This window comes from Moschus berezovskii, chromosome 22 (genome assembly GCF_049115385.1).
Source record: "Moschus berezovskii isolate FMDL1 chromosome 22, NW_MosBer_1.0, whole genome shotgun sequence".
Lineage (NCBI taxonomy): Eukaryota > Metazoa > Chordata > Mammalia > Artiodactyla > Moschidae > Moschus > Moschus berezovskii.
The window spans coordinates 30,763,173-30,907,351 of record NC_142481.1 but is presented as its reverse complement, the minus strand read 5'-3'; positions in this window follow the sequence as shown (position 1 = coordinate 30,907,351).

Genomic DNA, 144,179 nt, shown 5'->3' with positions numbered 1-144,179 from the left:
GGTACCAAAGATTTTCTAATATCAGCAATAAAATAAATATTCTTTGTATCAGAATATATATCAAATTACTTCTAACTAAGTTAAATTAAATTATTGGGCTTTCCTGATTAAATTATTCAATGTAAAATTCAAAAACATATTTTAAATATAAGAAAATATAGCTAATTATCTAGTAATTGTGGAGAGGTAGGATCATTTACCTACTAAGCAATAAAATAACAGAAGAAAGAACTGAGAAATTTGACTCCAGAAAATTGAAAAGTTTTCAAATATTGAAAAAATAAAAATTAACTCAAAGACAAACTGAGTCGAAAAATTATAGATCCTGTATTTATACATTACTAAGAAACTGTTTTCTTAACCTTTCTAGATTGTGCATGTCCTTAGCCAGCACTGGGCCCATCTTCAAATTTTCTTTCAATGTAAAAAGGAAGATTACTAATGTCTTTCCTATTAACTCAAAATTATGAGGAGCCATCAGAGAAAATGCTAATTTTTTAGACTGAACGCTGGCAATTTTTCCATGAAAAAAGCACGAAATAAATAAGCAATGAATTTACATATTTATCAGAATATATTGCTAAAATTTCAGAACTCTAATTAAAAGCAAATTTTCTATTTACTTTTTTCTTGATTAATTTTGAAGTGTATCAATAATGCTTATCCTAAGTTTTTTAATAATATATTGGAATTAATGATCCAGCATCAACTACCATTTCTTGAACAACAACTTTGTATGTAGAAACACACAATTTTTTATTTGTGTTTGTTGTTTGAATCTTACAGAAGCCTACAACACAGGTATTTTTATTGGAATGAAAATAAAGAAACTGAAGGTTAGAGAAATGCAGTTCAATGAATTATCCTAAATAATGAACTAAGAGGAATTAGTTCCTGGGGTCTTGTCAAAATTCTTTCTAACATGCATTAATATCCCACATGATTGCTTTGGGGAGATTTAATTTATGAGTAAGATTATGATACAGTAAAGGAGATTGGATAAAACCAAAGAACACTCTTCATGAGAGTGACCCTGAGCTGACTCATTATTAGACAGTGCCTTCCTCTTTACCTTATGTCTCCAAACTGGTAACCATCTCTATGGAAATCTGTATCTCACCTATATGATTTGACCAGAGTAGTGATACCAGGGGTTGAAAGTCTCAATCTTTGTTGTAAATGAGGATAATCTGGAGCATTACAAAATTGTGTGCTGTGCTAAGTCGCTTCAGTGTGTCTAACTCTTTGCGACACTATGGACTGTAGCCTGCCAGGCTCCTCTGTCCACGGGATTCTCCACACAAGAATACTGGAGTGGGTTGCCATGCCCTCTTCCAGGGGATCTTCCTGGCCCAGAGGTGGAAACTATGTCTCCTGAGGCTCCCGCATTGTAGGCTGATTCTTTACAGCTGAGCCACCCAGGAAGTCCCATTACAAAAGTACTGGGTACCTATCTCAGAGATTCAGACTTAAATATGAGGATGAGGCTTCAGCTCTGGCATTTTCTTTTTCAAGCTCTGCAGGTGATTAATGTGCAAAGCTGAGAACCACTACTCTAGATCCTTGGCTACTTCAACAGCAGTCACTGGGGTTTGTGAGCTGTTTTCCATGTTAAAAAAAGAAGTCTTACTTCTAATTAGACTCCACAGTTTAAATACAAATAAAAAGTTTCTGTTTTTAAATTTTATTTGGTTGAAGTGTTATGAAGTCACTGTGGTTAGCTCATGCTATAAGGCACTCTGAAAGATGTGTCTCTGATTAATAACCCTAAGAAAACAAATGATCTATGAATAAACACAGTTTGTTTGGTAAGCAAACTCAGACCACAGGGTTGATAGAAAAATAATTAAAGCAATAATTTGATAATGAAAAACTTGGAAATTACCTCACATGAATTTACACCTCACATAATTTACATATCAATAACTAGATCAAAGCAGACCAGGGATTTTTATTTATTTATTTTTTGGCTACAAAATTTGCAGAAACTATTATACAAAAATAAAACACATTCATGAAAATATCCTGCTAATTTATAACTATACAGTTGATAACTTGAAGAACTCTGAGAATATTTAGAGCAGATTTCCCAATTCCTCTTTTTCTCCTTTTTTTTTTTTCTTTTTTCAATTCCTCTCTGCATTCCCCTGGATATCAGTCGATATTATTATTTTTTAATCATGCCTTGAAATAAATCTAAAGATTCTGAACTAAAGAAAAATAAATGTTTCTTGGCTCTAGGACAGGTCAGAGACTTTAAGATGTTAATGCTAATATTAAAATCTCTAAGAAAAATACAATTCTCCCCAATATATTACACCATGGGTTTTTTCCTACTACATCATAGGACAAACTGTAGATCCCCAATTCTCCTGTTGAGCAACAGCAACATCATCAAATCCCACAAAATATACCAAGTGCCTATTATATGCCAAGGCTGGATTTGAAATATCTCATGAACTAAATCCAGCTTTAATGAAATCTAAACTTCTATATTTCACATCAGAATGGACTATTAAAACAGCAGGCAGTGGGGAGGGGTGCGGAATTGACAGAGTTTCATTATAGCCGATGATACTAACATTATTTAGCCTCCAGAAGCAGCTTAATTACAGTACATTCAGGCCCTCAGTCTTAAGGGGTAGAATAGGATGAGTATATGCTTGAAGATTTAACAGAGGTGTGATAAAGCCAGTGGGATGGAGAGAGGAAGAAAGAAGGAAAGAGCATGAGGAAGAGAGAGAAAATGGCGGTGAGAGAGAGGAGGGGAAGAGAGAGGGGAGGGAGAGTGGAAGACATAAGGAGGCATGAAAAAGAAAGGGAGAAGAGAGAGAAATTAAAAAAGGCAAATGCCCATGTTTCCTGATGGAAAGCAGAAGGCAAAACCATGATGGGTACAACTGCATGCATGCCAGTCATTCACAGATCTTAGAAGTTTTCTTTCCACCATTTTTAAAACATGCCCTGAGATCATTGTCTCTGAGGTGACTATTATCCCTTCTTCCTCTTCCTGCTCTTGTGAGAAGCAGTGGCAGGAATGAATGTAAGAGAACAGCTAATTTTAAAACTAAGAGATAAAAGAGAGGGCTGACAGGAAATCTTATGACCCTCCTCCAAATCCACATAGTAAAATCGTATGATAGCGCTGCCACCAGAGGTATCAAAGGTGGAATCCACCTTAACAGTTATTAGTAAAAATTAAACTAACTAGTATGTGCATACATATCTCTAGTGGACCAAGTTTAGCCTGTATCATTCCTTGATCATTACTCGGTAAGCAAACTTAGATTATATAGAAAAATAATAAAAACAGTACTCTCATAATGAAAAAGACTTGGAAACCACCTCCCACAACTTCATAATTCATGTCCCAATTGAACCTGTGCACAGAATCCTTTCTATGTGAAAGGAACACCATTCTTTCCGTTCTATAGGTCACATGAAATCACTTGCTCAGCATACTCAACAGGGCTGGAAATGACAGAAAGGTGTTCTGACTCCAAATTCTGGGCATTTTTCTCCGTGTCCTAGTATGTTTTGTGGGCTTTCCCTCACTTTCTTCATGTTTCTGCAGTCTCAGAGGATATGATGTATTAATATGTACCATTTATCTGGGGCTTCCCAAGTGGTGCTAATGGTAAAGAAACCACCTGCTAGTGCAGAAGACATAAAAGATGTGGCTTTAATCCCTGGGTCAGGAAGGTCCCCTGGAGGAGGGCATGGCAACCCGTTCCAGTATTCTTGCCTAGAGAATCTCATGGACAGAGAAGCTTGGTCGGCTACCATCCAATAGGGTCGCAAAGAGTCAGACATGACTGAGGCAACTTAAGACACACACACATTTATCTGGCCCTCTAATGCTTTGCCTCAGCATTTCCCAAAATGTATTCCATAAAGCATTTCTTCTTTAAAGTGTTCCATGAAAAAAGAGACCTGTAATCAAATCCATACGGGAATGCTTCACAATATATTTAGTATTTTGAAAACAGCAATGCATATTATCACATTAAAAGCTGTGAGAAATCCTGCAAGTCTAAGAAGTAAAGAAAGTTGCTTGAGTAAGTTTCAACTTCTGTGACCAAAGGAAGCTTTTTGTACTTAAATCCCCATAGCCGTTATTCAAACTGCACACAATCAGGTTTCTACTTTGGTATTCTATGGATTTATCTAATCATCTTTCACCTATTTTCTGAATAAGACATAGGCTTTGGAAATATAGTTGTATATGACTACAGTTTGGAGTTTATAAAATACTTCCATTAATCATGGTGTGGTAGCTTATGCCTAAATAAGACTGCGCATAGTACAGAAGGCTGTAGGTGCTTACAGCTCCTCCCATCAGGTGATGAGGTCTGTTTACCCTGGCTTTATGTAGCTAATAAACTATGGCAGAAAAGTATTGTTTTGATCTGAGACCAGCCCTTATGGGGTCTCAGTGTCCGACTCTCTGCAATTCCATGGGCTGTAGCCCACCAGGCTCCTCTGTCCATGGACTTCTCCAGGCAGGAACACTGGAGAGGGTAGCCATTCCCTTCTTGAAGGTATCTTCCCAACTCAGGGATTGAACCTGGATCTTCCACATTGCTGGCAGATTCTTTACCATCTGAGCCACCAGAGAAGCCCTTTAGGGGGTCTGAACAGTTTTAATTTTTGCTTTCTCATAAAGCAACTTGGATCTAGGCTTTTGAATGAAGAATCAAAAGGAAAGCAAAGTCCTCCACCAATAGTCAGAACAAGGACCCAGCCCAGAATGCTCCAGCCCTACAAGCTCCCTGCTGAATGAACCATATGAGTCACCTGAGCCAACCTCACATGGAGAACCACCCACCCAAATGGCAGCATCATAACAAATAATGAATAGTTGTTTTTAAGTCACTACATTTTGGGGTTGTTCATTATGTAGTAATCGGTAAACAAACCACCCAGTTATCCAGGGCAGGCCATGCATTTGTAACTTTCTACAGCTTTTCAACTTAGATTGCACAGAGACACTGGAAAACTACATGGACTTAGGTTTTAAAATTGCAGAATCATGAGAGGAGATTCTTCTCTCTCCTAAGCTGACACACATTAACATTTGGTGTATGCTTACTTTTCTGCCATGGTTATACAACCTTTGGTCTTAACCATCCTTCTGCTAAATGCACAGTCTCCAGAATAGATAGCTCCAGCTTCAGCAGGCCCTGTTCTTATTCTGTTGTCCACTTGTCTCTTCCCAACCAATCCCCTTCCCTCCTATTATACATTCCTCTTACTTTCCTGTGAGCTATTAGGTGCTAAATAACCCAAAGTGAGAACTATTCAGCCTATTGCAGACTTAGACATATAGAAAGCAATATATGTCATTATTACTCTTGATTTTGCTGTCTGAATTGCCCAACTAATGTAGTCACAACAGACATGCAGTCTGACAGTGGTTTAAAAAAATGTTTTAATAGCTGTCTTAGATGAGGGATGCCCAAATTATGAATGCACAAAAATAGTCTCCAGAAAAATCTATTTATGAATTAAAAAAAAAAAAAAACTCTTCACTTTATTCCTCGGCCCCACAAGAATGGGCACACAACCAGCATCTGGAAAAATTCTCATTACTTTGTAGTAGACTTGTACCTATCTTCTCAACCTAACCCAGCTGACAAAATCAACACACTTTCAGTCTGAGCTAGAGGTTTCTGGCCTCTTTACCTTCTCCTCTTTTCCCCCTTAACATATATTAAATTTTGTTGGGATATGGAGATAGACAATAAGAGCTGGAAGGAACCATAAAGCTACCTATGTCACTCCAAAACTATGGCAGAAATGACATATCGTGAACCCCGCTCTACTCTGGAAAATGTTAAATCAAATGTAAAATCAAGTAAACCTGAGTCTCCCTGTCCCCACTCTCCATTCCTAACCAGGTTCCAGATGCCTATGTAAATAATCCCAATTAGAAATGCATTCATCACATAAAACTCACCAAATGAATGCCTACAGGAAATAACACTCCAATAAATCTTGCAAAATGTCTGCTATTCACCATCTTCAAAGTTATGAGCATATGGAAATGAACATAATGTTTGCAATTAAAAGACTTACTTGACTTCAGGTACAGTAAAAACATGCCTGAACCTTTAAAACGTATTCCAAGACTATGAATAAGGTTCTATAAAAGTTGGAGTGTGCTTTATGATATAGAGATTTATCATTTACTTCTCCAAAACTCATTTCTTTCAGTGACTTGCTTCCTCCTTCAATATGCTTTGTATGCATACATTGCAGAGATGATATTTCAAATTTTTCCATGTATCTCAAAAAGAACTAGGTAATAATATTTTGTTGATGATAGTGAAAGTGACTTTGCAATAGCTATTATGAACTGTTAAACTTGGAATATTAATGCCTCCCACTTATGATTATTTTAATAAGGTAATCCATAAATTCTCTATCAAGCGGTAATTCCCTTTATAGTACTTATTTATAAGGGTGTGTTTCTACAAAATATTTTTGGGAATTAAATCATTTTCTTCTCCATTGCTTCCAAATAGAGATTTCCCTCTTTTAAAGAAAGTCAGCAAGACAAAGTCAGAAAATTTAACCTCTCAAGGTCTCTATTCTTCTATGGGGGGAGTCAGCAAATATTTTCTTTAAGGAGCCAGATAATAAATGTTTTAGATTGTCTGGGCCATACAGTCGCTACTGGGAGTGTGTGCTAAGTCGCTTCAGTTGTGTCCAACTCTTTGAGACCCTATGGACTCTAGCCTGTCAGCCTCCTCTGTCCATGGGATTCTCCAGGCAAGAATAGTGGAATGAGTTGCCACACCCTCCTCTAGGGGATCTTCTTGACCCAGGGAGTGAACCTATGTTTCTTACATCTCCTGCATTAGCAAGCTGGTTCTTTACCGCTAGCGCCACCTAGGAAGCCCACCGTTTCTATTACAGCCATTCAATTCTGCTTTGTAGAGGTAAAAGAGGCATAGAAAATCTGTAACTAAATGGATGAGGTGACTCCCAGTAAACAATGGCAACACATTGAACTTGGCCCAGGACCATAAATTCACCGACTTCCTTTTTTAAGATCCCCTGAAGGAGGGCACAGCAACCCACTCCAGTATTCTTGCTTATGGACAAGGAGCCATATGGACAGAGGAGCCTAGCAGGCTGTAGTCCATAGGGTCACATAGAGTGGACACAACTGAAGCGACTTAGCACGTGCACACACAGATCAGACACTTTTCCAAGACCTCTTTGGACCCTCCGTTGACCGTTGACCCACTATTTCTTATAAAGCAAATTTTGTAATTTGAGGATGAATCTGATCTTTATAAAGTAACTTTAGTTAATTAAATATATAGTCAAATTTTTGGAATTACTAAAAAGTAAAAAGCTTCTACTTTTACGGGATGCTTCTTCAAATACTTCAATCCTATTCTTATGTTCTCTTATTTCTTTCCTTCTCTGGGCACTAATTCCTCAATTTTTCCATAAATAGTATTTATAATAGTATCCCTAAATTTCCATAAATAGTATTCCTAAATATTTTTAGGCCTTTTCCTCTTTCTGCCAGTTCCCTCTAAACATGATTCTTTGGCTAGAGTTCATTTAGTATCCAGAATGAAAACCATTATTCCAAGTATGGTACGGCCACTGTCACAAAGTAGAAACATCATCTCCCAACTTCAGACACTATTTTTCTCTTAGCCTTATTCACAAATCCATTGTCTGACCTACCAGGAGCTGGCCATTCATTGTGCTTTTAAGGAATTATTAAAAATGAGATATTTGGCAGGCGAGAAGAGAAATGCCATGTGAATAGCACATTAGAAAGATATGTGATTTTTGCAGTGTAAGCTTGAGAAAGAGGATTAAATTAAACCCTAATAAAATTAGGGAAAAGGAGCATCTTCTATAGTGTCCTGGAAGGGGGAGCTGAGACTCAGAGGAACTGATACATTCTTGTCTGAATGCTAGCATGATGTTTTCATGGGCAAACTAAGGCCATGTCTTGTTCTTTAGGGTTATAGGCTTTATGTTGCCCATGAGATGGATGGAGAAGTAACTTGGATACCTATAAGATTTCTTCTCCAGCTTGGTTGACTGAAAGTAATATTCATCTGTCTCTAAGGCTAAGATGGGACTATGAAGTTGGAGTTAACAAATCCTTGGAATCTTTTTTTTCCCTCTGCAATTACATTATTTTCCATCCTGACTTAATGTTCTCCATCTCCTGCTCTCTCTGAGAGCTTCACTCTCAAATGTAGGTGCCCTACCTATGGCTGCTGCCTGGCTTCCTTGGCACCAGGCAAGTGGAACAGAAACCTGATGATTCGCCCCACAGGAGTCCTGAGAATGAGCGTGCAGTGTCAACTGAGGTTTTGGCACAGCAAGAAGATGAGGGCAATGAACAGAGCAGAGGCTAAATGTAGAGCCTCCCACTTCCTTCAAATAAACTCTGCAAAGTCAGAGGCTATGTGAAAGGATCGCATGACATAACCTGATAGTGGTTTTTCTCTTTCTGACAGCTTCTGTTTAGACAACTGTGTTGGTTTAGTACACATCAGTGTTATTTAACTTCACTGTAGCCTTCCCCAGATCCCTGCCTTTTGTTTTCAAGACCTGTCCTCATGTATTTTATTAAAAAGCATATGAGAGGTTCGCTATTAAAATTTTAGATATATCATGAGCAAGCAATGAAAGGCTTATCATTATATTTTATTTTCAGTTTCAAAACAATCCTAAGAGTACATGAAATAGTGTCAAATTTACTACTTCTTATTTATTATTTATTTTTATTATTATTATTACTCTGTCAATCACTCTTCTGTTAGAACTTGTATCTATGACTTTGGAAAAAATGAGGAGCCTTGCTAAAATAGACACACACATGTCAACATTCACATTTAAGTGGTTCCAGGAGGAGCCTGGTAGGGGGCAGTCCATGGGGTCGCTACGAGTCAGACATGACCGAGTGACTTCACTTTCACTTTCACACATTGGAGAAGGAAATGGCAACCCACTCCAGTGTTCTTGCCTGGAGAATCCCAGGGACGGGGGAGCCTGGTGGGCTGCCGTCTATGGGGTCACACAGAGTCGGACACGACTGAAGTGACTTAGCAGCAGCAGCAGCAGCAGCAGGTCTGTGCCTGAATGCATAAAGTGATGATAATGCTATCAGGCGCCCAGGTCTCCAGCACCATGTTTGCCTATTGTTTGAAAAGATATTTGAGCACATCAGACAATCTCAAACTTCAAAATCATTCCCTTCATTTTCAACAACTGGCTCCTCCTTTATTTTTTTTTTTTTTAATATTTTTGCTCTCCCACTACATGCCAGGCACAGTTTCAGGTGTTAAAATTTGGGACACAGCAGTGTAAAACTTACACTTCCATCATATCAATATTGGGAAGGAGCCCAGCACTTCTTTTTTCCCACACTCTTAGCTCCAGAGTGAAAATTTTCATGGAGAGGAGACTTCAAATGTGGCAAATGCCTAGTCATTCACACATGAGGGACATTCCTTCTTTTTCCATAACAACTCTTTATTTAAAAAGAAATGGTAGTGAAGTAATTATGAACCATGTAGTGTTTCCTAATAAAAGGAAATGTAACTTCACTCTAATGTAACTTCCTAATAAAAGGATATAACTTCACTCTAGCCATTATTGTGCTTATCCTGATTTGACTAATGTGTATTTAGTATAGCTAAGTATTTGAAAGAATCTGCTATATGCAATTATTTCTAAGTCAACTGAACTATTGTTTAAGTTCTAAAGAGATTTTTTTATTTTGTACATTTGAAAAATATACAAGTAATTATCTAGGTACCAAAAAAGTCACCACAGTTCTTCACAGAAAAGAAAGGCAGTGCTCTCTATCAATTTATTAACAAAAGAAACAGAATCAATGATAATTGAGAACACATCCTCCCTTGAAGTTGACTATGTTTGCTGCAGTAAGCAAAGCATTCTTTGATTATGATGAATGGGTTTTGCAGCCTTTTCATGATTGTGCAACAAACAATCTGTAATGAAGCTGTGAGGTATGCTTTTCTTAGGGAACTATTCTGGAATTTACCCAAGCTTAGCAGGGGCATCTGGAGAAGGCATTGGCAAGCCACTCCAGTACTCTTGCCTAGAAAATCGCATGGACAGAGGAGCCTGGTGGGCTGCAGTCCATGGGGTCGCTACTAGTCGGAGACGACTGAGCGACTTCACTTTCACTTTTCACTTTCACACATTGGAGAAGGAAATGGCAACCCACTCCAGTGTTCTTGCCTGGAGAATCCCAGGGACAGTGGAGCCTGGGAGGCTGCCGTCTATGGGGTCGCACAGAGTCGGACACGACTGAAGCGACTTAGCAGCAGCAGCAGCAGCAGCAGGGGCATCATCGGTGTAGATCAATCCACATGTGGCTGTGTATTTTTATGCTTCTAACAGAAGTCTTTGATAAGCTTGAACACGTCATTGTCTTTTCTTTTTAAATGCAGTGGTTCATAACACAAGCTGTATTTGTCTGTGATCAGTTTCTCTTTTATGGATCCACAAACACGGATGCCTGAATACAGTTACAGCTGCCATTCACTCGTCGAGTTGAATGACCACCTTCAAGGGACAAATCTTAGCATTTCTAAAACCTGTTACAGGAGATGTTAGCTCCCTTTATTAATTCTAAAACATTTCACTTGACAATGGAATAAAGTGAAGGATTTTTTGTTTGTTATTGATGTATAGTTACAATACTATTTTTACCATTTACTAGTTTAATTTTTCAACTATAATAAACTCATATATATGATGAAAAAAATCTATGAAAAATAAACTTCAAATGTGGCAATCTTTACATACAGAAAACTTGGTACTAATGTAGATTCTTATATTTTCATGAAAGTAACCTGACTCAAACCAGAATAAAGAAAAAATGGCATTATCAGCACATATAATTAAGTACTTCAAATACAAGTATAATTTCAGACCTTACTGGATCCAGGGGCTCACTCAGTGTATTTTGAATAAGGTTTTTCTTCTTTATTGTGCACTTTCTTTTTGCTTCTGTTATTTTCTTCATAAGGAAGATTATCTTTATTCCTTGTCTACCTCTTTGTCCCCCGCCAGCTGAAGACTGATCTTTAAGTTAAATAGGAAAATCTTTTCTTCTCTTAAAATTGAAAAAAAAAAAGAAGAAGAAGTTGTCAGGCATTTGTTGGTTGATTGGTTTAGTCCTGGCCATCTCACTATCCCTAAATCAAGCTTTGAGGTTGAGAGAAGTGAGACTCTGGTCGGCCAACATGGTTACATACTCAACTGCCGGCACTAAAAATGGAGTCAGCTTCACTGTACCCAGAAAGACTAAAGATGATGTCTCCGGAACTTGAGAGATCTTAATAAAAGAAGGAGGGTTGAGTGCTGAGTAGCTTGAAAATATCAATATTCTAGATAATATTAACCATATGCTTCCGTCTAAGGACGTACCTATTGCTCAAGACCCAAGGGTCCTGCTGCCATCACGTAGATGTCAGTGTGTCAATGTCATAGCTAAATTTACTCCCACATCCCATTTCAGTTCAGACAGCATCTGTACTTTGAGGATGACATTTAAAAATAATGCATTGCATAGTATCCATCGCAGTCACGGAGTTCTCTCCATTTTATGTCATCTAAGTATATCGACTGTAAGCAAACATAGCCTTCACACTTGTACTTCTTCAATATGACATGGACAAGAACCCACATTAGTAGCAGAAATGGCATGGGGTTTTGTTGTAGGAGTATCCTCTTTCCAGCACATACAGTCTAACTGAATTCAGAGAAAGAATTTGCATTGGCAAATCATCATATCAGTGCTCATCAAAAAACCACAGAAAATGTGGAAGATAAGATTTGACTCTGTAATTTGACTCAAGCAGCTTCCTTGTACTTAGCTCATTACAGACCCTCCACTAGAGTCATCAAGGTACTAGAAATGCCAGCACAAATTTGTCTTGATATGTTGCTTCCTCATCTTAATTTATGTCTTTAATGATGTGACTTTTAAACAAATTGTATGTGTCTCCCATTTCCAGAAAAAGCAGCTTCCACTCTTGCTCCAGAGGGTGACATGCAAATATATCCATGCCTCTTGGTTGTGTGAACAAACGCGATGGACTGGGAGGTTAGGTGTATAGCAGTCTCCATCAGAAATAGCCAACATCTACCATCGCACTGTGGCAACGTAATCAGAAAAACCAAACGCCACTTTCTATTTCTCATGTCTTTCATCCTGCTCCCCCCCATTTCAACTCTATTCAACTCAGTTATTCCTTACTGCCCTGCACATCAGTTTCTGCTGGATACTCACAAGTCCAAGACATGCATCCCACTTTACTCTCATGGAATCAAAGAGTCTTTACATTGAAGGTGAATTTTCAGTTCACCTGGCTTTGTACTTGTTACCAAATTAACATTCCCAACAAATAATTCATCTCTAAGTCTCTGCTTTGTAGCAGGAGAGGTATTTGGAGTGGTTCAAATCATTAGTGCTGGGGCTGAGACCTAGGGCTCCAATCCTAGCATTTTCACAAGCGTCAGTAATCTTGGAAATTACTTCCACCTCTAATTTCATCATATGGAAATACTGATGGAAATAATTTTACCTACTCGTTGGGGTTCTAGTAGAGGCTTATGAGGTAATGCCTATATAATGAGTTTGACACAAGATCAGGTATAAGCTCAATAAGTGATAATATCTGCAATAAATGATAACATCTACATACCCATATCTATCTTTATGTCTATATTGATAACTCTATATTTGACATATTTAATTATTATTTAATTATGACATACATAATTAACAATGATCAAAATAGAAAATGTGAATAATATGGAATTAAAGAACAGTAAAAATAATATTGTGTAGAATTTATCTGATGAGAGCCAAAGGTTGTTCAATTTGTTAATTTTCTCTCCAAGTTCTCTTACTCTGAATATTTTTCTCTTCCATAGTTGATATCATATCATGGATATACTTTGAAACATATTTTTAATAGTATAATGTAAGTCATTCTACATGTTATTAAAAATGCTACACAAACATCATTTTTAATGGTTGATTAACTTTACGTCATGAAGACTTTCTCTAATTTACTTAACCATGCCCCTGTTTTTGAACACTGAGGACAAATATTTTTTAAGCTGTATTTGCATAAAAACATGAGAATTATACATTTTAACAGACAGTTTGTTGGAAAGGAAATAAATAGGGCAATATATGTCCAACCTGACCAGAAGAAAAGGATGTGGGAAAAGATGCCAAAATTAGTTTTTCTTCTCCTAATTCTTTATTATGCTGACACTAATACTAATATTGGGGCTTCCCAGGAGGTGCAGTGTTAAAGAATCCACCTGCCAATGCAGGAGATGCGGGGTCAATCCCTGGGTGGAGAAGATCCCCTGGAGCGGGAAATGCAACCCATTACAATAGTTTTACCTGGAGAATTCCATGGACAGAGGAGCCTGGTGGGCTACAGTCCATGGGGTCACAAAGAGTCAGACATGACTGAGCCACTAACAATATTAATGCTATTTCCAATAAAAACACTTACTGATTGTCCTCTATGTGTCAGAAATGCTGCATTATTCAATTCAGTCATCTCTAAAGACTCATGAAGTAGCTGGTAATAGCTGGTTTTATACAGAGGAAATGAAGCCCAAGAGATGTAAGCATCTTTCAAAAATCAAGTAAGTAGTGGTCGAGTCAGGATTTTACTCTAAATCTGACTGCCTACAATGCCCTTGTTCTTTCACAAGGCCAGATGGCCAGCCCAATCTTTATCTATCTGATATCCTCATCTTGGTATCAAATAGGATCCCTCAACAGCTATAGCAAAGCTAAGATTCTTTGTTAGATTCCAAGAGAACACAATGCAGACTCTATCAGAAAAAGGAACTTTTCCTTAAAAAGGAAATATTACTCTAGAAATTGAACAAAAAGTAAGCATAGAGACTTTTCCAGTTGATTCCTTAACAGTCTAATTTTGATGTCATGTGTTCAATCCAGTTGTGGCAATTCTAATCCCCTTTGCCAGCTATTAATTTAGGAGTAGGCAGGGAAATTTTTGACAGGAAGGAGTAGAGGGAAACATAGAATTTATGTAAATGTTTCTTTAGGCTGAAGAAAGAGAACCTGTAAATAATGATCCTTCCTCTTGCCCTGAATTGTTTTGCCTGGATATGACACCTGGAACTGTAGCAGTCTCCCTGTTGGTAGACAGAGGATGAAGTAGTGTGAAGGATATTAATGTGGAGACATGACACAAACTTAAGTCATCAATGATCTGCCATATTTACCTTTTCCTGGACTCCCCATTATGGAAAATAATGAGTGTCCTCATTATTTAATTCTGTTTTGGGTCAAGCCATCTGTTACTTGCTACTGAAAGCATTCTGACTTGAAGAGGTCTACGGGACCTAAGATCATGAACTCAAATTAAGTACATAATGTTTTTTACCACCTCTATCATATAAGAAAAACTCATAACTCACCTCTGATAGTTTTAAGCAAATATAATTCCATTTAAATAATGGGAAATCAGAAACAAAAGATTAAGTAACTCGACAAGGAGTAGTTTAAATAAGTGCCAATATCACAATTTGAACAAAGATACAATAGCATCATGACCCATAATCTTCATGATATATAATGACTCATTTTTGGATGCTTCTTTATGGAAGGCTCAACACTTCCTTGGCCTTTATTCCACTTGATCTTTGTTGCAGTCTTCCCACCTGAAAAAAGTATTTTTATGTGTTCATTCCTGAGTATATTGTGGCCCATGAGGGTGCAAGTTCTTTTCAGGATCATGCATTAAGGTAAGAGATGCAGACAAGATTCACCCTTGTGGATGAAAGAGATCTGATATATAGCAAAAAGATTGTGTTCACAGTGCAGTCTTCTTAATTCAGTTTGCTACGGCATGTGGCTAGTTCTGAGCAATGGGCTGTGAGCAGCATTGGCAAGAGTTATCCTTAGCCCAAAGTAAATAAGAAAGGATGTGAGTCTTTTACTCTTTCTTAGTCTCTTCCCTTCATTTGTCTGGCTGGAAGTGAAGAACATCAAGATTTTGCGGTCACTAGATGGTAGCAGCCAAGATCCAGCCTGGTTCCCATAGTTAACATGGATGAGAGTTAAACAAACCTCAAATCCCCATAGGACGTAACATGAGCATGAAATTACATCTAATGGATTAAAGCCACTGAAACTTTGGAAGTGTGCATTCCTGCAGCACACACATCTTATTCTATCTCAGCTGCTATAAAGTTGTCAACGGCTACTTGGCTTACCCAGTACCTAAGAAGAGGTTTGGTTTAGCTTCTAAGTGCCTAGTAGACCATTTCTGCATATAACACTTTTCTAGGTTTTCAGCCTCCGTTTTAGTCTTCAGATTCAAAATACTGGTTCTTTATAAAGCTCCTTCTTTCCTTTGTTTTGCATGGGTGAATAGTTGCTTTATTTATTATATAGTTGGTGGTTGTTATGGAGAATTTTTCTTCACTATGCTTCAGATTTATAGAGCTGGGCTGCCCTTTATTAGGCAATATATTCAGTTTGGCATTCGTAGGTGCCTAGAGAATTTGGCATAGATATACTTTTGTCATAAAAAATCCTCATAATGATTATTATTAGCATACCCTGTTGTTTATCAAGCCTCGGAGCTTGATAAAAAAGAAAATCACTTGGAGTTTTGAGAAGCTAAGTCTTTTGGTCTTTGAGTAGAGCGAAAAATGGCATAAATATTTCTGGGGCTTGGTGAATATACTGGCCAAGAAACACACAAGCTACTAACATTACAAACAAGGCATTGTTGTCGGCATCCTTGAAACTAAGGCTTCCCCACTCTGCAATGGATTTAACACACCTGAAGTTCCCCCACTGTACCTCCAGGGCACAGTTACAGTTTATCTTAATTTTGAAACCGTAAAATCCTACCAACTATTCCTGGAAAGAGAAAGGCTCAGTTTCTCACCCCTAACATTGGTAAGCCTGAAGAAAAATAGACAATACCTAATTGACACTGCTCAAAGGACAGGCAAGAAAAAGACTGGAAATAGAACTGCCAAATGATCCAGCAGTCGCACTCCTGGGCGTACAAACTGAGGAAACCAGAATTGAAAGAGACACATGTATTCCAATGTTCATTGCAGCACTGTTTATAATAGCCAGGACATGGAAGCAACCTAGATGTCCATCTGCAGACGAATGGATAAGAAAGCTGTGGTACATTTACACAATGGAGTATTACTCAGCCATTAAAAAGAATACATTTGAATCAGTTCTAATGAGGTGGATGAAACTGGAGCCTATTATACAGAGTGAAGCAAGCCAGAAAGAAAAACACCAATACAGTATACTAATGCATATATATGGAATTTAGAAAGATGGTAACGATAACCCTGTATACGAGACAGCAAAAGAGACACAGGTATACACAACAGTCTTTGGGACTCTGTGGGAGAGGGTGAGGGTGGGATGATTTGGGAGAATGGCATTGAAACATGCATATTATCATATGTGAAACGAATCACCAGTCCAGGTTCGATGCATGATACAGGATGCTCGAGGCTGGTGCATGGGGATGACCCAGAGGGAGGATAAGGTGAAGAGGGAGGTGGGAGGGGGGTTCAAGAAGGGGAACACATCTACACCCGGGGTGGATTCATGTCAATGTATGGCAAAACCTACCAATATAATATTGTAAAGTAATTCAGTTCAGTTCAGTTCAGTTCAGTCTCTCAATCGTGTCCGACTCTTTGTGACCCCATGAATCACAGCACGCCAGGCCCCCCTGTCCATCACCAACTCCCGGAGTTCACTCAGACTCATGTCCATCGAGTTGGTGATGCCATCCAGCCATCTCATTCTCTGTCGTCCCCGTCTCCTCCTTAGCCTCCAATAAAAAATAAATTAAAAAAAAAAAGAAAAAGAGAGGCAGAGAAATGGGAAATGGTTTTGAAAGGAACAAAATAGTTCGTATCCAGTCAAAGGTGTTTCTATGTTTATTGTACATCTTCTTCCAGACCCTAGAATATGAACCACCTGGGCCACACCGTGTGTCCTCCAATGTGAATTCTATTGCCAGTCACTCTGCTCTACATTTAGGATTTAACAAAACAGTTCAGTTCAGTCCAGTCGCTCAGTCGTGTCCGACTTTTTGCGACCCCATGAATCACAGTACGCCAGGCCTCCCTGTCCATCACCAACTCCTGGAGTTCACTCAAACTCATGTCCATCGAGTCGGTGATGCCATCCAGCCATCTCACTCTCTGTCGTCCCCTTCTCCTCCCACCCACAATCCCTCCCAGCATCAGAGTCTTTTCCAGTGAGTCAACTTGTCGCATGAGGTGGCCAAAGTATTGGAGTTTCAGCCCTAGCATCAGTCCCTCCAATGAACAACCAGGATTGATCTCCTTTAGAATGGACTGGTTGGATCTCCTTACAGTCCAAAGGACTTTCAAGAATCTTCTCCAGCATCACAGTTCAAAAGTATCCATTCTTTGGCGATCAGCTTTCTTCACAGTCCAACTCTCACATCCATACATGACCACTGAAAAAACCATAGCCTTGACTAGACGGACCCTGGTTGGCAAAGTAATGTCTCTGCTTTTTAATATACTGTCAAGGTTGGTCATAACTTTCCTTCCAAGGAGTAAGCGTCTTTTAATTTCATGGCTGCAGTCAGCATCTGCAGTGATTTTGGAGCCCAAAAAAACAAAGTCTGACACTGTTTCCACTGTTACCCCATCTATTTCCCATGAAGTGATGGGACCAGATGCCATGATCTTTGTTTTCTGAATGTTGAGCTTCAAGCCAACCTTTTCACTCTCCTCTTTCACTTTCATCAAGAGGCTTTTGATTCCTCTTCACTTTCTGCCATAAGGGTGGTATCATCTGCATATCTGAGATTATTGATATTTCTCCCGGCAATCTTGATTTCAGCTAGTGCTTCTTCCAACCCAGCGTTCCTCCTGATATACTCTGCATATAAGTTAAATAAGCAAGGTGACAATATACAACCTTGACGTACTCCTTTTCCTATTTGGAACCAGTCTGTTGTTCCATGTCCAGTTCTGACTGTTGCTTCCTGACCTGCATACAGGTTTCTCAAGAGGCAGATCAGGTGGTCTGGTATTCCCATCTCTTTCAGAATGTTCCAGTTTATTGTGATCCACACAGTCAAAGGCTTTGGCATAGTCAATGAAGCAGAAATAGATGTTTTTCTGGAACTCTCTTGCTTTCTCCATGATCCAGCGGATGTTGGCAATTTGATCTCTGGTGCCTCTGCCTTTTCTAAAACCTGCCTGTACATCTGGAATTTCATGGTTCACATATTGGTGAAGCCTGGCTTGGAGAATTTTGAGCATGACTTTACTAGCGTGTGAGATGAGTGCAATTGTGCGGTAGTTTGAGCATTCTTTGGCATTGCCTTTCTTTGGGATTGGAATGAAGACTGACCTTTTCCAGTCCTGTGGCCACTGCTGAATTTTCCAAATTTGCTGGCATATTGAGTGCAGCACTTTCACAGCATCATCTTTTAGGATTTGAAATAGCTCAACTGGAATTCCATCACCTCCACTAGCTTTGTTCGTAGTGATGCTTTCTAAGGCATAACTATAGACAATTAGGATGGCTGTTATCTCAAGGCATTAACTACTAATATTGTGTGTTGAACACCTACTAAGTGCCAGAAACTAAGCTACAATCCTTTAATTCTCACAAAATCCTATGAGGAAGGAATCATCATCTTAAGTATGTTCAGAAAAGTTGAGGGATTTATCACCAAACCTAGTAAATGACAAGTTATCTCCTTCCTATCAAGTGTTCTTATTCAACAGTGTCTTAGGAACAAAGGAAAGAATTCTTATCTCCATTTTACACAAAGATAGATGTGAGAAAAAAATGCTGAGCAAATTAAAATATCGCCTTAAGTCAGCGATGGAGCTGGAACTAGCTATAACCAAAGTCCCAAGAATCAAAGATTGTTCTTCTACCTAAACCTTAGTTTCTATATTGAAGTTAATGTCAGATGAAGTTAAGAGTGGAATGAATATAGACTGAAAATCATTTTTTTCTCTTTTCAAACCTTTGTTTTCCATAAACAGTGAAGTGTCTGCATAGCATGTACCTTTCACGCCTTAAAATGTATCTGAGAGTATAGTTTCATTTTTTGGAAGGGAAGAGGTAATTTGGCAGATGACAGCATTCAGCTGATGCTGTGTTGTCGTCATGGAAAGAAGACTATGGTCCAAGAGCCAGGCAAGATCCAGACCCAAGGTCAGATTGAGGAAGATGCTCTGCCTCCCCATGCCTCAAGATAAACCTCATGAGTATCTACGAGCATCTCCAGTTCACCCAAAAATGCTCCACTTGAAATTTTATTTCAGAGCTTCATTACTTCAGGAATGAGGATGGCTGCCAAAGGCATGGAATTTAGATAATCAAGGGTCTTGGAGTCTGCAACCTCATTTTGAAGATGAGAAAGCTGTGGTCCAGAGAGAGGTTGTGGCTTGTCAAAGGCCATGCAGCTAGATTTGTCACAAAATCTAAACCAGAAGGAAGTTTATTATGAATCTCACATCATAGTCAGTCAAATATCTAGAAACCTGGATATACAATCTATAGACAAAATCATAATGACCTGGAGGTAAAGAAAGCTGAGAAACAGAAAAAAAAGTGTCTGTGATTGTGACACTAAGCCAAAGGCAGAGAAGAGAAAGAAAAGTGGGAAAAGAAATTGCTCTATGTACAGTTAGTTAGCATCTATTATTCCCTCCTCCATGTAAAAGCATAACCCTGGAAGGAAGGATAGTAAGGGGGGGAAACAATTAACTTGACCCTGTCTTAAAGGGACTCATACTCTATTATGGGAGAGTAGACCTGAGTCACAGAGATTGGAAGAGATACATTTTGAAAAAGCAGTGCAGATAAATTGGTACTGAGAGTCAGAAAAGGAACAGATTTCAGAGGTGATCAATCATCTTCAGCCTACTTAACTTGAAGGAAATTTGCCCATAATTCGGAGGATATCACATTGTTAGAGCTCATATAATGCCTCCAGCTTAGGAATCCTTATGAAAAAGTACAGAGTGACTGGTTAAAATAAAAAAGAAATAGAAGAAGTTATGTCCTTTCTCCTCCACCTCCCTCCAGGCACATTATCTACTCAGGCTGACCTTGTGCGTCCTCTTTCCTTTCAAGCCTATCTTATGTGTTGTTGTTATTGTGTAGTCATTAACTTGTGTCTGACTCCTTACAACCACATAGACTGTAGTCCACCAGCCTTCTCTGTCCTTGGAATTTTCCAGACAAGAATACTGGAGTCTTTTGCCATTTACGTCTCCAGGGGACCTTCCCAACCCAGAGATCGAACCTATATCTCCTGCATTGGCAGGTGGATTCTTTACTTCTGAGCCACCAGGGAAGCCCATACCTTATGTGTTAATCCTGACTTCTCATTTACTGATGTTTTCTGTCTGCTGACCGCTGAGGATACCACTTGATATACTTTCCATCAACTACCAACCTACATGGTAGAAATATCATGTAATTAACTTTGTTTTTAGATGGGAAATACAGAGCAAAGACATTAAGATGCTTTGTCAAAAAAGGTATATATCTAGAAAGCACTGGAGCCTGGATTCTAATTCTGAAACCAAAGCCCTAACTATAATGGAAAAATAAATGGAGCTATAATAAAATTAAAACTGTATATTCATAAAAGACATTGTTAAATCTATGTATCAATATATCCAATAAACATCTATCTATCATCTCTATATCTAAATGAGATAGAGAAAAAAATTCTGCGTCTTAGACTATATTTTTTCCTCCCCATAGTGGATAATGGTGATATAAGGACACTATCCTCACTAAGTTCTGCCATATTAGGCAAGTCAATTTTCCTTCCTTGGGCTTTTGGAAAAGCAAAAGCTGATTAAACTGAAGAGGACTGCAATGAATGAAATGAAATATGCAGATGTCAGCTTTAGAGCTTTCTGGTTGCAAATTCCAGGTTCAGTGTATCTCTAGACTGTAGCCTAGCTATAACATCTCTCTGTAACTTAGTTTTATCGTCTGTAGATACTCACCTGGTTATGCAAACAGTAAAGGAGATCATGTATTTCAAATGCTCAATACAGTGCCTAGCACCACACAGTCAAAATAGACAGTCGTGCAGTTTTTTATGTTTTGCAAAAATGAAATTTTCCAGTTGTAGAGAGTAGTAACATTATTAGCTTCTACTTGGCTCTGAATTTAAGAAAGAAGAAACCATGTAAGAGTTTCAAAGAAGTAAAAGCCCCAACCACTACCAGTTAGAGAAAAAATCAGGGAATTTAAAATGTTTCAGGAATAACATCCAGCTGGGTATATGCTGGCTATACAAATAAACACACATAGGAGAATGAGAAAAAGAAGTGTAAAAAGCAACTGGCTTAAATATATTGTCTTTGATTCTAATTCACTCAGAAACCTGATACCAACTTCTACTTAGCTGAAAGTGTCTCCCTTTCAATATTGCTTCTTCTCAGAAGCTTTCCAGAACTCCCTGAATAGAGTGCAGACAGAGCTCCCATATATCGTGGGTACAGTTCCAGACCACTTCAATTAAAGCAAATATCAAAATAAAGTGAGCTACAAGAATTTGTTTTTGTTTTTCATTGGATATAAAAGTTATTTTTATAATCTACTGCAAATATAGTGTATATTGTAAGTATGTGATAGCATTATATCTAAAAAATCAGTATACATATCTTACTTTAAAAATACTTCATTGTTAAAAAATACACTAACCATCATCTTGAGCTTTTGCTGGTGGAGTTTGGAATATAAGAAAGAATTACCAAAATGTGATGCAGAGACACAAAATCTGCAAATGCTGTTGGGAAAAAATGATGCTGGTAGACTTGCCTGACACAGAGTTGCCACAACTTTCAATTTGTTTAAAAAAAAAAGCAGCAGTTTCTGAGAAGTACGATAAAGCGAGGCATGCCTGCAGTCCTCTTGTTATATGGATTTCTAAAACCCCTCGTATCATTGGTTTTCTAAGACTCCACATGCTTCTTTCTCAGATCATCTGCTGCCTTGATTATCATGTGATCATTTCTAAGGGCCTCATTTCTTCCTGTCTCCAACACTAAAAGGTAAATCCTATGGAAGCAGGAATATGTCACTCTTGTTTCCCACCAGCCCTCACTTTGCCTGTGACAGAACATGGCACAAGTAACAGACAAAATAATAGAAGAATAAACATGAATGTGTGGGCAGTCAAAGTGAAAGAGAGGAGAGGGATAGAAATGTGGGAGAAAGAGGTAATGCTGGAATTTGAGTCACATCTTCTATAATCAAGCTCAGAGCTTTTCCCTTTATTGCATCAGATTACATCCTCCCCTCCTTTTTCCTTCCAAAATGTTTACTTTCTTCAAAACAAAATTTTAAAATATAATTAAATATAATTTAAATTATAATTCTATAAAGGTGGCATAGAAATACAGAATCTATTCTTAAGTAATCTTTTAAAACTTTGAACGGAGTTACAGATTTTGCCATTTGTTATAAACTGGTATATGTAATTTAACCAGAACCATGAGAAAGTTGGTATTGTGTGAATTCTGAGTCACTTTCGACATGCTGTAGGTGTGATGTGGACTTACTTGAGTTTTACACATTCATAAGTGAATGGTCTGTATCTCGTGCCTTTGTTGGCTTTCTGTGAGCTGTAGTTTCTGGGAAATGAGCAGCTCTCATTCCTGTAACTCTTGTAACCCATTCGTGTGCCTCCTTCATGAGGATTCAGTGCAGCTGTGGTGCTGTTATCCCTCTAATAGGAACTCTAACTCAGTGTAAAGCCCCAAAGATCTGTTACTTATTTTTATTTTATATTGTACTATATTTTATTTACAGTGTTGTGTTTGTATCAGGTGTATAGCAAAGTGATACAGTCATATATATATATATATATATGAAGTGAAAGTTGCTCAGTCGTGTCCGACTCTTTGCGACCCCAAGGACTGTATAGTCCATGGAATTCTCTAGGCCAGAATACTGGAGTGGGTAGCCTTTTCCTTCTCCAGGGGATCTTCCCAACCCAGGGATCGAACCTAGGTCTCCCACATTACAGGCAGATTCTTTACCAGCTGAGCCACAAGGGAAGCCCATATATATATATGAATTAACAAAAGCAGTTCCCATCTTTTGATGGGGAGCTCGTGGTTTATAATATAAATGGCATTATTTTGAGAGAGGGATAACTTGGGTATGGCATTGGGGTTTTTTTTCTTTTTGCAGCTTGAGGCAGTTGTAAAGTGACTTGGTGTAGCTTTTTGCGACTGTGTATTCTATAGTGTTTTTTTCATTTGGTGAAATTTTAATTGTTAGTGTTTGTGACATTGTGCTTTGTACCATTTATTAAATAAAAATTTAAAAAAATAAAATAAATATAATTCAGATCATTATGTGGTTGGATGCTGGACTTGCTTTTCAAAGGGTCGAGGGGAAGGTTTTCTTATCTATGGAATTGACACTTTCACTGACACTATTAAACTCGAACAGTGGAAACAAACACCTTGGGCACTGCAATCACCAGCTCACTTTTTTTGTTGTTCAGTCGCTAAGATGTGTCTAACTCTTTGCAACCCCCTGGACTGCAGCACACCAGGCTTCCCTGTCTTTCACTATCCCAGAGTTTGCTCAAACTCGTCCATTGAGTCAATGATGCCATCCAGCCATCTCATCCTCTGTCACCCCCTTCTCTTGCCCTCAAATATTTCCCAGCATCAGGGTCTTTTCCAGTGAGTCGGCTCTTCACATCATGTGGCCAAAGTATTGGAGCTTCAGCTTCAACATCAGTCCTGCCAATGAATATTCATAGGTGATTTCCTTTAGGATTGACTGGTTTGATCTCCTTGCTGTCCAAGGGATTCTGAACAGTCTTCTCTAGTACCACAATTTCAAAGCATCAGTTCTTCAGTGCTCAGATTCCCTTATGGTCCAACTCTCACATCTGCACATAACTACTTTTAGCACAGCCCAAATAAGGCACAGCTGGGCAATGATGGTGATTAGTTTGCCAACAGCTGGTTGCTAATGAGGTTACCACATCTACAACACTGCATCATGAGTGGGTACAGGTGCCTTTAACCAACAGGACTCTTTGCCTCTAAATCTGCTCCAGTCATGAGTCATCTTGACCCTCCTCTAGGCTCAGGTGCCAATCTTCTAATTCTTGGTTTCTGGACCAAGCGCATCTTTACGGTCTATTGAAAATAAAACTGCCTTCAACAATGATTTTTCTGAAGGAACATCCTTTTACACCCAGCATTTCCTCTGGGTCTTGTTATTGATATGGACTAGTCTCCAACCAGTCCATCCTAAAGGAAATCAGTCCTGAATATTCACTGGAAGGACTGATGTTGAACCTGAAACTCCAATACTTTGGCCACCTGATGAGAAGAACTGATTCATTGGAAAAGACCCTGATGCTGGGAAAGATTGAAGGTAGGAGGAGAAGGGGATGACAGAGGGTGAGATGGTTGGATGGCATCACAGACTCAATGGACATGAGTTTGAGTAAACTCCGGGAGTTGGTGATGGACAGGGAGGCCTGGCATGTTGCAGTCCATGGAGTTGCAAAGAGGCAGACATGACTGAGCGACTGAACTGAACTTAGTCTGGATGGTAGACAGTGTTCTGGTTCAGCCATCACCCTTGTTATCAGGGGCCCAGCTTCTTCTGCATAATTGTATTATTACCTGGGACATAGTTAGTAGGAAACTCACAGCCAAAACTATTCTCCTTCCTCCCTACCATTTAATAAATGATTGAACGAAATCCCATAGAGAGGAAGACATCACATTATGATACATTGTGACACAATTAGATCTAGATCCAAGTATCCTTAACTTGAGTTCTAATTACCACTGTGGGAAGAAAACCAAGTTTTTCTTTTCTTTTTCGCTTCCATCCTTCCTTTCGCTCTCTTTCTGTCTCTTCCTTTCGCTTTTATTTTTATTTTTTTTAATGCATTGTAGGTAGTGGGTCAAACCTAGGTATCCAGGCTATTTCTACGGACACATATCCAGTCCCTTATTATGCATCCCACTGGTGACTCCCAATTGTCTCTTCTATTAAGTCAACAAGAAAAGTAAGAGGGTGCTCCTCCCCTCTTCCCATTTTTACTACCAGATTGAATGTCAGAGTCAGCAAAATACCCACCTCACCTGTACCCCTACCTCTACCTCACAAACATGTATATCTTGATTTAAGCTAAGACTTGATATCTACTGAATAGCCACTAAATACATCCATACACAGGATGGAGCCTGTTAAACCTTATTACAGTTCATTTTAATGTAAATTTAATGATCTGCCCCAAAGGCCATGACTCTGCTCCCCTAGTGCAACTCCCCTCCCCAAACATCTTGGAAAAATAAACAGAAAGAAACATGATCCACATTTTTTCATGTCTGCTAACTTTGCAACATGTGGTAACCAAGTAGGTTACTGTAATAGGAAACGGTTGTAATTAAGCCCTTTTCTTACCATGCCATGTAGGAGCTGAGAGTCTGCAGGGAGTGATAAGAAAGTTCTGTTCTACTGAATGTTTTGACGTTGTCTTTTGAAATTTATAACTATGGAGTATAAAACCTTTTTTATTTGGGTTGTGGGTGACTGAAAACCATATAAACAATTATGTGTGAATTGGAAATACAATATTAAATGTTAAACAAAGGGTATATTTTCTCCTAATTCCAATGAGGCTGTATTTCTCTAATGGACTCCCATGATTCAAACATATTTAAATTGAAAAAAAAAAAAAAAGCCTTCAATCTTCTAGTCAGTTATAAAACCCTGGTGTACAGAGAAACTTTACAACAGCATGGGAGTTTATAATCCTCCAGCAGGAGGATTAGAAATTTGCAATGAGAGAAGTCTTTAATCTTGTACTTACATAACTGCACATTTCTTAGATTTAAATTGTACAAATCAAAAAAATGAAGATCATTTTGTCCTTTTCTAAAGGGTACTCATAGATAAATGATGACTAGTTAGAGCCTATTGAACATTTGAAACATTTGTAGGATGTAATTTATTCATACCAAATACATCAGAAAAGTAACTCTAGTGTTAAATTACAGCATGAAGAAATTAAAAGGCAAAGTGAGCAGTCGGGTTTAAACGGATGCTCTGAGGTTTGTGGAAAATGTCAAAAGAGTTCAAATGTTCATAATGTGAAAGTAAATATTTGGGCATACTGTAGAAAGGCCTTGTCCTAATGTAAGACAATACAGTTCTTCATGAAATATAAAGAGGAGACTGTTTAGTCTAGCTTATTTAATTTCCATATGTTTTATTAATAAACAATTATACCAAAAAGGTATGTTCTTACTCCCCCTCTTCCTTATTCAGCTCTGTCTAGTTTTCCCATAAAGTTTAAACCAATTGTAATTTTCCTTTTTCTTACTGATTTTTTGTCATTTATCAGAAAATTTGCTGGATCAATAAAACATATATCTATGAAGACTTGAAGTTAGGAGACTAATAATGGGACTTGGTCCATAGGATGTAGCAATAGCTAAAGTCACCTGGCCATTATGCCTCCCTAACGTGTGAGGGGAGATGCAGACACAAAGAAGTCAAAGGCAGGCAAAATACTGCTTTACACATGGCTGGCTTTGACCTTAAACTTGGTAAACTGAGCCAAACTATATGCAGAATACATTTGATATGGTGTGATATTTCAAATGATAATTTTCTTTAAACTTAAATTTGCGTCTTGGGACTTATCACTTTAGTAAATCTAAAATAAAAATATTAAACTGCAAAAAGAACCAAAAAATATAAACAAAATAAAACAAAAGCATAAAGCCAAAGAACAGAATAAAAGGAAATTGTTTATTCTGACGGGAATAACGAATATGCCTATAATTCTATCCATGTATTTACCTAATTCCACATTTCTGCCTAAAAAATGTCCAGGAATCTCAACAGCAGGTTCAATGCACTTCTTCCTTTAAACTGATGTAGAATAAAGATAAGCAGGATATACTTAGGGCTTTGAGGCAATGTTTTCTTAAACAGGACACCAAAAGTTCTAACCATATAGGCCAATAATGAAAGAAAACATCCTTATTCACCCAGATAGGTAGGCGGGCCTGGGGGGAGACTAGCGTATGTAGTAAAGCATTAATATTTGAGGAATCTGTGTAACCTGTGACCATTAAGACTCTTTCTTGAGGAGTTTTCTGCATATATCTAATCTAACAAATGACTCTTATTTACAATATATAAAGAATGCCTACAAATCAATAAGAAAAAAATTATTATTTTTTAAATGTCAAAACATATGAATAGATACTCAAATTCACTAGTAATCAGAGAAGCAGAGTTAAAGCAACAGTGTAGTGATGAACCTGTTGCAGGGCAGGAATAGAGATGCAGACAGAGATTAAACTTGTGGACACAGCAGGTGGAGGAGAGGGTAGGACGAATTGAGAGAGTAGTATTGACATATTTGGACTTCCCTCGTAGCTCAGTCAATAAGGCCTCTGCCTGCAATGCAGGAGACCCAGGTTCAATTCCTGGGCCGGGAAGATCCCCTGGGAAAGGAAATGGCAACCCACTCCATTATTGTTGCCTGGAGAATCCCATGGACAGAGGAGCATTGCAGGCTACAGTCCATGGGGTCACAAGAGTCAGACACGACTGAGCGACTAAACTACTACTACTACCATTGACATATATACATTCAGTTCAGTCGCTCAGTCGTGTCCGACTCTTTGCAACCCCATGAATCACAGCATACCAGGCCTCTGTGTCCATCACCAACTCCCGGAATTACCATGTGCAAAATAGATAGCTAATGGGAAGTTGCTGTATAGCACAAGGAGCTCAAACTGATGCTCCGTGATGACCTAGAGGGGCAGGATGGGGGTGGATGGGGAGGGAGGCTGGAGAGGGAAGGGATATATGTATACTTATGACTGATGTTATTGTACAACAGAAATTAACACAATATTGTAAAGCAATTATCCTCTAATTAAAAATAAATAAAAAAAAAAAACTACCACCAGAAAAGAAAAAGCAATGTAGTAACACAACTTTCCCAAAATTATAGGAAATAAAAGGAAGGAGAGATAGGGAGAGAGGTGAAGACAGAGAGAAAAAGAAGCAAGGAAAGAAGGAAGAAAAGAAGGAGAGGAAGAAAAATGAATAGATAATACCAAGTATTGACAAGGATCTGGAATAACCAGAAATTAATGCATACAAACTGTTGGCTGAATTGCTCATACCTTATTCAGTTCAGTTCAGTTCAGTTCAGTCGCTCAGTCGTGTCCGACTCTCCGCGACCCCATGAACTACAGCACGCCAGGCTTCCCTGTCCATCACCAACTCCCGGAGTTCACTCAAACTCATGTCCACAGAGTCGGTGATGCCATCCAGCCATCTCATTCTCCGTCATCCCCTTCTCCTCCCACCCCCAACCTTTCCCAGCACCCTTGTTTAATTCTACTGTAAACAATCTGACCCTAAGGTCAGATTGTGTAATACTTAATTTTAAGTATTACAAGAATATTCACACATTTACCAAAATACAAGTACAAAATATATATTTTCAAAAAAGTTCACAACAACACTACTTTTGGTAGCAAAAGCTGAAAATAATCTAAACGAACATCTTCAATACAGTACATAAATAAATTATGCTGTATCTACATACTGGACTACAATATAACTTCAGCTGTACAACACAAGATGAATGAATATTACAAAGATTTAGCAAATTTTTTTCAAATATTGAAGAGTAGATTCAATATAGTGCCATTTATATAAAGTTCAAACATAAACAGAACTAATCTATGATATTTGAAGTCCCAGTAGGGGTTAATATTGATTTTGGACAGGGAGGATATTGATTGAAAGAGGTTTTTTTTTTTAAGGAATTTGAGAAGAGAGAATGCTGGTAATTATATTTGTTTTTCTTTATAATGACCTGGTTGTGCTTATTTTATAAAAATTCACTAATCTTTGTGTTTAGTGCAATTATCTGCATATGTATTTATGTTTCATTGAAATTAACCTCAAAAATAGAATTCAAGATTGTTACAGATGCCCTTTTCACCCAGAGAATATTTATGATATTTTACAAAAGGAAAAATATTTCTATCCAGAATAGAGATCCAAGGAGTCATTTTGTCCAGAAACCCAGTATGAATAATATTTAATTCAGGAATATAATATTCCAAGTGTATTAAACCCATTTTCAGGTTATACCCTGGTGGTCCAATGGTTAGGACTCAGTGCTTTAACTACCATGGGCCTAGATTCCATCCCAGTGAGTAACCAAGATTCCCGAAGCCATACAGTATACCCAAAAAACAAACAAAACACCCATTTTCAATTACTATAACCACAGCAAAAACAGAAATTTTGTCATCCTAAATTGTATTATTTAGATTACTAATTTATTTTCTTAAATCTTATGAGTCTTTTTGTCCCCCGTTTGAGAAGTACTAAATGTGGCAGTCAGGACAGACTAGGATCTATCCTAGTTTTCCTATGGAAACTAAAAAAAAAAGTCTCATGGTGTGAAAATAGTAAGTTTTATTTCTCATTCAGAACTCATGTTCATTATGGATCACCTGACTCTGCTCTATATCCTATTTGAGGACCTGGGTCACGGGAGAAGCCACCAGTGCAGCTGATCACTTTGGCAAAGGGAAAGAGTGTGTGATTAAGTCACTCAGCATTTTTTAATGTCTTTCTTTGAAAAAGTGATACCCATCAGTTACATTCATGTTTCACTCCTCAAAACAAATCAGCTGGCCATACCTACCACCAGCAAGGGAGGGACCTACAATCCTACCCTTTGCCTGGAAGAAAACTGCAGTTATTGGAGGAGCTGCACTGACTATTTAGTTCTCACATCTATAAGCTTAATCTGAGCCCTTTAACAGTAATGTGATCAAATGACTCCAGGAATGCATCCTAGACACATGTAGTGACTTACTACATGCAATGACTTGCTACTAAGGTCCCAGTGCTTGGCAGAGTACCTGACTTATGGCCTTTGCTCCCTGAATACTTGTTGAATGAATGAAGACAGCTGAGGGTATAATCAATTCTGTGCAAAGGTTATAAGTACCAGAAAAAGATACCAAAAATAAGAGGTAATCTTTGAAAAAAACATTCATCAGAAAGGGGGAATAAAGGGGCAGTGGGGGGAGACAGCACAGCAGAAAGGAAAGTCAAAAGCAAGGAATTAGAAAAGTACCTGAAGGGCAAATTCAAATGTTTATGACAACCAAGTGTATAGTGTAAATCAGCACAAAAACCTAGAAATAAGACAATAGACAGGAGTAGGGTAAACAAGAAAATCCCTTCCTCATCCACACAGTTCAGCCATTACTTAGTTCTAGCTAACTAATGTTATGCAGAAATATGAACTCACTGCTTCCAGACCTTTCCATTTTTAAAGAATGTTTCTAAAGTTTTAGTTTTTTAGTAAAATATCTCAATTTTCAAACAAAATAGGTAAAACAAAGCATTTCTATTCTTTAGATTTAGAATACATGCTCTTGATGTGTAACTATCTCACTCCTGTTACAACTGAAATGTAGGGAATAGTAATTGTGGAAAATACACTGGAGCTGAACGTTGAAATCTGGTTGTGGAGGACTTCTTATGAAAAGCATCAACTATTTTCCTCTGCAGTTTACAGAGAGGTTAATAAAAGATTTGTGTGGCTTGAAAACTTACATTAAACAAATCATTTTAGTCATTCCAGAATTGACCCTGGTTTCGAAAGTTTCCAAGCAGTCACTGTTTTGTCTCTACTGGACAGAAAGATTGTTTTCTCCGCATTGCTGATTTTGTGGGATAACATTGTAGCTCAAGAGTAGTGACAAGAAAAACTGCACAATTGTTTTCTTCTTGGTGGTAGTTGCTCTTGTTAAAATATTCAAAACTATTTGCCTTTCATCATGATCTAACATTTATTTAGCAAATATAGAGCAAAAAGTTTCAGCCTAAGTTAAGCAGATACACTGAGGTCAAAATGTTCTGGTAACCTAAACTTTTCAGAACCAATACCCCATCCTCCCCAAAAAAAGAATGACTCTCATTAAGTATTTAATTTAATTATTTTTGAGTGCTTGGGGCTAATAGTGCCTGAGCACGTGGTTCTCCTTAATTTCATTAGCAGGCATTTATGAGTCCCTGCTGTGGGTGGATATGAAAGAAATATAAACTTTAGGGTATTTTTCTTTCTTATTAAGATAAAAAGCAAAACAATTCATTGTAATTTTCAGGGTCAAAATAGAGCAGTCTTTTGCGACTGCTTCTGGGGAACATTCATCACCTTCCCCATTCCGCAGAAGAAGGCATTAGTCCAACTTTCTAGAACTAAAATTTGTTCAGGGGACATATTTTAATTTGAACACACAGTCAAACATTTCTGGGATATTAACTCTCCATTCTAATGAGAGCTCTTATGTGACCACTTGAGCCTTAATTTAGAATTCATTTCTGTTTTGTCCATATTTTCCATCATTTCCACTAAGAGTGGAAGGTGTTGAAAATGCCAGAATGAAACCAGCAAGGAGAGAAAGGTAATTTTCTGTGCAGGACTCATATAGTCTGAACAGAATAGTGCATTCCTGTCTAAATGCACACAACTAGAGTTTCATTTGATTGGAAAAGCACATCCTCACTATGAATGGAAGGTCTGACCCAAATGTCTCCTTCTCGACTCCGAAGACTGTCAACAGCCTGCAAGGCACTTAGTCAGGCAAAGGCAGATCCTATTTCCAGTATGAAATCTGTGGAAATTACACCTTGAGTTTATACAGAAAAGCCTTACTCTGAGAAACAAGGAGGGAGGAGGGATACTCATCACGAATAACATGATAGTACCCTGAAGTGATAAGCATTTACTAAATTCAACAGTCTACTCACATCCAGATGTTCCACACACATGCTAAGTGTAGTTTAATGAGCATGGATAGATGTGCCCCACAGATAAGAAGATGAGACAGAGTAAACCACTGAAGGGCAGCATTTTCCTCAGAAAATCCTGCCTATCCTTTCCTTGCAGAGAGTGCAGAAATCAGAAGAAAGCTCCTGGTAAATGCCTCCTTATGTTCCCAGTTCTTCTGGACTCAGGTCAGACCGAGAATGGAAACACAGCTTTGTCATGTATTAGTTTAAGTAACACTTAACTGTACCTTAACTTCTCCATAAGTAAAAAGGGATTATAATAGTACTGTTCTGGGTGATTCTGCCCACTAAGTGCATCACACAGTACTTGATACAAAGCAAGAACTCAGGAACTACTGTCATTATCATTGCTTTAATAGTTGGTACCGGTATCATTACTATTATTTTGTTCTATTTCCAGAATATGGTCAGTTCACCATAACTGAGAATTGAATTAAACTTGAGTATTTCCTTATATATTTATACTTTCCTTCTTTTTGTTTAAGAAATATAGGCTTGTTTATTCCAACTTTCTGATATTTACACAACTAAAGGAGGCCATTCCAGGTCCTTCTGGTTTCTGTAAGTTTTAGGACATGTTTTCATAAGGTACACACACACTCGCTCTCTCTCTCTCTCTCTCTCTCACACACACACACACACACACAAATACACTCACACACAGAGCTGTATACCCATGGCTCTTTTGTTCCCAGTCTCTCATGCATTAATTCCACAAATGTGTATTTGCATACAATAGCTCTGTTCTATATTTCAAGATTGCCTTGATTGCAGTCTATAGCATCTGTAAGGATTAAAATTTGTCTGTATTTTTGATGGTTGTGTGTGAGGGTCAAGGTACTATAAGGGAACATGATTTTTACAAGATTATTTATTTTTCAGCTGCGGAACTGCTGCAAAGCAAAATTAAGTGAGTGGTATAAAGGCTTCTGAAAGTTTGCCTTCAGGGCAGAACCTTAGGCTTCCAGCAGGAGCAGTCTGCAAACAGCCACCTTCCCCCAACATCACTCCCTCTAATCATGCCAAAACACAGGCTGCCAGTTCACTACTCCTGCTTTGTGCCAGTGGCCTGGTTCAGGTTTAGCCAGGCATCACTGTGTAGCTTGATGACAGGCACGAGCCTCTCCTCAGACTTCACTCTTAGCACACTGACTGTCATCTGGTCTCACTTCTGAGATTCTGACTGACAACCCATTCCTGAGTTTAGCTTCAAATGTCTCTTTAAACAGCAAGAAGAGCTCACCCCAACCCCACTTATCTTCATGGGCTGTTTTCTCCTCATACAAGTAATTCCAAATCAGGGACCACTTTGCAGTCGTGGGCCTTAACATCTGTGTGTCTGGATATCCTCCACTGGACAGATAGAAACTCTGATTCCTCCTTCTTCTTTGCTCCTCCTTCCCTCTACAAACTACCCTAGAACAATTTGAATCTCTCATCAAAGGAATTTTATTATTCCATACTTACTGGCCTACTGGATGCACTAGCATCCTTTGGAGCTTATGCCCAGAAGGCTCTTATCTAAGTTTAGTTAGTGTCTCAAGAATTAATTGATCAAATTTCTCCAATTTTTGTTTTTGATAATCCATTTTTGTTCAGGAGTGATGCATTTTTTAAAATGTGAGGTGATTATTTAACAACTGTTGTTCAAACCATTCACAAAGAAACATTTCCAGTTTTCTTTACTAAACCATGACTTTCCAGTATTATCTCCTCCCATTAACTCTCTGAACCTTGATGTATCAGGAAGCCTTGAAGTTTACTACTCACCCCCCAAAACACACACACTAAACAAGCAGAAAGAACAATACAAAAATGTGTGGCATAAGGGGAAACAGACATAGGCTTAAATTCCAGTTCAACTCCTTGTATGTAATAGAAACTGAGACAAGTCTCATAGCTTCTGAGAATCTCACAACACTCATCTACAAATTCGGGAGAGTGCCAACATTGCAGTTTCACTAAATATTAAATTATATATATATATATATACACACACACATATGTATATATGTTATTAGATTATAGTATCAGGGCTTCCCAGGTGGCGCTAGAGGTAAAGAACTTGCCTGCCAATGAAGGAGACATAGGGGATGTGGGTTCGATCCCTGGGTTGGGAAGATCCCCTGGAGGAGGGCATGGCAACCCACTCCAGTATTCTTGCCTGGAGAATCCCATGGACAGAGGAGCCTGGTAGGCTACCGTCCACAGGGTCGCAAAGAGTCAGAAATGACTGAGGTGACAGCACAGCACAGCATGGCAGATTATACTATGTATGTGTGGAATCTGATCCCCAGTAAATACCTGATGAAAAGAAAAGCTATTTTCATTTTTCTTCACTGTAAAAAATGAAAAGGTGAAATTTCCTTGGACTAGAAGTAATGTGACATTAAGTTTAAGACAGCTCCTCCAACTGATACTAAAAAATAAAATTAAAAAATGACAAAGTAAGTATTAATAGATAATGGTAGACATGTAATAGATAAAATTAATTTTTAAAACCTTTGAGACTATATGGACAAGCTAAACCCATAAAATACCCAAGAAGATCACCTCGGTCTACCATCTGGGATCTTTTCTGCCTACAAAATTGACTTAAATTCCACATTCTCCCCAGAACCTGTGCATACAAATCAGAAAGGAATCAGTCCTAGAGGTTGGTTTTCTACTTCTTCTCCTTTCCTTCTATTTATATAGAGTCTACTGGCTGCAGCACTTGAAAGTATAGCCCCTGAAGATTTGGGCAGGATCCTGTTTGTCACTGTAATGTTGCTGCCAATCTCCTGCCCCTGGCCAGCTCTGTGGGGGTATCCCATCAAGGCTCCCACTTAGGTTTACCTCCAGCCCCACCAATGCACTGATGTACTCTATCACTCACCCTTAGCCAGGGGACTAAAAATAGCCTCTGGTTTCAATTGCCTGTTTGAAAACGGAAAACAAAAATTGAGAGAGAACAGAAATGATGACAGCTCTCCATTCCACCCTGCTGTACCGAAGACCTTCTCCAAGGGAAATACAGTCCTTTCAATTAGCTCACCTGATTATATCACCTAGGCTCCGCTGAGAGTTTGCACATGTGGGTACCCTGGCTTCTGCCAAGCTTCTGCTCTCTCTTGCTTGATGTCCTTCTATGCCCCAGAATCTTTTCCTGTCAGATGTGAGAGTTTAATTCACTGTCTTTCAGGGAAGTGGCAAGAGGTTTTCTGACAAGAGCTTATTAGAGGGAGCTCTGGTGAGACCACTCAGTTCAGAGAAACACGGTGACTGACAAATTGTGTTCTGATTTAGATAATTTCTATGCATGTTCTGGGGCATCTGTATACTTCAGATTATGTAGCATTCATGGGGACTATCATGTAAAGATCTCCGTGTGTGTTGACATTCAAGGACCCCAGTAACTGTGTCCAAATCCACATTGTACCTTTTCACCCCACAGCTACTTCCAGCACCCAGTTCCTTGTACAATTCCGTGTTCCGACTGTACCAAATTCGCTTGCCTACCTCCGCCTAAGTGTGTTTTTAACAATTCTTGAATTTAATTCAGTAATAATAAATTCAAGGATTTAACAGTTTTAGAAGTGCCTAGATGTCTTTCCTGCCTTCATTTTTCCACTTGTATAAGACATGAAATCATTCTAAAATATCATCTACTTCAAAAGTTTTCCGCTGAATTTTGTACCCCACACAACACTAAAGTTAAAAACACAAACTCAAAGCCCTGAATCTGTTCATTTCTTATAACACAACACCCCATAACATATATTAATAATGCGGTGATGATGATAAAAATGGTGATATTGATGATAATGATAATTCAGGTGCATGATTTGTTTCAGTATTAAAAGGTGAAATTCTTAGAGAATGAACTGAGTGTAACTTATTGTTAATGCCTCTTCAGCATGCTGACTGACACATAATGAGTGCTCAACAATTTTAGTTGAATCGGATTTAGTAATGCATAGAGAAACCTCAAACAAAGCAATCTATGTTCTTGATTTGGTGTTTGAAACTTCTGAGTTGTTTTCACTACAGTGACTCTTTTTTAGACCTTTTCTCCATCTTACAAAAATAGATTATATCTTTGGAAAGTACCCGGGTAAGGATAATTGAAGGCTGGAAAATGCAAAAGATATAGGCCTTACATTTTGAACAATTTCTTTACATCAATTTTCTTATACTATTTTATGGCCAGGATTTCTTATCTAAGCCAAAGCTAAGAGCATATTACACTGAGATTATTCATAGGTACTTTGAATTCCATTTGGCATTCAGAATTCTGATTATTTCTATTCTGTCTGGCACACTATTTCTTTCTTTTAAAAAAGTAAAATAAATGTACCTAGACGCACTCTTATAAGAAAAAAAAAAGATAGTGGGTGTTTAATGATAATAATTGTGGCCATTAAGATAACCATTGTGCTACGTCCTTTGGAACTCCCTGGCATTTTGATCCCTAGAAGATTAAAGTACAAGGGAGCAAGGAACATGGGTTATTATTCTGTTTCCGGTCTTGGGTGGGATAAATAAGTCCGCTATGATGTCACAGGAGTAAAGAAGGAAGAGTGTCTTTGGAATCAGTCATGATATGATATATAAGTTGTATATGGTAGGAGAGATACGCATATGTAAGCCCGCAAAACAGAGCAGCAATTTGTTTTGTTGTTGTTGTAATCTACAGAATTTTACTAAACGTACAATACTAAGAAATGTTTTCTGGGGTCTTAGCTCTGATAACTTTTAAAGTGACTGTGTCAAAGTAGAGACATTTAGGGACTTCCCTGGTGGTCCAGTGGTTAAGACTCTTAGCTCCCATAGCAGGGGCGCAGTTTAGGGAGATAATTCTTGGTTAGGGAGATAATAAAGCACATGCCACGCAGTGCAGCCAAAAGAAAAAAAAAAAAAAGCATTTTTGTACTATTGGAATAGACATTTCAGACATTTAGGTGGGAGGAAGTGGTGATAGTCCGCTTGTATTGAAGCCTTTGTAAAGCAATGGTTATCCTCACCCTTATCGTTCTTCCTCCAGTATACTCCTAAGGGTACCTACTACTGCTGGGGCCCAAATGGAAAAGAACCCATGGATCAGGTGCCATGTTTTGTCATCGGAAAGGAAATAAACTAGTACATAAACAACTCAACCAATCCATATGTGGTACACTCTATCTGGCTTTTTGAACAAAAATTGTGATACAGTCATAACAACAAAATACTAAATAATATTTGATCTAATCTACTATTTGGTAATGTGACCTGAGATCCATCATGATGCCTCCTGGGCTTCTCAGCCATTTGTAGCTGTGTCTAAAAGATTTAGACAAATTATTCTCAACCAAGACTGATTTCCCCATCAAGTGACTTTTTGGCAATGCTTGGGAACATTTTTATCACATGTTGGGGGATGCAATTAGCATCTAGTGTGTAATGCCAGGAATGCTGGTTAACATCTTACAATGCATAGGACAGTCCTTTACAGCAAAGAATTATTTGATCCAAAATGTCAACAGTGCCCAGGTGGAGAAATCTGATCTAGAGCCCTTGTACTCAAATTCTAGTCCATGGACCAGTATCAACGTCACACTGCAGTATCAGCATCATACCACATACTTCTGTGTAGTATGTCACCTTATCTCAAAGACTGAATCAAAAACTTTATATAGACAAGACTCCAAAGGATTCATGTGCTCATAGTTTAAGAGACATTGGGCTAGAGTGTAGTTCTTCACACTTAAGAGTCCCAGAGTCAACAGGGTAGCTCTTAAAAACAAACAAAAAAATTACCCACACTTGGCCACACCCTTGGAAATCATGATTCACTGGTGTCAGGTGGTGCTCCTGGCAGCAATAATTCTTAGAAGCATCTTAGAGAACTTTAATGTGCCACCAGGTTGAGACTCCCTGGTCTGGTGCAGCTCAGAGTGGGGAGAATGTGCTTAGAATGTACATACATTTTGGAATGCTTGGGACAATCCAATCTGTGTCATTTGTCCTAAAATATTAAATATTCCTTTTTACTCTCAAATACGTCCTGAACTTGGAGTAAGCAACAATATTTTTATTGTTGTTTACAACAACAACAACAATATGTATTGTTTAAAACAAGCAAAAAAGTACTAATAATGAAGGATCAGTCAAACAGGATAAACTGGATCTTATTAAAATCAAGAACTGGGACTTCCCTGGTGATCCATTAGTAAGAATCCACCTGCCAATGCAGAGGACATGGGTTTCATCCCTGGTCTGGAAAGATCCCACATACTACTGGGCTACTAAGCCTGCGCACTGAACCTGCGTGTCCTGGATCCCAGGCTCCACAACAAGAGAAGCTGCTGAAATGAGAAGCCTGCTCGCCACAACTAGAGAAAGCCTGTATTCCACAGCCAGAGAAAACACATGCAGTGCAGTGAAGACCCAGCACAGCCAAAAAAATAAATAAATACTTTTAAAAATCAAGCACTTCGATTTATCAAAAGATACCATGAGTTTGAGTTTGAGCAAGCTCTGGGAGATGGTGAAGGGCAGGGAAGCCTGGCGTGCTGCAGTCCATGTGGTCACTCTTTGTGACATGACTGAGCGACTGAACAACAAACCATCAAGATTGTGAAAAGACCATTTACAGAGTGGGAAAAAGATATTTTCAATGTATATATCCAACAAATAATTTGTGTATACTGAATATATAAAGAACTCCAAACAAATCAACAGGAAAAAGATAAGACAGTCCACTGGGGCAAAAGACATGAATGGGTGCTTCAGAAAGGAAGCTGTGAAAATGGATAATTAATGTACAAAGACATGCTTAACTTCATCCACCTTCGTGGAAATGCAAATTTAGACTCACTGGAAAAGACTCTGATGCTGGGAGGGATTGGGGGCGGTAGGAGAAGGGGACGACAGAGAATGAGATTGCTGGATGGCATCACCGACTCTATGGACATGAGTTTGAGTGAACTCCGGGAGTTGGTGATGGACAGGGAGGCCTGGCGTGCTGTGATTCATGGGGTCGCAGAGTCAGACACAACTGAGAGACTGAACTGAACTGAAGTTGTCAATACAAATATGTTACAATGGCTAAAATTATAAAGATTGATGATTTCAACTATTATTAGGATGTGAAGCAAGAAGAACCTTTAGCCTTGCTAATAGAAAAATAAGTTGATTAAAAAAAAACACTTTAAAAATATTTTGCCAGTTATCCACCAAAAGTTCAGCATCTGCTTATGTATACCCATGATGAATACTCCTACTCCTGGATATATACACAAAAGAAATAGATTCATATGCTCACCAAAATATATGTATTAAATTTCTCATAGTAACACTATTAGTAATAGTCCAAGATTGGAAACTACCCAAATGCCCAGCAGTAGAATGAATACGTAAGTTGTAATATGTTCACAATAATGAAATATAAAGAGAAAGCATGGATGGTGTTAAGCTAGATACAATTATATGGGTGAATCTCTCAAACCTAATACTGAATTAAAGCAACCAGACAAGAGCACATACTCTATGAGTTCATTTATAAAAACAAGCAAAACTAATCCATCCATCTAGAAATCCAAGCAGCAATTTCTCTCGAAGGACACAGAGCCTGGTAGGGGGTAGGGGTGGGGGTGGAAAGTGAGGGAGATTCTGGTTTATTGTGATATTTTCCTTCTGCCTTTGGGTTGTTGGTGTTATGAATATATATGTTTTGTGACATTCATTGATTGGTATACTTTGTACATTCCTGAATATATACACAACATTTTGAATTATTTTTTAAAGTGCCCTCTATTGGTTGATAATGTTCACAGCCACCTCAGCCTGATAGAATGGCCTCAGGTCAGCAGAGCTGGGCCTAAAAATCAGTCATCCAAAGTTTACCCATGGTGGTAGCATTCCTTCTATTAGCTTTCGTAGATGAAATGAGAAGCCTGCTCACCACACCTCGAGAAAGCCTGTATTCCACAGCCAGAGAAAACCCATGCACTGAAACGAAGACCCAGAACAGTGAAAAATAATAAATACTTTTAAAAAATCAAGAACTTTGATTTATCAAAAGTTACCATGAGCTTGAGCAAGTTCTGGGAGATGGTGAAAGACAGGGAAGCCTGGCATGCTGCAGTCCATGGGCATTTCATAAGAGAACTGAGGTGATTTCATGCTGATCCTCTTTAGAATAATCATTTTCCACTCAAGCTGCACTTAAGCATCATCTGCTGAGCTTCTATAACTCCTGGCAATCTGTCCAATAACTTTTTTAGCTCCCCAGGTAACGCCAATGTGCCCAGGGCTGGGAACCATTCTCTTAGACCCACATCTCTGCAGCCATCCGTATGGCTGCTTCTGGACAGTTATTCTGATAGTGCTGATGGGGATTAGTTACATGCCCTCAGTTAGACATTCATTCAGTCTTTCACTATTTCAGTAAGCCGTTTACTAGGTCCTATGTCACATGCTAGGTGTTAGGCCAGGGTCATAAAAATAGTCTGTAAGCCTCTGGGAGCAGAAACCAAATCCTTTTAGTTCTGTGTTGCAATCTCAGTGTCCAAAACTGGTATACACATAGAGCCTCAAAAGAACTTTGGAGAACATTTAGGGAAATAAGGGTAGAAAAAGTATTTTCAGTTCAGTTCAGTTCAGTCACTCAGTCATGTCCGACTCTTTGCGACCCTATGAATCACAGCACGCCAGGCCTCCCTGTCCATCAACCAACTCCCAGAGTTCACTCAAACTCATGTCCATCGAGTTGGTGATGCCATCCATCCATCCATCTCATTCTCTGTCGTCCCCATCTCCTCCTGCCCCCAATCCCACCCAGCATCAGAGTCTTTTCCAGTGAGTCAACTCGTTGCATGAGGTGGCCAAAGTATTGGAGTTTCAGTTTTAGCATCAGTCCTTCCAATGAACATCCAGGATTGATCTCCTCTAGACTGGACTGGTTGGATCTCCTTGCAGTCCAAGGGACTCTCAAGAGTCTTCTCCAACACCACAGTTCAAAAGCATCAATTCTTCAGTGATCAGCTTTCTTCACAGTCCAACTCTCACATCCATACATGACCACGGGAAAAACCATAGCCTTGACTAGACGGACCTTGGTTGGCAAACTAATGTCTCTGCTTTTTAATATGCTATCTAGGTTGGTCATAACTTTCCTTCCAAGGAGTAAGTGTCTTTTAATTTCATGGCTGCAATCAGCATCTGCAGTGATTTTGGAGCCCAAAAAAATAAAGTCCGACACTGCTTCCGCTGTTTCCCCATCTATTTCCCATGAAGTGATGGGACCAGATGCCATGATCTTTGTTTTCTGAATGTTGAGCTTCAAGCCAACCTTTTCACTCTCCTCTTTCACTTTCATCAAGAGGCTTTTTAGTTCCTCTTCACTTTCTGCCGTAAGGGTGGTGTCATCTGCATATCTGAGGTTATTGATATTTCTCCCTGCAATCTTGATTCCAGCTTGTGCTTCTTCCAGCCCAGCGTTCCTCATGATGTACTTTGCATATAAGTTAAATAAGCAGGGTGACAATATACAACCTTGTATTTTACATCAAAAAAAAAAAGCAACACTGTGAAGGCTAGGAGCCATTTCTTGTCATCGAGTGGACTGACCATTTTCTAATCTCAGGGCATCAAGAATTCTCAACAATTCTGAAACTGGAAACTATAACTCTAATGACAATATCTGTCACAGATGAGTAGTTTTCCCTTTATTTCTGTCTCTCTCGCTGTCTCTCATCATTTTATCCTCAGTGCTCAGAACAGTGCCTGACATCCTAGAATTGGTCAGTAAATATTTGTTGAATAAATTAATAATTGAACAAATCCAAGAAAATATTAACTTGGAAAGGAAGGGTGAATTAACATTTACTGAACACCAAACACACTCTGTGCACATGCCAGACACCTCGTGTTCTTAGTGCCCTTTAATAGTTATGGCACATTGTAAACAGGAGGCGTGATTATCCTCCTCTCAAAGCTTAAATAACATATGAAACCCAGAGAGTATAAAGAATGTCTCAAGATCACAGGGTGGGTTGGCAGCGCCCAGATCCAAACCCTGATCTGTTGCAATATTTGGCTCCCCTGCACTGGGCATCCATCGCGCTCCACAGAGCAGCAGGACAGCAATGAGCCTGGGACAAGATCCATCCAGGCCCATCTGGCCCCTACTGTCCTCTGAGGCTGCGTGCTTTACCACACATATCCACCACCCCAAGCCTGTGCTCCCCTCATCACTCATAGTTGCCCTTCAACATCAAATTGTCTTATTAATAACATACTGATTAAGATATGAGAGCGACGCCACTATGGAATCAGAGGTGTTTCCAAGGAAACTAAGTGGCAACCCCCTCTCCCCAACCCTGCTGTTTTATTTGAGTCTCCTGAGGAGGGAAAGTAAAAGCACAGAATTTTGAGAATAGCCAGCTTTTTGTTGAAACATACCCTCCAAAGCTGCAGGGAGAAAAGTGAATAGAAAACCCTTTGATGTTAGCTGGATCTTCCCCCTCCTCCTTATTTTTTCTCCCTCTTTTTTCTCCTTCCCTTCTTCTTCCTTTACACTGTCCGGGCTTTCCTGTCTCTCAGAGGTGTTTCCCGTCTGACCATAAATCCAGAGCATAGCATTGAAACCACAGCCCTCAAGAGTCACTTCCATCTTGCCTAAAAAGTAAGGGCCTCCAAAGTCTTTTAGGAAATGTTCAACTTCTGACTCATTACCGATCTAACTAGTCCTTACCTAGAACTTCAGGTTCATCAAGGAACTGTATGGATCCCTCTATACTATGTTTTCTCCTTTTCTTAACTTTGGTATTAGTCTAGGTTCTCCAGAAGAACAAAACCAGTAAGATAGAAAATATATATTTCTGTGCGATCAGTATCTGTGTGATCAGTATCACAGTCTGCCTGACTCTTTGTAACCCATGAACTGTAGCCTTCCAGGCTCCTCTGTCCGTGGGATTTCCCAGGCAAGAATACTGGAGTGGGTTGCCATTTTCTTTTCCAGGGAATCTTCCTGACCCGGGGATGAAACCTATGTCTTCTGCTTTGCAGTGGGATTCTTTACCACTGTGCCACCTGGGAAGCTCAAAATATATCTATACATACATATGAAAAATAAGATATACTATTATGTATTTCTATATCTATCTATATGCATCTCTATCTATCTCTCTAGAGACTAAGAGAAGGATACTTACTAGAAAGAATTGGCTCGTGTGATAAAGGAAGACGAGAAGTTTCGCAGTGTGTAGTCAGCAAGTCAGAGATCCAGAAGAGCCAATGGTTTGGACTCCAGTCCAAACCTGAGTTTGAGAGAAGGAGAAAGCCACCCCAGCTCAAAGACAATCAGGCAAAGAAAAAGAAGTCTTGCTTCCTCAGCCTTTCATTCTAGTCAGGATTTCAAGGGATTGGATGAAGTCCATCCATACTGTGGAAGGTAATCTGCTTTATTCAGGTTACTGATTCAGATGTTAAATCTCATCAATAAACACTCTCAAAGACACATCTAGAAATAACATTTAGCCAAATATCTGGCCCTATGGTCCAATCAATTTGACACATAGGTTAAAGGTACCAACTTCCAAGTTAGCAATTTAATCATTGTTCCCTTCAATAATCTTATTGCCTGCCTTCTGAGGTGTGTTCGATGAGCTTCAACCCATTTTTCCACTGTTACCTCTTCTAATCTCAGAGTCCAGAATCCTCACAGCCCCTCCAAGTCTAGACTGTCACTGAGACAGACCTGTAGGCCACTTTCATTGTTTTTCACTGTGACTCATTGCAGGCTCCAAAGTAGGGCGAGTCCTCCTCCCTTGGTGTCTGTTGAAACAGTAATTTCCAGAGTTTGTTCAGAACATGCTAGTTTCCATGGCAAGCTGCTGGAACATGATAGGTAAATAGTTGCTGAAGAGATGGATAAATGTGAGTTAATCTGCAACACAGTGCCATGTGCAAACTGTTGAGAAGCACCAAGTATCATATCCTTCTCCTGGATGTTTATGGTTTATTTTTTATTTTTATAATGCATATTACAGGATAAGGGCTCTAAAAGGCATTTATTCATTTCCTCAGGGAGTATCTATTGAGTGCCAACCAAGTATAAGGCATTTGTTCTAAGCTCAGGAAAGGTAGTTATACAGGAAATAGTTCCTGCTCTCAGGAAGACTGTATTTTGACTGGAGGGAAACAGATGGTAAATAAATAAGTACTATAAAGACAAATAAAACAGGCAAAGAGCTAAATCACTGGGGAGCATGCCATTCCATAAAGGGCTGTAAGAGCAACAACTCTGAAATACTATCTGAACAAATCCCTAAATGAAGAGAGGGAGCAATGTCCAGGCATATTACAAAGGAGCCATACAGCAATCCTGCAATAGGAGTATGGCTCATAGGTTTAAGAAGGAGCAAAAGCTGTGTGCCTAGAGCTGGGAGGGAAGGGAGGTAGGAAAGAAAGCTGGTAGCAAGGGGCCAGGTTGTCTCCTGGTTTAGAGGCAGTGTAAGGATTGTAGGAACTTATGATACGACTCTGGAAGTGGTGGCAGGAGGGATCTGAGAAGGCGAGTGCAGTAACCTGGCTAGCATTTTAGAGGGATCACTGAATGCTTGCAGCTTACACATTGCAGGGAGGCAGAAACTGAGTTCAGAAGTTACCATACCCGTCCAGATGTGACCCAGCTGGACTTTGGGCTAAATGTGCCTTAGTGGAGGTGGGGAGAAGTGTGTAGATTCTGAAAGGACTTCATTCTCCAGTGAGGGATTTGATTAATTCCATACAATCAAGGATCTCTCAAATTTACTTGAACATTAGCCTTTCCCCCAACTGACTCTCTCTTCAATTATTTTTTGAGTAAACAGTTCAAGTATAAATTACAGTTAGTGTATTAGCCTCTGATTAGTAAATGTTATATAGTTTATCTTCATATCTAATATGTTTCTACTTCACATTATTCTTTTGTGTTTCCTGTGGGCATACAAATACCCCTTGGAGTGGTAACATAAATCTACCACTAATAGATTTAAGTGGATTCATTTTTCCTTTTCCTTATGTGAAAATCTGTGAGTTTAGTTCCCCCTAATATGGACTAGCGGAGAAGGCACTGGTGACCCACTCCAGGACTCTTGTCTGGAAAATCCCATGGACGGAGGAGTCTAGTGGGCTGCAGTCCATGGGGTCGTGAAGAGTCGGACACGGCTGAGCAACTTTAATTTCCCTTTTCCCTTCCGTGCATTGGAGAAGGAAATGGCAACCCACTCCAGTGTTCTTGCCTGGAGAATCCCAGGGACGGGGGAACCTGGTGGGCTGCTGTCTATGGGATCGCACAGGGTCGGACATGACTGAAGCGACTTAGCAGCAGCAGCAGTAATATGGACTAGAGGCTTCCTTTCTAGTGGCTGCATTGTTATGTCTGTCCAACATAAGGGTCTCTCTGTGTTCCACCTTGAGATTCCTGTTCATCCTTCATAGTCTCTTCCTCTGTGAAGCCCTTCCTGAACATACATGAAGATGCAGGTGTTCCCTGATGGGTAATTTCAGAGTGTCCTGAGTCCATCTTCATTTTAGCATTACATCCTGACATGAGTATGCTCTGAATATGTGGACAAACCTGCCCACTGCACCATGGGGTTCTTGAGCTAAGGATTGTGTGTAGCCCTCCCTGTATCTGCAAACCCTCCCACTATGCACGGCACAAAGCAGTTAAGAACAAATGCCTGGTGAGTGACTGAAAAGGATTTACTATTTATTTGTTTAAGAAATAAGAATATATTGTCTTAAGAAATATTTATTTAGTGCTTCCTAGACTCAAGGCAGGGGAGACGGGAGGAGGCAATAGCACCCCACTCCAGTACTCTTGCCTGGAAAATCCCATGGACGGAGGAACCTGGTGGGCTGCAGTCCATGGGGTTGCTAAGAGTCAGACACGACTGAGCGACTTCACTTTCACTTTTCACTTTCATGCATTGGAGAAGGAAATGGCAACCCACTCCAGTGTTCTTGCCTGGAGAATCCCAGGGGCAGCAGAGCCTGGTGGGCTGCCATCTATGGGGTCGCACAGAGTCGGACACAACTGAAGGGACTTAGAAGCAGCAGCAGCAGTAGCCTCAAGGGGAGTGGGGTGCGTCACTGGTGGCTCAGTGGTAAAGAACCCACGTTCTAATGCAGGAGATATGGGTTTGATCCATGGGTTAGGAAGCTCCCCTGAAGGAGGGCGTGGAAACCCACTCGAGTATTCTTTCCTGGGGAATCCCTTGAACAGAGGAGCCTGGTGGGCTACAGTTCATGGGGTCACAAAAGAGTCAGACACAACTGAGTGACTGAGCATGAGCATGAGACTCAAGAGATTCGATACTGCATGCACACAAACATATACATTCACTGTTCTGTATTTGTATACACATGAAGGCAATGGCACCCCACTCCAGTACTCTTGCCTGGCAAATCCCATGGACAGAGGAGCCTGGTAGGCTGCAGTCCATGGGGTCACTAGGAGTCGGACACGACTGAACGACTTCATTTTCACTTTCATGCATTGGAGTAGGAAATGGCTACCCACTCCAGTGTTCTTGCCTGGAGAATCCCAGAGATGGGGGAGCCTGGTGGGCTGCCATCTATGGGGTGGCACAGAGTCAGACATGACTGAAGTGACTTAGCAGCAGCATACTTGTGTACACATACATATGTATTCTTCTACTGAAAGAAATGATCAAGTCAATAGAGTTTTTCAAGGCATGCTGCATACTATAAACACTATAAGGTGTTGATTGAGCAGAAAAAGCCTTTAGGCAATGAGAATTTGTTCAATGGAAATTCTCCCAAATGTAAGCAGAAGGTAAGTCTAGAAGGCAGGGAGTTCTTGTTTTCAGAAAATAGTTAATTCAGAATAATTGGGAGTGCTACAGGGAGGATGGTAATAAATGAAAGCAAATGGGTAGATTAGAATTTGGACTGTATACCATGGATACAATTTGAGTGCAGATTGATGTGGCTTGAGAAAAAAAAAAAGTTAAATTTGTGAAATGGTTGAATTCCATTTACTTGGGCGTTCTCCCCAGTTTTTCCTACAGTTGCTATTGAAGTCAACATTTTCTTCAACTGGTACGTAGAGAAGTATTAGAAGATAAATACATAGAACAGAAGGTGCAGGGCATTTATCAGAGAACATGGAAACCTGTGATTAGGGAACATGAGATCTGTCTCATAAAGATAATACAAACAAAGGAACTGATGAATTGGTGTGCTGATGTCGTTCAGTGGTAGATGGGATTGGACTGAATTAATGTTGGGAAATGTTATTTATGTTCCCAGATTTCTCTCAGTTGCTTTACCTGAAGTTCTTGTGTTATTGTGAGGGAAAAAAAATGAATGCTGGATACAAGTGGCAAAAAGGGCAGCTGCAATTTGTATGAGGATAAATCATAATTATCTTTATCATAATTATCATCAGTATTTTTTTGCTCAGCCAATTAAATATATTTCACACTTTTTTTTTCTCTTTAGACCCAAAATTCAATACAATAGCAGTGAGCCTGTGCATTTAGGGAATATATTAAATATAATAAAAATGATTTATATTCAAGTTAATATCTAATAGCAGTAGCTAAGCTTCTTCTGTCTTTAGGAAATGCCTTTTGTGAATGATATTTTCAAGTTATATGTCTCTCTTTTTTAAGCAGTCCTATAAAAAAGTTCTGCTTCATGAGGCTCATAATTTTTGAGGACAGAATATGTTCTATTGTTAATGAATACTTGAAACATACATTAAATAATAAAACATCAGAAAAAAGGTTCATCTCCGTATGAGCTAATATGTTTTCTCTTTCAATAGGCTGTGCATTAATCAAAGCACTGACTGCTCTTTTGGCCTTGATATCTAGGAAGCCCAGAACTAGATTTACTGGCTAAAGTCACAATATTAATTTTTTAAGGATATTTTTCCTTCCATTTCAATGCTATTTTTCTTTATGCCTGCTATTTTATCATATGCCACTTCAAATCAGCCTTGGAAATGGATGGAATATAAATGAATATATTAGCAAGCACCAGCATAAATAAACGGGAGATGAGAGACAGTAATATGGAAATTTAAGAACTGAAAGGGTAATTCTTCCTGTGTAAATTACAATCAGCAAATATAACCAGTTCTCCAGAAGTAATCTATTGTCCTAAAACAATGATTTGAAAATAGAAACAAAGATATTTGACAATTATGAAGAAGTGAGGGGAGTGGGGAATGCATTGATGATGTGAAGAAACACTAGAAATTATTAAGATGACATAATTTACTAATAACGCTAGCTACATATAAAAATGTTGGTAGTGTCACATTTTGACCAAGTGGGGAAACAGACACTGCTCTGCATGGCTAGATGAAATGAAACTGGTGCAACCATTTTGGAAGGCAATTCAGAAATATCTGTCAGCATTTCAAATACATGTATTTTTTTGATCCAGTCACTTTTAAAAATATATATTCACTACATTTCCTTATTCAAGTGTACAAAGCTATATGTAAAAAAATGCTTATTGAAGTTTTTGTTGTAATAGTAAAGTTCTAGGAAAACTCTTTTAAAGTATTTATCAATAGTGAACCAAATAAATGATAGTAATATATATGTAATGGAATTGTACTTAGCCAGGGCTGCCATCCATGGGGTTGCACAGAGTCGGACACGACTGAAGCAACTTAGCAGCAACAGTAGCTGCAGTAAAAAGAATGAATCAGATCTTTGTGTATAAATACAAGACATTAAAGTATGTAATTTAAAAATTTTTAGAATACATGTTTCCTTTTAATGTGTTTATTTATAATAAGCCATTGTAATAAGCCAGATGGTGGTAGATAGACATTAGGCTTATATATGCAAGCTACTCTTAATAGTGGAGTTTCTGGATGTTGGAACTGTGTAAGGCATCAATATAGTATATTATTTAATTGTTTTTCATTCCAAAGTATTTGTGTTTTTCCATGAATATCCATAATGTCTATAGTAATGATAATAAGACAAGTTTTAGAAAAGAACTTATACAAAGCAAATGTACTCTAGAACACCAAAGGAACCATATCATATCACTTCTTCAACAAAGTTCAGGGTAGAGAGGATTGATTCATGATGAGATTCACCAAAATATAGATTTATTTGTGCTAATAATTTTGTTTCAAGATACAGGAGAAAGTATTTTTTTAGAAAGACTCTTTCTTGAAAGACTGACCATATTTTCTGTTCTTCAGAGTGAATGTAACCTTGTCAATGAAAAACAGATGCTTGCAATGGTGCTAAAAAATGCCTGAGACTAAGCATTTTATGAAAATGAAAGCACACAGCATGAACCTGGGATAAATCTCACCATCTCCCCTGTTAAATTTCTTTCTCTTCCTTTAGTATTCTCATCCCTTCTGTCTCTCCCTCCCTTCTCTTCCTCCTCCTTTGCTCCATACCCCCCAACCTTGTGCCCAATTTATATTTCAAAACTCTTGCAGTTTTACAACTCCACAGACCTTGAAATATTTAACACGCTCTGTTTTATACATGAGTAAAACAAGATCTATAGAAAAAGAAAACATCTCAGCCACTACAAACAAGTAATTGATAGGTTATACTCATCTACCAAGTGCCTACTGACCACTTATATATGTATTAATATAGGAATATGTGCATGGGAAGCCCATATATATATATATATATATATATATATATATATATACAGGCATGTGTAAATCATATATATATATATGTATGATGTATGTATGTGTGTGTGTATACATTTTTTTTTTTTCACTGATTGAAACATGTGCATTTTGCCAGTGTCTGGGAATTAGGAGATGGGGCTTTACCATCCCCATTCTTTTCTCAATCTCAATAAAGTTGAAGGGTTAGATTCTCATAAAGCAGTTAGTCAAAGGAAGATGCCTGCATCAAATTAATCAGCATTATTCCACAGACCAAGGCTTTGAAAACAGACAAACATGACATCCAAACTCAATTCCTTCACTGATTTATGCCTAGAGACTCATTTTTCCCAGCACTAAAATGAGGATAGTAACATCCAACATGGAGAAAATAGCATTCATCTGGAGAAATAACTCCAGAAAGAATGAAGAAATGGAGCCAAAGCAACAACAACATCCAGTTGTGGATGTGACTGGTGATAGAAGTAAAGTCCGATTCTGTAAAGAGCAGTATTGCATAGGAACCTGGAATGTTAGATCCATGAAGCAAGGCAAATTGGAAGTGGTCAAACAGGAGATGGTAAGAGTGAACACCAACATTTTAGGAATCAGTGAAGTAAAATGGACTGGAATGTGTGAATTTAACTCAGATGACCATTATATCTACTACTGTGGGCAAGAATCCCTTAGAAGAAATGGAGTAGACTTCATAGTCAACAAAACAGCCCAAAATGCAGTACTTGGATGCAATCTCAAAAACGACAGAATGATCTCTGTTTCCAAGGCAAACCATTCAATATTACAGTAATCCAAGTCTATGCCCCAACCAGTAATGCTGAAGAAGCTGAAGTTGAACAGTTCCATGAAGACATACAAGACCTTCTAGAACTAACACCCAAAAAAGATGTCCTTTAGATAATAGGGGACTGGAATGTAAAAGTAGGAAGTCAAGAAATACCTGGAGTAACAGACAAATTTGGCCTTGGAGTACAAAATGAAGCAGGGCAAAGTCTAATAGAGTTTTGCCAAGAGAACACACTGGCCATGGCAAACACCCTCTTCCAACCACACAAGAGACAACTCTACACATGGACATCACCAGATGGTCAATACCGAAATCAGATTGATTATATTCTTTGGAGCCAAAGATGGAGAAGCTCTACACAGTCAGCAAAAACAAGACCGGGAGCTGACTGTGGCTCAGATCATGAACTCCTTATTGCCAAATTCAGACTTAAACTGAAAAAAGTAGGGAAAACCACTAGACCATTCGGATATGACCTAAATTAAATCGCTTATGCTTATACGGTGTAAGTGACAAATAGAATCAAGGGATTACCTGATAGACAGAGTGCCTGAAAAACTATGGACAGAGGTTCATGACATTGTACAGGAGGCAGGAATCAAGACCATCCCCAAGAAAAAGAAATGCAAAAAGACAAAATGCTTGTCTGAGGAGGTCTTATAAATAGCTGTGAAAAGAAGAGAAGGGAAAGGTAAAAGAGAAAAGGGAAGATATACCCATTTGAATGCAGAGTTCCAAGAAATAGCAAGGAGAGATGAGAAAGGCTTCCTAAGAGATCAATGCAAAGAAATAGATGAAAACAACAGAATGGGAAAGACTAGAGATCTCATCAAGAAAATTAGAGATACAAAAGGAAAACTTCATGCAAAGATGGGCACAATAAAGGATAGAAACAGTATGGACATAACAGAAGCAGAAGATATTAAGAAGAGGTGGCAAGAATACACAGAAGAACTATAGAAAAAGATCTTCATGACCCAGATAACCATGATGGTGTGATCACTCACCTAGAACCAGACATCCTGGAATGTGAAGTCAAGTGGGCCTTAGGGAGCATCACTACAAACAAAGCTAGTGGAGGTGATGGAATTCCAGTTGAGCTATTTCAAATCCTAAAAGATGATGCTGTGAAAGTGCTGCACTCAATATGCCAGCAAATTTGGAAAACTCAGCAATGGCCACAGAACTGCAAAAGCTCAGTTTTCATTCCAATCCCAAGGAAAGGCAATGCCAAAGAATGCTCAAACTACCTCACAACTGCACTCATTTCACATGCTAGCAAAGTAATGTTCAAAATTCTCCAAGGCAGGCTTCAAGTATACATAAACCATGAACTTCCAGATGTTCTAGCTGGATTTAGAAAAGGCAGAGGAACAAGAGATCAAATTGCCAGCATCTGTTGGATCGTCAAAAAAGCAAGAGAGTTCCAAAAAAAACTTCTACTTATGCTTTATTGACTATCCCCAAAACCTTTGATTGTGTGGATCACAATAAACTGTGGAAAATTCTTAAAGAGATGGGAATACCAGAACACCTGACCTGCCTCCTAAGAAATGTGTATACAGGTCAGAAACAACAGTTAGAATTGGACATAGAACAACTGACTGGTTCCTAATCAGAAAAGGAGTACGTCAAGGCTATATATTGTCACCCTGCTTATTTAACTTATATGCAGAGTACATCATGAGAAATGCCGGACTGGATGAAGCACAAGCTGGAATCAAGATTGCCAGGAGAAATATCAATAACCTCAGAAATGCAGATGATACCACCCCTATGGCAGAATCCAAAGAAGAACTAAAGAGCCTCTTGAAAGTGAAAGAGGAGAGTGAAAAAGTTGTCTTAAAATTCAACGTTCAGAAAACTAAGATCATGGCATCTGGTCCCATCACTTCATGGGAAATAGATGGGGAAACAATGGAAACAGTGAGAGACTTTATCTTTTGGGCTCCAAAATCACTGCAGATGGTGACTGCACCCATGAAATTAAAAGACTCTTGCTCCTTGGAAGAAAAGCTATGACCAACCTAGACAGCATATTAAATAGCAGAGAAATTATTTGCCAACAAAGGTCCATCAAGTCAAAGCTATGGTCTTTCCTGTAGTCATGTATGGATGTGCGAGTTAGACTATACAGAAAGCTGAGCGTCGAAGAATTAATGCTTTTCACTGTGGTGTTGGAGAAGACTCTTGAGAGTCCCTTGGACTTCAAGGAGATCCAACAGTCCATCCTAAAGGAAATCAGTCCTGAATATCATTGGAAGTACTGATGTTGAAGCTGAAACTCCAATACATTGGCCACCTGATGTGAAGAACTGACTCATTGGAGAAGACCCTGATGCTGGGAAAGATTGAAGGTGGGAGGAGAAGGGGATGACAGAGCATGAGATGGTTGGATGACACCCCCTGACTCAATGGACATGAGTTTGAGTAAACTCTGGGAGTTGATGATGGATAGGTTGGCCTGGCGTATTGCAGTCCATGGGGTTCCAAAGAGTCGGACATGACTGAGCAACTGAACTGAACTGATCATCCAACATGTGGTATTATTGAGTTAATTAACAAAAGAGACTATATATTCAAGGCCAGTTTATGCACTTATCCTGAAATTCTTAATCTAGAAACCAAAACTCCCTGGGAAGGGTTTTAGGGGGTCCTTAGATGAACTTCAGGCATGCATAGCCCTTTGATAGTCTGAATTTTTCTACACATAAGCATTCTTTCCTACAGGAAAAAAAAAAAAAATCCCTCACTCTTATTCTCAACGTTGTGTTCCTGATTATTTTAAGAAAACTGACATAAATAGAAGCTGTAACTGCTAGTGTTAATAATAATTATTAGAAGCCAATAACATTGCTAATATTTTACTACAAACAGTGTTATTATGATTATTAAAACTCAATTCCTTGCATAGGAGCTAAAATTGGTGGATGAATAGAATTTAAAGCATTGGGTGCTTTGCTTTTACCAGGTAGAATGTTCTGATTTCTTCTTATTACATGAGCCCTTGAAGTTTTATTTCACTCTGATCCACAAAGAGGAACTCATTTCCCCCAGAAAGGCAGGCTAATGAGGTCTGCTTAATTTATAGCTGAGTCCATTTACGCAGTCTCTTCTGTTAACTGGGATGCCTGCTTAATTCAGTAGAATCCTGCACGTGGTACACACAGAAGACACCAGGACCCCGTCCACTCCACATCCATTTATTACTCTGATGCCTCTGATGTGCACAAACAAACCATGTTTTACAAACTTCTTAGAGATTTGATTAAGTCGCATTGTGCATTCTGTTGTAACAAGAAGGGTGATTTAAAATCATTAGGCCTAAAATTTAGGCCTTGGTGTGCTTTGAAGTCAAGAGGAACAATTTGTCAGCTGGTTGATCTTTTGCTTCTAAAGCTAGTTAACTGATCAATCTAATGTCAAAGGAGCAGAGACAAATGGGAGACATTTTACTATGTGGAAAACTGTACATGAAGATAAATCCAGCACTCTGCTTCATTTCATCTGCAGTTATCTTTGTGGTAACTGCTTTAAAACACTGAAGGTGCTCTTTGCATAAAGGATGTGTTGGAAGCTTTAAGTTCTTTAAATTCTTGCAACGAATCTTGCTTTGCTCCATTTTGGGGTAGGGAAGGCAGTAATCCCTCACTTTAAATACACACTTGGCAAGGAACAAAAGTTGGGATTTTTGACTAGTTGTTTACTCTGTAATCAATTCACACATTTCTGAAATTTCCTGACGTGTTTGCAAAGTAAATCTATTCCCTGGAGGATTTATTTGGATTTGGCTATGATCATAATGATGAAAATGGATCTAGAGTAAAAACTTCCCCATGAATAGATTTAGTTACACCAGCTGTTCTAGTAACCTACTGCTGCACAGAAAACTACCCCCAAACTCGTCAGCTTAAAACGACAGTCATGTGATTATACTTCATAACTTCATGGATTAGGAATTGAAACTGGGTAGGAAGAGCCAAGGTCACTTCTTGGTATTCAGTTAGCTGATGAACCTTAAGGTCTTATACACCTTCACTTGAGGAGCGGTGTCCTGGGTGAGATGCAGAAGGACAGAAAGCTGTTCCCTGCTGGGGCTATCAACTACAGCACCTACATGTGGCCTCTCCAGCAGGCAGTATTATGCAAACTTATCTGACTTCTTGGGCTCTTAGTGGGAAGCAGAAAGATGTCTACATCCATCCTTAATCTACCACACCAGCACATATTGATTCTTTACAAGCTTTATTAACAAATAATTTTACTGCCATCACCTCAAGCTTCTGTGATATGTGCTAGAAGTTTCAGCAAGATGGGCGGTGGGGAAAGTGGAACGGTGATTGATTAGGTAGCTATTATTCCTATAATCCACAGTGGCAAGTTAACTCTTAGCAATAATGCTGCTTTAGGAAAATCAATAAGTAAATTTCTAGCCTAAAAAAGAGATTAGAAACTTTTATAGGGGAAATTTATTGTATTTCTCCCCATTTTGACATACCCTCCTCTATATTCATATTGAGAGATTGCTGTGGAAAATAACTTTTTTTTCCCCATGATTCTGTGAACAGAAAATTGTTTTGGTTATTTTTACTGATTTGGAAGGCAATCTTTTTTTTTTTCAATGTGTTAGTTTCATGTTTATTTTATTTATTTATTTATTTTTCTTTCATATTGGAGTATAGTTGATTTACAATGTGTTTGATTCAGATATAAAGCAAAGTGATTCAGTTATACATAGATATGCATCCATTCTTTTTCAGATTATTTTCCCTTATAAGTTATTACAGAATATTGAGTAGAATTCCCTATGCTATATAGTAGGTCCTTGCTGATTATCTATTTTATATGTAGTAGTGTGTATATGTTAATCTGAAACTCCTAATTTATCCCTTCCCTCACCTTTCCCCTTGGTAACCATAAATTTGCTTTTCAAGTCTGTGAGTTTGTCTCTGTTTTGCAAGTAATTTCATTTATATTCTTTTTTTTTATGATTCTATATTTATGTGAGATCATTTGATACTTTTCTTTCTCTTGTCTCATGCTAATTTAAGATTTCAGACATTTTTTTGTCCACCATCCTTGGAGACTGAGATATATTTTACAGAACACTGGACATAGAACTGTTCATGGGGTTCTCATGTTTGTCATTACTCTGGACAAAGAAATTTAATGGGCACAATAAAGGAAATGGTATGGACCTAACAGAAGCAGAAGATATTAAGAAGAAGTAGCAAGAATACACAGAAGAACTGTACAAAAAAGATCTTCATGACCCAGATAACCATGATGGTGTGATCACTCACCTAGAGCCAGACATCCTGGAATGTGAAGTCAAGTGGGCCTTAGGAAGCATCACTACAAACAAAGCTAGTGGTGGTGATGGAATTCCAGTTGAGCTATTTCAAATCCTAAAAGATGATGCTGTGAAAGTGCTGAACTCAATATGCCAGCAAATTTGAAAAATTCAGCAATGGCCACAGAACTGCAAAAGCTCAGTTTTCATTCCAATCCCAAAGAAAGGCAATGCCAAAGAATGTTCAAACTACTGCACAATTGCACACATCTCACACACTAGCAAAGTAATGCTCAAAATTCTCCAACCTAGGCTTAAACAGTATGTGAACCATAAACTTACAATGTTCTAGCTGGATTTAGAAAAGGCAGAGGAACCAACCTAGACAGAATATTAAAAAGCAGAGACATTACCTTGCTAACAAAGATCTGTCTAGTCAAAGCGCTGGTTTCTTCCAGTAGTCATGTATGGATGTGAGAGTTGGAGTGTAAAGAAATCTTAATGCCAAAGAATTGATGCTTTTAAACTGTGGTGTTGGAGCAGACTCTTGAGAGTCCCTTGGACTGCAAGGAGATCAAACCAGTCAATCCTAAAGGAAATCAGTCCTGAATATTCATCGGAAGGACTGATGATGAAGCTGAAACTCCAGTACTTTGGCCACCTGATGCAAATCAGTGACTCATTGTAAAAGACCCTGATGCTGGGAAAGATTGAAGGCAGGAGGAGAAGGGGATGACAGAGGATGAGATGGTTGGATATCATCACTGACTCGATGGACGTGAGTTTGAGTAAGCTCTACGTGTTGGTGATAGACAAGGAAGACTGACGTGCTGCAGTCCATTGATTCCCAAAGAGTCGGACACAGCTGAGTGACTGAACTGAACCCAGGTCTCCCGCATTGCAGGTGGATTCTTTGCCATCTGAGCCCCAGTGGAAGCCCAGACACAGAACAGGCACTCCATAAATAAACCTTTAATCATCAACACTTTAGTAAGTATCTGTTAGGCATGCTAAGCAGATGAAAAAAGCAAATGAGAACAAAGAAATGAAACACAATCTTGAGAAAGTTGTTTTAGTTTATTGATGAATATACAATGTAGAATATACATATTTATGTATTGCAAAGCAAAGAAAATTAATTTTGTTTTGTTTTTAGAGGAATTTGACTGTTTTAATTTGGAATTCCATTTTCCAAGTTGGCTAGCAAGACACCTTTGGACAGTGCTTATCGTTTCTATTTTCCTGTCTCTGAAGTGAAAGTAAAAACTGGTAGAACTGTAGTCTTTAATGATAGGGATGGAAAGCTTTGATTCTCAACCAATGTTTCATGGGCTTAAAAATCAGCTAAAATCTGATACAAAGGCAGTGTGGTCCAAAGGAAAAGGGTCTGTGATTTTGCATTTCTAACAAGCTCCCAAAAGAAGCAGATGCCATAGACCCACAGACCACAGCTTGAATAACACAGCTGCAGTGCATCTATTAAAAAGTATGAGTACACACTATGAAATGTTGGTTCCCGGTCTCCACTTTCTTTGTCTCCCTATGGAAATTTCTACAGGATAGGAGTGGATTTTTGCATTTGTCCTCCATCTCCAATTTGATGAATTCTCAGTTGAGTTCCTTATTTAAAATATTATGGCTCCTGCACTTTGTTTAACTCTGCTTGACATTCAGTGATTTGTGACTTTCTCTTTCCCAAGTGTGTTTATAAGAGGATGACTTTGGGATTGAAGTCTCTCACTGTCTAGACACAGGAACACCATAGAAGAACTTTGAATGGCCATTTTATACTGTTTTTCTTTCCTTCTTTCTCTTTCTTTTTTTCTTTTCTGTGTTGTCTTCATATGCTAATAGAGTCAATATCCTCATTTGCCATTTTAATGTTTCTTAGGAAGCTCTATCTCAGAATTTCCTATGGTTTTTATGCTCATTAGTCTTCTACATGAATGAGAAATTTCCCGCTATAACATCATGAGGTTTCTCAGTAGACCCACTTGGCTCTTGGTTGAGTCTTTTGAACGACTTTATTATAACAAAGTTGACTTGAAGCCAGAAGAGGCAGAACTCCAGTGTGGGACTTTCTTCCCAGTTTTATGGTTTTTTTCTCAGAAGCCTAATGCCAGTTTAATGAAGGTTTATAGCTATTAATACTCCGCCACTCTTGCTGCAGTAAGAAATATGTAACTAAACAATAACTTGAAATAGGTAAATCCATGATTAAGTTTTACTAAAAAAATAATGTCTGTGGTTCATAGTTCATAATTTCCAAATACACATCATTCGGAATGATTGGTAACTGCAGCCTTGTAACTCTTTCAAGGAGAAAAGCTATGAGTTTAAATCACTACATTAAGCTGACAGTGAGACTCATATTTTCTGAGCTAAAGATATATTTTTATGGCCACACAGTGGACTGTTTATCACTCATCATAAACCATAGGAAATCATTTTTGTTTTAAATTAGGTACTCAGGCTTTTGTCCTGTAACCTGTTTCTTTATTTCCGCTTTCCACTTTTGTTGGTCCATTTTCAACAGCTCCCAATTGTCTTCCATTTCCGGAAAATGACTCATATTTTATATCTCAGCTTCTTTAAAGGTATTTCACCCTAGTTGAGGTCACCTTAATTTACACCTTAAATTATGATTCCAAAGCCAATTTTAATGCTGCTGATATTGAGTAATCCTGCTAAAGAGTACAATTTTAAAATAAGCAACAGTCTTATCCTAAAATGCCAGACATAAGAAACCCATGAATTTTGCATATCTCTTTAGTACTTTTACTTGTTGAATTAAATTTATTCTCTTCTTTTGAGCCACTTACCCAATTAGGCTTCATTTTACTGCCTACTCTGGTTCTGGAGGATGTCCCTTCTTAAAGACCATAAGTAAGTGGCTTTTTCCCAGACTAGCCAACAGCTTCAAATTATTTGAAAGTTAAATGACTGTGGAATCTGGGGCTTAATGTTTTAAAGCCATCTTGATTATACTTATTAAAATAGAAGATCTTGTCAAAATAAATTTCTTCCTTCCTTTCTCTCTCTCTGCCACCCACTTCTTCCCATCAATTGATCTTCCTGCTCCCCAACGTACATATTTTTGTGGCCTGATTTTATACAATCAGATCAGGGGATACACATTGGGGAGTGAGTGGCCACAGTCCCATAGACAGAATGTGAGAGGCAAAGTGATGGTCACAGAAGTCTCCTTGATGAAAAACACTGCACCTTTAATTCATATTCGATTCTTAAAGTGTACTTTGCAGTCTACAAATGGCAAAAAAAAAACCTAATAAACATAGGGTGTTGTACATACTTAAAATATTTTTTTATTCCTTGTAATTTCCCAGGCAATTAAAAGAAAGCAGCTCTGGTTCAGTCTTTTTGTATAAATAATTAAGGAAAGTTGTCCTATTCTTAAGTATCGCATGAACTAAAAATATGCATATTTTTCTTCTGAGTGCTCTTGAAAGGTGGGTTTCATTCTTATTTCCTTTATTTTCTCACTCAGCTCTGTCTCCCTTTCTATTGCTCTTGTCTGTTTATAGGCATATCTTATCTTTCTAGACCTGAACAGATTAATACCATAGCTATTATAATCTATCCATTACAGTGGAGCATTAGAACTACAACTAGTACAAACTGAGATGTGGATACAGGATTTCGAAGATTTAACACAAAAAAATAGGATGTAGAATGCATTAATGACACATTAATTACATGTTGAAGTGATACTATTCTGGATATATTGGGTTAGCTATAAAATATTAGAATTCACATCTCTTTCTTTTTACCCTCCTACAAATTTTTAAAAATTACATATGTTGGGACTTCCCTGGTGGTCCAGTGGTCAAGACTCTGTGCTTCCAATGCAGGGGGTACAGGTTCAATCCTTGGTCAGAGAAGTAAGATCCCACATGTTACGTGGCCAGGGCAAAAAAAAAATGAAAAATTATGTAAGTGCTTCTAAAGTAGGAATTGGATCTTATCCTTTACCAAATAACAGTGAGTAGATCAGAAGGCACTTAGGGTTATTAAATGACTCAGTGGTTATATTGATTAATTTATATTTATTCCAATATATCAGTCAGTTCAGTCGCTCAGTCGTGTCCGACTCTTTGCGACCCCATGAATCACAGCACGCCAGGCCTCCCTGTCCATCACCAACTCCTGGAGTTCACTCAAACTCATGTCCATCGAATCGCTGATGCCATTCAGCCATCTCATTCTCTGTCATCCCCTTCTCCTCCTGCCCCCAATCCCTCCCAGCATCAGAGTCTTTTCCAGTGAGTCAACTCATCGCATAAGGTGTATACTTCACTGCTAAATATAGCTGTATTCTTCATTATATGCATGTGTGAAAATCATTTTCTATATCTTAACTCAGAGTTTCCCAATTTCTGGCTTCTGACATTCCTGAATGGGTTGCAATTAGGCCAAAAGGTTGATTCCATTAGCTCTAAGGGCTATCATAAGGTACACAGGGCTGTCTGGGCCCTCAAGTCTATTGCTTTCCATTGCAAGCAACCTCATCACTTTAATCCAGAATATTGTACAAATATGATTATATTCTCTGTTTATCATAGTAAAAAAAAATTACTGGGAAATACAGTGTATATTTTATATGGTGGAACTGAACTTCTTTATATTTAGAAGAAAGAACTCAGCAGTTAATTTAACCAAGAACTCTACTATAATCTTTGTTTGCTTGTTTGTTGTTTTTATCTTTCTTTCATAAAATTATTAGAACTGGTGGATATCAGTGTTGAGGATTAATCTTACTTTAGGATGCTATAGCTTGAGGAGTATTTCAGGTTGATATAAAGTTTCCTTTCAAATCTCTGTGAATGTGGTAGGTATAAATAGCATCATTCCTCTGGAGTATATTATCTTTCTGGTTTTATTAAGCCCAACCTAGGCAACATAGGTCCAATTTATTGGGTACTCTGAGGCAGTGCAATGTTAGAAATTTGGTCATAATCTTTATGCCAACCTGAAGCAGGGACTATGTTTAGACTTAATTTGGAGTAAAGGAAACCAATTCACACAGCTATTCTGTTACATTTTGGTACATTGAATCTGATTGTGTATGTGTCCAATGCCTTTACCATAGTTCATAATTGTGTTTCTTATAGGAAAAACAAGCAAATTATAAGAATATCAATGTTATAATTTATTGAGACACAAATTTGAGTATGTCTTCCCTGTAGTTTCTCTTCCCTTTTAATTTTCTTGTCTTGGAGATTTTGTAAGACAGGAAACAATTGCTTGAGTCCAAATTTTACTTGAACATGAGTTTGAGCAAGCTCTGGGAGTTGGTGATGTACAGGGAAGCCTGGTGTGCTGCAGTTCATGGGGTGGCAAAAAGTCGGACATGACTGAGTGACTGAACTGAACTGAAAGTTTAATCCTAAATACTGAAAAGCAAATGCTGTGTGTTTTATTTTCTTGGGCTCAAAAATTACTGCAGATGATGACTGCAGCCATGAAATTAAAAGATGCTTGCTCCTTGAAAGAAAAGTTATAACAAACCTAGACAGCATATTAAAATGCAGAGACATTACTTTGCCGACAAAGGTCCATCTAGTCAAAGCTATAGTTTTTCCAGTAGTCATGTATGGATGTGAGAGTTGGACTATAAAGAAAGCTGAGTGCCAAAGAATTGATGCTTTGAACTGTGGTGTTGGAGAAGACTCTTGAGAATCCCTTGGACTGCAAGAAGATCCAACCAGTCTATCATAAAGGAAATCAGTCCTGAATACTCATTGGAATGACTGATGCTGAAGGTGAAGCTCCAATGCTTTGGCCACCTGATGTGAAGAACTGACTCATTTGAAAAGACCCTGATGCTGGGAAAGATTGAAGGCAGGAGGAGAAAGTGACGATAGAGGTTACCGACTCGATGGGCATGAGTTTGAGCAAGCTCTAAGAGTTAGTGACGGACAGAGAAAGTTGATGTGCTGCAGGCCATGGGGTTGCAAAGAGTCAGACATGACTGAGTGACTGACCTAAACTGAATGTTTAGTCCTAAATACTGAAAAATAAATGCTATGTGTTTTACATGGAAAGCAGAGAAGAAAGAGCAGAGATTACCAAAATCTGAAGGACATACAACTGGTCCCCAACAGACAGGGTCCCAGACTTTCATGTTAGGCTCTTGCCTTACAGTCAATAAGGAGGCAGCAGAATTCTGGACCTGAAAGAAACTACACTGTTCTTTCAGACAGGGGAAAGAGTATGAGCTGGATACCATGCCCCATGGGGTGTCACCAATGCTAGGTGTGATTTATAACAGGAAATATATATTTGATCTTTTTTCCTTTTTCTGGTGCAGAGTCCCCAAAACCACTGGAAATTCCTAAGTGATAGAGCAACAAAGGTGTCTTTTGTTATATTAGAGAGGTGTCTTTTGGACCCCACTTAAGAATGGGGACTGGTTGCCAGGAGAATCAACCAAGTGATTAGAATTTGGAACTTTCAATCCCACTCCCCTGACCTCTGGGGAAGGGAAAGAAAAATTGAATCATTCCTTAATGATTGATGATTTAACCATTCTGCCAGTGTAATGAAGCCTCCATAAAACCTAAAAGGATTAAGTTCAAAGAGCTTCTAGGTTGATGAACTCTTGGATGGTGGCATACTTGGAGGAGCATGAAGGCTCCTGCCCCATGCCTTGCTCTGTGCATCTCTTCCATCTGACTGTTCCTGAGTTATATCCTTTTATAATAAATCAATCATCTAGTAAGTAAAATGTTTCTTTGAGTCCCGTGAGCCACTTCAGCCATCAATCCCAGTGAGGGGGTCATTAGAACTTCTAATCTATAGCTGATCCATCAGACACACAGATAACAATCTAGACTTGGGGTTGGTATCTCAAGTGGGCTTTGAAGGATGGTCTTATATAACTGAAGTCTTAACCTGTGAGATCTAGTGCTATGTCCAAGTAGACAGTGTCAGAATTGTATCGAATTATAAGACACCCAGCTGATGGAGAAATGCTTGTTTCTGGGAGAAAATCGTCACAAACTGGAATTATGGCAGGTCAGTGGTAGGAATTAGAGGTGAGATAGCACTAGCAAAAATACTTCCTTTAACCCACAAAAGTCTCTGTGCATCCCTGTCTCCTTTTTCACTAACTTCAGACCCATCTAGGACCAGTCAGATGGAATGCAATAGGGATCACAGTGGAAGCCAGATGATACAAATGGCTGCTCTTCCACCCAGCACTTTCCATAGCTTGGTTAACTGTCCCCACCATGGACAAACTAGCAGTACTCTGCAAGATGCTTGCTCTCTCACTGAAAGAAAAGGACTTCCTCTTTGGAAGCAAAGGTATAAAGGGAGGATGGGCTTTTCTGTTCTCAGGAAAAGCAGTCCTTTTCAAGTCAGCTACATCTCTCTTTATGCCCGCTGGTCTACATCCAGTGCTTAGCACTGTTTATCAACCTTAATCAACATGAGCGACAGAAAACCTGATGATAGACCAGGGCTGGTACTGCTGGTGAGGATGACCTCTTTTGAAATGTCAGGCCTGAATAAGCTATATTTCCATTTCTTTGGGCTCTAGTTTTTCAAACATTGTCATCTTCCACATAGGAGGGATGAAAACAAAATTTATTTTAGGATCCATCCAAAGTTACATCTTAGGATAGCACTGCAAACCCTCCCTGTGCCTCCTCCAAGCTGAGGACATCTGAGTCAGGTCAAGAGTCACCAGGGATGCAGCTGCTGTAAGAATCACACATTTTCAGTTCTGGCAATATTAAAATTCATTAAAAAGCAAGGACACAAGATATGTTTTAATTAGCTCAAAGATGCCACCTTTACTATGCTGTAATATAAACTACAGGGAGGACTCTAGGTCAGTAGAACTGGGTTGGACCCCTGTTCTGTTACTTTTGTCACTTTACCTTCGGGAAGCCCCCTACTGTCTCTGAGGATATTTCATGGTAGATATAAAAGAGAAAACAATATTTTGTTTCAGTGAAAATTGAGTGATATAATAAAAAGACAGTTGTCAGCCCCAGTACTATAGGGGTTCATAACAAGCCTCCCTAAAATGTACCACTTTTGCATGAGAATTATTTTGATCTAAAAGCTATTGAAACTCTGTTTTCAAGAGAAACTTCCACCCTTCCTTTAACTATCTAGAAGAATTTAATTTTTCCCCCCAGAAGAGAATTACTACTAGAGATAAATTTCATCTAAGAGGTCTCATCTATATGGCAGGGAAAACATCTCATTTCCAAACATCTGGTCTTCTTCTTTTTGTCCTGGGAACGACCCATCTGTTCCTTGACATCTCCATGTCCCACTCCTTACCTCAGGACGGCACACAGAGCTCATTTTGCCTTTCTCTGACCCTCTCATGTATGTGAGAGCCCCATGTGTATGAAATTAAATTTGATTTTTTTCTTCTGTTAACTCATTGCATGCCAATTTATCTTATTTTTGCTGAACTATAGTTGATTTACTCACATCCGTTTAATTCTTAGACTAGCCAGAAGAACCTTGAAGAGTAGAGGAAAGTTTTCCTCCTCCCCAACACAATATTTTGCATGTATTAAGTACTTCAGAAACCTTAACTTTCGCCCATTTCTTTATTTTCCTCTAACCTTAGTTATGACCCTCTGACCAGAATAAAGAAAAATTATCCTGGGAAAAAAATTAGTTCACTTCAGCATGTTCAGGCCAAAGCATGATTAAGTAATATGCTCTGGCTAGCTCCTCCGATTTAATACTTAGCTTCTCAACATGCAGTGCATGGTCCAGCAGCATCAGAGCTTCTTAGAAATACAGACTCTCAGGCCTCACTCTAGGTTCACCAGAATGAGTATCTAAGCAAGACCCCCATGTAATACACATATTATTATTTAATATTATTATTATTCCTACACATATTATTGTTTAAGAAGTGCTGCTCATGGAAACAGCACTAATTTAGGAGTTGGGAGATTGGCCTTTCAGTTCATTTTTCTTACAAGCAAATAGGGACTCGATTCTGTGCTTTTATTTCCTCTCTTTCAAAGGGAATGTCTTTTTGTGTGCCATTGCTGGAAAGGTCAGCTGTGATCCGGAAGAACAAAAGCAAACTGGCCTTAAATGTGTGTTAGAAATAAGGTGCATAGTTTTGGATGTAAATGCATTTAGATGAAACTGAAAAAATGAAACCAAACACACACACACACACACTTAATTGTCAGCAGCTGTGTCACCCAAGTGAGATGAGAAAGCAGTAAACCTCACTCCCTCGGACACTTTCTATAAAATTCATCACTTTGCAGGTGGATTTCTCCTATTTTCCTGCCCAAGAGAAAAGTATTTGTAATTCTGTGAAGCTGCCCTTTATCTAGTCTTGCAAGGGCAGGGATGTAGGAGAGAGGACGTCAAGTTTAGTTGCTGCGCATGACAGTGGGTTGAATCTGTAATCAAGTCATGTAATTGGGACCTGTTTGCAAACACTGCTGCTGTTCGGGGACGGGTGTTATTGTAGAGGACACTTTTGAAAATGGGTCCCCAGAGGACAGGCTTTTATCATCTTAGGATCTGAGATGCTATTTTACTTCTCATCTCTCCGTATTCAAATTGTGTTTGCTCTTTATTCTTTCAGGGGCTTACATTATATATTTCCCTCTGTGGTCAAAATAGCTGCACTCCTCCCTATTTAAAGATGTTTCATCATTAAAAATTATATTAAACAGTCAACCATCCTCAGGGAAGACTTAATTTCCACTTTCTGCTACAGTCAGCATGGTTGGGGTTCAATCTTTCCATAAACGTGGAATCTATTTAAAGCTATTTCCATAAACCTGGAGCCATTTGATACCTTTTCATACTCTTGCTAACCAACTAACTACCTACTCTTAAGAGCCAATAAAATTGACCTGATTTTGACTAAAAGAGAGAAACACATATTAAAATCTGCAGAACTGAGAAAGTATAGAAACTGAGTTTATTGGGTGAAAGCAATAAAACTGCAAATGCAAATATTTAGGAGTGTTAGACCTGGGAGATGGGTGAGTGTAGATACTCTCACTAAAGCCATCTTCACAGTTGCTTTCGAGCCAAACTATCTTTTGTGACTTGCATTGGCATTTTTTGGGAAGGAAATATTTATTACTAATGCCATTTTGTTGTTTGTTGAACACATGTACTCAATAAACTAAGAAAACACCTGAAATCTATGAAGAAGGAAAAAAAATCCCTCTTTATTTTTTTTAATAAAATAAAATTATACTTTAATTAACAGTTGAGATTATCAGAAGTATTAAAACCTTACCCAGTAATCTTTTTCTTTTTTTTTTCCAATTTTATTTATTTATTTTTTTCAAGTTGAACAGACTAAATTTGTTTAAACAAACTTACTTATACTCCAGAGTCCTTTAAAAACTTAATAGCATTTATACATTGAAGGTATTTGATTTTCTTGTAACTAGCACTTCAAATGCAACAAGCATTTGAAGCAACAAGCATTTGACCCAACAAGTAAAACTTTCTACAGTTCATAACTTTTATAAATAAAATAAATTAAATGTACAGTGAATAAGTTCTCTGAAATATTTCAATATTTCTGCAGGTTTAGTAACATCGTAAAATACATTTCAACTAAAATTCACAAATCTAAAAACCTGTTAGGCATTTTTAGGCATTTTAAGATGGAAATGAAGACCAATGTTACATCGTAATATGCCAATTACAAATAGTACTTCAAATAGCAAATACTACAGTTTGTCCCAAACTTTAAAAACTATTCATGAACTCAACACTGAACTATTGATGGCTATGAGAATTGTTTCCTAGCCTTTTTGAAAATTTCAACCCATTTACGTTTAAGGTAATTATTGATAAGTACGATCCCGTAGCCATTTTCTTTATTGCTTTGGGTTCAAGTTTATACACTCTTTCTGTGTTTCCTGTCTATAGAAGATCCTTTAGCATTTGTTGGAGAGCTGGTTTGGTGATGCTGAATTCCCTCAGCTTTTGCTTGCCTGTAAAGCTTTTGATTTCTCCTTCATATTTGAATGAGATCCTTGCTGGGTATAGTAATCTGGGCTGTAGAGTATTTTCTTTCATCGCTTTAAGTATGTCTTGCCACTCCCTTCTGGCCTGAAGAGTTTCTGTTGAAAGATCAGCTGTTATCCTTATGGGAATCCCCTTATGTGTTATTTGCTGCTTTTCCCTTGCTGCTTTTAATATTTGTTCTTTGTGTTTGATCTTTGTTAATTTGATTAATATGTGTCTTGGAGTATTTCGCCTTGGGTTTATCCTGTTGGGGACTCTCTGGGTTTCTTGGACTTGGGTGATTATTTCTTTCTCCATTTTAGGGAAGTTTTCAACTATTATCTCTTCAAGTATTCTCTCATGGTCTTTCTTTTTGTCTTCTTCTTCTGGGACTCCTATGATTCAAATGTTGGAGCACTTAGCATTGTCCCAGAGGTCTCTAATATTGTCCTCATTTCTTTTAATTTGTTTTTCTTTTTTCCTCTCTGTTTCATTTATTTCTACAATTCTATCTTCTAGTTCGCTTATCCTGTCTTCTGCCTCTGTTATTCTACTGTTTGTTCCCTCCAGAGTGTTTCTGATCTCATCTATTGCATTATTCATTGTATACTGACTCTTTTTTATTTCTTCTAAGTCCTTATTAAATCTTTCTTCCATCTTCTCAATCCTTTTCTCCAGGTTATTTATCTGTAATTCCATTTTGCTTTCAAGATTTTGAATCATTTTCACCATCAAAATTTGAAATTCTTTATCAGGTAAATTCCCTATATCTTCTTCTTTTGTTTGTGTTGGTGGGCAATTATCTTGTTCCTTTACTTGCTGGGTATTTCTCTGCCTCTTCATCTTGCTTATATTGCTTTGCTTGGGGTGGCCTTTCCCTCTTCTTGCAGTTTATGGAGTTCTCTTTATTAGGTAGTTTCTTCGCTGTGTGTGGGGTTGGACGGGTGACTTGTCCGGGTTCCCTGGTTAGGGAAGCATGTGTCGGTGTTCTGGTGGGTGGAGCTGGATTTCTTCTCTCTCCTTTAGAAGACAATGGGCTGCTTTTCTGGGAGCCTGATGTCCTCTGCCAGTATTCAGAAGTTGTTTTGTGGACTTTACTCTGCCTTCAAATGTTCTTTTGATGAATTTGTGGGGGAGAAAGTGGTCTTGCCATCTTATCCCTCCGCCATCTTGTTTCTTCCTCCCCAGAACACTGGATTCTTATATTCCACTTGGTCGTGGAGTATCTCTTCCCAGCTGCTCCAGCAAGGCGCAGCCGCTGTACCTTACCTTGGACTAGGGGTATCTCCTCAAGGCCGCGCCTCCTGCTTTGAATGTAGATCAGCTCCTCTCGGCCCTCCAGTGCCCAAGCAGCCACCGCCTACTGAACGTGGTACAGCTCCTCTCGGCCACCGCCCTAACCCTGGGCGCGGGGTAGCTCATCTCAGCCACGATTCTGCACGTGGTCGGTTGAGCCGGAGCCGGGCGTCTCCCGCGCCTGCGCTGCCCTCCCTCTTTAATTAGAAGGAACATTCCTGCCTCTGACACATTTCTTTTAGATAGTTAAAAGATATCACAGCAATCTTCCTCCTTGGATTACCTGAGGGATTCTTAGACCATCTCAGCGGATGGCCTGACTTATTTTCACCCTCAGGAAGGAAGAGTCGTGGTGTTTCTTCTCCCTCTTGACTCTAGTGCTGAGGTTGGTCCTCATTAAAGAATGGCACTGTGCATGTGACACAGAGGAGTCTGTGACAGAGAGAAACGAGGATGGACTTTAAATGAGGTGGTTGGTGAAATTTATCTTAGACCCGAAAGATAATGTAGCTCCCAAAATGCAGACTCTTCACAACCATGCTAGGAACATGCTTCTTCAATACTTGCATGCTTCAGCTAAGCAAAGGCAGACGTGCACATGCCCCCATCTCTCCTTGAGAAGTACGCACAGATCCTTCTCTGCGGGAGACTAGATCTCAACACTGACTGCCAGGGAGTTTTAAAATATTGACAGCTGTTTTCACTTCCTAGTCAATTATATAACAAAACCTAGGGTTGGGGAGGGACTGGGCATCAGCATTTTTCAAAGCTCTTCAGATAAAACTCTCCTAATAAGAAAGAAGGGTTGAAAAGCCTTTCTGCCATGGTCTACTAGCCAGCAGACTTGAGATAGTAAACAACGCAATGAGTGGAGAATTATGCAAGCCATGACATTAAAATATGCTTGCTCCTTGGAAGAAAAGCTATGACAAACCTAGTCAGTGTATTAAAAAGCAGAGACACTTTGCCAACAAAAGTCCATATAGTCAAAGCGATGGTTTTTCCTGTAGCCATGTATGGATGTGAGAGTTGGACCATAAAGGAGGCTGAGCACCAAAGAATTGATGCTTTTGAACTGTGGTGTTGGAGAAGACGCTTGAGAGTTCCTTGGACTGCAAAGAGATCAAAATAGTCAACCCTAAAAGAAAGCAACCCTGAATATTCATTGGAAGAAGTGATGCTGAAGCTGAAGCTCCAATACTTTGGCCACCTGATGCGAAGGGCTGACTCATTGGAAAAGACCATGATGCTGGGAAAGATTGAGGGCATGAAGAGAAGGGGACAACAGAGGATGAGATGGTTGGATGGCATCATGGACTCAATGGATATGAGTTTGAGCAAACTCCAGGAGACAGTGAAGGACAGAGAATCCTGGTATGCTATATAATCCATGGGGTTGCAAAGAGTCAGACATAACTTAGCAACTGAGTAACAGAAACAAAACCAGAGAATTATGTATGGAGTAATAGATATGTTGATGGAATTCTTTGAGGAGAAAAATAAAAACAATTTTTTAGTCCAACGTTCTGTATTTTATGATGAAAATAAGGGCATGGTAGAGTAAATGAATTTGGCCAAGCTTTTCCAAAATGAAGATTACCTGTATTATTTTATTTGTACTCATTTCCCTTAAAAATCATCATCATCATCATCTCAAGACATAGCCTATCATAGGCATTTCCACTTCTAAAAGCCAGGAAACAGATCTAAGACAGCTGTTTGTATTTTGGTGAAATTCAAATTGGTGGGTTTTCCATCTCATGAGCATTATGCCCGCAAATGGTTCTATTATACAAATAACATTATGACAACAGTAAAATAAATAGAAAAAAATCCACAATATTACCCACCTAATTTCCCCACTTTGACATTTGAATTTTCTATCTTTCCATATTTCTTTTGAGTCCATTTATAGCTGCATATATTTTGCATAGTTGAATTCATAATGTGGATATAATTTTTATTTTGTGCCCAAAATATGTTATATCTTTAGCCTTACCATATAATTTTTCATGGCATCCCTAAGAAATGAATGTACCTGTTAAAGAGTTTGTACTTTCTCTTGAGTTACAGCAAACAACCGTTGGCATGCCTAAAAGAAAACAGAGCATAGTCATATTGTAAAGATAACTCTGGGTGGAAAGCCAATGTGGCATTGAAAAATTGAGTGTTCTGAGGCAGAGAGATTTAATTCATTCATTATTCATTTACATATTCATGCATTCATCCAGTCTCCAAATAGTTATCACGTATGGATGAACTATGTACATGGCTCTGTGTATGGTTTTAAGGACAGAGAGTGAAACAGACTCTGCACTCTGAAACAGGATTTAGTAAAGAGACTGAAAAGAAAAGAGAGCAGATGAATAATCACTCAGTGTGCGCACTGCAAAGAAGAGGAGGATGGTGAAGAGAGGGAGTGGGGTAGGAGCGGGAAGTAGATGGTTTGATGTAGACATGATGTTAGAGTCCCTGCTAAAGGGAGGACAGGCGTGCAAAATCTCAAGGACAAGGAGAAGGCATCCTGGGCAAGAAAAGAGAGAACAGCATCCAGGGTAGATAAAAACAGCAATGTTCAAAGGAGATTTTGCAGCTGGAAAGGAAATAGAAAGAGGACAGAGTAGCCAGGCAACGTGAGGGAAGAAGAGCAGCAAGAAATGAGGTTGAAGACCAGGAAGAACCAGATGATACTGCAGCCTGTGGGTCACAGTTGAGAGTGTGAAGCTGATTCTAGATACAAGAAGAAGCCAGTGGAGCCCTTTATGCAGAAGATTAACAGTGAAGTTTGTGTTTTATAATGATCCTGCTGCCTTCAGGGTGCAGAATAAGAGAGAGTCAAAATGGGGTGGTCAGGGAGGCTGCTGTCATAGACTTCCAAACAAAAGATAATGTTCCTTAAATCTAAGACAGTGGAAGGAGAAAGGGAGAGAATTGTTCAGATATAAGATAAATTTTAGAAACAGAATTAACAGTGCTTTGAGGGACGCCGGCCCCGGCGGCGCAGACGCAAGGGACGCCGGCCCCGGCACAACCAACCACACAAAGAGGCGCGGCCTTGAGGAGCTACCCCACGCCCAAGGTCAGGGCGGTGGCCGAGAGGAGCTGTCCCACGTCCAAGAGGCGGTGGCTGCGCGGGCACAGGAGGGCCGAGAGGAGCTACTCCACGTTCAAGTCAGGAGGGGCGGCCTTGAGGAGATACCCCTCGTCCAAGGTAAGGTACAGCGGCTGCACTTTGCTGGAGCAGCTGTGAAGAGATTTTCCACAACCAAGGTAAGAGAAACCCAAATAAGACGGTAGGTATTGGGAGGGGGCATTAGAGGGCAGACACACTGAAATCATAATCACAAAAAACTAGTTGATCTGATCATAGGGACCACAGTTCAGTTCAGTTCAGTCGCTCAGTCGTGTCTGACTCTCCGCGACCCCATGAATCACAGCACGCCAGGCCTCCCTGTCCATCACCAACTCCCGGACTACACTCAAACTCATGTCCACAGAGTCGGTGATGGCATCCAGCCATCTCATTCTCCGTCGTCCCCTTCTCCTCCCACCCCCAACCTTTCCCAGCATCAGAGTCTTTTCCAGTGAGTCAACTCGTCGCATGAGGTGGCCAAAGTATTGCAGTTTCAGCTTTAGCATCAGTCCCTCCAATGAACACCCAGGATTGATCTCCTTTAGAATGGACTGGTTGGATCTCCTTGCAGTATAAGGGACTCTCAAGAGTCTTCTCCAAAACCACAGTTCAAAAGCATCGATTCTTCGGCAATCAGCTTTCTTCACAGTCCAACTCTCACATTCATACATGACCACGGGAAAAACCATTGCCTTGACTAGACGGACCTTGGTTGGCAAAGTAATGTCTCTGCTTTTTAATATACTATCAAGGTTGGTCATAACTTTCCTTCCAGGAGCAAGCGTCTTTTAATTTCATGGCTGCAATCAGCATCTGCAGTGATTTTGGAACCCAAAAAAACAAAGTCTGACACTGTTTCCACTGTTTTTCCATCTATTTCCCATGAAGTGATGGGACCAGATGCCATGATCTTTGTTTTCTGAATGTTGAGCTTCAAGCCAACCTTTTCACTCTCCTCTTTCACTTTCATCAAGAGGCTTTTGAGTTCCTCTTCACTTTCTGCCATAACAGTAGTGTCATCTGCATATCTGAGGTTATTGATATTTCTCCCAGCAATCTTGATTCCAGCCCAGCGTCCCTCATGATGTACTCTGCATATAAATTAAATAAGCAAGGTGACAATATACAACCTTGACGTACACCTTTTCCTACTTGGAACTAGTCTGTTGTTCCATGTCCAGTTCTAACTGTTGCTTCCTGACCTGCATACAGGTTTCTCAGGAGGCAGGTCAGGTGGTCTGGGATTCCCATCTCTTTCAGAATTTTCCACAGTTTATTGAGATCCACACAGTGAAAGGCTTTGGCATAGTCAATGAAGCAGAAATAGATGTTTTTCTGGAACTCTCTTGCTTTCTCCATGATCCAGCGGATGTTGGCAATTTGATCTCTGGTGCCTCTGCCTTTTATAAAACCTGCTTGAACATCTGGGAGTTCACGGTTTACATACTGCTGAAGCCTGGCTTGGAGAATTTTGAGCATGACTTTACTAGCGTGTGAGATGAGTGCAATTGTGCAGTAGTTTGAGCATTCTTTGGCATTGCCTTTCTTTGGGATTGGAATGAAGACTGACCTCTTCCAGTCCTGTGGCCAGCGCTGAGTTTTCCAAATCTGCTGGCATATAGGGACCACAGCCCTGTCTAACTCAATGAAACTAAGCCATGCCGTGTGGGGCCACCCAAGACAGACGGGTCATGGTGGAGAGGTCTGACAGAATGTGGTCCACTGGAGAAAGGAATGGCAAACCACTTCAGTATACTTGCCTTGAGAACCCCATGAACAGTATCAAAAGGCAAAATGATAGGATAGTGAGTGAGGAATTCCCCAGGTCGGTAGGTGCCCAGTATGCTACTGGAGATCAGTGGAGAAATAACTCCAGAAAGAATGTAGGGATGGAGCCAAAGCAAAACAAATACCCAGTTGTGGATGTGACTGATGATAGAAGCAAGGTCCGATGCTGTAAAGAAAAATATTGCATAGGAACCTGGAATGTTAGGTCTATAAATCAAGGCAAATTGGAAGTGGTCAAACAGGAGATGGCAAGAGTGAACATAGACATTCTAGGAATCAGTGAACTAAAATGGACTGGAATGGGTGAATTTAACTCAGATGACCATTATATCTACTACTGTGGGCAGGAATCCCTTAGAAGAAATGGAGTAGCCATCATAGTCAACAAAAGAGTCCGAAATGCAGGACTTGGATGCAATCTTAAAAATGACAGAATGATTTCTGTTCGTTTCCAAGGCAAACCATTCAATATTACAGTAATCCCCTATGCCCCAACCAGTAATGCTGAAGAAGCCGAAGTTGAACAGTTCTATGAAGACAAACAAGACCTTGTAGAAGTAACACCCAAAAAAGATGTCCTTTTCATTATAGGGGACTGGAATGCAAAAGTAGGAAGTCAAGAAACACCTGGAGTAACAGGCAAATTTGGCCTTGGAGCACGAAATGAAGCAGGGCAAAGCTAATAGAGTTTTGCCAAGAGAACGCACTGGTCATAGCAAACACCCTCTTCCAACAACACAAAAGAAGACTCTACACATGGAAATCACCAGATGGTCAACACCGAAATCAGATTGATTATATTCTTTGCAGCCAAAGATGGAGAAGTTCTGTACAGTTAGCAAAACAAGATCAGGAGCTGACTGTGGCTCAGATCATGAACTCCTTATTGCGAAATTCAGACTTAAATTGAAGAAAGTAGGGAAAACCATTAGACCATTCAGATAGAACCTCAATCAAATCCCTTATGATTATACAGTGGAAGTAAGAAATAGATTTAAGGGTCTAGATCTGATAGATAAAGTGCCTGATGAACTCTGGACGGAGGTTTGTGACATTGTACAGGAGACAGGGACCAAGACCATCTCCATGGAAAAGAAATGCAAAAAAGCAAAATGGCTGTCTGAGGAGGCCTTACAAACAGCTGTGAAAAGAAGAGAAGTGAAAAGCAAAGGAGGAAAGGAAAGATCTAAGCATCTGAATGCAGAGTTCCAAAGAATAGCAAGGAGAGATAAGAAAGCCTTCCTCAGCGATCAATGCAAAGAAATAGAGGAAAACAACAGAATAGGGAAAACAACAGAATAGGAAAAACAAGAGATCTTTTCAAGAAAATTAGAGATATCAAGGGAACATTTCATGCAAAGATGGGCTCGATAAAGGACAGAAATGGTATGGACCTAACAGAAGCAGAAGATATTAAGAAGAGGTGGCAAGAATACACAGAAGAACTGTACAAAAAAGGTCTTCACGACCAAGATAATCATGATGGCGTGATCACTCACCTGGAACCAGACATCTTGGAATGTGAAGTCAAGTGGGCCTTAGAGAGCATCAAGACGAACAAAGCTAGTGGAGGTGATGAAATTCCAGTGGAGCTATTTCAAATCCTGAAAGATGATGCTGTGAATGTGCTGCACTCAATATGCCAGCAAATTTGGAAAACTCAGCAGTGGCCACAGGACTGGAAAAGGTCAGTCTTCATTCTAATCCCAAAGAAAGGCAATGCCAAAAAATGCTCAAACTACTGCACAATTGCACTCATCTCACACGCTAGTAAAGTCATGCTCAAAATTCTCCAAGCTAGGCTTCAGCAATATGTGAATCGTGAACTTCCAGATGTTCAAGCAGGTTTTAGAAAAGGCAGAGGCACCAGAGATCAAATTGCCAGCATCCGCTGGATCATGGAGAAAGCAAGAGAGTTCCAGAAAAAAACATCTATTTCTGCTTCATTGACTATGCCAAAGCCTTTCACTGTGTGGATCTCAATAAACTGTGGAAAATTCTGAAAGAGATGGGAATCCCAGACCACCTGACCTGCCTCCTGAGAAACCTGTATGCAGGTCAGGAAGCAACAGTTAGAACTGGACATGGAACAACAGACTGGTTCCAAATAGGAAAAGGAGTACGTCAAGGTTGTATATTGTCACCTTGCTTATTTAACTTATATGCAGAGTACATCATGAGGAACGCTGGGCTGGAAGAAGCACAAGCTGGAATCAAGATTGCCGGGAGAAATATCAATAACCTCAGATATGCAAATGATACCACCCTTATGGCAGAAAGTGAAGAGGAACTCAAAGGCCTCTTGAAGAAAGTGAAAGAGGAGAGTGAAAAGGTTGGCTTGAAGCTCAACATTCAGAAAACAAAGATCATGGCATCTGGTCCCATCACTTCATGGGAAATAGATTGAAAAACAGTGGAAACAGTGTCAGACTTTATTATTTTGGGCTCCAAAATCACTGTTGGTGCTGATTGCAGCCATGAAATTAAAAGACGCTTACTCCTTGGAAGGAAAGTTTTGACAAGCCTTGATAGCGTATTAAAAAGCAGAGACATTACTTTGCCAACCAAGGTCCATCTGGTCAAGGCTATGGTTTTTCCCGTGGTCATGTATGGATGTGAGAGTTGGACTGTGAAGAAAGCTGATCACTGAAGAAAGCTGATCACCACAGCTTTTGAACTGTGGTGCTGGAGAAAACTCTGAGAGTCCCTTGGACTGCAAGGATATCCAACCAATCCATTCTAAAGGAGATCAGTCCTGGGTGTTCATTGGAAGGACTGATGGTAAAGCTGAAACTCCAATACTTTGGCCACTCATGCGATGAGTTGACTCACTGGAAAAGACTCTGATGCTGGGAAAGGTTGGGGGCGGGAGGAGAAGGGGATGACAGAGAATGAGATGGCTGGATGGCATCACCGACTCTGTGGACATGAGTTTGAGTGAACTCTGGGAGTTGGTGATGGACAGGGAAGCCTGGCGTGCTGTGATTCATGGGGTCGTGGAGAGTCGGACACGACTGAGCGACTGAACTGAACTGAACTACGAATGTGAGCCATAGGTCAGGTGAAAGAGGATAATGGTTAATGGGTCTTGTCAAATGGCATTTCAACTGCACTGAAACCATCGCATTTTAAGTATAGATATTTCACAGTAATGTTCCCCTGTTTTCTATTAATATATATAGATTATGCATTTAAAGATTTTATTATACATTTCTATGATGATTTGAACAGAATACATCTGTTAAACCTAAATGTATTTCCTGTCACGTGAATTGTACCTTTTCTTTCTATTTCTGTTGGGGATGTGGTATTTTTCTTCATCAAATTGTGTGAGCTACTTGTTCATCAGATAAAAAGGTTATATTATGTCAGTTATATTTGGTGTCAGTGTTTTTTCTTGCTTTGTATTTTTTAAATACAAAGTGGTCTATCATATTATTTCCAATACAAGAATATTTGACTATACAATATCAAATTTATCTCTTCCTTTCTAATTTTATGTATTGATTTAAAAGTTAGGATGTTGTTATGCTTCATAAGATCTGACTAGTTCTGTTTTATTTGATTACATGTATATGAGTGTGTGTGTATGTAAGCACATATTTACAAATCCATTGTTTGTTTGGGTTTTGGTGTATGCTGTACAATGGGGTATAGATTAATTTTTATTTTTAAATAGCTAACCAGTTTTCCTGTATCGTTTGTTAAATGACTATTCTCTACCCTATCACTATTGAATTTCATATATGTTATCAGATATTTTCCTTGGACTTCTGTTACTTTGGTGTAGATTTTGTGCTTGTTTAAAGGGAAAGAATATCCATACTTTTTATTGCTATCAGCAATAAAGACATTCTGCTGGAGAATTTCTTTTATCAAAATAATACTTGATAGAAATACTTGCTGATTCTTCCAGGACAATAGGTCTCTATCAATTTTTGTTATTTAGTTAAATGTGTACGTATTTTACGGAGGAAAGCATGGCAACCCACTCCAGTATTCTTGCCTGGAGAATCCCGTGGACAGAAAAGCCTAGTGTCCATGAGGTCACAAAGAGTTGAACACTACTGAAGTGACTTAGCACAGCACAGCATGTAAGTATTTGACAATTATGCATCTATGTCATGTGTTTTATATTAAAGATTTAAGATTTAAAAATCTGTGGGAACACACCTGGCTTTCTCTCATTGAATCTTCAGCACTCAACATATAATATGGCATCTATATCTCAAAAATAACCTGGAAAAGCAATATCGTTCCATTTTCTCATGCAGAAACTAGAGTATTTATCTTTTTGTTTTTATTTATTTTGTTTGTCTTTTAATTTTTAATTAGAGGGTAATTGCTCTACAAGTATTGTGTTGGTTTCTGTCATACATCAACGTGTGTGTTTCTCTTATGCAAGGCTCCTTGTATCTATTTTATTCCAAATAGAAAGCAAACATTCTGTGTTATTAATACATTTACTGTAAAAGTATTTTGTTTTAGTATTGAAAATGGGATTTAACTTTTTTGTTTTTATCATCTAACAGATTACTGCTCTTTACAGAAAGACAATTGATTTTATTTATATTGCAGTCAACCAATATAATAAGCATTTACTGATTTGAGTGACATTTTACTGAAACCTAAGATAGCTTTTATTGTAAAATACGCCACTGATTTAATAACAACTTAAAATATAACCACATTAAATAGACACATGATAGTAAGACTCATTTCAATTGAAGTTTTTTTAAGTGAGATCTAATATTAATGTCATTCAATAGGTTCTATTTAATCATTTGGACTGTGCACAAATAATCTGTAAGACATGACATCTGTAATGCATGACATTTTCCTTCTTTGTACTATATTTGTGCATCCATCGTATTTTATGAAACTGACCAAAATTTCAGTGTGTTAATGTATTATTTCCCTTATTAGGAATACCAAAAAAGCTACTTTTTAATTATCAAACATTCACTGCGTCCCCGCCATGGAGCACATGCTGATAGGCACTGAAGAAAACACAGGGCCCAGGGACATATTAAGCCCAGAAGAGAGCGCAGAGCTGCCCGTGGTGTTACTGCTGGGTGAATTTAATGGGGGCAATCCCAGTGCCAAACTCCATTAAGGTTGAGAAAAGGTTTTGGACCCTAGCTGCACATGTGAATAACCTGCGATCCTCTCTCAGAGATTCTAGTTTATTTGTTCTTAGAGGGGCCCATACACAACTATGTTCCTCGGTCTCTCCAAGTGCTCAGGAATCAAGTCAGAGCTGAGTTCCCTACTGTGGGTGAATATGCTATGTTGGTGGAGATGTATACAGAATACTTGCACCCCAGGAATTCTCAGCCACTTTTGTGGGCTAGAATACATTTTAAAAGCCCAAGGGGAGATATAGAATTACTAGACCATATCTGCTTTTCATAACCTCACAGTTACAATTTAATATTACTTTATTGAAATTTAATATTTTTTGTGTGTGAGAATGGTAGACCAGTTTTGTCTTCCCCAGAAGATTCTAAGCACCATACAAGAGAGGATCCTGTCTGATTTTATTCACCGTCACACCCCAATAGCTATAATTTCCCAAACAGAATGGATCATGGCTTAAAAAAAACTCACATGATTTTTATTCCAAAACTTACATATTTGGAAAATGTTGCTGTAAAGTGAATTGTTTCTAGGGTTGCCACTCTTTCTATTTCCCAAGGTCTTTTCTTTTGATGGGGATGTACAGATCCTCAAGGTGCAAATAAACAGAAAGAAGAGAAACCACACTGCTGTTAGAAATTGAGATTTTTTGAGGAGGTGATAATTGCAGAACAGGCAGGAAAGTTTTTCCAGTTTGTAAAATAATTGACTATTTCTTTACTTCATGAACAGTGAAAATGCATTATTGACACACCAGTCACTATGCTTGGTGCTTGCATACCTACTTAGTCACACGGTCATGTGAGATTCTGTATGACCCCATGGGCTGTAGCCCACCAGGCTCCTCCATCTATGCAATTTGCCAGGCAAAAATAGTGAAGCAGGTTGCATTCCCTACTCTGGTGCTAGGTATCAAATACAAATAAACATTTATTAAAGAATTGCCACATGTAAGAAACTGTGCTAGGTTCTAGAAAAGCAACGGTAAGTAAAAAAGGCATGAATTGGTCCTAACCTTACAGAGTTTGTACACGTTCAAGTTCACTTTCTCATGAAAAAGGTACAATTCAGCGTTTGACATCATTAACCATCTCCCATCCCCTCAATCTCTTCTCCTATCTTTCTCTTTCATCTTTTAAATCTCTGCCCACTTGTTTGTACTTTTCCAAGAAAGGTACTACTGCCTTAAGATGGTGTCCCCCAGAGCTCTATTTTCTTTTATTTTTTGCTTTCTCTCCTTATTCTTTCCTTAATTTTATATCCTTCAGTTCAGTTCAGTCGCTCAGTCATGTCCGACTCTCCGCGACCCCATGAATCACAGCATGCCAGGCCTCCCTGTCCATCACCAACTCCCGGGGTTCACTCAAACTCATGTCCATCGAGTCGGTGATGCCATCCAGCCATCTCATTCTCTGTCGTCCCCTTCTCCTCCCACCCCCAACCTTTCCTAGCATCAGAGTCTTTTCCAGTGAGTCAACTCGTTGCATGAGGTGGCCAAAGTATTGGAGTTTCAGCTTTACCATCAGTCCTTCCAATGAACACCCAGGACTGATCTCCTTTAGAATGGACTGGTTGGATCTCCTTGCAGTCCAAGGGACTCTCAAGAGTCTTCTCCAGCACCACAGTTCAAAAGCATCAGTTCTTCAGTGATCAGCTTTCTTCACAGTCCAACTCTCACATCCATACATGACCACGGGAAAAACCACAGCCTTGAGTAGATGGACCTTGATTGGCAAAGTAATGTCTCTGCTTTTCAATATGCTATCTAGGTTGGTCATAACTTTCCTTCCAAGGAGTAAGCGTCTTTTAATTTCATGGCTGCAATCAGCATCTGCAGTGATTTTGGAGCCCAAAAATTAAAGTCTGACACTGTTTCCACTGTTTCCCCACCTATTTCCCATGAAGTGATGGGATCAGATGCCATGATCTTCAGGTAATTGCATTCTTTCTTCTGACTTAGCACATATATGCTAATGACACTGAAATCCCTTTATTATATGTTTAATGAATCTTTATAGTTCATCAACTCATTTATTGAGTCATCCAATTGCTTACCAGTTGTCCTGACACATAGAAGATTCTAAATGCTTTGTATGAAATGAGTTTACTAAATGCTCATTTGCTGAAATGTGCTTAAGGTCAGAACTGTGCTCTAGATAGATGAAGGATGAATCTTTGCCCCAAAAAGTTCACATTCTGATGATGGTTAAGGGGGTTCAACACAGAATGGAATAGCTAATTCAGTTTTAAAGCATGGATAATATAGGGAAATTGAGATGAGAGTAAGACACAGTATTGAGAATAGATTATAAAAGCATTGGAAACTCATCCAGTTCAACATTATCTCTACCCTAGAAAAAGCTGATAAAATAACTTCTTTCCCTACAGTAATCCAGTTTCATTTGGCTAATTGCTTCTGGAACTGGATGGGGAGAATAAAATACCTGTAATACCCAGACCCTCACTTTCCCTGCCCTCGGGTCCCACCAGGTAGAACCTTCTCTAGAGTCAGAGAAGGAGAGGGCTGTCTCCCTAGAAATGATGAAGCCAGAGACAGGGCCAGCAGACAACTTTAATATCCAAAGCCTATTCCCTCCTGACAAATCCTGATGGCCTCTCCTTGCTTAATGGTAAATATATGCTCTTGTTCATTACTATCACTTGCAATGGTAACAAATAATAAGTGAATCTTTTCCATAGACAGTATACAAATTCCCAAACATGCAGTCCTCATTAACTTGCTGATGCACAACATGGACATCTCCCTCAAGACTGCATACATTGCTGCCCAATTACCTCCAAAACCCCTCTTTAAACACCCTCTTCACATGGAGCAAGCCAGACCAAGAACGGCTTCCCTTCTATTATAGTTTCCATCACATTCACATGGTGTTTTTTTTCATTAGCATAATAGAGGAGGGTGGCTGTTGCCTAGGAAACCAGGATGGGTGCAGCTCTGCTTGGTTTTTGCTGGAACTCAGTGCCACATGAATAGTCTCCAACTATGTTTTTATCTCAGCCCTTGCTTGTGATGGCCAGAATGCAAATACTAGTAAGTTCCCGTTCCTTTTTCTTCTCCTCTCTTCCTCCTCTTCCTTGCGTTTCCTCCTCTTCTTTCCCCTCAGAATTCTTCTTCTTCTTTTATTTTCACTTTCAAAATTCTCTTTGAACTCCAGTCTTAATAACTTAACTCTTTTGTATCTAACCAATATTGATTCCTTTGCCTCCTCCAACACGATAAATTACATTTGTAGGCCAACTCAATTTGGATTACCCACCTAATAGTTTCAATAATGTTACTTCAATCAATTCTTATTTTTACTTTAATGGCTTTAGCCTTCTTCTAAACAATACTTTTTAAAATAAAATTGAAGTTTCTATGCTGATTCACATTGCTTGAATATACATTAAATGATTAAAAATTAAAAGAAACTTGTTCCTTGGAAGGAAAGCTATGACACATCTAGACAGCATATTAAAAAGCAGAGACACCACTTTGCTGACAAAGGTCCATATAGTCAAAGCTATGGTTTTTCCAGTAGTCATGTACAGATGTGAGAGTTTGTTCATAAAGAAGGCTGAGCACCAATGAACTGATGCTTTAGAATGGTGTTGCTTGAGAAGACTCTTGAGAGCCCTTGGACAGCAAGGGGATCAAACCAGTCAGTCCTAAAGGAAATCAACCCTGAATATTCATTGGAAGGACTGATGCTGAAGTTCAAGCTCCAATACTTTGGCCATGTGATGCAAAGAGCCAATTCATGGGAAAAGATCCTGATACTGGAGAAGACTGAAGGCAAAAGGAGAAGGGGGCGGCAAAGGATGAGATAGTTAGACAGCACCACTGACTCAATGGACATGAATTTGAGCAAACTCCAGGAGATAGTGAAGGACAGGGATGTCTGGTGTGCTACAGTCCATGGGGTCACAAAGAGTCAGACACAACTTAGCTACTGAAAACCAACAACAAATAAATATACTAAAGTTAAAACCTGATAGTCTGATTCATCTGGTATATACTCCTAAATTCATCTTGCAAAAATGCCTCTTTACATGCTATCTCTTCTTTCACACACTGATGACATTGGGGAAATGACATTTATTTATTTCAGTTCAGTTCAGTTCAGTCGCTCAGTCGTGTCCGACTCTCCGCGACCCCATGAATCACAGCACGCCAGGCCTCCCTGTCCATCACCAACTCCCGGAGTACACTCAGACTCATGTCCACAGAGTCGGTGATGCCATCCAGCCATCTCATTCTCCGTCGTCCCCTTCTCCTCCCGCCCCCAACCTTTCCCAGCATCAGAGTCTTTTCCAGTGAGTCAACTCGTCGCATGAGGTGGCCAAAGTATTGGAGTTTCAGCTTTAGCATCAGTCCCTCCAATGAACATCCAGGATTGATCTCCTTTAGAATGGACTGGTTGGATCTCCTTGCAGTATAAGGGACTCTCAAGAGTCTTCTCCAACACCACAGTTCAAAAGCATCGATTCTTCGGCGATCAGCCTTCTTCACAGTCCAACTCTCACATCCATACATGACCACGGGAAAAACCATTGCCTTGACTAGACGGACCTTTGTTGGCAAAGTAATGTCTCTGCTTTTTAATATATTATCAAGGTTGGTCATAACTTTAGGGAATAGAAATTTTAGATCTTGTGCAGTTCATCCCAGTCACACTGAACCGCCTATGGATCTCTAAACCATAAAACTCTTCCATTGTATAAGGTTCTTATTTATTTTGTTCCTTCTTCCTATTATATTGGTATCTCACACTTAATAGCAGAAAACACTTCCAGAAGTGTCTAGTCTGACTTAGAGACCCACTCTGTGTTCTCAGAACACTGTGATTCCTTTACCTCCTTCAACACAATAAATTACATTTGTAGGCCAGCACAATTTGGATAACCCATCCAATAGTTTCAATAATGTTACTTCAATCAATTCTTATTTTTACTTTAATGGCTTTATAGTCAGTAATTATATAATTACAATAATTACTGTATATAATTACAGCAATTATATAATTATATTCTTATACATTTAAATATAACTTTATATGAGTCAGTCAAAGAGTGCCCTAGGAGTCCAAAGTCTCCTCAAATTCTCCCTGTGCCCCCACGGCCTATTGTAACATCTGGTACAGAGAAGCCACCCAACAAATGCAAACTGAATTCAGTTGTATTTTCTTCCTTATCCTTAGAGTATTTTCCTGATATAAACTGCAGGTACCTCCCTTAACAATCCCTAGACTATTTCCAAGTACAACTATCACATTCCAAGTAACATAAATTTTACTGTCTTGCCTTACTGTTTTCTTGAGTCTTTGACCCTGAACTACTTAGGCTCAGACACTTGGAGGATGAATGTATTGAGGAAAGAGATAAAAACACAAAGTAACCTTCATTTGATTGTTGTTTTCTGAACATAAGGCAAGTTGGGAAGATTTACATTTAGTATACTAAAAAATATTTTCTCCTCATTGAGGACTTAAGTTTTGTGATAATCACTGCATATTAGTACTTTCAAGAAGAAGAAAACAGCCTCCATTTCCTCATAAATTTGCTGACAATAAAAGCAAGTGAGAGGCCATGAGGACGAGGGTGACACAGCTGTAGGACCCCACAGAAGATCCTCTGGTATGATTTCCTGCCATCAGCTGTTTAGAGTCAGTGGAGGTCTACACTGGCTCTGATCTTTTTAATCATGTGCCCAAAGGTCAAGTCTAAACATACTTCTTCCTCCTCTTACTTGCAACAACATCTACACAATGTAGTTTCTCAGGCAATGCCTTTGCCTTCCGCCAAAGGCCTTGAACATGCTACTGTTTTTCAGAGGCACACTAGCCATGCAGGCACTAGTGCTGCACTACCTTTCCTGCCCCCTGCTCACTTTCCTCGTTGGTCCCAAACTCTTTGCTCAACCCAAGAGAAGGAGTCAAACTATGTGATTATGTGCAGGGACTGCAGAGTGAAACAACATGAATTCCAACCCCAGCTGGGTCACTTTTGGCTGTTCCTCAGTTTCCATACATGTCAAATAGCGTGATAATGCCTAATTCAGAATACTTATTTGAAAATGAAACTATGTTCACTTATGGGCCATGCTCAGCTACTTTTTTATCTTCTTACATATTGGTTTCAAAACCAATATAGGAAAAACAAAAAACACTTAGTTTGTCAGCTACTTTCAGATTTACTGAAGCCTCGTTATACTGCGGATAAGTAAGTTTATTATTCTCAATTCTACTGATAAAGAAAATGAGGCTCAGAGAAGTCAATAATTTCGCCAAAGTCTACATTGTTAGTAAAAGTCACAAGTCATGTTTAAAACCCAGGCATCTCTGAATCCAAAGCTGGGTTTGTTTTACCTATGCATGTCTCTGCATACGGTTCAGAAATTGTCTGTCTGTCTGTTTCTGTAGCAAACCCTTAGCATGTGAAGTTCAGGGATCCTCAAATCACTCTCATCTGCTGGGCCTCCCCCAGTGCCTGATACAGAAGGATAACCCTAAATATTCATCGTAAGTCAGCCGACAAGGTCTTCTCCTCCTCTCCTCTCCTCACAAAGCACTGGGGCACTTTCTGTTTTCACGAGCACTTTCTCAGACTCTTTCCTGGGACTTCACTTGCAGGAATGTTGTTTTCCAGTGAGAAACGGGGAAGCAAATGGAACAAAAATTAAACTAGAATTAAATATGCCAACCTTTTCTTTAGCTTCTGTGCCACCCGCCTTCTTCCACAGGGAAGAGCAGAGATGCCCACTGCACACCTGCTTTAGAACTCTATCTTTGCCATTCCACAGCTTGTGTGGTCTTGGAAACCAGAGTTTCCTCACTTGTAAAATGGGCCATTGAGCCCTATTCCAGATTTGTTATGAGCATAAGAGAGATTCCAGCCCACAGCTGGCACTCCACAAATATCTATCCCCTCAATGATGCCTTCTCTACCACTCTGATCCCAATCCACAAAGAGGTTCAAGTTGGGCCAGTCCTCAACTAAATCTCCAAGACTGGACTCAATTCCTCTATATAACAGCCCCTGGGATCTGTTCTACATTTCCTTAAGGTGAAAGTCTCTATTACATGCCTTCCACAATGCTAAATCCCCTTTTATACCATCTTTTGGTAGGGTCCAGTGATCATGATTTAAAAAGACAGACTTGGGGCTACACAACACTATATTTTTTTAAAAATGTCTTGTAATAAGATTGAAAAAATATTTTCACACCATTCACTTGGCCCTCCACTAACCCTCTTCAGGTACATAAACTCATAATGCTCAAGATGACCAGAGTAGTTGGGATAATTATCTCCACTTTATAAATGAGACCATCGAGATTCAGAGAAGTTCAGATTTACATGTTAACAGGACACCTGTTTACTGAAGACCTCCCATACAGCCAGGAGTCACGTGACATAAAGGCAGTTCAAAGATGGTTTGGGAATAAAGCATATAGCCTGAGTTCACATCCTAGTCACGTGACACTGAGTAAAAGATGCCTCTCTGTTTTCTCATCTCTAAAAAGGAGATAGTGGTTTTATGAGCTGTGAAAGCATGAGATGCAGAATGAAAGACATTTAGCAAATTCTGTATGGAGAAGGAAATGGCAACCCACTCCAGTATTCTTGCCTGGAGAATCCCAGGGTCGGGGGAGCCTGGTGGGCTGCCGTTTATGGGATGGCACATAGTCACACACGACTAAAGCGACTTAGCAGCAACAGCCACATAATAAGTGCTCAGAATGTGTTTGTTATTATTAATAAATGATGAGAAATAGCCCTGCAATGGAAGGATAGGAAACAATTAAACCAATAGTTGATGTCAGTTTCACAGTGCAGAAATTAACCAGGGTCAGTCCATGCACAAAGAAAGGGGTAATTAGCTGCCCCAGGAAGGGAAAGCTCCAGGTCAAGGTGACTCTTCAGATAGCCAGCATACAGGTTAGCTGGACTCCTGGATCACCCAGTGATCAGGGATACAATTCACCCTCAAGAGAAGTGTAACTTCAAAAAGAGCTCAGTCAACGCCCCCTAATCACTTTTTATGGAATCAAATGAGTATACAGTCTGTGTCCAAAGTTGCCTCCAATAAAGATATAAAAATCTATCAAATAAATCTGCAGTGTTTCCATAGAAGTTGAGAAAACCACTTTCTAGAAAAAAGTTAAGAAGTGTGTGAAAGTTAGTCCACCTTAGATAGTCACAGGGAGCTGTTTCCTGCTCACAGGTCAAGGAATGCCTAACCTGTCTGCAGAGCTCACCCAACATTATACAAACAGAGGGAAGACAAGTCTAATCATCAGAAATATCACCTCAGAACTCTGAATTCATTGCTCAGTTGTGTTTCCTCCCAAATAATGTTCTTTGGGGAGTACTTGGAAGAATCATTTCTCCTGAGAAAATATCACTGACTGACATTTCAAAATAATACAATTTCCAGTTATGAACCATCCTTTGCATGCCTCTGTCTTAACAAGAGAGAGAGACAGAGACGAGGCAGTAGGGAAGGGAGTAATAAGTCATCCTCAGTTGCAAAAAAAAAAAAAAGGAGAGACAAGAAAATTTACTCTTGAAAATCAAAATAAGCCTACTAGATTACCATTGATAAGAAATAGCAAATGTGGAAATTTAACAACATATTAGCACTATGCTGAAATCTTTATGTGTTTTGTTTTTTACTTTAAATCCTTACATCAGGTGAGATAGGTATAATTTTTCCTGTTTTTTCATATATGAAAACTAGGGCTCATGTGTGGGAAGTAACTTGCCCAAGGTCACATGGAGACTAAGAGGCAAACCTAGAATACAAATTCAAGTCCCTTGATTCTGCAAGTCACATTTTAAATCATTATCATATTTCTAACTGACTGAGATTCACCTGAAATATGTCAGGCTTCAGGGCTGATAAGAACCTACTTGGAAATCCCAGTGTAGAAAATGTGAAGATCCACAGGCTCCTCCTGTGATGTAAACCTTGCTTTTATTTAGTGTTTGCTGGAGTTTCAGGTGCTCACACATAATGGAAAAAAGGGGAAAGTTGGAGGTAACTTTTCATTTGGTTTGGGTAGATTCTGTTACTTCTGTCACTGTTGGATAGATGATTATCAGTGTCCTGGCAGGCAAAGCACCATTCTCTTATTGTCAGAACATCTTAAGTGTGATTAAATTGTCTTGACTGTCAGGTCATCTTCAGACAGGTAGCGGAGCATGGTCATCACTGGAGTGAACTTCCAATTGGAGGACTTGACAAAGAAAGATAGTAAATAAAAGGGATGATAATACATCCCAGGCCAATTGGAGGAACAATGCAATCATGTTCTCAAAGACCGTGGTGCCTGGCACATAGTAGGAGTTTTGTAAATATTCTCTCCTTCCTAACTGTTAAAGCAGGATAGTCATTATTATAGGCATTAGTGAAGAATAGAAATTAAATAGGCTGTGCTACTGAACACTATATTTAATTTTTTTAAAAAGCTATCATTAGGAAATGAGGGGAAAATGTTTCTGCATTTGCAGTAGAGCAGAAAACAAGGCAATTATGGATATTAAGAATTGACTATAATCACCAGTCAGAGATGAAGAATTACAACTCCAGCTTCTAAACTAAGAGTGAGGAAAAAGCCTAGATTAGAGTTCATACATTTGAAGAGATGAAAGGAAGAATATGAAAACTGTTCTGTGTTTACTTCAATAGGATAATAGAACATGGAAAAGAAGAAAGAGTAGCTACATAAACTTTCCTGAAAAAGACTGTGGAAAAGTTGATAGATAATTTCAGGGAATATTTTATCATCAACACTGCTATCATCACTGTCAACATCTGCATAAGCCATCTATCTATCTGTTTTCCAAAAATATGTAAAACTAGTCAAATAACGGTTAATTAGACACTGCTAACGTACTATCTTGTTTCATAATAAAATGGGTCATCAAGGACCCATTTAAGGTAAATACTATCCACATGCACTAGATAAATGAGATGAGTGTTAGAAATGAATGCTTATCAAGTACTTGCAATTTAAACATGCAAGGTATGGAGATTACTTGATCTTACATTGAGAAGCTAATTCGAGTTGATTATTTTGTATGCATTGTCTCATGTGATCCTTGAAGCCACCTATGACTTTACTGTCATCACATTTATTTTGCACATTAGGAAATTGAATTTTACAGAATTTGAGAAATTTGCAACAGATCACTCATAAATGGCAGAGGAATTGAATCCCAGTTTGTCTGATTCTGCCAAGGCACTACACCTTGGGAAATCAGGCAAATACCCTATAATCATGTAAAGATAAGCTTAGTTTAAGACTGTCAGTCTCAGGGGAAAATCAATGATTAAAATCATGCCTAATGGCCCAGTCCTTTTCTTTCAACAAAGCCTGTTTATTCATTTATGGTCATTAGTCATACATAATCATGGTCAACCTCCCAAGTAAACAGCTAATTATTTTGGTTGTGTTATAAGCAAATAAACATGCCTGTCTGCAAAATGACAAATGGAACCTGATAAACCAGAGAAACTATTGTTCCAAGGTTGCAAACTCCCAGGAGTCTAATGAACAATGGCCTACTGAAAGAGCAATTGCAAAGCAGGGAGATTACATTAGTGTGATTTCTTTAGAAACAGAGAACAATCCATTGGCTTCAATGCTTTTGCAATAAAGAACTTTGGTAGGTATGGGTTGGGCAGCCAAGCACACTGGGACTGTTCATGCCTTCAGGACAACATCCAAGACACTCCAGCACTCTTTGGGCACAGCCCTCCTTCACGGACCACCTCCAGGACTGCCTGAATCCCAGAACTTCCACTAAATTACTGGCCCAGCCAATGGTAACACCACCTGTCCCAAGCCTAAGGCTTTCTTAAGGAAACACATAAAACACACCTGTACTTTGTGAATGACTGGGACACCCACGCCATGTATGACCATGTTAATACACAGAGGAGGCAGGAGGCAGTATATCTAATGGCAAAAAAAGATGAACTTGGACTCTATCACAGCTGGATTTGAATCTAGCCTCTTCTACTTACTAACTCTGTTCTTTTGGACAAGTGACTTAATTCTTTCTAAGGCATTTCATCTATAAAATGTGGGCAATAATTCCTCACTTTGTCTCAGGGTCCTTACAAGTATGAACTAAAAATTAATGACTAAACAGCAAGCTGGAACACCGAGCCGATGACCACCTATGAGTGTGTGTAGGTCTGACTCTAACATTCAGAAAAGACAATCAAGATGGGTAGTTTTTAGCAGAATCTCCTAGCAAAAGGTGCTCCAGTCAGGACCATGTTTTTGGACTTTGTAATTTCCCTGAAATTTTTAAAAAATGAAGAACTGGGAAAGCAGGATCAACCAAAGAGCAGAGTAAATATAGTTAAACGGCTTTGAACAGATTCAGCTTATGCTCTTCTAAGTAGCTTATTCACTCCAGTTTTAGGAAAACAGGAAGTAATAAGATTAAGGATCCAAAGCTCAAATGAAAACATAATGTCAAAACTAGTCCAAGTAGGATTTGGGTTCAGGAAAGAGATTGAAATACTCCATAAAATTAAAGGAAAGTGAATAGGCTTACGATGAGCCTGGTGCACACACTCTCCATATTTTGTAAATTCCTAATGGAACACTAAATGGAAAATAATAAATTGAGAGGGTTTATTAAGGAAGTCTAGTGCTTAGCAGGAACTATGAGCCATGTGCTTTCAGGATATGTACACTAAAGAGTCATATCCAGCATTTATCATTAGGAAGTTAACAAGGAGTGGAGAAGTAGCCTGCAAACATTTTGACCACCATGCACTCATTAGGACAAAAATCCCTAACTCTACTTGCCCTAACTCACTCCTATTCGAATGATCTTGGTTGAAACAAACAGTTGTAGAAAAATACCCCTACATTTGCTTATAATTTCTATCATAATATGTATAGACTTGTCTATATTAAGATTTTAAACTACAAGACAAAGTGATTCAAACTTGCAAAAATAACCAGTTAGCTTTATCAATCATATGACAACTTATTTAAATAGTAAAAATTCAGATGTAGTTCATTCGCAATTAAAAATTGCTGTATGAGAAGATTTGGGGTAATTATATGTATCTGTTTTAGAAATGGGTATAGATAATAACATAGTGAAACTGCAGTACTTACAAATTTTTAAGTCCAGTTAAAAGAATGTTACAGGAATGTTTTACAAATATGTGCTACACTCCCTCGAAGGACAATTGGACACAATAAACTTAATTGCTAATGAGGAAATTTAACTTATTGTAATTTTCAGTGAAAAGCAAAAAAAAAAAAAAAATACCGATTCAAGACAAAACTAACATTGAATGCAAACTAGTACAGCCACTATGGAGAACAGTGTGGAGATTCCTCAAAAAACTGGAAATAGAACTTCCATATGATCCAGCAATCGCACTCCTGGGCATACACACCGAGGAAACCAGAATTGAAAGAGACACATGTACTCCAATGTTCATTGCAGCACTGTTTATAATAGCCAGGACATGGAAGCAACCTAGATGTCCATCTGCAGACGAATGGATAAGAAAGCTTTGGTACATATACACAATGGAGTATTACTCAGCCATTAAAAACAATGCATTTTGAATCAGTTCTAATGAGGTGCATGAAACTGGAGCCTATTATACACAGTGAAGTAAGCCAGAAAGAAAAACACCAATACAGTATACTAATGCATATATATGGAATTTAGAAAGATGCAAATGATAACCCTGTATATGAGACAGTAAAAGAGACACAGATGTATAGAACAGTCTTTGGGACTCTGTGGGAGAGGGTGAGGGTGGGATGATTTGGGAGAATGGCATTGAAACATGTATGTTGTCATATGTGAAATGAATCACCAGTTCAGGGTCGATGCATGTTACAGGATGCTTGGGGCTGGTGTGCGGGGATGACCCAGAGGGAGGATAAAGGGAGGAGCGAAGTGGAAGGGGGGTTCAGGAGGGGGAACTCATGTAAACCCGGGGTGGATTCATGTCAATGTATGGCAAAACCAACCAATATAATATTGAAAAATAATTAGCCTCCAATAAAAAATAAATAAAAAGAAAATATATTAAAATAAATAAAAGATATTACAGAAATAAATAAATAAAGGAATTAGTGCTACTTTTAAGATGTAAAAAAAAAACTAACATTAAATTAGTGATAAAGCTTTTGGATCGAGTTGTAAAATCCACAAAATTTATTTCTAAGTGTGCACGTTCTTTGAACTTGCAAAGAACTGCACAAAAGTCAAACTTCACTGACTTACTGAATAGTCCTCAGGAAATTCTAACTTCTTTGAGGCATTCCTACCTTTATCAACTATTAATAATACACTGAGGGGTTTACTAGTGAGTAGCATCCAATCGTGTATTTAAAATTTAAAAATAAAATAAAGATCAGCATTTAGCATAGTAGGTGAATGCACTCATTTTAATGTTATAATAATAAAAAAAATGAACAACTTCTTGTTTAGCACTATGTGCCAGGGGGCATTTATTAACTATCACTTATTAATAACTGCTTTTATTAACTATCACTTAATCCTTCAAATTTCTCAATAGTATCAGTGGAGCACATACTAATATCAGCTTATTTAAAGATAAGGAAACTACGATATTACATAGCAAAACCTGATTTGAAAAATTCCTGTCTTCAAATCCTGTCTCTTCCACCTATTTTCTGCCCTTCACCAGTCAAACAATTTCTCTGGTCTCCACTTCCACCTCTGTGACGTATCTAGGTTTTAAATAAATAATACATGTACAGTGGTTTATTTATAGGCAAGTGCATAGCAGGTAATGAGTAATTGTTAATCTGAATCTGAATTTGGCAAGAAAGAAAAAGAGATATTCAGATCCTTTAGTCTGTAGCTATTATCTAAATCTAAATACAGTTTTCTCATGTGTGTTCCTTGAGACATTTTACATTATGCCTCCCAATATCTTTATTTTACTAGCAAGTACTTAATATATACATATAGATACATATATTCTAAAGTATATTGAATGTAGGGGAAATATTTTCTTTTGTCTTTTTGGATACATAAAGAAACTGGATAGAATTCTGTATTGATTCACTTAAAGAGGAAAGTATTGAAAGAACTGCATATTTAATTTTACATTCACTATGGGATATCCAAGGGAGATATTTATAGATGTCTGCATGTAATTTGAATAGTACTGTCACTCTGAAATGTGTATACTATTCATGATGTTGCCTTAAAAGGAAGGGACAATATGAAAACCATCTAAGACAGGCTTGCCACAAGAGAGGACATCAAGCAGGGATAATGGTGAAGTTAACATAAGTCTAATGTCACCTTCTCACTCCAAAGTTGGCAAAACCCCACCTCAGCAGTGCACTCAAATAAAATCAGAATCGGAGAGTGTTTCTCATTAATTAAATTCCAACAATACTGACCGATAAAAATATTTCATTGTATTAACTAAGTCAGTCAGTCAGTTCAGTCTCTCATTCATGTCCGACCCTTTGGGACCCCATGAACCACAGCATGCCAGGTCTCCCTGTCCATCATCAACTCCCAGAGTCCACCCAAACCCATGTCCATTGAGTCGGTGATGCCATCCAACCATCTCATCCGCTGTTGTCCCCTTCTCCTCCTGCCTTCAATCTTTCCCAGCATCAGGGTCTTTTCAACTGAGTCAGCTCTTGGCATCAGGTGGCCAAAAAACTGGAGTTTCAGCTTCAACATCAGCCCTTCCAATGTACACCCAGGACTGATCTCCTTTAGGATGGACTGGTTGGATCTCCTTGCAGTCCAAGGGATTCTCAAGAGTCTTCTCCAACACCAAGTTCAAAAGCATCAATTCTTCAGTGCTCGGCTTTCTTTATAGTCCAACTCTCACGTCCATACAGGACCACTGGAAAAACCACAGCCTTGACTACATGGACCTTTGTTGACAAACTAATGTCTCTGCTTTTTAATATGCTGTCTGGGATGGTCATAACTTTCCTTCCAAGAAGCAAGCATTTTTAAATTTCATGGCTGCAATCACCATCTGCAGTGATTTTGGAGTCCAAAGAAATAAAGTTGGCCACTGTTTCCACTGTTTCCCCATCTATTTCCCATGAAGTGATGAGACTGGATGCTGTGATCTTAGTTTTCTGAATGTTGAGCTTCAAGCCAACCTTTTCACTCTCCTCTTTCAATTTCATCAGGAGGCTCTTTAGTTCTTCACTTTCTGCCATAAGGGCAGTGTCATCTGCATATCTGAGGTTATTGGTATTTCTCTCAGCAATCTTAATTCCAGTTTGTACTTCCTCCAGCCCAGTGTTTCTCATGATGTACTCTGCATATAAGTTAAATAACTAAGGTGACAATATACAGCCTTGACGTACTCCTTTTCCTACTTGGAACCAGTCTGTTGTTCCATATCCAGTTCTAACTATTGCTTCCTGACCTGCGTACAGGTTTCTCAAGAGGCAGGTCAGGTGGTCTGGTATTCCTATCTCTTTCAGAATTTTCCACAGTTTATTGTGATCCACACAGTGAAAGGCTTTGGCATAGTCAATAAAGCAGAAATAGATGTTTTTCTGGAACGCTCTTGCTTTTTTGACGATCCAAAGGATGTTGACAATTTGATCTCTGGTTCCTCTGCCTTTTCTAAAACCAGCTGAAGCCTGGCTTGGAGAATTTTAAGTATCACTTTACTGGCGTGTGAGATGAGTACAATTGTGTGGTAGTTTGATCATTCTTTGGCATTGTCTTTCCTTGGGATTGGAATGAAAACTCACCTTTTCCAGTACTGTGACTACTGCCGAGTTTTTCAAATTTGCTGGCATATTGAGTGCAGCACTTTCACAGCATCATCTTTCAGGATTTGAAATAGCTCAACTGGGATTCCATTACCTCCACTAGCTTTGTTCATAGTGATGCTTCCTAAGGCCCACTTGACTTCACATTCCAGGATATAATAAAGTGAGAATTATAACAACCAATGAGTCTTAAATGCAAATATATTGGGTCAGTAAATTCTCTGATTATGGTAACTCTTCCAAATAATAATAGGTGTATTGATTAATACAGTCATTCATTCACTGAATACATTGAGCTATGTACCTGGAATACAATTTTAGCAAAAACAGATATCATTCTTGGGTCTTATCTTTCTGAATAGTAAACATAAATGTACCTAAAAAACTGCACAAATAATTGTAAAATTGCATCTATGCAGATGGATAAATAGTACATGACATAATGTTGTGTGAGCCATACACTTATATTCAAGCAGTGTATGGGCAGTTAGTTGACTTTTCTTCAACTGTGAAAGGCTTGTGAACTCATAATTCCATTTTTATAGAGATAAAAAGTACTCTAGACAGGCCTCCTCCGACCTGAAACAGGAATGATACTCCCAATTCTGCAGATACTAAGCTCATATTTCTCTGTTTCCTGCACTGACCAGCCCTCTTGTCATTCACCTAATTGAGATGTGAATAAAATCAGTTGGGTTGGAGTTGAGAGTTACTCTCTTGCCATTCCTGCTACATTAATGTGTCTTTTTAAGGCACTTTCTACAGATAACTGAGTTCATCAATCAGGTGGTGGTTTTACTAATGTTGGAGAAATCATGCTCTTTTGGCTAAGTTTCAACACCTGTGTTCCTCAATTTACAATGTTGAATATGACCTCAGGATGGAGAACCTTGACTGATGGCCCTCTGCTACTGCTGCTGCTAGGTCACGTCAGTCGTGTCCGACTCTGTGCGACCCCATAGACGGCAGCCCAACAGGCTCCTCTGTCCCTGGGATTCTCCAGGCAAGAATACTGGAGTGGGTTGCCATTTCCTTCTCCAATGCATGAAAGTGAAAAGTGAAAGTGAAGTCGCTCAGTCGTCTCCGACTCTTAGCGACCCCATGGACTGCAGCCCACCAGGCTCCTCCGTCCATGGGATTCTCCAGGAAGAGTACTGGAGTGGGGTGCCATTGCCTTCTCCGGATGGCCCTCTAGCTTCTTCTAATTGTGCTGGAAGTGGGCTAGTCACAAAAGTTTTCCTGGGATTATTTCATAGAAACCTAGAGGCAGATGTTAACAGGCTGATTCCAAGAAATGCTTGCTGGTAGAGAGCATTATACCTGAGCAGTCAAGGAGGGAAACAACACATGGGAGAGTCCTCTGGGAAGAGGCAGGTAGCTAAAATTCAGCAGTATCTCAGAAGTTAGCACCTAACTACTTGTCTCCTTTTCTAAACTTTTTCCACTATGGTGTGCTCTGAATAGTAGGTGAAGTAGACACAAGTAGGACCAGGATTGATGTCCATGGGTTTGTTTTCCTGCCATTTGAAATGTTTATATAAAAGCTAGCCATAGCTTTGAAGGGGGTTTGGGGTGGCTGCATGACTCCTTACCTAGACCACACTCCTGTAGCTACTACAAGCCAACTGGCACACTTCTATTATTTCCATTGTTTTAAAACTATTTCAGGCCTCAAAACTAAAGAGCCTAAACAGTTATAGGCGTTAGGGAAATCAGTTCATAATTTGGAGTCTGGTTGACCATGTGGCATATAGACAAGAGCAAAAAAAAAAAAAACAGCTATGTCTTCTCTTTTAAAGATCTAGATACTTGAAAATATCCCTTGCTGAAATTCATCATGGAGCCAGCCATGCCATGCCATTCTAATTACGTTTTCAATGTCTGTTGTTAAAAGGGATGGTTCTTACTGTGTGGAATAAATTATACCCAGCAATTCCAACCAATAATAGGCTGCAAAAATAACTCCTTAGTTGATTGTTGAAAGTAATGATAACATGACTTAAAACATAACGTTGGCATCAGAAAATTTAATGCAGAAGACCAATATGAGGATTGATCTGTCAATAAAGCAGTCCACTGAATTTTTCTGAGCTAATTTAAATGAAAACGCTTAAGATTAAAAGTGATAACAGTGCCAGTGAGATAAGAATTTCTGCAAAATTAGATTACAGTCTTTTTGTGGCCATAAAAACCATGTTATCCTTGACACTACTAAATAAATCACTGCAAGAGAATTATCTTCACAAATTCAACTAGTACTTTTTGTTTGATCCTGAAGATTTTGGTCTGTTTCTCTGCTCTTTAAGAAAGAAAAGAGGTGGGTTTTTGTTTTGTTTTTACATATTTCTTGTCTGAGAAGGGGTGGATGCTTCACAACAATCTTTGTGAAAAAGAGATCATACCATCTGCCTGTAGTATCACCAAAGATATCATTTAATTTTAAAAGAAAAAAAAAGTTTGCAAAGTATTGAATTGTGAGATGCAGTAACTTTTACAACTTGCCAATTAGTCACTTATTAACATCTAGTCACAACCTATTCAAACATAAGTTTATTTCTGTGTTTGTGCAACACAGGTAACAATTTCCTGATACTTCTCTTCATTTTTCAGCAATTTCAGACATCTTTGATGAATAGTTTCCATTTAGGATACTATTTCTCCTTTCAGTAAGAGTTTACTTTATTGAGAACTGGTGTTCTTGGTCTGATTCTTCAGTAAAACAGGAAAAAAAAACAAACAGTAGAAAGCTCTTGCATTGATATAAAAAGAAAATCAAAACACACAAAACACATTTAGGGCCGTGATATTCTGAACGTTGTCTGCTCTGTAGCAAATGTACATGATAAGAGAGCAGATTTAGAGTTTAGAGGGACCCAAGGTTGATCCAGCTACATTACATAGCAATTATATGAGCTAGGGAAGGCTGTATAACCTCTCTGCCCTGAGTTCCTTATTGATAAAAATGATATAATAATTTTTATGGGGCTGGTATGAGAATTAAATTAAGCACAAACTATGATGCTTGACTGACAGAAAACACTTGACATATTGAGTTAGTATTATTACTGTTATCATTAACATCTTCATCAGTATTATATATACATTCACATTATATCTATGGAAATAATAATTATTAAAATATGCTGTCTTGTTTACAGTCTCAACTCTGTTTCCTCTGTCTGAAACACCTTCAGATTTTTTTTTAAGTAATTAATTTATTTTTTATTGGAGGCAAATTATTTTACAATATTATATTGGTTGGTTTTGCCATACATTGACATGAATCCACCCCAGGTTTACAAAAGTTCCCCCTCCTGAACCCCCCTCCCACCTCCCTCCTCCCTTTATCCTCCCTCTGGGTCATCCCCACACGCCAGCCCCGAGCATCCTATAACATGCATCGACCCTGAACTAGTGATTCGTTTCACATATGACAACATACATGTTTCAATGCCATTCTCCCAAATCATCCCACCCTCACCCTCTCCCACAGAGTCCCAAAGACTGTTCTATACATCTGTGTGTCTTTTGCTGTCTCGTATACAGGGTTATCATTTGCATCTTTCTAAATTCCATATATATGCGTTAGTATACTGTATTGGTGTTTTTCTTTCTGGCTTTCAGATTTTAATGGTGGCCTGACAAATATTCATCACTTTTGAGTGATGAAACTATTTAAGTATTTATTTTAAATACTTAAGAAACGGTGCATAAGTGGAAATCAACAAATAATCTTCACTTATCCTGGCAGCAGATTGATTGATGCCATTGCCCTTCTACTCAGTGCTAGCAATCTTATAAGAACTTCCATATTGGACTTTCACTTTTTATGGTAACCATTGGCAATACAGTGAAGACAAAATTTTCTGTGAAGGGTATATTATGGAGTAAATTGTGTCTTTACCAAATTCATAGGTTGAAACCCTAACACCTAAGGTGGTTGTATTTAGAGAGAGGATCTTCAAGGACTCAATTAAGGTTAAATGAAGTCACAAGGATGGGATCTAATCCAACAGAAACTGTACCCTTATAAGAAAAGTTGTGCACTCGCAGATAAAAGGCTGTGTGAAGCCACAGCAGGAAGGTAGTGCTCAGTAAGCCAAGGAGATAGGCCTTCAGAGAACTGAAATCTACCCATGCCTCGATTAGTAGCCACCCAGTCTGTGAAATTCAGTTATGCCAGTCCAGATGACTAACGCGGATTTTAAAGCTTGTGTCTAGATTCCTTTTTGTGCCTGTGTTTCCAATACCATTTGCTGAAAAGACCATTTTCTTCACTGTATTACCTTTGATTCTTTTCAGAGATCAGTTGATTATATCCGTGCTCCCTGTTTGCATCCTCTCTGTCCTGATCCACTGATCTATATGTGTATTTTTTTTTCCAATACCACATTTTCTTGATTACTGTAACTTTGCAATTAGTCTTGGAGTCAAGTTGTGTCAGCCCTCCTTCAATATGGTCTTGTCTTTCCTTTCCCTCCCATATAAAAGTTCTTTTACTTCTTCCTGCACACTTTAGAATCAACTCATCAATGTCTGCAAAAGACCTTGCTAGCACTTTGGTTGAAACTGCATTGACTCCTGATTAATTTGACAAGAATTGACATCTTAACAATACTGAGTCTTCTTTATGATCACGGAATAACTCATTTATTTAGTTCTCCCTTGATTTCTTTCATCAGAGTTTTATAGTTTTCCTCACTTGGAGATTGAGTATATTTTGTTAAATTTGTTCAGAAGCATTTCACTTTTGAGGAACGCTAATCTAAAAAGTGTTGTGTTTTTATTTCACTTGTTCATTGCTGGAATATAGAAAACCAATTGACTTTTGTACACTAACCTTGTATTCTACTACCTTACCGTTCTTGCTTGTTAATTATAGGGTTTCTTTTTTCTTCGGGGGAGGTGTTTGTTTGTTTTTTATTCTTTTAGATGTTCTACACAGATAATTATGGCTTTTGCAAAGAAAAAATAGTTTTCTTTTTTTCACATTTTGTTTCTTTTTCTTATATTAGCTAGGACTTCCAGCAAGATGTTTAAAAGGTGTCCTAAGTGGAAGTATCCTTGCCTTATTCCTGACCTTAGCAAGAAAGCATCTAGTTTCTCAACACATTTTAATTTTTTAAAAGATTTTATATATGAAAATCACACTCAGCCATAGGAAATATTTCAAAATGAGATTACATTTTCCTACCTGTCCTACACTTAGGGGAAAAAAAAAACAACCCCTATGTCTTGATAGTATCTATTTGATCGTTGTATTTATATTTTATTTAAACTTTCTGCTTTGTCCTATTCATTATTCAACGAGGATAAAACACACAGTCTCACAATACCCAGCCTACTTAATTCTTCTTTTCTTCAAATGGAAAGCAACACTACATTAATTATAAACTTAAAAATTAAAGTCTAATTTAATGTGTCCTTTTTGTAGACAAATGGATGATTTGGTTGAAAATTAGCAAAACTAATTTAGTTCTATGCCTTGGGAAAAGAGTACTCTGAGACTAGGGAATAACAAAGAGGAGAGAGCAAGACAGAGAAATTATTTTTTATTTAAACTCCAAAGTAACAAAAATAACTTACAAATCATAAATTATTGTTGAGTTCCACATACTAGGTTCAGCATTTAATCTCAATTTGTTGTATACAGGTCACAATTTGAGAGCTGCACTTTGCATTACTAATAGCCATAAAGGGACTGATCATGTGTTCTGTGATAACTAAAAGATTGTGATAAATGCTGCAAGACATTTTACTTTTTTTAAAGTACAATTAACAGTATTCCTATATAGCAACTTGGTTACAATACTGAAAGTCACCCAAAAAATATTACACTAATATCAGGCAAAGATACAAAATTAGAAATCTAGGAATATCTTTCATAACTCTAATTTGGTTGGTTATATGAAATAGAGAACACGTGCAGAAGCTGCTGCAAAATGTGAATATAGTCTCCAATTTTTATTTTAGAAAACAATATCCTTTATGAAAATTAGTATATTTTATTTTTAATCCTATTTTTCAAGTATTATTTTATACCTTCTTAGTGGACATGACTTTGAGTGAACTCCGGGAGTTGGTGATGGACAGGGAGGCCTGGCGTGCTGTGATTCATGGGGTCGCAGAGAGTCGGACACGACTGAGCGACTGAACTGAACTGAACTGAACTGAATCTTTAAAAATAAATGGTATTTATTTCTAATTTGTGTGTTAGGAAAAATACAAGAAAGTAGGCCTAAAATGATTAAAATATTAAAGATATCATTTGTTTGAATGTTCCCTTGTGTTCATTAGACTTTACTCGATAGTGTAACCTTGAGCACTGCCAGCATTAAATGGCTTGGAATTCCAAATCCGACCTGTAAAATCACTCCAGTGTGTGACTAGGTTTACTATGTAATTTTTCTTTTCAAATACGCTGCTATTGTAGTCTTCCACCTAATCCATAAGAATACTGTTATTAACTTGCTTTTAAGTTTCTCAATAAAGCAACGTTTAGGATGTATATAAAACCACTGCATTTTTATTAAACAGCTGCACAGAAATGAAAGGTTATTTTAATAGTCACATCAGTATAGTTCTTTGGTCTTTTCAATTAGCACTGGCTTGCCAACCTCTTTGAGTACCCTCACCATGTCCAGGTGTGCTTATTAATAGATTTTTCTTTTTTTTTTTTTAACATTTAACCAGTATCATAAAACTGTTTTAAGAACAGGACCTAGATTTTTCATGGTAAGTATTACCCCTCTTCTCTCTCTTCTCTCCTCCTCCCTTTTCTTCATTCCATCTCTCTCTCTCTTTACCCTTCACCCCCTGTTTTCTAAGGACAAGCTACATTTGGAGAGACAGTCATGATAGAAACATGATAGACAGATAGATAGAAAGTCATGTGAAACCATAAAAAGATATGAACCAGGGCAATGTTAATGGTGGCACAGAAAGAGAACAGATTTGAAAACATTTATATTTAAAATTCATAGAATTGGATGATTGATTGTTATAGAGGTGAGCAAACATGAGAAAGAAATTTCTAGTATAGAAGAATTATCAACTTCAATATAAATATGGGTTATTATAGCTAATTTTTATTTAAGGCTTAGCATGTGCATATACTTACTAAATTATTTTTTCATATGCTGTTCCATTTAACTCTCAAGACTTTATAGAAACACATAAACTAAGATCCAAGAGCGTTAAGAAATTTGCCAGGTCATATCTATAATTTGTGCTGAGTGGGGATTTATGGCCACATTCTCATGCCAGCGGCCACTCTGTTAATGAACGTCACCTTTCCTTGCTGGTTTTGAGATGCTTATGCTTCCCAGGTGGCGCTAGTGGTAAAGAACCAACCTGCCTATGCAGGAGATTAAGAGACTCAGGTTCCATCCCTGGTCAGGAAGATCCCCTGGAGGAGGGAATGGCAACCTACTCTAGTATTCTTGCCTGGAGAACCCCACGGACAGAGGAGCCTGATGGGCTACAATCCACAGGTCACAAAGAGACACCACTGACATGACTTAGCAGGCATGCATGCACGCATGCCCATCTAGGTGATGTCCAGCAATATGGTGGATATGGGAAAGCAGGAGGGATGAGTTTTGACATTCAGTAGACTTCCCCAGGGAGGAAGCACAGGTTTAAAGCGGTGGTCCACAAATAAAATGCCAGGAAATATCAACATTTACAGGAAGGGCTGAGGAAAGAGAATACAGTCATAAGACAGAGAGTAACATTCATAGAAGGTGAAGAGGAGCCAGAAGATGCAGAGAAACCAGTGGCAAGGACGGTAGATAGTCTTAAGAAACAGAAAATGACCAGCGTCAACGTGTGCGTTAGCATACAGCATACAGCAGAGAAGTCAACTGTAAGGAAAAAAGCATCATGTCCAATGGGCCAGACAATTAGATCATTTCAAATCTTCTCCAAGAGCAGTTTTAGTAGAGAACTGGGGGAAGATGAGGTTGTAGTGGGTGAGGAATAGGTTGACAGGGAAGAAATGTGGGGTTTCAGTGAGCTAAAATGATAAGACTGCACAGCAGATGCTTTCACATGTAGCATTGTCACCAAAAGCATTATGATGTTTATATATATTCCTTTATGTCGTGAAGCCTATGCCTAGAATAGCGTTTCAGAAATTTCACACAGAGATGCAGATAGAAATAACCTGAAATGTGACCTCTAACTTTTCAGCAGTGGGGGCAGATTTTAATGGAACAGTATTTTGAAGATTTTTTACGTAAGCCGCAGAAAATGCAAAAGAGATATTTAAGTTCACCAAAAGAGGTTAATTTGGTAAAGCAAAAATGCCATAATCTTTTAAAATCAGTACTTTTTTCTAAAACTGAAAACTTCACACGTTTTACATTTCATTTGCTAACTTTCACAGCAGGCCTCCCAAAACCCAACTTCCTACTGAAGTGTGTTTCCAAGCAATTTAATTTGGAAATTGAGAGCTGCTTTGACCTTTTCATGGGTTTTAAACTCTGTGTCCTAAAAGACTTCAGAGACAACACTCGACAGGTGACCAAACAGTCCAGAATAATAGGATCTCTATTTTTAGATAGTATTTTTATAACTAAAAAAAAAAAAGATTATCCAATCAATTTTCTTTTTAAAGGCGTTCTGTAGAAGCAATTTTTACATCTGAGTTTGTATGACATTTACCATTTTGTATGTTCCATTAAGTATCATTACAAGGCCTTTTACATCTAGCAATGTATGGCTCTAAAACAGAAAACTCCAGTTGTTTCTGGGCACAAAACTATAGAAAGATAGCTCTTTAAGATCATCTGTGCTATGAGGAAACTTAGCCCTTCTCAGAGGTTTGCTGAGACTTCCTCAGAATGAAGCAAGTTTTATCAGCGAGGAAAAAATTTGAACTGGGAAAACCATTTACTCCCTTCATTCATTTTATTTTTTCAAGTTTGCTGAAACTTATTATTTTTTCAAGAAAAAGCAATGTTTTATAAGTGGCTAAAAATGTGGATCTGGATCACTAGCTTCATTTTACCATTGAAAGAAAGTGAAAAATGAACTTTGTGTCAGACTCTGCAACTCTGTGGACTATAGCTTTCCAAGCTCCTCTGTCCATAATCCACCAGGCAAGAATACTGGAGTGGATACCCATTCCCTTTTCCAGGGGACCTTCGAGACCCAGGGATTGAAACCTGGTCTTCTTCATTGCAGGCAGATTCCTTACAGGGAACTGAGGTCTAAAGATTCAAGAGGACAAGAGGACTTGCCCAAGCTCACATCATCGATTAATGGCAGAGTGTGTTAATACAAGTTCTCTAGGCTGCAAGCTTTAAAAAAAAAAAAAAAATAGCTTACTCAAGAAGATATAAGGACTCATTGGAAGGATACTAGACTAACCCAGACAATCCAAAGAAAGTATAAGAGCTCAAAACTCAGGTTGGAAGAAACCAGTATAGCTATAGGAACAGTAGTTGTCAGGATTTCTCTCCACGATAGGGCCTTAAAGAGACTCCACTGCCAAGCAGGAACTGAGGTGGTCAGCACCCACAGGGAACATCTGATTGGCTGAACTAGACTAGCAGGTGCCTCTGCCTCTGGATCTAAAGACTGAGATTAGCAGAGGCATGGCCTCTGACCAAATTCTTACAAGTCTCATACTCAGCTGTGGCTCACTCATGGCATAGTGTCCACACTGCCTGGTCTTCTGTTTACATTCTTTTTGCTGACATTAGCATCACTTGGGAAAATTTCTTTAAAAAAACACCAGCAGTTAGGCTGTATCGCTCAGACATGATTTACTTACTCTGAGCTGGGCTGGAACCTGTTCATTTGTTTGAGATGATGGTGCCTCCAGTGGAAGTTAAGAGAGAAGGATTAATGATCCCCAAGAACTGAAAGAGGGCAACATTGCTTGACTGATAAGGAGCTCGGAGACCATTAAGCCCTTTTATTTCTGTACGTGTGCTGGTTGGATTAACCAAAGGAATCAGTTCTAAACTCCAGATTCAGTTCAGTTCAGTTCAGTCTCTCAGTCGTGTCCGACTCTTTGCAACCCCATGAATCAAAGCACGCCAGGCCTCCCTGTCCATTACCAACTCCCAGAGTTCACTCAAACTCATGTCCATCGAGTCGGTGATGCCATCCAGCCATCTCATTCTCTGTTGTCCCCTACTTCTCCTGCCCCCAATCCCTCCCAGCATCAGAGTCTTTTCCAGTGAGTCAACTTGTCGCATGAGGTGGCCAAAGATTTGGAGTTTCAGCTTTAGCATCAGTCCTTCCAATGAACACACAGGACTGATCTCCTTTAGAATGAACTGGCTGGATCTCCTTGCAGTCCAAGGGACTCTCAAGAGTCTTCTCTAACACCACAGTTCAGAAGCATCAATTCTTCGGCGATCAGCTTTCTTCACAGTCCAACTCTCACATCCATACATGACCACTGGTAAAACCATAGCCTTGACTAGACGGACCTTGGTTGGCAAAGTAATGTCTCTGCTTTTTAATGTGCTATCTGCTGCTGCTGCTGCTAAGTCACTTCAGTCATGTCCGACTCTGTGTGACCCCATAGACGGAAGCCCACCAGGCTCCCCCATCCCTGGGATTCTCCAGGCAAGATCACTGGAGTGGGTTGCCATTTCCTTCTCCAATGTGTGAAAGTGAAGTCGCTCAGTCATGTCCAACCCTTATCGACCCCACGGACTGCAGCCTAGCAGGCTCCTCCATCCATGGGATTTTCTAGGCAAGAGTACTGGAGTGGCTAGATCGGTCATAATGTTCCTTCCAAGGAGTAAGAGTCTTTTAATTTCATGGCTGCAGTGAGCATCGCAGTGATTTTGGAGCCCCCCAAAAATAAAATCTGACACTGTTTCCACTGTTTTCCCATCTATTTCCCATGAAGTGATGGGACCAGATGCCATGATCTTTGTTTTCTGAAAGTTGAGCTTCAAGTCAACTTTTTCACTCTCCTGTTTCACTTTCATCAAGAGGCTTTTTAGTTCCTCTTCACTTTCTGCCATAAGGGTGGTGTCATCTGCATATCTGAGGTTATTGATATTTCTCCCAGCAATCACAGAGCCCCATTCTAAACCTATTGAATGAGTGAATAAGAAGGGATTTCTCACAACCTGTATTTTATTTTGTTAAACTCTCTTTAGGTGTTTCTCATCTAGACACATGTGCACTGGACCTGCAATTTTGAGCACCAGATTATTGACTGTGTTCATTCTAGGCCAGTGGGTCTTAAAGTTAAGTCTATCTGCATCACTGGGAGGGCTTGTTAAACTCAGCTTGCTGGGCCCCACCCTTGTTGTTCAGTCACTAAATCCTGTCTGACTCTTTGTGAGCCCATGGACTGCAGCACACCAGGTTTCCCTGTCTTTCACCAACTCCCAGAGTCTGCTCAAACTCACGACCATTGAGTCGGTGATGCCATCCAGCCATCTCATCCTCTGATGGAAAGTGCTGGACAAGGGACTTGAAGGAAACCGACAGAGGCCACAAGTCCCTGCCTTGGTCATGCCTCATTTAACTTTCCCCTTTTTTCAACTCTGTACAGTTTTCCTGGACAAGTTCTATGAACCAGATACAAATTGAGCAAGCCACTGCCTTCCTGTATTCTAGGCCAGGTCATCTCCCCAGAGCAACCATCTTAATACTAAGGTCCCAAGCAACATGTCATAGAATTTTCCTTCCAGTTTAAAACCAGATATATTTTATATGGCAAATAACCAAGCACTTTTGGCAAAGAGAGCATTTACATAAAAGTGAAGCTACTAGAGTGACTTTTTTCTTCCCTTCTATTTTAGAGTATATATTTACATTTGGGGAAAAAATAGCAGGTAAAACACTTACTGAAATTTAATGCATGGTTTAATACCTTCATTTGTCAAAATGTCAGCTGCCAAACTCTCAGCACAGGCAAACACTGTTTCTAGGGAGTTGGGGAGCTTGCCAACTTGGAAGATAATGTCTTTAATGGGAGTGCTAAGTATCTAAGAGTGAACAAAGCTCCCCTTTTCTGGAAACTGATGACTATTAAGGCAAAGGTATAGGAAAAAAATATGACGGGCCTGCATTGTTCTTGTAATTGTGACTTTGATATTGCAAAAATGGACTGTGGTTTTCCCATTTTTTTGGATGATACTTCTAATGATCTTTTTTTTTCCCCTAGGGCCATTGAATTTAAGTGGTCATACATGAAATTTAATTCTTATATTGCAATAAAGCTGTCAACTTTCACCCTCACAACATGAAATAGAAGAAAATCATGAAGTAGAAGAGATCATTGTCTTTTCTTTTGAATGAAGAGAAGACTTTGACTTATCCAGCCAGCATCACGAAACTGAGAATCTAAGAACCAGAACACAGGTTTCAGATTCTAAGCCCTAAAGTCTTTTCTCTACCTGCCCCTTCATCTTTAAAGTCATCAGTAGCTTGTCTTTGCCCATTTGGTCTGTATAACAAAACCCCACCAACTGGGTGGCTTATTAAACAATAGAAATGTACACCTATAGTTATGGAGGCTGGAAGTCTGAGGTCAGGGAGCCACCTGGACTGGTGAGCATCCTCCTTTGAGTGGCAAACTTCTCATCATATCTTCACATAGTGGAACGGTGAAGAGAGTTCTCCAGGGTCTCTTTATAAGAGCATTAATCTCATTCATGACGTCTCTGCCCTCATGACCTAAATACATCCTAAATGTCACACCTCCTAACACCATCACCTTGGGCATTAGAATTTCAACATACTGATTTTGGTGGTGTTGTTCAGTTGCTAAGTCATGTCCAATCTTTGTGACCTCATGGACTACAGCACATCAGGCTTCCCTGTCATCCAGTATCTCCCAGAGTTTCTTCAAGTTCATGTCCACTAAGTTGGCAATGCTATCTAACCGTCTCACCCTCTGTCTCCCCCTTTTTCTCTTGCCCTTAATCTTTCCCAGCATCAGGGTCTTTACCAATGAGTCAGCTCTTTGCATCAAGTGGCCCACGTATTGGAGCTTCCGCTTCAGCATCAGTCCTTCCAATGACTATTCAGGGTTGAATATGATTTCAGGCTGACACAAACATTTAGACCATAGCATAGCCCGTGTGGGGAAAGTTCAACTTTGAAATCAGAGAGATGAGATTAAAACAGGACTCCTCCATCAGTAGGACCTTGAGTTCTTTACCTCTCTGAGCCTCAGTTTCCTCACTTTCAAATTTGGATAAAGATACAGACATCACAAGATACTTTTGGAGACAAAATAAGATATCTGATGTTTTACCACCCCCATCCTTCATTCCTATACACACAAAGACACCCACACCTACACCCACAACCCCCCACACACACTCTCTCTTTTTATCACATAAGAAACAGAAAATCCCCATAAGAGAGCAGGGATTTTGCTTTGGTTCCTGTTGAATCTGCCATGTCTAGAAATGACCTCTTCAATAATGGAATAAATGTATTGGTAAAAGTTATCAAATACCTGAAAACTGGTATGTCATTTACTTCCTCTTCTATATTTTTATCATCTGCGTGCTTAACTGTAGAAGTTTCTCAGACCTCATTTTACAGTTTACTTTGTCTGACAAACACAAAAGTTCTCTAGCAACCTCAGCAGAAATCAAACTCATGGGATGACTGCACATCCATGGGGGACAGCTGGTATCCGAGGCAGTTCGTAAATAATAAATTTAGCATTTGAAAATCGCACATAGGTCTTCTGATTTTATTAACCTAGACAACTTATAATAATTATGATAAACACACATTGTCATTAAATATAGCAGCCATTTGATAAGATTAAGCATAATGCAATACATCTTCCTTTCCATCCGATTCAGTATAATAAATTACCCTTAGGCTTCTAAATGAAGCATTTTATAATTGAGCAAAACAGATCGATTTTTAGGGGTCCTTATTTATATGCAAAACAGACTTTTTGAGAATGGTAAACTTGATTAAAATCTCTCTAAGTGCAAATCACAAATAACTTCTTCTCACAAGCCATAACCATCCTATTAATGTATAATTTATTGCATACAAGGATAGTAAAATTCTAATGTGCTTAGGATCCAGATGGAAGAAAGAGTTAAATAGAGAAAACAATAAACCATATAAAATGGGAAGAAAATGGAATTGAAATTTGACAAATACTGCACAAGATAGTATCCCAGCTGGTACAGATGCTATAGGAAAACAGTGAGTGGGCTAGAATATCATAGTGAAATCAATCTCAGGAGAATTTTAAAAGACATAGATTCTCATGGAAGTTCTATATTTAGAGAGGAGAGAAGTACCAGTTCAGAAAAAGCACGAACAATGCATTATATGTGGAAAACAATTATGCAAATATGGCCTCTTTGAGTCTGTTTGCACTCCTCAATATCATAGGTCCCTTTTGGCCCCCACCCAAAAACTAAGAGATGATGCCCTGGGTGAGTGAACTTCTTCCCAACTACATGTCATTTCAAAAAGAAAAAAAAAAAAAAAGAAACATGTGACTTAACCAAAAGGGCACATGAGTTACAAGATTAACCTATGTATCATTCAAAGCCAAGGCCCACTTTATATCAATCATGGCTCCTCTACAAATATCCACATTAGGCCGATTTTGCATGGCTCTCCTGGGTCCCACCATAGAAATGAACCCAGCAGAGCTGTTCTGTTGGAAAGAAGACTTAAGGATTCAAAATACTTGATTCATAGCCTCCAACCAGGTTCTTCATGAGGGTACATGTTATACACACATAAAATTAGCAATATTACCTATTCTGAAATTGACAACCACTACTCAAGGATACCTATTACTGAGACAGAGAACATGATAGTCTTTCTTCTCTAGTAAAGGAAAGCATTGGATAAAGGTCTCCAGACTATCCAATGCTTGCAGGAAGTTGTTCACATAGTGGGATGGCTTTGAATGTTGGTTTGCCTACATCTAGGCCTGAAACTCTTGTACTGTCCTCAGTGTAATAACTCATTCACTCAAATTACTTGTCACCAAGGGTGTGATGTCTGGTGCTTTGTGCTAAAATATTTTTAAGTTAAGTACTTTTAAATTATAAAATATTTCAACTGTATACAAACAACATGGTGTTGTTGTATAAAGCCACAGTTTATACAAACATATTTCATTTAAAATGTATTTATAGGACATGAACAATGGAGGGACTTTGCCCCACAGATGCAGTGATGCACAAGATAGACACAGCCCCACCCTTCAGACTTAAAAAAGACAGGCAATCGATTCCTATAAATGACGTGATAGCCAAGGTCTAGGGTGAAGGGACCATATGGCAGAGTGAAGGAAAGCTTCCTGGAGGGTGAAAAGTATCTCTTTTTTTCTGAACTCAGAATAATAAATCACCCTTAAATTGCAGAATGAGACATTTTATAAGGAGCAAAACAGATCAACTTAGAGTCTATATGCATAAGGAAAGCAGGGTTTTTGCAGCTGGTAACATTGATTTGGAGCTTTAAAGAGTGCTCCAGGAGTGGGGAATGAGATGTGTAGCTCATTCACTGAAAGGTATGTCACTGTTCCTCTCGCCACTCAGGTGATGGAAGAAGTACTCAATATTCAGTCTGGACGAGGAGCCCCTGCACGAGAAGGTGCAATACGGGTACAGGTGTTATCAGCCTAAAGGTTGTTGGCTCTTTGCAAATATATCTTAAATACCTTCCATCTACTGACCAACCCAGAACATGATATTTTGATAATATGTATCAGTTTACATTTAAGTGTTGTCCCAGAGCACTCACTTTTCTCACTACGCTGGTTTGGTAGGTAGACTCAGTGGTACTGTTTTGATTGAAAACAACAGAGAAAAGATGCTGATATTATGTACCTCAAAGTAGTTTCAGGTTTGAGCAGTTTTCTGCAAAGGACAGGTTGTGATGGTGTCAACAGGCAAATATGGGAGGTAGAGAGAGCAAGCTGGATCTGCAATGAGGAAGCTAGGGTTCAAATTCTTCTTGGCCATATATTCTATGTGATCTCACACAGTTACCATTATGGAAGCTCTGTTTCCTCATATGTAAGATGGACACAGAAATATATTGTTTGTCACAAAATTTACAGGACACCAAACAAGACAAGACCTGTAAAATGTCCATGCTCTAAAAGTAGAACAAAAGTCTGAGATCATTGGGTACAGAGTCAGAGTTCCTGAGGGAGCAGAATTTTCCAAGCTAATTAACTGTCCTGTAAATTCACACTGGGCAACTCCCAGTTGAAGCCATTCTGAAAAATCCCTAACTATACACCTCAAAATTGTCAAGATCACCAAAAACGAAGAAAGTCTGATAAACAGTCATACTCAAGAGGAGCCTAAGGAAACATGATGACTGAAGGTTATGTGGTATCTTGGACAGCAAAAGGACAGGAGATGAAAACTAAGGAAATCTAAGCATGGACTTTAGTTAATAATAACAAATCAATGTTGGTTAGTTCATTTTAGCATATGTACAATGTAAGATATTAATAAAAACAGATACTGATTGTGGAGTATATGGGAACTATACTTCACAGTTTTTCTGTAAATATAAAACTATTCTAAAGAGCTCACTGAAAAAATTTTAAATAGGAAATTACAAAAAATTAAAATTTTTAAAATTTCCAAAATAGCACTATGGAAAACTCCCATTAATTGATTTATCCAACAAAGGAGTGTTGGCCAGAGACTTCCCTGGTGGTTAGTCACTTAAGACTCTGAGTTCCCAATGCAGGGGGACTGGATCCTATCCCTGGTCAGAGAACTAGGTCCCACATGCTGCAAATGAAAGAGTTCACATGCCACAACTAAAGACCCTGTGTGCCACAACTAAAAAAGTTCCTGCAAATAAAAAAAAAGACCAAACACAATGCAACAAAGATCTCATGTGCAACTAAGACCTGACATAGCCAAATAAATAATACATTAAATAAATAATTAAATAAATCAAACAAACAAAAACCAGCATTGGCCAAACACACTGTTCTAGAACAGGTGATATACTGATGAACAAAATGAAGTCTTAATCCTCCCTCAAACAGTTTGTACAACAAGGGGGGAAGGAAAACAAATGAAATATAAATGTATTTAAAATTATATCATGTGGTGCTAAGTGCTATGAATGAAAGAAACACAGCTTAAGAATGATGGGGAGAGAGACTGACAAGGTGGTCAGGAGAGGCCTTTTGGAGGAAGGGCTATTGAGCAGACAAGAATAAATGGGTGGAGAGGGACAAGTAGCTATGCAAAAACCTGTGATGAGCACATGCTATGTATAAATAATAGTAAGATCTCTGAAACCAGAGCAAACTAGGGGAGATCTAGGAGCAGTAAGAAACCCACTGTCATTGGATAAAAGAGAGAGAGGGCCAGAGCATGAGCAGATGAAATCAGTAAGGTAGTCAGCCAGGCACCGTATTGTAAAGAGACTTAAAATCCAAAGTTTTTATGGGTTTTATGCTGGATTTTATGCTAAGTATGCTGGGAAGTCTTTGAAGGGTTTTAAGTGAAAGAGAGAAATAATGATATTTCCATTTCTCTGTATTTTACTATGAAAAGTGTCAATCATGCCAAAACATTGAAAACATTTCACAGTGAATACACATGTAACCATCACTTAGACCCCATAATCATTTTGCTGTAGTTGTTTTAGCAATATCTATCATTCCATCGACCTATCTTATTTTTTGATGTACTTCAAATTAACTTTTAGACCTCATTACAATTCCTCCCAAATACTTTAGCATAATATTAACTAAAGTTCAGTATTTGTTCATAGTTCTTTATACTTGGGATACAATTTTTATATATTTAAACACACAAATATTAAGTGTATCCATTCCATGATCTCTGACAAATGTATACACTTGTGTAATCAAACCCATTTTAAGATATAGAGAGAATATAAGATGAACCCCAGAAAGTTCTACGCCCCTTCCCAGTCCATCCTCATCCCCACTTTTCCCTCAGCTTTATTTACATGTAATTGACAAATTAAATTGTAAGATATATAAAGTATGCAACATAATTTGATATACATCATAAAACTTTCTTGCTTTTGACCCAATTTGCTTGATCCTAAAGCAAAGTGCTCAATAATTGTAGATTGAGTGAAGTAAGAGCTAAATAAAATAACTGAGGAACTAAAGCATCCTTCTCTGAAGATGAGCTTTTGGGGGTGGGGAGTGTACCTACCCCTCCACCTTTAGGTAGGAATTCTCCAATCTGAAAACCCTTGAGGTAGCACCTATACATCCTGTACCATATTCTTTTTTCTTTTTCTTCTTAAACCTTTATCCAACACCTTTCTTCATTGACCTGAAACATGCAAGCTAATTTCAAGACAGCATTTTTTGAGGCATCTTGTTCATTTCTGTCCCAGGTACCAACTAAATTACAATTATTTGTCACAGTACTTATTGGGTTCTTACCACACATTGAGACCTTAAGCTTGGTGTCAAAAACAGAAGGAAATCATACATGATTACTCCTAGATAAAGTCATACAGAGAGAGGCAAAAAAATAGTGAAAAGGACCTGTGTGGAAATAGAAACATAAGACTCTAAACCAGACTGGGTGGGAGAATGGAGACAATCATATAAGATTTTCATAAATTTAATTTGGTGACCATCACAAATTGTATTAATATTGGTTTTAAAAAATAGTATTATCATGTAGGAGTTTGACAAGCAAGCATGCAAGTCCCTTCTGTTACAAGTGTCATGAGAAATTAATTGGAATTATCCTTTGTGCATCTATTATGCCTAAGAGAAAGATTGCATGCTAAGTTCAAGCTCAACTAGATCTTCCTTTGTTTTTAAAGTTGTAGAAGAGTTTTATCTTTTTAAACACTATTTAATTATATAAACAAAAAACCACATGTATGTTTACCATTATCAACTTCAATATGCATATATACATTTTTATCATGCATATGAGCTTATATTCTATAAGGTACTTTGGAACCTTCTTTTTGAATGTAATTAATATCACCTACAATTTTCCAAGCAAGGTAATATATGTCTACACCATCAATTTAATTAATTACACAGTAATTCATGTCATGAATATAATCTGAATTATACAATCAATCCCCTATCAGTGGACATTTAGGTTATTTCTAGTTTTTCACTTTTATGACATGAATGACCTAATTTTGACTCGAAATGAGGCTTAGCCAGATGATGTATACATTGCCCTGTATTACTTTCAGAATGCTATTTAAACAGTTTTCTCCTGTTCCCCTCTAATGGGAGGTAATAAATGGCACTATTTAGTAAAAAGAAAGGGTTTCTAAAAGCTCAGGTGTTACCTAGCAGCTGATGCTTGCAGGATCACAGCTCACCCTAATGCAGGGCTCATTAATCAAGGCATAGGATTCAACCTAAGGAGAAGTTGGGGGCAAAGAGGAGGGAAGACACCTGGCTTTGTGTACAGGTAACCAGTTATCGTTAGCTCTATGACCTTGATTAAGTTATTTAGCCTTTCTGAAGCTTTATTTCCACACCTTCCCAAAGGAAATATTAATGCTGTATTCTCATGGAATAGACTGAGAGCCAAAGGAGAAGAGGGCATCAGAGGACGAGATGGCTGGATGGCATCACAGATGCAATGAACATGAACCTGGGCAAACTCCAAGAAATGGTAAGGGAGAGGGAGGCCTGGCGTGCTCCGGTCCATGGGGCCACAAAGAGTCGGACATGACTGGGTGACTGAACAACAATTATCATGAAATTGTTGAGGAAATAATGAAATAAGGACTGGGGGGTAAAATTAAATGAATTTTCCAGGGCTGTTTGTTTATTTATACCTCTGTCCCACATATCCTGATATTTTTGAGGCTATCTAATGCATACAAGTAAAACTTTGACAAACATTAAATTTTTAATCAACAATATTCCTTAAACTGTATGACATAATTCTAATGTTAATAGGTTTCATATAGGTATTAAGATTTTTCAAAGGAATCAGCCCACAAAGACTGTTACATACAAACAGGAGGCTTTTCTGAACCTCATTCTTCTCCCAATATAGGTTTGCAATGCTATTGTTCTTCAGTTGCCAAGTCCTACCCAACTGTTTGCAATCCCATGAACTGTAGCACACCAGCCTCCCCTGTCCTTCATTATCACCCAGAATTTGCTCTTATTCATGTCCATTGAGTAGGTGATGCTCTCTTCTGCCACCCTCTTCTTTTACCTTCATTTTTTCCAGCTTTAGGGTCTTATCCCATGAATCAAATCTTCACAGCAGGTGGCCAAAGTATTAGAGCTTCAGCTTCAGCATCAGTCCTTCCAATGAATGTTCAGGGTTGATTTCCTTTAGGATTGACTGGTATGATTTCCATACTGTCCAAGGGACTCTCAAAAGTCTTCTCCAACACCACAATTCAAAAGCATAAATTCCTTGGCACTCAGCCTTCTTTAGGGACCAGCTCTCACATTTAAACATGACTACTGGAAAAATCATAGCTAAAGGTCTCTATAGTCAAAGCTCTGCTTTTTAATATACTAAATAGGTTTGTCACAGCTTTCCTTCCAAGGAGCAAGCATCATTTAATTTCATGGCCACATTCACTATCCACAGTGATTTTGGAGCCCAAGAAAACAAAATGTCACTTATTCCACTGTTCCCCTTTCTGTTTGCCATGAAGTGATGGGACCTGATGCCATGATCTTAGTTTTTGGAATGTTGAGTTTTAAGCCAGATTTTTCCGCTCTTCTCTTTCACCTTCATTAAGAGGGCCTTAAATTTCTCTTGGTTTTCTGCCATTAGAGTGGTATCATCCGCATACCTGAGATTGTTGATATTTCTCCTGACAATCTTGATTCCAGTCTGCGGTTCATCCAGCGTGGCATTTTGCATGATGTACTTTGCATATAAGTTAAATAAAGAGGGTGACAGTATACAGCCTTGTCTTACTCATTTCCCAATTTTGAACCAGTCTGTTTTTCCATGTCTGGTTCTCACTGTTGCTTCTTGGCCCACATACAGGTTTCTCAGGAGACAGGTATCCAATAAGTTAGGTTTAAATCTAAGTCTTGAAGGAAGGGCCAGACTTTGACAAGCACAGAAGAGACCATTTGAGCCAGGGAAGTCTCAGTAAAATGCCATGGTATACGACTGAGCAACTTCACTTTCATGCATTGGAGAAGGAAACGGCAACCCACTCCAGTGTTCTTGCCTGGAGAATCTCACGGACAGGGGAGCCTGGTGGGCTGCCGTCTGTGGGGTCGCACAGAGTCGGACACGACTGAAGCAACTTAGCAGCAGCAGCATGGTGTACCTGAGGCAGAGAACTTTCACGTCATCCCTTCTTTCTGTCTCTTGGCATTTGTTATCATGGTGATGAGACCACTTATGCTTAGTCAGTTATCAGACTGGATCTTCCAAAGTATCAGGGTTGACAGATAGAAGCAGCCTCTTCTGTTCACCTCCTTAAACTTAGCACCTTGCTAAGAAGAATAATGGTCAAATGACTGTGTTTGGTGAAGCCTTCTATGGTGGAATAGTGAAGAAGTTCTGGTTACTGATTTACTCCAGTATTCTTAGAGCTAACCTGACACATTGGCAAAAAAGTGCTTAAAATTTGCACAAATATTTCATACATTATCTCATTTAATCCTCATATTGTGTAATGTGTGTGTTATTGGATTCATTTTACACATTACAGTGTAAAGTCCAGAATACATACAGCAGCTGGATCTGGTCTCTGGATTGTAACCTAGCACCTCTGTTCATGCCATGTACATGGGGGAGTATGATGTAATGACCCTGCAGGGGAGGAAAAATCATTTTCTCAACTCCTTTCTAGGTTCTTGGCTGAGACTCCTCTGTAATAAAAAGATTGAAAGGAGAAAAAGGCAATTTTAATTACATACATATGTACTTATGGGAGCCTCACAAATATACGAGCATCAGAAGGCAGCCCTATGATTGAGGTTTATTTACATCTCAAGCTTAGAAAAAGGATAAGGATCTTGGGCTTCAAAGAGGCAACTCTGGGTGACACTTGTAAACAAAGATTTCCCTACTTGAAAATAAGTCTCCCAGGTTTAAAGTGGTCTCTGCAAATAGCACTCTTCCTGGCACAGGTCCTATTTCTAACATTAACTTTCCTTGTGAAAGGATAACTTCCACTCTGTTTTTCAGAGTTCTCCTATGTCTTCCATTTCTCAAAATAACCTTTATACAGAAGAGGGCCATCTTCAGGTGGCATATTCTACCCTTCAATCCTCTGGAGTCTAGATGAACAGATAGCCATCAGGGAGCCATGATGAGCCAAGCTCTGCCCTAGGCACTGGGAAAGTAGTAGCCGACCAGGTCTAGTTTTTAACTTTCACTGAGGAAATGTCCCTCCTCACTGTTTCCCTAAATTTGAGACAGTCTTGTATAGGTCACATTCTTAGGATTGTCCTTCCTTTCCTTTTGGTGGACACCTAATAGAGAGCATGGGCCAGAGGCACATGACATGTCCTGAAGGTAAACACACACGTTTAAACACATGTGCATGCACACACATGTGCCAGGACAATCAACTTCTGCCTTAGAAATTCTAGCATAAGAAATGCAGGAATCATGTAGCTTTTACAAAGAGCTGACCTTGAAAGACCAAGGTCTGGACCATTGAGGCCAGAGGGTAAAAGGCAGCTGTGTTGTGTGGGGAGAGAGCATGGGAGCAAGGATGCCATTGGGAGGAGAAGGGATTCGGCTGAAGAAGAGTCCAAGGGGAAGGTCTCCACCTTTCATCTCCCAAGGTCCCAAGAATAGTTTTCACTCCAGAATTAATTGTGCTAGAGTGGAGTCCCTATACTTTCCAGGACCTTATTTTTCAGCTCTTAAACATTTTCCTTGACAAATATGTACTGAATTTAACTGCTTTACCTATTACAAGAAATAATTTGAAAGAACTTCATTGTCTTACAAGCAAAATAACCTGCTAAATCATCTATTCGTGTGCTGACTGCAGCATCATTTGTAACATTGTTTGGAAACAACTTGAATAGCCATCATTAGTTGGCTGGATATATAAATTCTGGTATTTACTTTCTTTTGAATATAATAAAGCAGGAAATGAAATTGTGGTACATTCTATGTAGTATCAACCTAGCTTCTTTTACTTCTGTAGTGTCTCGTATTTCACAGGAATTATGTGTGTATTAATATATAATATACAGATATTTACTTTTGTATATATCTGTATATAAATACATATAATTTAATATATAGTATCTTCCGTAAGAACACAATAAGAATACATATTACAGAGTACTGTCAAATAAAACAAAAACAAAAGTTTTAGTGCACATGTAAAACAAAACTTTACATATATAAATATATATGTGGCATATAAATAGATTGGAAGGACACATAAGATTGAAAACTTCTTGGGACAGCGTTAGAATCATTAAAAAACAAAAAATAGAAGGAAATGACCTGTACATGTATTTCTTTCTTAGTTTCGTTTTGTAACTAAAACTAATTTTTTTTTAATATATTGAAAGAAAATTGAGTAAGTAAACCACATATTTCACGGTTGTTTTGCTGTATTTCCTTTTTCCTCCTCCCATCCACACTACTCTATATGTAATGAATAAGGCCATTTTGTTGTGAGTTCTCACTATTCTGAAATAAGGGTAGAAAGAGGGACTATTAAGTTACTCTGAGGTCTGCATCTGCCAGGATTTTTTTTTTTTTTCAAGTTCAACAATATGGACATGGATAAAAATAAAACCTAAAGCTTGAGCATTTGAGTTTTCCATTAATAATACCGATTACAGAACACTTTTCAAGCCATTTAACATAATGACCCAAAAGGTGCTTATTTCTTCTTTTAAATATTAAGGTACCTTTAAAATATAGCCTTTTAATAACTATCTTAAAAATAATGGAAGTGTTAAATCTATTTTATTGGGTACTGTGTATCTTTGTTTTGAGAGTGTATATACCAGAGTCCTCATATAGATGAAAATATGAACATGTTGTAGCTAGCAAAGGAGAAATCCTCTGGGTGCAGAATGTGCCAATTTAACAAAATGTTAAATTTAACAATTTTAATATGCTTATTCTTGTATATATGCACATGGTCATCAGGCTTTAAAAAACTCATCCTATATACATGGGAGAGGAATTTAGAGATTCAAGTAGTTGTGTGAAGAGGCTGCTTTTTGTTTATATTTTCCACAGAATTTGTAACTCATTTATTAAAATAATCACTATTTATCCCTATACACAATCAAGGAAATTCAAACTTGATCTTCCAATGACTTAGCAAGATGGTTGATGCTCTTCAGGAGAAAAGATGTGAAAGGTAGAGGTCAGGACTTGGAAAATAGACCCACTCCTTCCCAAGAATGGAATCTGGATAGAGCCACTGAGACATTCAATGTCCAGCTTCCAATATGGGAAAGTGAAGGAAACATAGGACAGATGCACAACTTGGAAGAAAGAGCTCATCATGAGAACATTACAGACATCCAGACCACTCTCAATGTCAACTGGGAAAAATTAGAGTTCACATTGAGTTGTCCAAGAACAGGTATCCAGACTAAGACCAGGGAGCTGGCAGGAAATAGTTGAAGAGCCTAGGTTCTAGCAAAACAGAAGCAGAAGGCAGGAGTTATCAGTGAAAAAGGAAGAATTCAGTTAGTGATCCAAGAGCTGTCTTGTCTGTGTGAATGTGGTAGAAAGTAGGAGCCAACATCTTGGGGAGCCACAACAGTCGTCTAAGCTCACCATTATCTAGTCTATCTCAGGACCATTAGGGGGAAAAAAAGCAAAGAAACAAGCAAAAAAAGGCTGATACACACACTGATGGGATAGACTTTGCTCATGTACCTCCTGCCCTAATCAGTAATATTTTAATAGCTGGCTTGAGACAGAGCTTTTGGGTTGCTTGCAGATCCTAAAGTGGGAACTCAGTGGAAAAACTATGTACAAGATTTGGAGATGCATCTAATATTTCCTGTATAGGTATAATATCTGCTATTGCCTTAGTACATTTTTAAATTCACTGAGAAGACCCCTAGCCTAGTTGGTAATAAAAATAAAACTCAGTCTACCACTGCGTCATCATAGTGATTTTACTTCTCTTCCACTTCAGAGACTCCCCCAACTTGTAAGATCATAATCACCATTTTTCAGAAACTCTAAGGCACTAGCTGGCATAACCTCCTACTCTTAAAAAATGAGCAGCTAAATTCCAGAGCAGTTGAGTAACATGATCTGGGTTCCATAATCAGCGATGCTAAACCCAGAACTTAAATGCTGAACTCAGCTCCCAAGGTGAACTTCCATCCACTCCACACTGTCACCTTTCTGTGGAATTTCTTCTGTTTACCACCTCCCTCATTCAGTTTAATTATGTTTACACAATGTTGATAGACTCAGCTCGCTGTTGACACCTAATTATTTTTCTCAGGGAGAAAAATGATCATCCAAAATAGAGTCCACTTACCGAAGCTTCATCAAAGTGATCTCCATCCATTGTGATATTTACAAGAGCTGCCACAGTATATAAGGTCACTTAAAATATCCAGCTTAATTCCCCTTGTGAAGATAGGCATGCCCCCAGACAAAGGTCCAGTACTTATATCTTGATTTTAAAAGGCACTTAGCAGCAAGCCTCTTATTGACCTACATGTTTTCATAACTACAGGCTTGTCTACATTTGAAAGCATTCTTTTTGAGTCCCTTCTCTCTATGTACTGAATACTTGTTTTTTTTTTGCAACTTCCTGGATATAGCTAATGAACCTGCTTGGGGAACCAGGTGAAATATATTTTTGGAACAGGATCACCCTACCCTTTGCAGGTCATGAATTCCTTTATTATTTGCCATGGCAGGTGTCGCTACTCCAAAAGTTACTATCTATTCAGTCTCAGTTCTAACCTGCAAGCAGATCTATCTGAGGAGCCCATTTATTACTGATTTGTAACAGCACCAGGGAAGATGAGTTTGCTTGTTTAAAGAGATGAGCAACACTGGCAACGCAATCAATTTTCACATACAGAAATCCCATACATGGAATTTTTTTGTAGTTATTAAAAAATCATGCATACCAATGTTTCTATCCTTCATACTGTATTTGCTGGGATTGCACATCCATCATGGCTTGTTCCTCTCTAAATGGGCTTGTCTGTCAGAAATTCGTAGCCTTGAGGGGTTTTGCCAAGCACTAAGCTGTGAGAACAGAAAGATCATGATGCCAACTATGTTTGACTCTATGTTTTACCATCAGTGGCCCAGATGATGCCCTCTGCATGTAACTTTGTCTTCTCTGGTTATCAGCTTCGTGTCATCAATCAATTCACTCACAAATTTAATTTTGTTAGGCATATTCCCAGGGTCTCCAAACTGAGAAAGTATGCGGTACAGGACAACATTGTGGAATATAGATCACTGTGATGTTGGCAAATAGTTACACTTGCTGACACAGAGACACACATTCACAGACATGATTATGCACACAATTCATTCGGTAAGAGAGACCTAGATTCTAACCCTGCTTCCTGCTCTCTTGCTGAAAGAACTTGGGTCAATCACTTCCCTTCCTTGAATCTGTTTTTCATTTAATCTGTAAAAGGGAATAATAAAACTCGCCTAAAAGCAATATTTTAATAAATAAGATAGCACATATAAATCATTATCACAAGTTCTGGCACATAGTAGTTCCTATTAGTTAATATTAATTAATTTTAAACTATTAATATTAACTAGTTAACTAATATTAATTACTTGATGTTACATTATTTTTAATTACAACAGTATTGATGATAAGTACTTGAGATGACTTCCTTTGAAAACAGGTTATCTAATACTGGACATGAGAAAGACATAGACACATATGCAGTTAATCATAAAACCAGTCAGTAATAGAGAAAATCTCAATAGAAGGGAAAGAAAATGTACTCTGCTTGTGACATCTGGCAAAGTAGATCAAAGGAGGTAACATGAGAAAACATAAATTGAGGCAGACTTTGAAGAAGTGTTCAGGGCAAGTGAGAGAAACTGAATTCCGACTTTGCTAAGCCAGAAAGTCAATATACTGGTTAACAGAATTAGAAGTCTATGGTCTAACTTTAGGCACAGTGGGATCCAGTGGCCCAAATGATAGTTTAAGGGCTCTAAAAGCTTTGTTCCTGAGTTCTAAATCCCTCTGTGTAATCAGGAAAACCATAGCATACTCAAGCCTAAAACTTCATCACTCAATATCCAAAAGAAAAGAGAGTCAATCTTAGAGAAGGCTATGCTTGTGTCAGGTGTCCTCCTTGGACAAATTACTACGGCCAAGAAGAATAAATACTCTGGTTGGACAGCCTGGGTCATTTTCCTCACTCCATGCAAAGGGATTAATTGAAAGCTGTGACTGACAGCTTCACCAGGGCCACTTGGCATAATGGCAGAATGGTTTATCAAAGAAAAGTGGGGTTCTTAGAAGAAGGAGGAAGAAAGGTACAAGGCTAAGAATGCTAAATGATATCTATTATAAAGGATACCATGCACAGATCCAAGAAGTATGTATGAGGGAACATTACAAAGAAAGCACTGAGAAGGGAAAACTTTGCTATGACAGCCAGTGATTTATCAGATATTCTGCTCAGCTCAACAAGCTCCAACTAAGCTAAGCCAGAAGGGAAATATATTGGCTAACAGAATTGGAAGTCTAGGGTCTATCTTTAGGCACACTGGGATCCAGGGGATCAAACAGTGGTTCAGAAAACAACCATAGTACTTAATTTTGCTCAATGAGTGAATATTTAAATGGATAGTCGGCTGAAGGAACATACACACTTTTCACCTTTCAGTTGTGTTATTCCACATTTATAAATAATGGAACTGACTTGGAGATGTTTAGTGACTTGCTTGAGGCTAGGCAGCTAAGAGTTTAGAGAATTTGTTTTTCATCTCTATCAGCCCTGGCTCAAAGTTGAGTTTTCTTGCCACCCCCTCACCCTGCCTCCCATTTTACCCCATCCTTCAAACCCTAGCTTTTTCCCAAGCTTATCACAGAAACCTGAACCCTTGGGACTCATTGGTAAAATTTCATTTCCAACTTATTTCTCTTGTTCCTCAGCCTCTTTCTTAAGGCTTTGAACTAAATTACATTTATATCCCAGTAACTCACAGGTTTCTAGACACTTTAGAGTCAGAAGGGATATGTAAGCCATCCAGTCCAAAGGACATCACACAGTCAATGGTGTTTAAGTGACTGTTTATGTCAGAGAATGAAGGACTGGAAGCCAAGTCCTCTCTTCTGTTTTCCAGTGACTGAGTTACAGTTCTGACTCTTCTAGTGATTTCTCCAAACATGACTCTAACAAATGCTCCACAGGCCCTCCCTTGAATAGAGTTGCAGGGGTTCAGAGAAATAATGAAGGCACAGCAAGCCTCTCATGCTCTTGTGGAGACTGGAACACAGTCCCCCCCACCCCCCGCCAGGGTAAAGGGAAGCTACCACCCACTAGGATCCAACATATGGAACACCCACATTTAAAATAACAAGATTAGAGATTGCTGAACTGCTTTTACTGCCCCCATCCCAGCCACCTCTTCACATCCCTAAATCCCTTTATCATTTAATAAAGACAGCCACCTGTTTGGCGTAATGAAGTAAACCAGCTGGACTCAAGGGGAACAGAGGAAACTGCTCGTGTGTGGTCTCCCCTACTCTGCTTTCAGATTATGCTGAAAACAGAAGTAACTTGCTGCTTCTCCCTCCCCATTCTCAACACTCAGTTTTAAGGAAATGTTCACAGTTTTGCTGCTGGGCAGGAACATCATGATTCCCCCCCTCCAGATTCCAGTGGAGGTTAGGGCAACCTCATGCTCTGTTAGTGGCAAGGTTTAACCAGGCATTGTATGCCTGTCCCCTCTCATCAAACTCCCCCTCCACTGCCCCCATCCCGTGCTTATTAAGTACTCAGAGTCCAGAACCCCTGACAAGCCTACTGAAATACAATCTTGGAGCATCCTAAACTATTTTTGAACTCGCTGTGGGATACACAGACTGAAGTGTAAGAACCTCAGCCACTCATTCCCCTGCAGTTTCATTTCAGATGAGTCCTCCCACGTAGCAAAACAGGTAGGAAGAAAAGAAAGAGTGAAAACAGAGCTGTGTCCAGGGGATAGAGGATAAGGAAAGCTGCCTCCACCGACTCCAGGTACAAGTCTGGGGCTGTAAGAGAACTTGAAGTCCGTGTGGTACTATCTTGTTCTTTAAGGTGAGAGACTCTCCAGGGGTTTATGGCAGAAGCTCTACTTAGATGTAATGGGCATTTACCTGAAACGCATTTTGCACCACCTATTGATTTATGGTAATGCTTTTCATTCTGTAGATCAAAACATATTGATGGTCATGAAACCAGTTTAGTAGATCATGGCCATGCTAAAAAATATATATATATGAGAAGATATCTTGCATTGTAAGAATAAGGATTGTCTTCTGAAATTTCTGTTTCAGGTGTAAGTGTGAATGGGTGTGTCTTGGGTTGAGATGACCAATGTACTTTTTTACCATGGGCTGTGGTCCATAAAATGTTTGAGAGTCATTGAACTAGGAAACTTAGAATGTCAGACAATTTGATAAATGTTTACATATAATATTTATTAGGCTCATTATACAGATGGGGATACTGTGGCTGACATACAATAGTATAGGCAAAATTCAAAAGTTTTTGAATCATAGAGCCCAACTGACTTAAAACAGAGAGCCAGAGAGAAAATGATGTCTCATTGTCATAGGTCCACATAAGTCCTCATCAACCATCTCCCTATGCCATTTCAGTAACCTACCCTCTAACCTTGTGTTCCTCTCCCAGTATTCTAACTATATCATCAATAAGTAGTTCTACACTGTAAAATATCTTCACATCAATTACTGAGCAGTGTTGTGAGTTTAAGGCTTTTTGACAAGAACTCATGAGAAGTTGATAGAGTCTTGTTTGTTTAGCTTTTACTGAAGGTCAGACGAAGATTCACTGCCTCACTGGAGAACTGGAATTAATATTCAGACCTTCTCTCCAATATCAAAGGCTCCTTGTTAAGGGCTCTTCCACAGGCCATCAATGGCAGCTTTGTTTACTGCCTGAAGAATCTCTTCAAGAAATTAACTGATACCTACTCAATACATGACTCATTAGTGGCAAGTGACAGAAAACTAGTCTCAAACTGGTTTAATCAGAGAGAAGAACTCTATGTTTTCAAGTAAATTAAGCATAAGAGGGAGGGCTGGCTAGGTTCAAGCTTGGATCTAACTGGGCACAAATCATAGAAGCAGGATAGGATGTCTGTCCCTAGGTGTTTCAGCTCTGGTTCTCTGTTGTTGAATCCACTCAAGAAGATGATCTTCCCTAGCAGTTACAAGAGAATTACCATCACATCCCCTGGTAAGGCATGAGCATATTTGATTCTCTCTGAGAATCACTGGCATTAGCTAAGTTACTGCTCTTTCCTAAACCAATTACATAATCACTGTAGTTATGCAACATGGCATGCGGATTGAAGGATCTCCCCATAAAGGCACTGGAGTGAACCAAGGGTGAATTCCCGCTTTCATCTCAAAGGAATAAGGTGAAGTAGTTGCAAGGCTAAATGGATCCTAGGTATCAAGAGTCAGACCTTGTGCTAGGCACTCTGCAACAGGATCCCTTGCTCTTAAAGAGCTTACAATCATGGATTCAGTCATTCAGAGGCTATTATTGTGTGTATGTGTGTGTGTGCATGTGTGTGCACATGCATGTTTTATGTGTAGATTCAGGGGCTGAGCCCTGGGATAGATCTATGGAGAAATGGTGAGAGTTTTTCAGAAGGGAACTTGTAGTCCAATAAGCAAGAAAAAACATGTATGTCATTAATAACTTTATGATGTAAAATTATAAAGTACCATTCATTCTTCTATGTAGGGAAAGTGTAGAGGCAGAATATACAAAGTTCAAGCCAAGCCATTAGCCCAGGCAGGATTTAGATGTCTTGGGAAGGCAAATCTACATCAATTGAACAAGACTGATGAGTGGAATGGGTAACAGGAGGCTGTGACATTTGGTACACGCAGGTGAGAAAGGAAGAAGCCTGGGTAAGGGAGGGGTCAGAGGAAAGAATACCAGGTCTTGGTGTTTGCTTTTGGAATCACTGTGAGATGAGTCAAGCTTAACAAGAAGGGATACATCATCTCTGTGTTACAGAAGTCACCCTGGCAGTAGTGATAATGAGGGTCTTGAAGGGAGAGCACTGACAGTAGATGGGTATTGTTAATCCATACTAGAGAGTATATGAGTGTGAATTTAAAACCCATGACAGACATTAAAAAGGGAAATGGTTACAAATGCAAGTGACATCAGAGAAAGAAGTGCTAAGGGCCTTGCAATTCCTTAGACCTTCTGAGATTCTAAAAACCTGACTAATGGGTCTAAGTGATATCCTCTCAAGAGGATGGCATTTGGGAATAAACATTTCTGGGCTTATAGCCAGTTATCCGCATTTGCTTGAGATGGATTTCCACTCATGGGGGAAGGTAGGAGGAACTTCCAGGTATCATGGAAGGGCTGTTACATATGCACGTCAGCACTTTGCATTGGAAATTTTATGAAATCTGGAGCCATGTAGACTTGAATTCAATGCCAGTTCTTTTGGGTCCGTCATCTGATATCAGTTTCCTTTCTTTAAAATGGGCTTCATAAAACCAATATCTTAGTATTATTGTGTGATAAATGTGTGAATGAGTCCAACTTACTAAATGGTAGTTCAGTATTATTTAATTCTTTGAGCAATACCAAAAGGAGGCATTGACAATATCTTCATTTTGTAATATATAAGGAGACCAGTGAGAAGATGAGAAAATGAGAAGAGACTTATTCAAAATCTTTGCACCTAACAGGTGGCAAAACTAAGGTTCAAGCCCTTGTGGGTCTGAGTGAAAATCTGAATTCCTTCTACCACTATCTCTGTTTGGAATACTGACTTCTTAAATTTTATAGTGAAATATTTTACAAATGACTATAAATTATCGTTAAAAATTAACATATGACATCAGTGTTATAGTCAGTGAATTACATATTCTACATATCTCTTTGACTATTCACTGTTGTTTTTTTAACATGACATAAGCATTAGCAATATAATTTGATTACCTTGGTAAATGTATTATTGGAATAGCAAGTCTTTCAGTAGATGCCAATTAACATCTTTGTTACACAGATGTTCCAGGATTGAAGAATAAATATACTGATTAATACCTCCCTCAAATCCCGGGATAGAGATGAAAGTATTGTATTATCCACTTGCTGGCCAGCACAATGAAGTAGATTAAAGAATGAATGAGAAGCCATCCCTCCAGGCTTAATGAAATATGGGTTTAGCAGAGGAAGCTGGTTAGAGTTGAGCCTCCTCATAGAGACATCTGTTACCAAACAATGTTTTTGTTTTGTCTTCTTCCTATTATTAACCTCGATGGTGACCCAGTGTTCTTGCTGCTGCCTTTGGGTTCTAAAGATGTAAAATGACCAACATAAAGTAGATGTGATCCCAATGACTAAAACTATGAAAAGAGAGAGGAGAAGCAGTTTGAGCCATCTGGGGACAAGGATATGAAAATGTTGCAGTCTCTTAGTGCCATAGGGGAACAAGATGAGAACACCTATAACTCGGGGGACACTGGCTGTGCACAGCACAACCACACACTCTCCTGTGAGATAGGGGTTGAGAGGCTTCCTGCTGGCTTATAAACATCTGAAGATTTTCTCTGCAAAAAGGTCACAGCCACACCTGTACTCTATTAGGACTTGAAAGACATTCGTGGGTGTTGGTGTTAAAAATGCACTCATTTATCTTGCTACAAATATGTTTAATAAATGCAGTTTTAAGCATCTTCTATATATTTCACCCAAAATCCTTTCTTATTTAAAGGGTTAATATTATTCTCTCATATTTGTTAAAATCAAATGGGCAGTCTTTTTTGATGGTCTGTAAGGCCCAGACACGACTGAACGACTGAACTGAACTGAACTGAAGGCCCTGTTTGGAGAAGGCAATGGCAACCTACTGCAGTACTCTTGCCTGGAAAATCCCATGGGCAGAGGAGCCTGGTGGGCTGCAGTCCATGGGGTCACTAAGAGTCAGACATGACTGAGCGACTTCACTTTCACTTTTCCCTTTCATGCATTGGAGAAGGAAATGGCAACCCACTCCAGTGTTCTTGCCTGGAGAATCCCAGGGATGGGGGAGCCTGGTGGACTGCCATCAATGGGGTCGCACAGAGTCGGGCACGACTGAAGTGACTTAGCAGCAGTAGCAGCAGCAGCAAGGCCCTGATTAGTCTTCCCTGGTGGCTCAGACGGTAAAGCGTCTGTCTGCAATATGGGAGACCCGGGTTCGATCCTTGGGTTGGGAAAATCCTCTGGAGAAGGAAATGGCAACCCACTCCAGTACCCTTGCCTGGAAAATCCCATGGAAGGAGGAGCCTGGTATGCTACAGTCCATGCAGTCGCAAAGAGTCGGACATGACTGAGCAACTTCACTTTCCTTTCACTTAAGGCCCTGTTTAGGGCTTCCACAATGGCTCAGCAGGTAAGGAATCCACCTGCAATGCAGAAGACACAGGAGTTGTAGGTTCAATCCCTGGGTCAGGAAGACCCTCTGGAGAAGGAAATGGCAACCCACTCCAATATTCTTGCCTGGAAAATCCCACGGACAGAGGAACCTAGAGGGCTACAGTCCAAAGGTTCGTAGACTCAGACACAACTGAGCAACTAAGCACAAGGCCCTGAGGAGTGACATTTCAGCCCACTTTTCCTACTCACGTTGCCCCACTTTTGTGCTCAATTACCCCCTCAGCAATATTGACCTCCTCTCACTTTCCTCCACTGCTGGGCTTTGAACAGCCTCTTCCTTGTGTCTGAATGTTCCTTTCCCCCATTGTTTGCTGGCTTTCTCCTCGTCCAGCCGCCGACTCAAAGACATCTTCCTGATCCATCTTCTCTAGATCCCCAACTTTCTCCCAGCCACCATGCCACTGATGATCATTTTCTGTCACACAAGACTGTGCATCTCCTGTGTATAATTGTCACTGGGTATGCTTAATACTCTGCTCTCTTTTTAAACTAGCTAAAATTAATTGAATAATTATGTGTCAGCCAATTTCTATGTATTTACAGTTGTCAAACACTTGGATCTTTATTACACCACCATGAAGCAGGTGACATAATTAAACGCTCTTAGGTCAAGAAACAGAGATTTACTGAAGTTAGTTTGCTTACCAATGCTTCGAAACCAGGTAGAGGGCCATGATTTAAATTATGGAAGTCTTGATCCAGAGTCCATGCTCTTAATTGAAGTTCTTATGACTCCCAACCCTCACGTATTTTATCACTCATAATTAAAAATAAAAATTTCAGGGATTACTGTACCTGCGTGTAATATTTAATTGTATCCTTGTTTGTTTATTTATTTAATGGCCATGCTGCACAGAATGCAGGATTTTAGTTCCCCGACTAGGGATCAAATTCTCACCCCATGCACTGGAAGTACAGAGTCTTAACCACTGGATGACCAGGAAAGTCCCACATTGTAACCTTATTTAAAACACATAAAATAAGTCACAATATTGGCTAAAATACCCATAGCTAGCTAACTACAAGTAGATACACATAACTGTGTTGTCGTTCAGTTGCTCAGTTGCATCCAGCTCTTTGCAACCCAATGGACTTCACCACGCCAGGCTTCCCTGTCCTTCACCATCTCCTGGATCTTGCTCAAACTCATGTCCATTGAGTCGGGGATGACATCCAACCATCCCATCCTCTGCTGTCTCCTTCTCCTCCTGCCTTCAATCTTTCCAAGCATTAGGGTCTTTTTTAATACATTGGCTCTTCGCATTAGGTGGCCAAAGTATTGGAACTTCAGTTTCAGCATTAGTCTTTCCAGTAAATATTCGGGGTTAATTTCCTTTAGGATTGACTGGTTTGATCGCCTTACTGCCCAATAGATTCTCAAGAGTCTTGTCCAACATCACAGTTCAAAAGCATAAATTCTTTGATGCTCAACTGTCTTTATGGTCCAACTCTCACATCCATACACAGCTACTGGAAAAACCATAGCTTTGACTACACGGACCTTTGTCAGCAAAGTAACATCTCCGCTTTTCAATATGCTGTCTATGTTTGTCATGGCTTTTCTTCCAAGGAGCAAGTGTCTTAATTTCATAGCTGCAGTCACCGTCTGCAGTGATTTTGGAGCCCAAGAAAATAAAGTCTATCACTGTTTCTGTTGTTTCCCCGTCTATTTGCCATGAAGTGATGAGATCAGATTCAATATCTTTGTTTTGTGAATGTTGAGTTTTAAGCCAACTTTTTCACTCTCCTCATGCACCTTCATCAAGAAGTTCTTTAAATCCTCTTCACTTTCTGCCATAAGGTTGGTGTCGTCTGCATATCTGAGGTTATTGCTATTTCTCCCAGCAATCTTGATTCCAGCTTGTGCTTCATCCAGCCCAGCATTTCTCATGATGTACTCTGCTGCAACTGCTAAGTCGCTTCAGTGGTGTCTGACTCTGTGTGACCCTATAGACAGCAGCCCACCAGGCTCCCCCATCCCTGGGATTCTCCAGGCAAGAACATTGGAGTGGGTTGCCATTTCCTTCCCCAGTGAATGAAAGTGAAAAATGAAAGTGAAGTCACTTAGTCATGTCTGACTCTTAGCGACCCCATGGACTGCAGCCTACCAGGCTCCTATGTCCATGGGATTCTCCAGGCAAGAGTACTGGAGTGGGGTCTACATACAAATTAAATAGGGTGACAATATACAGCCTTGATATACTCTTTTCCCAATTTTGAACTAATCCGTTGTTCCATGTCTGGTTCTAACTGTTGCTTCTTGACCTGTGTACAGGTTTTGCAGGAGGCAGGTAAGGTGGTCTGGTATTACCACCTCTTTAAAACTCCTCCACAGTTTGCTGTGATCCACACAAAGACCTTAGTGTAGTCAATGAAGCAGAAGTAGATGCTGTTCTGGAATTCTCTTGCTCTTTCTATGATCCAACAGATGTTGGCAACTTGATATCTGGTTCCTCTGCCTTTTATAAATCCAGTTTGAACATCTGGAATTTCTCAGTTCATGTACTGTTGAAGCCTAGCTTGGAAAATTTTGAGCATTACTTTGCTAGCATGTGAAATGGGTGTAATTGTGTGCAAGTTTGAACATGCTTTGACATTGACCTTCTTTCGGACTGGTATGAAAACTGACATTGCCCAGTCCTTTAGCCACTGCTGAGTTTTCCAAATTTGCTGGCATATTGAGTGCATCACTTTCACAACATTAACTTTTAGTGTTTGAAATAGTCCAGCTGGAATTCCATCCCCTCTACTAGCTTTGTCCATGGTAATACTTCCTAAGACCCACTTGACTTCCCACTCCAAGATGTCTGGCTCTAGGTGAGTGGTCTCACCATCATGGTTGTCTAGGTCTTGAAGATCTTTTTTGTATAGTTCTTCTGGGTGTTCTTGCCACCTCTTCTTAATATCTTCTGCTTCTGTTAGGTACATACTATTTCTGTCCATCTTTGCATGCACTGTTCCCTTGGTATCTCTAATTTTCTTGAAGAGATCTCTATCTTTCCCATTCTATTGCTTTTCTCTATTTATTTGCATTGTTCATTTAGGAAGGCTTTCTTATCTCTCCTTGCTATTCTTTGGAACTCTGCATTCAGATGGATATATCTTTCCTTTCTTTTCCTCCTTTGTTTTTTGCTTCTCTTCTTTTCTCAGCTGTTTGTAAGGCCTCCTCAGATAATCATTTTGCCTTTTTGCATTTCTTTTTCTTGGGGATGGTTTTGATCACCGAACCTCTGTCCATAGTTCTTCAGTCACTATCAGATCTAATCCCTTGAATCTATTTGTCACTTCCACTGTATAATCATAACAAATTTGATTTAGGTCATACCTGATTGGCCTAGTGGTTTTCCCTTCAATTCAGTTCAGTTCAGTTCAGTCGCTCAGTCATGTCCAACTCTTTGTGACCCCATGAATCACAGCATGCCAGGCCTCCCTGTCCATCACCAACTACCGGAATTCACTCAAACTCATGTCCATAGAGTCGGTGATTTCTTCAATTTAATTCTGAATGTTGCAATAACGAGTTCATGATCTGAGCCACAGTCAGCTCCCAGTCTTGTTTTTGCTGACTTTATAGAGCTTCTCCATCTTCAGCTGCAAATAATATAATCAATTTGATTTCAGTATTGACCATCTGGTGATGTCCATGTGTAAAGTCTTCTCTTGTGCTGTTGGAAGGGGTATTTGCTATGACCAGTGTGTTCTCTTGGCAAAGCTCTGTTAGCCTTTGCCCTGCTTCATTTTGTACTCCAAGGCCAAAGTTGCCTGTTACTCCAGGTATCTCTTGACTTCCTTCTTTTGCATTCCAGTCCCTTATGATGAAAAGGACATCTTTTTTTGGCGTTAGTTCTAAAAGGTCTTGTAGGTCTTCATAGAACCATTCACCTTCACCTTCTTCAGTATTAGTGGTTGGAGCATAGATTTGGATTACTGTGATAACGGATGGTTTGCATTGGAAACAAACAGAGATCATTCTGTTGTTTTTGAGATTGCACCCAAGTACTGCATTTCTGACTCTTTGGTTGACTATTTTTATATAAAACATACCTATATATCAGGCACAGTGCTCTTCACATTAATATTCATAATCTAGAACTCAAAGTTAGGCTAAAAAGAAAGAGAAAGAACAGAATTCACTAAGGAGCTAAAACAACTTTAAACCCATAAGAGAATGTTCAGCTGTACTACTTATTAATGAAATGAGATACCATTTCCTACCTCTCTGATTAGCAAGGATTAAAAACAAATAATACCCACTGCTGGCAGGAGTACAGGGAAAAGACTTTGTCATGTGTTAGTGTTGGGAGAGAAAAAAGTTTACAGACTTGGGGCAATACAAATTTGGAAATATGTATCAAAGAACTGCAAGTTTGCCTTGCATTTGAATAAAAAAAATCCAGTACTAGCAAATTGAAAAGTGAAAGTCACTCAGTTTTGTCTGACTCTTTGCGACCCCATGGACCATATAGTCCATAGAATTCTCCTGGCCAGAAGACTGGAGTGGATAGCCTTTCCCTTCTCCAGTGGTCTTCCCAACCCAAGGATCCAGCCCAGGTCTCCCACATTGCAGGCGGATTCTTCACCAGCTAAGCTACAAGGGAAGCCCAAATTAACTTAAAAAAAAAAAAGGTACAGAATCAGACTTTGAGATTTAGGCTGAGAAATTTTTTACTAGAGTTGTGTGTGTGTATAAGCAAAAATAAAATAATGACAATGTAAATATCCAGTTATGTCAGTTAATCACCAAACATTTACTGTATACGTACTGTGTACAAGAGACTGCGTGATATGATGGGGATACGATGGTGCATGAGTAGATGGGAGCATGGTCCTTAGCTTCTTAGAATGCAGTGCCTTGTGGGTCTGATTAAAGAAGCACTGTTAAAGTCCACACTGGGGAATGTTAATTAACTATGTTAATAATATTGTCATGAGGGCATCTGAAAGCAAGATTTTGGAGAATATTTATATAATGATTAAAGACCTAAGAAAAGGAATGGTGGCAAAGTTAGATAGCAAATGAGTCTGATTTTGTGTAAAGTGGATAATGTACTGTATATCAATATATTAAAAATGTATATATATAAAAAAAAACATAGATAAAAAAAAATCACCAGAATTTTGTTGGTGTCTATTGCTAGGAAGTAGAATTAAGAAATTTTTCTTTATTTCTCTCAAAATTTTCCATACAAATATTTTATTGAGGGAAACACTAATATTAATACCAAAATTCCAGGGTAAAAAGATGGAAACAATTTTGTAATTATATGGTGATAGATGTTAACTAGACTTACTTCTTCCCCTGCTCATTGGCTGGCAACTCATTTCTCTCTACAAAAAGGATTACCTCTTGCTAAAATCACACCAGAGCCCCACTTCCCAGACACAATGAAGTCACCTCCTGTGTCTGCTCCCCAGCTTCATAGCATTTACAGTCCCATGCCTCAATTTCCGGCAGTTTATTCTACTGTGAGCTCTTGAAGAGCGTGAAAGCACCGAGCTCATCCTTAACGCTCAGAATTTATAGAACTAGTTAATTATTGGCTAACTGGTTAATTAATCATCAGAGACATAAAAGACTCAAAACAAGAAAGCTGGCAATGAATACAAAATAGCACATCATTAAAAGGGAGGCAGACTTGCAGAATGGAAAAATGTCTGGTCTCTTAAACCAGTCACACCTGGGACACAAGCCTGTGCTTACCTCTATCTGTCGCAACCTTTGTTGTGTATACCCTTGGACTCTTAATGTCCTCCTAGGCAAATTAAATATGGAAGGATGGTGAAACTATTACAAGACAGTAGGGATAAAAGTATTTGTCACATAGTAGGAGTTTAGGATAAACTAGTAGATTGCTACTCTCAAGTTTATACTTGATACAGGATGTGGTTTATAGTCTTTTTTTCCCCCACTGTCTCTGTCTGATTTTTAACTTCTAACTTGATTCATTGACACTCTTAATAGATTTTTTTCAAGTCTGTATCTCTGAAAGTCAGTGTTCTAAACTGACTTTCAAATTTCAAAAAGAGTAAACTTGGTTTAGAGGAAGTGTGTGCATGTGTGTATGTATGTGAGAGAGGGATTCCATTCGTTTACACCATAGGCTTTATTGTCAAAAAATATTTGGCTGAAATCAGGCTCCTTTGTTTATAATAAGGAAGTAGAGGGAGAAGGAAGAATATAGAGAATTTACTTTTAAATTAATTACAAAATTTAATTACAAAACAGTTTTACAGACACTCTATTGAGTACTTTACATACAGTCTTTTAATTCTGACAGCAATGTCATAGGGAACACATTGTGCTTCCTTGTTTTTTGCATAAGAGAAAAATCCTGAAAGCTTAGAGAGGTTCAGAGGCATGTCCAAGGTTCTGAATTTGTCCACATTAAAAGCTGAATTCAAATTCAAGTCTGAGTCAAAAATCAATGTTGAGAAAGGTGAAATGAGCTGTGACGTACATGTCCTAACTTTTAGGCATTTGTTGTTCCTGGGCCTATTTAAATACCTTTGCAGCAGAAAAAAAAAAAAAAGAGTAGCCCGTGACCCCATTCTCCACCCATCTGCTTACAATCCTGTTTGGAGACATCACTTCCATCTGTAACCCACTGGGAAGGTATGTCATTAGTGAGACCCTGAGAACAAACAGAAACGGTGCTTCTTCTCATGGCTCTGCTACAAACTGCATAATTGGGATTTATAAGTGGCTGTGATAAAATCTCTGTATGCAAAGCCCTGATATTTCTCTTGAACTCTTAAATAATGGCCAACCAAAGCCTTAAGGACTGAAGTAATAGAGGGCTGAAGATAGAGATCAAATACACCTCCACATTGCAGGTGTGTGTGAGAGAGAGAGAGAGCTTAAGCATGTTTATGTGTGTGTTGGGAGCAAGAGAGGCAGACAGTTTACACAAATTAGGCTAATATGAAATTCCACAGCTTCAAGTAATGTCTGATTTTTATTAATTCAGTCCCAAGGTGCATTAAGTTCAAGTAACCCTCCTAGTATCACTGAAGAGTCTTTCCCAGTGTGCAGAATTTGGTGGTTTGTGTCTCTAGATGCCATCCTCATTCTAGTTGTTGAATCCACTGTATTGTTCTCAGATGCCAGCAAAAATGGCACAGTGTCAGTGGAAAGCCATCACTCTCTCTTCTTTGGTGAGAATGTTGGAAAACAATAGTGATAACTACAGTTATGCCGGCTGCAACCCACCATCTTTGACTAGTAGCACATAGGTATGAAAAAGACTTGTATTAATTAGATCTAATATCATCCAGCCATCCAATGAGTTAGCTAGAATGACTTCATTTTGTAGCAGAGAAAAGAAATTCTCAGAAAATGGAAGTAACTCACTCTGGGTTGAAGAGTTAAGCCACAGCAGAGCCAGGATGCGACATGACACAATTGTTTTCTGTAACAAGTCCTTCAGTTCAGTTCAGTTCATTTCAGTCACTCAGTCGTGTCTGACTCTTTGCGACCCCATGAACCACAGCACGCCAGGCCTCCCTGTCCATCACCAACTCCAATAAGAGGGTAGGGATTGGGAGGGGGCATTAGAGGGCAGACACACTGAAATAATCACAAAAAACTAGTTGATCTGATCATATGGACCACAGCCCTGTCTAACTCAATGAGGCTAAGCCATGCCATGTGGGGCCACCCAAGACGGACGGGTCATGGTGGAGAGGTCTGACAGAATGTGGTCCACTGGAGAAGGGAATGGCAAACCACTTCAGTATACTTGCCTTGAGAACCCCATGAACAGTATCAAAAGGCAAAATGATAGGATACTGAATGAGGAATTCCCCAGGTCGGTAGTTGCCCAGTATGCTGCTGGAGATCAGTGGAGAAATAACTCCAGAAGGAATGAAGGGATGGAGCCAAAGCAAAACAAATACCCAGTTGTGGATGTGACTGGTGATAGAAGCAAGATCCGATGCTATAAAGAGCAATATTGCATAGGAACCTGGAATGTTAGGTCCATAAATCAAGGCAAATTGGAAGTGGTCAAACAGGAGATGGCAAGAGTGAACATAGACATTCTAGGAATCAGTGAACTAAAATGGACTGGAATGGGTGAATTTAACTCAGATGACCATTATATCTACTACTGTGGGCAGGAATCCCTTAGAAGAAATGGAGTAGCCATCATGGTCAAAGAAAGAGTCCGAAATGCAGTACTTGGATGCAATCTTAAAAACGACAGAATGATTTCTGTTCATTTCCAAGGCAAACCATTCAATATTACAGTAATCCAAGTCTATGCCCCAACCAGTAATTCTGAAGAAGCCGAAGTTGAACAGTTCTATGAAGACCTACAAGACCTTTTAGAACTAACACCCAAAAAAGACATCCTTTTCATTATAGGGGACTGGAATGCAAAAGTAGGAAGTCAAGAAACACCTGGAGTAACAGGCAAATTTGGCCTTGGAGCACGAAATGAAGCAGGGCAAAGGCTAATAGAGTTTTGTCAAGAGAACGCACTGGTCATAGCAAACACCCTCTTCCAACAACACAAGAGAAGACTCTACACCTGGACATCACCAGATGGTCAACACCGAAATCAGATTGATCATATTCTTTTCAGCCAAAGATGGAGAAGTTCTATACAGTTAGCAAAAACAAGACCAGGAGCTGACTGTGGCTCAGATCATGAACTCCTTATTGCCAAATTCAGACTTAAATTGAAGAAAGTAGGGAAAACCACTAGACCTTTCAGATATGACCTAAATCAAATCCTTTATGATTATACAGTGGAAGTAAGAAATAGATTTAAGGGTCTAGATCTGATAGATAAAGTGCCTGATGAACTCTGGACAGAGGTTCATGACATTGTACAGGAGACACAGACCAAGACCATCCCCATGGAAAAGAAATGCAAAAAAGCAAAATGGCTGTCTGGGGAGGCCTTACAAATAGCTGTGAAAAGAAGAGAGGCGAAAAGCAAAGGAGAAAAGGAAAGATATAAGCATCTGAATGCAGAGTTCCAAAGAATAGCAAGGAGAGATAAGAAAGTCTTCCTCAGTGATCAATGCAAAGAAATAGAGGAAAACAACAGAATAGGAAAAACAAGAGATCTTTTCAAGAAAATTAGAGATATCAAGGGAACATTTCATGCAAAGATGGGCTCGATAAAGGACAGAAATTGTATGGACCTAACAGAAGCAGAAGATATTAAGAAGAGGTGGCAAGAATACACAGAAGAACTGTACAAAAATTATCTTCACGACGAAGATAATCACGATGGCATGATCACTCACCTGGAACCAGACATCTTGGAATGTGAAGTCAAGAGGGCCTTAGAGAGCATCACGACGAACAAAGCTAGTGGAGGTGATGGAATTCCAATTGAGCTATTTCAAATCCTGAACGATGATGCTGTGAAAGTGCTGCACTCAATATGCCAGCAAATTTGGAAAACTCAGCAGTGGCCACAGGACTGGAAAAGGTCAGTCTTCATTCCAATCCCAAAGAAAGGGAATGCCAAAGAATGCTCAAACTACTGCACAATTGCACTCATCTCACACGCTAGTAAAGTCATGCTCAAAATTCTCCAAGCCAGGCTTCAGCAGTATGTGAACAAATCCTTCACCATTACTTAAAGTTTTTACCCACAATGCCTTTATTAAGAGTTTAAAAAGTAGACTGAAACAGTATGTGTGCTAAGTCACTTCAGCCATATCTGACTCTCTGTGACCCTATGGACTGTCGCCCATGGGGTTCCTCTGTCCATGGGATTCTCCAGGCAAGAATACGGGAGTGGGTTACCATTTCCTACTCCAGGGGATTTTCCCCTCCCAGGGACCAAGTCCACATCTCTTGCCTCTCTTGCTTTGATAGATGGGTTCTTTACCACTAGTACCACCTGGGAAACCCCAGACTGAAATAGCATGAACTATTAAATGGAGAGGCTGCTGCTGCTGCTGCTGTTGCTGCTGCTAAGTCGCTCCAGTCATGTCCGACTCTGTGCAACCCCATAGACAGAAGCCCACCAGGCTCCCCCGTCCCCGGGATTCTCCAGGCAAGAACACTGGAGTGGGTTGCCATTTCCTTCTCCAATGCATGAAAGTGAAAAGTGAAAGTGAAGTCGCTCAGTCGTGTCTGACCCTGAGTGACCCCATGGACTGCAGCCTATCAGGCTCCCCTGTCCATGGGAGTTTCCAGGCAAGAGTACTGGAGTGAGGTGCCATTGCCGTCTCCAATTGAGAGGCTGCTGCTGCTGCTGCGTCACTTCAGTCGTGTCCAACTCTGTATGACCCCATAGACAGAAGCCCACCAGGGTCCCCCGTCCCTGGGATTCTCCAGGCAAGAACATTGGAGTGGGTTGCCATTTCCTTCTCCAATGTGTGAAAGTGAAAAGTGAAAGTGAAGTCGCTCAGTCATGTCTGACTCGTAGCGACCCCATGGACTGTAGCCTACCAGGCTCCTCCGTCCATGGGATTTTCTAGGCAAGAGTACTGGAGTGGCTTGCCATTGCCTTCTCCGAATGGAGAGGCTAGATGACCACAAAGAAAAGAGAAAGTCTGTGTTGTTGTTGTTCAGTCGCTAAGTCGTGTCCTACTCTTTGTGAGTCCTTGGACTGGAGCCCTCCTAGCTTCCCTGTCCTTCACAGTTTCCCAGAGTTTGCTCAAATTCATGTCAGTTGAGTTGATGATGTCATACAACAGTCTCATCCTCTGTCACCCCCTTCTCTTCCTGCCCTCAATCTTTCCCAGCATCAGGGTCTTTTCCAGTGAGTCAGCTCTTCTCATCCACTGGCCAAAGAATTGGAGCTTCAGCATCAGTCCTTCCAGTGAATATTCAGGACTGATTTCCTTTCGGATTGACTGGCTTGATCTCTTTGCTGTCCAAGGGTCTCTCAAGAGTCTTCTCTAGCAGCAAAGGTCAAAAGCATCAATTCTCTGGAGCTCAGCCTTCTTAATGGTCCACCTCTCACATCTGTACATGACTACTGGAAAAACCATAGCTTTGACTAAAGCATGTGAGTACTGCCTAGATTGCCAACGAGAATTTAAGTGATGGTGTGTGTGATGATGAAAGTGATGATTGAAGGCAAGAATGCCCTTGACATAAGTAGAAAGGCCTGTGTTGATAGAGCTTGTAATTATTATTGCCATCTCTCTCTCCAAACCACCCAATTTGGTCCATGAATGTCACAATAATCTATCTAGTCACTCAAATCAAAACTACAAGAGCCATCCTTAATTCCTCTTTTACTTTCCAGCCCACATCTAAGCCATCACCACCCACCACTAACACCCTGGCTAATAAACAATCATTCCTGACCTTCAAGACAAGTTTCCTTATCAGTCTCCTCATCTCCATGACTGCCCTCTTGCCTCATTTTGCCCCCTGTGGGATTCAATGGCGAGATTCCTAACAGCTAAAAGCAGACAAACTTTATTTTCCTGTTTAAAAATCCTGCAATATAGTTGATGGTATAATACAATTTTTGTTCCTTTTAGGTTTAGTAATGACATTAACCGTATGCCTAAAATGAGTTGTTGTTTTGTGTTTTTAAAACTAGTATTTAAAATAGGACAATTTAGAGGTGACATTTTCTCACACCTGCTTTAGATTTGCTTTAGAGTCATCTGGGGAGTGAAGACAGTGGCTGGGGATATTCATAGACAAGATTGGCCTTGAAAAGCTGGGTGATTAATTACATTAACACAGGGTAACTTTTAATAACTTAACTTTGAAACTGTCCACACAAAAAAATGTTGGAAAAAAACTACTGATGGATTGTCTTGAAACCAGAATTAAATAAAAATACCCCCCATAGCCTCCACTGTCACGTGTGATCTGACCGTGACCTGCTTCTCATGCCTCGTTATGCTCCTTTCTCCTTAGTGTTCACTCTGCCCCAGATCCACTGACCTTTCTGGCCTTTGAAAATGCCAAGCCCTCCTTGTCTCAAAGGGCTTTGAACTTGCTCATCCTTCCGCTTAAGATTCTTTTCTCTCTTAACCCTGAGGTGGCTACTCCCTTTCAACATTATGTCTCAACTCAATGCAGTCTCCAAAGAACGTCTTTTCTGATCCCTCCAGAAAAGTTACACACTATACCCCCTGCCTTGCCACTGTGTTATCCTGTTTTCTTCTTCTATAACATTTAAAACTACCTCAGAGTGTTTTTTTTACACATTATCTTTTTTGTCTATCACATTATCTTTTAACTCCCTTCAAGGCAGGTAGAGTTTTGTCGACTCAAATTGCCCAACATTACAAAACTTCCTAGTGCGTAGTAGTTGTTCAAAACATACTGGTTGAACTGATATGTTCAGAACATATTGGTTACCGTATTGCTCAAACTTAACACTTCTTGGTGATTTTATTAATTGTCCCAATAAGTGGGCAGCACTACTAGCATTTAGGACCCAAGGAATCACAGATGCTAAAAGTCTTGCGGTGCATCCTGTTCAATGAGAAATTTTCTGCCCCAAATTCCAATAATGCTCTCACTATAAAAACCTCAACTGGAGAAAGGCCGTCAGGGATGGTGGTGTTGGGGCAAGTTTGAGAGTGCAGAGAGTAGTATGACCTGAATGGCTAGAGGAAAAACAGGACTAGATTAGGACAGGCCATGGCATCTGGTCCCATCACTTCATGGGAAATAGATGGAAAAACAGTGGAAACAGTGTCAGACTTTATTTTTTTGGGCTCCAAAATCACTGCAGATGCTGATTGCAGCCATGAAATTAAAAGACGCTTGCTCCTTGGAAGGAAAGTTATATACCTGGATAGTATATTAAAAATCAGAGACATTACTTTGCCAACCAAGGTCCGTCTAGTCAAGGCAATGGTTTTTCCCTTGGTCATGTATGGATGTGAGAGTTGGACTGTGAAGAAAGCTGATCGCCGAAGAATCGATGCTTTTGAACTGTGGTGTTGGAGAAGACTCTTGAGAGTCCCTTATACTGCAAGGAGATCCAACCAGTCCATTCTAAGGGAGATCAATCCTGGATGTTCATTGGAGGGACTGATGCTAAAGCTGAAACTGCAATACTTTGGCCACCTCATGCGACGAGTTGACTCACTGGAAAAGACTCTGATGCTGGGAAAGGTTGGGGGCGGGAGGAGAAGGGGACGACGGAGAATGAGATGGCTGGATGGCATCACCGACTCTGTGGACATGAGTTTGAGTGTACTCCGGGAGTTGGTGATGGACAGGGAGGCCTGGCGTGCTGTGATTCATGGGGTCGCGGAGAGTCGGACACGACTGAGCGACTGAACTGAACTGAACTGAGTAATTTAAATAATTTAAAATTTATTTTTAAAGAAGTTGCATTAGCCTTCTATTGGCTACATAATGAATTACTCCAAACTTAGCTCCTTGGAACTATCCAAGTTTATCATGCCACAGTTCTGTAGTCCAGAAGTCCACATGGACTCGGCTGGGTCCTCCGCTTAGGGATTTGCAAGGCCAGAACAAGGTGCCACCTGGCAGGGTTTTTACCTGGGGGCTCTGGAGAGTGATCTGTCTCCAAGCTCCTTCAGGTTATTGGCTGGATCCAATTCTTTGTTGTAGAACCAAGACCCCTGTTTCCTTGGTACTGTCAGCTGCAGGTCTGTCTTTGCTCCTTAGTGATGCCCACTTGTTTTCTCCTTCCTTCAAAGTGACCACCTCCAGGGGGCCGAGTCTCTCTCAGGCTTTGAATCACTCTGGTTTTTCCTTCTGGCACAACCCTCTACCTCCACCTGGAAAAATTTCTCTGTTTTTAAAGACTTACGTAATTACATTGGAGCCACCTGGATAATCCAAATTACCTCACTTTTAAAAACCTGTAATCTCAACTCTATCAACAAAGTTCCTTTTGCTATTGAAAATAGCATACTCATTGGTTCCAGGAATTAGGTCATGGACACCTTTGGTAAGGCATTCTGCCTACAACAGGAGTTATTGAACATTTCTAAAGAGGCAAATTAAATTACTCAAACCTGTTTAAATAAGCATTCCTTTCTCATGGCTATCTTTTAGCAACAGGCTTCCTTCTCCTCCAGGAACTATGGCAGAGATGCCTGCAGGGACTCTGCTGGGAAAGCCATTATAAGCCAGCAGCCACATGTCAAACCAAGTGGTGCTATGGCCCCAGCTCCAAACACAGCGGAGAGGAAGGGAGTGTGCCTGCTTCCACAAATGGTGGGGCTCAGCTGTGTCTCCATTTCTGGGAGAATTTATGAGTGGAGCACATGCCAAGGAGCATGGAGAGCTTCTCTCCCAGAAGCAGATGCTGCTGATCCCCACACAGAAGCCACCTCACTTTCCAGCACTCCCAGACACTGCCTGCCAGATGGCCACAGCTGAATCCACAGATGAATAGATATTTGCTGTTGGCACCAAATACACCTCTATGGGACTGGTTAAGGACCCGAGGTGGTATGGCAGGGCATCAAATATACACAAGCAGTAGAAATGCTTAGGATGTGCCAGGTACTATGCTAAGCACTTTGCAGGTGTTAACCGACACACAACATTCTCCGGTCGATTGTGTGATTTTTATACCCCTTGTAAACAAGGAGAGACCAAGGCTGGGGGAGGTTGGGTAGCTTGCCAAAGATAATAGAATATATAACCAGAACAGATAGAATTTAAATGGAGGTGAATATTATGTGATTACAGTCTCCAGACTCTGTGATCTGTGACACTGCACTAGCTGTATCTGATATTCAGAGCCCTTTAGCCCTCTGCCTCAGACTCCACTGCATCCAACTGCACTTTGCTGCAGCTCAGATAGCCCAAATCCTAGCAGCTTCCCTCTGATGAACCACCCTTATTTATAGGTCAGTGGCCCAGAATATTTTCCTCCTGTGGAATAGTGTGTAAAGCTTAAGGAGAGGAAAATTGACACTAACACCATAAAGGATAATTGTCATCGTAAAAAGCTTAGAGAACTGAAGCCAAGTATAGAAATGACACCAGAAGAGGTATGCAAAATGAAAGGAAGTGTTGTGTGACTCAGGAGTCACCTTTGGAACACCGAGTACCCAGTGTGGAGTTACACATGAAGGGCAGATGGCATCATCCTGAGCACGTATTGAGTGGAATAGAACAGGAACTAAATTATACCTATTGCACAGATGATTTTTTTTTAATTCTCACACTATCTTTACAGAAAAGGTTTTACCCCTTGTTTATAGGTGAAAAACTGAGGTTGAATTATGTCAAGTAACTGTTTCAGGTATCATGACTGATAAAGGCAGTTCTGAGATTTGAACCCATGCAGTCTGACCTGAAAAATAATTTAGGTTTCGAGTTTTTTGTTCCAAAATGTCACAAGACATTTTTAAAGTTAGTTCTTTGGGTTGACTTACTCTGTTTTGGCACCACACTGCAAATGGTATGAATCAGGTGAGCATATGCTTCATGGAATGATGCCCACAGATTAAGAGATGTTCTACTTTCTACCTATCCCCCAGACATAGGATACATTTCATAAATGATTATTGAGTCAATTAATTGAATCAATCTGTAAGAGTAAAGGCATGGGAGAGATAGTCTATTGTTGGACTGCCAAATCAGAAAGTCATGGTAAGCATAAAAAACACAATCTGAAGGGAAAGATGAGGTTATATCTTGAATTTAAGCTCTTAATCACGTCCAACGTACTATTTGGTGTTACCATGAGGGCACAAAATGTGACTTGGATCACTTTTTCCATAGGGCTATCAGGTGAATATTGCAGATGCCGGTGTGGTGCCAACTCTGGACTCTGTGGCCATTATCTCTTAGGTTGGCTCAGGACATGTTCAGGTATTTAAAAGGAAGAGAAACCTAATGACTACTATAATGTGCACGTTACAGAGATACATCTGACCAGGGTGCATAACAATTACTGCCAACTGAATGGGCATTTTTAAGAAACCTGCTATTTGTATAAATGGCCAAAGACAATGAGCATTCTTCTTATATTGATATATTGGGCACTAAACTTCTGCCAAGACTGGCAAATTAATCACACATGTATAAAGCTTTTTATATGAAAAGTGAAGATAATGCACTATCATCACAATTTTGTCATAGTTAAAATACACTTAGAAACATGTCTGACAAGGATGAAGTAGAATATATATGATTCGAATGAATTTTAAAAATCACAAGTATTTACAAAGGAACACTATCGATATGCATTAAAAGTTTATTTATTTTTTTTTCTCTCTTTTTCTTTTCAAATTATCAAGTGTTCCAGCTGGGCTTCCCTGGTAGCTCTGTTGGTAAAGAATCCGCCTTCAGTTCAGTTCAGTTCAGTTCAGTCGCTCAGTCGTGTCTGACTCTCCGCGACCCCATGAATCACAGCACGCCAGGCCTCCCTGTCCATCACCAACTCCGCCTACCATGCAATAAACCCTAGTTCAATTCCTGGGTCGGGAAGATGGGATAGGCTACCCACTCCTGTATTGTTGGGCTTCCCTTGTGTCTCAGTTGGTAAAGAATCTTCCTGCAGTGTGAGAGACCTGGGTTTGATCCCTGGGTCGGGAAGATCCGCTGGAGAAGGGAAAGGTTACCCACTCCAGTATTCTGGCCTGGAGAGTTCCATGGACTGTATACTCCATGGGGTCGCAAAGAGTCAGATATGACTGAGTGACTTTCACTTCACTAGCTGTCTTTCACCAGTTGCTATAGCTACTTGTTATAACTTGTTATAAACTTAAGGGCATAAAACTCATAGATAAAATGTTTCACAGATTAGGATTGGTCACAGCTAGATGCTTCTGCTAA